General features: G+C 37.3%; 1 long non-coding RNA gene across 1 annotated transcript; it reads left to right on the top strand.

Moving 5' to 3' along the window:
- The first annotated feature begins 37,791 nt into the window (after positions 1–37,791).
- LOC144615806 (uncharacterized) lies at positions 37,792–118,853 on the top strand. The gene is made up of 3 exons (XR_013554419.1): positions 37,792–37,945; positions 91,708–91,769; positions 118,619–118,853. It is a non-coding gene; the product is annotated as an uncharacterized LOC144615806 (long non-coding RNA).
- The last annotated feature ends 25,326 nt before the right edge of the window (positions 118,854–144,179 follow it).

The following is a 144,179-nucleotide window of genomic DNA, read 5'->3' as shown; positions in this document are numbered from 1 at the left end:
AAACACAATGCTTTCCAAAATGGTCCACTTGAGATACAGGAAACCGGAGCACTTATACCATTGGCTTCTGTCTCCATTGGTAGAGACCTTCCTCCAGGGACTATGATGCTCATGGGAGCCAGAATAGCAAAGTCTCCAGGGCAGAGAACTAAAAGATGCCTTCTGGCATACTTGAAGTGGGACAATGTAGGATGAGGTAGAATGAACTTACTTGGAAGTCTCCCTTCAAATTCACCTGCCATAGGTGGTAAGCCAAGAGGTAGAATTATGAAACACTAGAGGTATTTCCTATAGAATGTGGTAATGTGGTAAATACTATGATATTTTAGGTTGATAAAATAATGAAAATGCAAACAGACATAAAGAAAAGAGTTTACAAATGTCCAATGATATAAAATATCAAGGTTGATTTTAGAAACTTAAGTTGTCTGTGATGTTGGATCACAGAATAAGAAGTGGTGAATCAAGATAAAGCTGGATATAATAAGCAGAAGATAAATCATGAAGATCCAAGAGTCATTCTGTAGAGTTTAAGTTTTACCTTTCTAGAGCAGAGAGTCTATGTGAATAGTGTCCAAAGTGGAGTTTCTGACTTATATATTTTTGATCTTAAAAAATAAAGAAATTGAACTTGACAACTATTTAATATATGCCTGTATTATAACACCTGAATTTAGTCTGGGTAACATAAAATCAAATGCTACACATAATCTTGGAGGAAGCTTGTAGAAGGTATGGGAGCCTAACAGAGCAATGTGGTGGTCAGTGACATCCTCTCTTGTTTATTCTTAGTCTATTTTAATATATGATTAGTTAAGTACACTGGGTTGGGTGTAATCATGGATTTAATTATTGGGTTTTCATTGAACTTCTCCTAATAAAGTGGACAGGTACATTGAAAAGGATTCATGAAAGGAACCATCACATTCAAGATAATACCAGTTTAGCAATGATAAGAAAACAGCAGTGCCAGTAGCATTGACTTCTGTCCTACTCTTAGAATGTTTGCTTCATCCATCCTGTCATGAGATTATAAACAGTGAAATAATCAAGTATGGCAAGAAGTAGATATCCGCCCCCCCCCAAAAAAAAGCCAAAAAATAGAAATAATCAAGAAGGCTATTTGAAATATGGACTTATAGCTACTATTATTAAAAATATAGCTCATGCCATACCTTTAGTGGGCACTGTTTCTTTAGCTATTCATAATATGAAATAATTTTAGGTAGCAAGCTATTTGGAAATAGTGTGTTATTTTATATTTCTTTCATATTTCTATTTCTTGACTTAGTTTTACCATACATATGATATATTAGTATGGTGGTATATGTATATAATTTATCAGCAAATGAATATACATATGTATGTACATGTATACACACATATATACATACATACATATGCATGCGTTGTTGATACTTGCCGAAGTTTTTTTCCCCTCTCATTAACAAATTCTGATACAAGGACTGGGAAGGTAGTTTGTGTGGGAGATGATATCAGGTAAAACACATGAAAGAGAGAGAGGAAGTGAAACAGGGAAGAGAGAAATGCTGATAAATGGTGTGGGCAAGGTGGATAGCTAGTGCTCAATCCTGTTGGGGTATGTCTAAATAACCATGTGAGTGCACCTCAGAATTGCTCACTGAGAACTAGAACTGTTGGAATACTTCTCACTGACTCATGTCCCTCATTTGTTGAAGTTTACCCATGGAAGGCATTTAATCACTAGCTTATCCAAACTGCTTCTAAATGTACCTATGCAAGATCCCTCTATCCAGGGATAGAGGGACTTGGGGAAAGTCCTCATGGAGTGAGATGAGGCCATAGTGCCTGTGGTAGGAACTTGTGTCAGCATGCTGGGTACTAGCTTCCAAGTCACAGGTAGAAACAGAGTTGGGCCAAATGGTGTGAGGCATGGCATCAACAGCATTAATTATAATCTCCATTGAAAATATTTGAAGATCAATATTCTAGGTGAAGAACATACTGTGGAAGAGACATATGAGAGATCGAAGTATTCAGAATTGGTGTTTAGAAAGTTCTCTTGGACAGCAGTATGATGACAGGTGTTTTGGAGGAATAGAAGATAGAAGACATGGAGAACTTTTAGGAAAATGTGATAATCCAAGTGAACAGTGGGATGGATAGAGGGGCAAAACCTAGAGGTATGTATGTGTCAAAGTGTAAAAAGGTCCTGGTGGCTGATTTGATGTTGGAGGGTAGAAAAATAAAAACATAGGATGATCTTCTGATTTTGACTTGGGTTGCTTAGTTGATACTGGCAAGGAAGAATGGAAGAGACAGGAGGTGGGGCTATAAAATGGGCCCAGTTTGAATAGTTTCAGTGGGATATGTCAGAAGGCTACCTAGGAATATACTGCTATTAGAGAGTTAGATAGAGGGGTTTGGGATCCAAGAGTGAGTTCCTACCTTTTAAAAATTAGGGATTTGGGTTTCTGTGACTTTTAAGATCCTTTTCAATCCAATAATCTATAATCCTTACTCTACATTACCATTACCTTTCATAGTAGATTCAATCATCTAGGAGTTAGGCCTAGAGAAAGCACCCATTGGGATGATTACTGTTGTTTCTTAAATGAAAATATTTCAACATGTTTACAGGATGTTCGAACCTTTCAATTATATAATTGAAAAACAGCAGTTTCAGCTACAGCACATCAAACATAAATGTATCTTCTTTCAAATATTGGAGTCTGATACAAATGAGAAGTATTTTACTCTTATTTAAATTTTGTTAATGGATCCATAAATTGATGATTCTTTGTTACCTTTGATAGTGCTATATGCAGTATAAACCCTTTTCAAACTTTAATATGTACAAAAAATTAAGTGGAGATCTTACTGCAATTTAGGATCTGATTCAGTGGGTCTGGGGTGGGTCCTGATATTCTTCATTTCTAATAAGCTCTCAGGTGAAGCTAATGCTCCTGGTTCATAGGTTTACAGGTAAAAAAAAAAAAATAGAAGAGAAAATGGGACATTCACGAATGGGAATGTGAATGGGACATTCAGTCAGATTTTGTTTGGATAGAAGCCCAGTTGCCTCGTTTTGGGCAGTGCATTTTCCTGAATCCATTTTTTCTTGCTATACAATGAAGCAATCATCACCAGCTGCCATAGACCTTACTGAGTAAATCATTGCACTGTGTGCATCTGTAAGATCAGAGAGGGGTTCACAGGAAATAACAAAGTGGATATATGAATGTATGGAACAGGGTGATAAAAGAAAAGATGGGAATTCTAAGACAGAAGAAGTAGAAACAGATGGGTGATGCATTAAAGAAAATGAGCAAAATAAAATGGAACTTTTTATTTATTTAATTTTGGAAAATACTTAGGAGGGTCTTTTTTCCTGTGAAAACTGAAAGGGAAAGAGAAAAGATGGAAGAATTGGGGAGCAAGCAAATGGCAACTGCCCAAGAAAGCCAAATCCTGATATGCTGTCTATTGATTTCCTGAAGGCAATTTTTAGCAAACACTAATGTATATAAGATTCAACTGCCCTGTTTGTTAAAATGCAGATTACTCAACCTTATCTTTAGAGATTTTATATGTAATTCACTGGGATGGGTCAAGATGTATGCATTTTAAATAGAACCTTAAATATGTGTTAATTTGGAACCATAGTTTGAGAAGCACTGCCTAGACCCCAGGAGAAAGAGAAGACATTGTAGAATATTCTAAAGCCAAGAAAATGTAGTAGAATTAGTGAAAAATGCTTTCAGAATTGTAAGTTTAAAAGTGCTTCCAGTGGGGCACCTGGGTGGCCCAGCCAGTTAAGCATCCAACTTACGCTCAGGTCATGATCTTGTGGTTTGTGGGTTCGAGCCCCGCATTCGGCTCCGTGCTAACAGCTCAAAGCCTGAGCCTGCTTCAGATTCTGTGTCTCTCTCTCCCTGTGCCCCTCCCCCACTCATGCTTTGTCTCTCTCTTTCTCTCTCAAAAATAAATAAAAACATTAAAAATAAGTGCTTCCAGGAAAGGATCTAGTTACTACTATTAGATTTAACCCAAAGGCATTCTTGGAGAAGTTTAGGGTGGTGTCTTCCAAATTTAATGTGCACACAAATCAGCTAGTTTGCTAAAATTCAGATTCTGACTCAGAAAGTCTATGGTAGGGCCTCAGAATCTGCATTTCTCACAAGCTCCCAGGTGACACTGATGTTGCTGGCCTTTGAACCACACTGTGGGTAATGAGGATTTAGTGGATGGGATCAAAGAAGTCTATTAGCTCTGGCCATTTAAAATTTACTTGGAAAAAATAAAGTAATGCTGGCTGGAATTTGCATACATAACATTAAACAGACATTGGTAAGGAATACTTGTTTATCAACTTTACCATGGAATTGTTGCTAAGAATGACAAGAGACAGGGCTAAAGAGTAACTGAATGATCAAAGTTAGTGTGGATGGTTATGGAATATAGAAGGGTAATGTGCAGCCATGGCTGGTCAGGGGAAGGCGTGGCAGGGTAATTCCTGACAACTGAGCAGAGTTATTGTAAAAGCATTAGACAGACACATCCTCCATGCCTTCTTCTCTGGCAATCCCTGTTTCTGGGCTAGCTGCCACAGATCTGTAAAATGTGGTAATATTGGGTAAGGAGCAATGTAAATCTTCAGTGTCTCCTAGCTGAGATGGAGACGAAGAAGGCTCTAGAGGTCTGTGGAGTCAGAAGAGAGCAAGCAGTTAATTAGGCACTATGTTCCTGATGGAACCAATGGAACCCTCATTCAGTTTCTTGCTTAGGAAAGGAGGAGCCCATGGAAAGAGTTAGTTTTCTCTAAGAAAGCGCTTTAAGAGAAAGCAGGCAAAGAAATGAAACCAAGAGAAATCAGTTTTCTTTCTTGATAGCTTGGCCCTTTGTGAGATGTGAACAAAATAAGTACCCAGAGGTGATGTAGGGAAGAGGGTACATGGGTAAGAGCCATTGAGAAAGACAATCAATAAACAAAACTGAAGAAAAACCAAGAAGAAAACAGAGGGAAATAAACTCAACACTAAATAAAAAATTAAAGCACCTTGATTGTGGTGATGGTATCACTGATGTATGCATATGCCATCAATTGTATACATTAAGTAAGTGCAGTTTTGTACCTCAAATATACCTCAATAATGCTTTGAACAAACAAAAGAATTAAAGAACCAAAGAGAAAATTGGGGCTATGATGTTCAAGTGATTCACAGATCCACAAAACTGGCAAATAAGGAAATACCCTTCTGTTAGCTACATGCTGGAATACAGTTGAGAAAAAGTGTGAGATCAGTTTTGATCAAGAAGTTCATTGAGATTAATAGAGGCTTCCAGTTATGGAGTGAATAAGTCATGAGAGGAAAAGGCACAGAATAGGGAATATAGTCAATGATATTGTAATAGTGTTGTATGTATAACTACCGGTAGTAGCTACACTGTGGTGAGCACAGCATAATGTACTGAGAAGTTGAATCACCCTGCTGTACACCGGAAATTAATATAATGCTATGTGTCAACTGTACTCAAATAAAAAATAAGTTCATTAAGATTGTCAAAGTAGAAATAATTTAGAACAGGAACATAAGAACTCATCATTTATATCCAAATAAACACAACAAAATATTTCATACAAAATATGAGAAGTCAGTGTGGAACTTGCTACTTAAAATATTTGAATTAAAAGTTGAGGATGTCCCCTTATTAAGGAAAGTAATCATCGCCATTATGTCCTTTGTCAGGGTGTAAGAATCCTTTGCTGGTTATTTGTTGGGTTTCTTTCAAATCTTTGTTCTGCACTCAGGAATATGCTTATGTGAAAATATAAACAGCTGAAGTTCCTCAAGAAAATTGCTCCCTTCCAAATATGCATATTGGTGTCAACATTTTTTCTTACTCATCTATGCTGAAATCTTTCTGAAATCTTGTAAATAATGGATGCCCCAAAACAAATGCTGTGCTGCTTGGTGGGAATGCAAACTGGTGCAGCCGCTCTGGAAAACAGTGGAGGTACCTCAAAAAATTAAAAAAAAAATAAAAAATTAAATACCCTATGACCCAGCAATAGCACTGCTAAGGAATCTACCCAAAGGATACAGGAGTGCTGATACATAGGGACACATGTATCCCAATGTTTATAGCAGCACTTTCAACAATAGCCAAATTATGGAAAGAGCCTAAATGTCCATCAACTGACGAATGGTTTATATATACAATGGAATACTACTTGGCAATGAGAAAGAATGAAATCTGGCCATTTGCAGCAACATGCATGGAACTGGAGGATATTATGCTAAGTGAAATAAGCCAGGCAGAGAAAGACAGATATCATGTTTTCACTCACACGTGGATCTTGAGAAACTTAACAGAAGACCATGGGGGTGGGGAAGGGGAAAAAAAAGTTACAGAGAAGAAGGGAAGCAAACCATAAGAGACTCTTAAGGACTGAGAACAAACTAAGGGTAGATGGGGAGCGGGGGAGAGGGGAAAGTGGGTGATGGGCAGGGAGGAGGGTACTTGTTGGGATGAGCACTGGCTGTTGTATGGAAACCAATCTGACAATAAACTATATTTAAAAAATTAAATTAAACAAAAATAATTGCTATGAATTGAATCCTAACTGATACACTAGGCAAGAGTTTTATAATCAACATTTCAACATAATACCTGTAGCAGATTATTTTTTTAAAAAACATACAGTAAACTGGGGTACCTGGGTGGCTCAGTCGGTTGAGTGTCCAACTTCAGCTCGGGTCATGATCTCACAGCTCATGAGTTCAAGCCCCGCGTCAGGCTCTTTGCTGACAGCTTGGAGACTGGAGCCTGCTTCGGATTCTGTGTCTCCCTCTGTCTCTGCCCCTAACTCACTCGCATTCTGTCTCTGTCTCTCTAAAAAATAAATTAACATTAAAAAATTTAAAGAAAAACATAAAGTAAACTTAAAAGTATTTTTTAAACAGTGATAAGTTTTAATGATAGCTTTCTAAGCAAAATTGAATACACCTTTTGTCCACATTTTAAGACATTTATTTCTATGTCTACTGTGTAACTTAAAATTATTTCTCATTGTTTGTCTTGAAAGTGCAATTTCTTTTCAGTTTGAGTTATCATTAACTTATTAATAAGTGACATGTATTTTAATATGATACTTCTAGGAAGTTTTTTTCTTTTTAATTAGACAGAACAATGATGAGAAAATTTGAGTTACTTACGTGTGTGTGTGTGGGGGGTGTGCATTTTCTTATCCTGTGGGACCATGAAGTATGTTTAGATGATCCCAAGGTTGGGATGTTTGAAAACACTGAACCTTTTTAAAATTTATTTGAATTACTCTTGTGGAAAATTACCTCAGATTAATACGTTTTTCAAAATGTGTCCTATAGCTGAGTTATAAATCTCTCGTAATTTTACCCCCCTAATTTCTCATTTTGGTCTGTTAGAAGTCGATGTTAATGTGAAATTAATAGTGTGTGCACTCTAACAAATTAAGAGGAAAAGGTTATCTGTTTCATCTTTCTCATTTTATATGAGTTTATTAAATACATTTTTGTGGGCATTGATGTGCCAGATACATTGCAAAATAAGTTAATCATTCATGTCCTGATCAGATCCTATAATAAGCTGACAGAAATGTGTTCTGTAGTGAAGAAATAGAATGAGTTTGTAAATAATTCAGCCTTTAATATTGGATCTAAGCAATGTTTACCACTACTTGGTGGTTTGGGCCCACTGATTCATTCATTAAACACTGGCAATTTCCTTGAATCAACACTGTGCTAGACCCTTGCATATGAAGTAGTTCTGTCATGAATTAATATTTTAATGGGTTTGGTATAAATACATAGACTTAAATACCTTAGGTGCTATAATAATTTATATGTAAAATGCTGGGAAAATCTAAGAGACAAAATTCCATCTAGCAGAATCCTTTCTCAAAGTGTGGGTCATTTGAGCAGAGACTTGAAGGGTAAATAGGGAATTTGTCAGGCAGAGAAGAGGAAAACTACCCAGGCAAAGGCACAGAAGTATAATAACACATTAACTGTCAAGGTTTGGAGAGAAGCCAGTGTGGGTGCCACACAAGGATTGAGGAGGGAAGGCAATAAAAGCTAAGGTGACATGATAAATAGAGCTTACATTATAGAAGACATATGCCAGGTATATAGATGAGAATTCTGAGTTACAAACAACTGAATTCAAAATAAATGTCATCAAAACCCAGGAAGACAGACTTTAAAAAAATTGGGAGTGGGAAAATATGACAGACAATGCTGAGATATTAAGTAAAACAAGGGTTGAAATCCAGTGGTTTTACTAGTTATTAAAGCTCTATTGCCATAGCAAGAGAATTTCTGTAAGACAGTGATTTTAAAAGTGTGGTCCACAGATCAGTAGCATCCAATTATCTAGAAACGTGTTAGAAATGCAGAATCACAAGCTTGACTCAGAATCACTAAATCAGAAACTCAGGTATGGGACCCCTCAATTTGCATATTGTAAGATGAAATTTGAGAATCACTACTGGAGTGTGACTCGTAAAGAGGATTTTTGTGGCTTGGAGGTTGATAGAAGTAAGGGCAGAAAAACTAGATTGCCCTTCTGAGAATTTTGATAGAAAAAAAAGAAACCAAGTAGTTTGAGCAAGGAGGAGATGGGGTTATGGAAGCATAACAATCCATCATATATTTCATTATTGATGGCATTTAATTTTCCAAATAGTGGTTTTTTCATTCACCAAAGTTTTACCTTTTTAAGCAGTCAAATATTTTTAAGTTTGGAGATTATTTTCCATTGCGAACCTCTTCACTTATATTCCCATATTTTCTGTTAGTTTGACATATTTTTTCATTCTTCCGTTTCACATTTAAAAAATACATATCTGGAGCTTATCTCAAGGAATACTGGGAAGAGTGGCTCCAAAGTGATATATTCTTTCCCCAAAAGCCAGTTTCTTCAATTTTACGTACTATTTGTCTCTTCCGAATGTTATGAGCCCCTTCTTTTATGAGATATTAGGTTCTTATACATACTGCATGCCGCTTAATGCAGCAGACAACTTCATTATATCTTCTGCTCAGAGGCACCACACTATTACCTCCTGTTAAGTTTATGATCAGTTAAATCCTCGGGTTGTTTTCAAATCACTGCTTTCAAGTGAAGTCTTCCTTATTCAATTTTTATATTGTATGAACATCAGTATAGGTATACTATAAATCTATACTATAGATATATAAGTTTAATATTTTAATCATAAATATGTTGGAGCTCAATTTCAGGCTAGGAATAGAGATCAGCTGTAGGTCAGTGATTCTCAAAGAGTCAGGCCCCACCCTACTTTAGGGGACCTGGGCCTCTGTGTTCTATATTAGCTCTGTAGGTGATTTTGTTACATATCAAAGTTTGAGAACCACCACTCTTTGCCTTCAGATTTTAATTTATTCTTTATCCTTATACACACCTGAGTGGAGGTGGAGTAATGAGGCCAGAATTTAAATTATGTAAGGCCTAGACACACTGACACAGAGACACCCATATTTGTAAAGAAAGATGGTTCTTGGACTGACTTATCCAGAGAAGGCATCAGTAGCTGCCCTGAGTAATTCTAATGGTTTTTCCAACTGAAATAGTTAACAGTCATGATCAGATAAGCATTTTGGAGCAACTGGCTTGCAACTGTTTCTCATGATTAAGTATTGGAAGATAGGTACAATTTGAACATGTTTCTGTTTCTTAAAAATCTGTGAAATTAAAATTGCCTTGAAGGTAGGGTTTGAGTTATATTCATATTAATATTCCAGTGAGTAGTACAGTGCTTATCTCTTAATGGATGTTCATTAAACCTGTGTTTACCATGGAAGGGTGCCAGTATTTATGAAGTATGCACACTATATTTGATTTAAAGTTATATTTTTTATATTTTGGTAAAGATCAAAATTCTCTTTAGTTTCCTTCAAATATTAACTGGAAGAGGGAAGTTAACTCCCATGGAAAGATATTAGATTTTCAAATTGGCTAATGCCTTTGTATGTTTCTCAGCAAAACTGAAATACATTGGACCAAATACATATTTTTCCTTGAGTACTTTTAAACCAAATTTATTTCAAAGGAAAATTAATCCATCTGTTTCTTTGCATTACATTAATAAAACGGCCATTTTAAAGAACTTCTTAATGGCCATGCAATTCTTTGAGAGATTTTTTAAGAGAAAGCTAAAAAGACCTTTGAACAAAAATTGATAATAAAATAAATCATAAATATTCAGGTCTGTAGTTTGGATCCTGGAAACCAAGGTACTGTTAACATTTAAACATGGGGCAGGAATATGGGGAGGAATTGGGAAAACCCCTTATCCAGCTTCCTGAGAACGCCTAGGCATTGTTTCATCTTTTTATAAGGTATCGACAATAGGTACTTTAGCACAGAGCTCTGCCCAGTCACAGCATTAAGTTTCTTTCTTATCTTTAGTTTTCAAAGAAGCATTTCTTCCTTTTCTCCACCTTTTTCAAAAGTTTTTTAATTTTAATTTCAGTAACCCCACCCTTTTTTGGATGAATTCTACAATAGGATCTTCGGAAAGTTACCCCCTACCACATATATATACTTCCTAATCCTCCTATCCCAAAACGTGACCCACCACCAGAAGATAGACATAGAGGGGTTGAGTCAGTTATCAGAAAGTACCTGAAAAGGGAAATTCAAAAACTGTACATTCATATCGTAAGATGAAAAAAGCAGAGAAATGAAAACCCTTATGTTTCTGAAGTACTAGATTTCCAAGTGCTTGTCTATAAAATTTCTCATTACAATGGCTATAATAATTACCAGTGATCTGTGGTTCAACTGGTAGAGTGATTTAATGGGAGTTGAAAAAATGTTCTAGTACCTGGCTTATGATCACATACAGTTACATTTGGCAAATAGTATAACCAATTGTAAAACCAAAGATAATCATACCACTGTATCAAATTGAAAATCCAGTGTACCTTCATCAATGGAGCAGTGTTTTCTGTCTCTTTCCTCTTTGTAGGCATTGGAAATACATGCCTTTATTATAGTGTTGTTGTGTTGAAAAACATGAAATTAATGCATCAGGGATTTATACAACACGCTCAAGAAAAATAATTTCATCTTTTCTGAATCACAAAATCAAAATTTTATCCATATTAACAGATACTTCATAGATTACAGATACCTTTTTAAACTGGCGATCTTCCATGTGTTGTAATCAAATTATATGTATTATCTCAGATATTTGCATTTCCCATATTATAGTCATGAAATTCCTGGTATATGCTGTAATGGGTTTTTGGCAAATGAGAGTATATTTTTACTTGTTAGATTGAAGTCCTTGTTGGAGACCCAAGAGAACTGTCAACTCTCCCAGGCTCGCTGAGTATCTGTGACATGTGAATAGTTCAATATGCAGTATGGTCATTTTTCTATTCTAAAGGTCACCTTGTAAATAAAACTATTTAGTTGAGAAAAGCCATTGAAAATACACATCTCTTACAATGCTAGGAAAACACTAAACAGCAAAAGGATATGGCCCACATAATAAAGTAAATGACATAAGGTCAGTATTTAAAATATGATTCCTGATGTATTACACTTCCAGGAAGTGTTTGGTGGACTGATACATTTCACTTTATGGTTTTTTTTAAAGTAAAAATGAAACTTACTAAGGTTTCCTATGATGTAAACTGAATCTAAGAAGGAGAAAGTTATGGGTAGAGTTACAGGCTTCACTTTATAGAAGTTGTGATGTTTGCATAGTCAGGGCCAGTTCCTCAACAATCTAGTTCTCCCTGCAGGAGCATATTTATCCTTTAGCAGCTAGTCAAGAGCAAACTTGAAATATTTAAATAACCCTGATGCCACAATCCTTTGCTGCTATTAGTAAACATAGGTATATAGAGTTTTCTCTACAGGACTTTTGGCAACAAGAACAAACTAGGTTACAAGCTGATGTTTTTAATTAAAACATCCATTCATCCTTGAATGAATAAGTCACAGGAATAAAAGATACAGCATAGGGCATATATAGTCAATGATATTGTAATAGCATTGTATGGTGGGATATGGTAGCTGCATTTATGGTAAACATAGCATAACATAAACTCTTTGAATCACTATGTTGTACACCTGAAATTAATGTAGTGTGTGTCAACTATACTTATAAAAAATTAATCAAAATATCTAGTCTGGTACGTTTTTAAGCTCCAGATCTCTGACAGTCATTTATTTTTGAGCATTTCATGCACTTTCTTTAATAGGACAGTAGGCTTAGTGATCATAGAAGACTTGCTCTCTCCCTTCCAAGTCTTCAAATTCAGTTCAAGTATAAATTAAGGATGTTTACTTCAAGTTAACTTACAAGATTTTGATATCTATAACACTGTGATAGTAGAGTAATGAGGCTTAGTTTTCCATATCACTTCTTAATTCACACTGTCACTTCAAGTTGTCAATTTAGGGACTTAAGACAAATTTAAAGAATGCTGCCTTTGCTTAAAATAATCTTGACTTTCTTTTATGAAGTTACAATCGGGCACAATCACTTTATCAGCCTAAACTGTACTGCAAATCATCTTCTGGAAGGGAGATAATGATCTTTGGAAAATATGTGATGGGGTGAAAAGTCTGGTCCCTAATTTATGTAATCAAATACGGTAATGCTATTTCTCTTTTGAAAAGAAGTAAATGCCTGTATGTTCTTTAATGGCTCACAAGCCGAGATACGTGATAATTTAATTCAGATTGATTAGGAACTCAGTAGTTGAGCCAAAATACCATGGCTTTTACTCTGAGTAAACTGGAAATGAATGAATAAATTGGTTCAGGTAATATTGGTTGAACCCCTGTTATGTGACAGGCACATTTCTAGATGTTGAGTTAATAGTTCTGAGCAACAATTCCTGCACTCTGTGTTTATATCCTAGAAGGAGAGAAAGAGGAAAAAAGATGGGTAAAATAAATAAGATTAAGGGTGGCTTAGGTGAAAAATTAAGTAGGAAGGGAGAATAAGTCATGTTGGAGGAGGGTTACAAGTTTTAGATAATGTGCTCAAGGATTTTTTCACTTTTTATCACCTTGGAAAGATGCTACTTGAGTGGGGGGCATGAAGGAAGTGAGGGAGGGAGCCATATGGATATATGGGGGATAAGCTTTCCATAAGAAGCAAATGACACATGGTTAGAACCATTGGCAGAGCTCTTACTGGCTAGGCAAAGTGAATGAAGGTGGAAATAGGAGGTGAGGAGTGAGGAGATCATGTAGGACCTTGTGGGTCAACAAAAAGCTTTTATTCTAGGTGAATCAGGAAGCCATTTGGAAGATTTTTAATAGCCAAGTGTCTTGAACTCATGTATGCTTTAAAAAGATCATTCTGGTGGTTGTGTTGAGAACAGTATAGAGGCAGATAAGGGCAAAAGAAGTGGGACCTGTTAGGAGGTTATTATAGTAATTCTGGTAGTGATGATGGTGGTTTAGACTAGTGAGAAGTTTTGGTCAAGTCCCCAACAAGAAACAGGTAGCAAACTTTAATTTTGATAATTCATAGAATTTTGTTTGTTTCACAAAGGGATTAATTATAAAGTGTAGATGGCATATTGGGGAACCAAAAGAGATGGTGTAGTAATCCAGGGTGAGTAACTCTTACTGTGTCTAAGCCAAAAAGGATAAGGGAAGAAAAGAGTTCCAGAACAGGAGAAAGTTGTGTAGAGAAAGTCCCTCTGAGCAGGGACTTCACAGGGTGAGCCACAGCAATAGACATCAAGACCTCACTTTCTTCCATCCATCCAATATACTGTCAAAGTCTATCCTTTGACTAAACTCAGTCAGGAGCTACAGGGCAAGGGAACCACCAATGTCTTTACAAGGTCAGGCTCCTGGGGCAGAAAGCAGTTGAAAAGTAGATCTGGAGAGACAAGTAGAAGTTATTCACCACAGTCTACTCTTCTCCTCCAGCTTCTCTTTTCTTTCTTCTGTGTGAAAAGTTTGTGGTCTTCAACCTAGGAAATGCATGAAATCCCATAAGATACCACATCATTGTGGATGTTGTCCATGCAGTAATCTTCCTACCTACCATCTATAATAATAAGCACCACTTGTATTATTCATATCAGGTGGTAGGGAGAGAGAGGAAAGAAAAAAATTAAATGACATAGAACATAGCTACTATGTTTCTGTATTTGATCTTGAGCCAAAATTGGTAATCACAATAGTCTTCCACAGAACATTGCATACTTCTCCTTTCTGTTGGCTACCACTATATGGTCAGTGTTTTCTACCTGGTAGAATGACACAAAACTTCATTCAGGTTAGATCTGAGCCCTTGATTGTCTTGCCTTTTTTTTGGGTTGCCACAGTTTTCCACTGGTTAAAGACTTTTGGTAGGGGCACTTGGGTGGTTCAGTTGGTTGAGCATCTGACTTTGGCAAAGGTCATGATCTCATGGTTCATGGGTTCGAGCCCCGCATCAGGCTCTGTGCTGACAGCTCAGAGCCTGGAGCCTACTTCGCATTCTGTGTCTCCCTCTCTCTCTGCCTCTCCTACCCCATTCATACTCTGTGTCTCTCTAACTCTCAAAGATAAACATGATGTTTTTTTTAAAAAAAGGACTTATGGTCAAAGAAGTATGAAAAGGTAACCCACCAAATGCATGGGTTCCTAAAACAATATTCTTGCTCTCATTATGTAGCAATAACTCATTTTCCCCTGGGTGATTAGGATGGATCACCTTGGCTAGTATAGAGTACTTCTCTGACTATTGGTTCTATGTACTAGGAACCAAATGAGCAGGGAGAATTCTCATTTTTTAAATCAGTGAGTCCATGATCTTATTTTCCAGTAGAAGCATTCCTCTTTCAGACACCAGGATCTCTAAACACAGTGAACCTTAGGTTGTGGGAATGGAAAGGAAGAAAATTTCAATTTCAATTTCAAACCCTATAAGTGGGTTATTGGTATAATAGTGAAAGGGGTCACTCCACTATTTGGTTCCTAAATGTATACATTTAGGCTAAGTTAAAAAAAAAAAAACATCAACATGTATTGGCCATATGTTTAAAGCATATATTCCATCTTTGGTAGAGCACTCAATATTCTAGGATATTAACTTCCAGCTGGTTTTGTTATTGTTCTTTTAGCTGGATATTCCAGGCTTCTATCAAGCCAACCCCTTCTGGATGATGGGCCATGTGGTGATTCTATGAGTGTGAGCTTTGCTATAAAATCAATCTCCTAGTTGGAAGCAACATTGTACAGGATGCTCTAGTAATGAAGAAGGTATTCTGTAAGTCCACAAATGCCTGTGCTTATAGAACCTTATGGGTAGGGAAGGCAAATCAGTATCATTAATATTTCTATTTTTTTGAGACTGTGTCTCTCCTCTCCATGACAGAAGATACCCAATGCAGTCAAGTGCCACCAAGTGGATGACTGGGTTTTCAGGGATGGTGCAATATTGATTGTCAGCATTTGCCTCTTTTTTTTGGCCACACTCCATAGTGGTAGTAGCCAGATCAGCTTTTGTGAGAGAAAAACTATGCTGTTGATTTACAACTTCTATCTCCATTTTGTATACAGACCCACTAGCAATATAAAATCAGCTTTCCATTATTTTTTGTTTTATTTTTATTTTTGTAATTTATGTCCAAGTTAGTTAGCATACCATGCAACAATGATTTCAGGAGTAGATTCCTTAATGCCCCTTACCCATTTAGCCCACCCCCCTCCCACAACCCCTCCAGTAACCGTCTATTTGTTCTCCATATTTAAGAGTCTCTTATGTTTTGTACCTCCTACCTGTTTTTATATTATTTTTGCTTCCCTTCCCTTGTGTTCATCTGTTCTATGTCTTTAAGTCCTCATATGAGTGAAGTCATATGATATTTGTCTTTCTCTGACTAATTTTGCTTATCAAAATACCCTCCAGTTCCATCCATGTAGTGGCAAATGGCAAGATTTCATCATTTTTGATTGCTGAGTAATACTCCACACACACTGGAGTACACACACACACACACACACACACACACACACACACATACACACAACACATCTTCTTTATACATTCATCCATCGATGGACATTTGGGCTCTTTCCATATTTGGCTATTGATGATAGTGCTGCTATAACCACTGGGGTGCATGTGCCCCTTTGAAACAGCATACCTGTATCTTTTGGATAAATACCTAGTAGTGAAATTGCTGGGTCAAAGTGTAGTTCTATTTTTAATTTTTTGAGGAACCTCCATACTATTTTCTAGAGCGGCTGCATCAGTTTGTATTCCCACCAGCAGTGCAAAAGAGATCCTCTCTCTCCGCATCCTCACCAACATCTGTTGTTGCCCAAGTTGTTAACATTAGCAATTCTTACAGGTGTGAGGTGGTATCTCATGGTGGTTTTTATTTGTATTTCCCTGATGATGAGTGATGTTGAGAATTTTTTCATGTGTCGGTTGGCCATTTCTTCACTGGATTATTTGTTTTTTGGGTGCTGAGTTTGATAAGTTCTTTATAGATTTTGGATACTAACCCTTTATCTGGTATGCAGTTTGCAAATATCTTCTCCCATTCTGTCAATTGCCTTTTAGTTTTGCTGATTGTTTCCTTCACTGCACAGAAGCTTTTTATTTTGACGAGGTCCCAATAGTTCATTTTTGCTTTTGTTTCCCTTGCTTCTGGATACCTTTTGAGGAAGAAGTTGCTGCAGCTGAGGTAAAGAGGTTTTTGCCTGCTTTCTCCTCCAGGATTTTGATGGTTTCCTGTCTTATGTTTAGGTCTTTGATTCATTTTGAGTTCATTTTTGTGTATGGTGTAAGAAACTTGTCCAGGTTCATTTTTCTACATGTCGTTGTCCAGTTTTCCCAGCATCATTTGCTGAAGAGACTATCTTTCTTCCATTGGGTATTCTTTCCTGCTTTGCCAAAGATTAGTTGGCCATATGTTTGTGGGTCCATTTCTGGGTTCTCTAATCTGTTCCATTGATCTGAGTGTCTGTTTTTGTGCCAGTACCGTACTGTCTTGATGATACAGCTTTGAAATACAGCTTGATGTCCGGGATTGTGATGCCTCCTGCTTTGGTTTTCTTTTTCAAGAGTTCTTTGGTTATTTGGGGTCTTTTCTGGTTCCATACAATTTTAGGATTGCTTGTTCTAGCTCTGTGAAGAACATTGCTGTTATTTTGATAGGTATTGCATTGAATATGTATATTGCTTTGGGTAATATTGACATTTTAACAATATTCTTCCTATCCAGGTTCATGGAATATTTTTCAATTTTTTTGTGTCATCTTCAATTTCTTTCATAAGCTTTCTATAGTTTTCAGTGTATAGATTTTTCACCTATTTGGTTAGACTTATTCCTAGATATTTTATGGTTTTTGGTGTAATTGTAAATGGGATCAATTCCTTGATTTCTCTTTCTGTTGCTTCATTGTTGGTGTATAGGAATGCAACCAATTTCTGTGCATTGATTTTATATCCTGCAACTTTGATGAATTCATGGATCAGTTCTAGCAGTTTTTTGGTGGAATATTTTGGATTTTGCATATCGAATATCATGTCATCTGTAAAAAGTGAAAGTTTGACCTCCTCCTGGCCAATCTGGATGCCTTTTATTTCTTTGTGTTTTCTGATTGCTGAGGCTAAGGCTTCCAATACTGTGTTGAATAAGTGGCAAGAGTGGACATTCCTGTCTTGTTCCTGACCTTAGTGGGAAAGCTCTCAGTTTTTCCCCATTGAGGATGATATTAGCATTGGGTTTTTCCATATATGGTTTTTATGATCTTGAGATATGATCCTTCTATCCCTGCTTTCTTGAGGGTTTTTATCAAGAAAGGATACTGTATTTTGTCAAATGCTTTTCTCATCTATTGAGAGGATCATGTGGTTCTTGTCCTTTCTTTTATTGATATGATGAATCACATTGATTGTTTTGTGGATATTGAACCAGCCCTGCATCTCAGGTATAAATCCCACTTGGTCATGGTGAATAACTTTTTTAATGTATTGTTGTATCTGGTTGGCTAATATCTTCTTGAGGATTTTTGCATCCATGTTCATCAGGGAAATTGGTCTATAGTTATCCTTTTTGTGGGGTCTCTCTCTGGTTTTGGAATCAAGGTAATGCTGGCTTCATAGGAAGAGTTTGGAAGTTTTCCTTCCATTTCTATTTTTCAGAACAGCTTCAAGAGAATAGGTGTTAACTCTTCCTTAAATGTTTGGTAGAATTCCCCTGGAAAGCCATCTGGCCCTGGACTCTTGTTTTTTGGGAGACTTTTGATTACTAATTTGATTTCTTTAATGGTTATAAGTATGTTCAAATTTTCTATTTCTTCCTGTTTCAGTTTTGGTAGTGTGTATGTTTCTAGGAATTTGTCCATTTCTTCCAGATTGCCCATTTTATTGGCGTATAGTTGCTTATAATATTCTCTTATTATTGTTTATATTTTTGCTCTGTTGGTTGTGATCTCTCTTCTTTCATTCTTGATTTTATTTGGGTCCTTTCCTTTATCTTTTTGATCAAACTGGCTACTGGTTTATCAATTTTGTTAATTCTTTCAAAGAATCAGCTTCTGGTTTCATTGAGCTGTTCTAATGTTTGTTGTTGTTGTTGTTTCATTTTAATAGCATTGATTTCTGCTCTAATCTTTATTATTTGTCTTATGCTGGTTTTGGGTTTCATTTGCTATTCTTTTCCCAGCTCTTTAAGGTGTAAGGTTAGGTTGTGTATCTGAGACCTTTCTTCCTTCTTTAGGGAGGCCTGGATTGCCATATACTTCCCTCTTATAACCACCTTTGCTGCATCCCAGAGGTTTTGGGTTGTGGTGTTATCATTTTCATTGGCTTTCATGTACTTTTTAATTTCCTCTTTAACATCTTGGTTAGCCAATTCATTCTTTAGTAGGATGTTCTTTAGTCTCCAAGTTTGTTGTCTTTCCAAATTTTTTCTTGGGGTTGATTTCAAATTTCATAGGGTTGTAGTCTGAAAATATGCACAGTATGATCTTGATCTTTCTGTACCTGTTGAGGGCATATTTGTGTCCCAGTTTGTGATCTATTCTGGAGAACGTTCCATATGCACTGGAGAAGAATGTATATTCTGCTGCATTAGGATGAAATGTTCTGAATATATCTGTTAAGTCCATCTGGTCCACTGTGTCATTCAAAGCCATTGTTTACTTGTTGATTTTCTGTTTAGATGATCTGTGCATTGCTGTAAGTGGAGTGTTGAAGTCCCCTGTTATTATGGTATTTTTATCAATGAGTTTCTGTATGTTTATGATTAACTGATGTATATATTTGGTTACTCCCATATTTGGAGCATAAATATTTATAGTTGTTAGGTTTTCTTGGTGGATAGACCCCTTAATTATGATATAATGCCCTTCTTCATTTCTTGTTACAGTCTTTATTTTAAAGTCTAGATTGTCTGATATAAGTATGGCTACTCCAGCTTTCTTTTGTTGACCATTAGCATGATAGATGGTTCTCCACCCCCTTAATTTCAAACCGAAGGTGTCTTTAGTTCTAAAGTGGGTCTCTTCTAAACAGCATATAGATGGATCTTGTTTTCTTATCCATTCTGTTACCCTATATCTTTTGACTGGGCATTTAGTCCATTGATGTTTAGAGTGAATGCTGAAAGATATGAATTTATTGCCATTATATTTCTTGTAGAGTTGGAGTGTCTGGTGGTGTTTTCTGGTCCTTTCTAGTCTTTGTTGCTTTTGGTATTTATTTATTTATTTATTTATTTATTTATTTATTTATTCATTCATTCATTCATTCATTTATTTATTCATGGATTTTTTCTGTCTTTTCTCCACTCAGAGAGTCCTCCTTAAAATTTCTCACAGAGCTGGTTTAGTGGTCATGAACTCCTTTAATTTTTGTTTGTTTGGGCAACTTTTAATCTATCCTATTTTGAATGACAGCCTTGCTGGATAAAGAATTCTTGACTGCATATTTTTCTGATTCCACACATTGAATTTATCCTGCCACTCCTTACTGGTCTGCCAAGTTTCTGAGGATAGGTCTACTGCAAACCTGATCTGTCTTCCCTTGTAGGTTAAGGACATTTTTCCCCCTTGCTGCTTTCAGGATTCTTTCCTTGCCTGAGTACTTTTTGAATTTCACTACGATATGCCTTGTTGATGGTCGGTTTTGTTGAATCTAATGGGAGTCTTGTGTTTCCTGGATTTTGATGTCTGTCTTTCCCCAGGTTAGGAAAGTTTTCTGCTATGATTTGCTCACATAACCCTTCTACCCCTTTTTCTCTCTCTTCATCTTCTGGGACCTCTATGATTCTGATGTTGTTCCTTTTTAATGAGTCACTGATTTCTCTAATTCTTAAGTTGTGCTCTTTTGCCTAGTCTCCCACTTTTTTTCTGCTTCATTCTCTATAAGTTTGTCCTCTATCTCACTGATTCGCTGCTCTGCCTCATTTATCCTTGCCGCCATGGCATCCATTTGAGATTGCAGCTGTTATAGCATTTTGAAAAATTTTATCCTAACATTTACTTCTTTTATCTCTGCAGAAAGGGATTCTAATGTATTTTTGACCCCAGCTAGTATTGTTATTATCATGATTATAAATTCTGGTTCAGACATCTTGCTTGTATCTGTGTTGGTTAAGTCCCTGGCTGTCATTTCTTCCTGCTCTTTCTTTTGGTGTGAACTCCTTCATTTCATCATTTTGAAGGAAGAAAAAGAATTGAGGTAAAAAAAATTAAATAAAAAAAAATAAAATTAAAAAATTAAACACACACACACAAATCAAATAAAAGATGTTAGATCCTAGGTGTGTTTTGGTCCAGGTGTTAAAAGGGGATTGATAGATTAGAGAAATAAGGGGAAAAAAAAACAAACCAAAAAAAAAAGGAAAATGAAAATTTGAAAAAATGAATACAATGAAATAGAATGAAATGAAATGATAGAAGTAAAATAAAATTTGAAAAATTTACAAAAAAGTAAAAAATGTAGAAAAAATTTTTTAAAAATAGTAAAAATTGAAAATAAAAATAAAATTTTTCTCTTTCTGTATTCAAGAAAAAGAAAAGAAATAGAAAAGAAAAACATTGAATAGATGGACCAGCAAACAGACTGAAATACGATTGAAATTATATCGTTTTCTCCTAGAAGTCAAACTATGAAGCACTTTATAGTCCATAAACTAAGCAGGCAGAGACTTGTAGTGTTACTGAAGAGCGAGGTTAGCCCAGTCAGGCGGGGCTTAGTGTAATGGCTCCATTCTCCACTAGATGGCGCTGCTTTGCTTACTGGGGTGGATTGTTGTGGCACTTGTAGTTGTGTATACACACGTGCGGGAGGGGTGAAAATGGCGTCACCTAGCTACCCAGTCTCTAGTATCAGAACTCTGCTTCCTGATCAGCAGTTGAGCACCTGTCCTTTGTCTCTGGCTTCTGTCCGCTCCCCGCTTTTACACTGTCCATGACCAAGCTGTCAAGTTGCCAGGCACACCTCCCTCCTGAGTTTTATCTCAGATGCAGCTGTTTTTCCTGACCCCTTACTTCTGAGGGACTGCGGCTTTTACCTTTTCTGCCCCCTGCAGGAGGGTGTCACTGAGCAATGCTGGGTGCTGGCCACACCCAGGAACATTCGCAGGACTGTGCTGCTGCTGATGTCAGAGAGTGCGACCGGGTGCCAGCCCACAGCAGAAAAAGTTCACACGATTGTGTAGCAGGAGCTACGGGGATTATGGAAAATCACAACACACATCTGGCACCAGGATTCACCCTTAACAACCTTGTTCCAGCACCAGCGAATATGGTTGTTCTCCAGGGTCCACTGGGGCCTTTGCCTATGGGGGTGCTGCACAGCCTCTACCAAATGTCCTCCCAGAAGGGGAACTGCCTCTCTACATGTGGCCCAAGGACCCCTGGACTTCACTGTGCTCCTGGGGATGCACCCTTCTTCACCAGAGCACTGTCAGGTATGGAGCAGCAGAGTTTCAGACTCTGCACTCCCCCTGTTTACAGAGTCTTAATGGAATTTTAAACCCTCTCATTTCTCTGTTTTTAGTTCAGTCTCTATGGCTGTTTCAGCTTTTCCACTTTCTCTCCAGCTGCTTTTGGGGGAGTGCTTTTCCCATTCTCTGTCCTCTATTCACCAGCAAAAACATCTCCCTGCCCTCCGTGGCTTCTCTATCCCCCAGTTTACCTCTCTGTGCTACACACCTGCTGAGTTCTGTGGTTCAGTTCTGCAGATTGTTGTGTTAGTCCTAAAATCAGTTTTCTAGGTGTGAAGAATGGTTTAGTGTTGATCTGGCTGTATTTCATGGACGAGACACACAAAAAACTCCCATGCTGTTCTGCCATCTTGGCTTCTCCCTCTAAAAATAGCTTTTCAAATAGAAAACAGTTATCAACAAAGGAGAGCATGTCTTTACTCCAAAACCCTAGGTATCTGTATAAGATTCTATATTTGGGGATTTTCCAGAGGATACATTCAACAAATCTACTACAGACAACTATACTATTATTGGTTGGGCGGGGTCATAGGCCCAAGTGGTAAGGAAGTTTATACCAAAGCCTATATTAGCTGCAGAACCTTTTTTGTGCCCTGAGCCCCATTTGAAATTGACGGTCCTATGGGTTATCAAGTAAATGATTCAAATCAGCAAACCCAGTTGTGTTACATATTACCTTTGAAATCCAAACAAGTCTCCCAAGTACTGTGACTCTCTCTTTATGATAAGTGGTGCAAGGTGCAGAAATTTGTCTCTCACTTTAGAAGGGATATCCTGCCAAGACTCCTACTGCTGAGCTCCTATAAAACTCCAAAGTGGTAGGCTGTTGAACTTCGGCAAAGTTTCTCTCTCACCATCTGGAGTACCTATGTCTTCCTAAGGTGTCAAAGGAACATGGTACTTCATGCTAACCAGGTCCAATCAATATAATGTGATCAATGAATTGGATTGGCATAATGTTTTATAGGATTTTAGGTTAATCACATTCCCTAGAGACTATATTATGATAGAGAACAGGGGAGTTAACATAACCCTGGGACAAGTGTTAACCTTCTTGATTGTAAAGGGAAGGAAAATATGAGATCAATAGCTGCATATCAGGTGCCACACCTTGTGTTGATTTGTTGTAGTAGAGATTAACCATTTTGTAACTGTATTTATGATTCTCATAAATTTTGATGACTAAATTTTGATAATCTACTTTCATTCTACCAGAGCCACTTGGTATTGTTTTCTTTTTTTATTAAACCAAAAAGGTGAATTAAAAGACATATAACAGAAATGATCACTTCTGCATTTCTCAAGCATACCTCTGTAATTTTCTCAGGAATATGATGAATATTTTGGTACACTCTTTTACCTTTATTGGTAAGGAAACTCAGAATAATTTGGAATTTAAACATTCTTAGCCTCACCCGTATTTACCCAAGTATCCCCATGCTATACATAATGGTTCTAATCCTTCCCCAATATTACCTTTACTTTACCATAAGAGACCTGGTAGAGTTGATGTAAAAGGCACTGAAATTATTTAGCTCTTATAACCATCAACCATATTTGCTCTGTGACTATAGGGGATAAAAGATTCTGCCATAAAGGTCTTTTGATTTTTCTCATTTTCTTAATTTTATACATATAGTTTATGATTTTTATCATTCTCATGTTTATTCTCTTGAGCCATAATAAAAATAAAGTTTCCTTTATTATAGTCTTTATAATCACTAGTGTTGACACAATGACAAAGTGTTGCAGTCACTTGATTTCCTAATACCTTGCCTTGCATTTGCACTGCATACCATGTTAACTGGAGAAATATTGCTACTGTTGATCTGGATTCCTCATGTCTCATTTTTTCCTTTGTTAAATCCAATCACAGAATATCACTTTGAAAGTCTGTTTCTTGGGTTACTTTATGTATGTATGTGTGTATGTATGTATGTATGTATGTATGTATGTATATGTCTGAGAGAAAAATAGTGAGCAGGGGAGGGGAAGAGAGAGGGAGAGAAATAATCCCAAGTAGGCTCTGTGCTGGTAGCACAAAGCCCAATGTGGGGCTTAAACCCATGAACCGTGATCATTACCTGAGCCAAAACCAAGAGTTGGATGCTTAACTCACTGAGCCACTCAGGAACCCCTAATTTTTTAATGTTTTGTTTTTACTTTTGAGAGAGAGAGAGAGAGTGAGCACAAGCATGGGAGGTGCAGAAAAAGAGGAGGACAGAGAATCCAAAGCAGGCTCTGCACTGACAGCAGTGAGCCTGATGAGGGGCTTAAACTCACGAACTGTGAGATCATGACCTGAGCCAAAGTCAGGCACTCAACTGACTGAACCACTCAGGTACTTTTTGAGTTACTTTTGATAGTAACTACTGTCATTCAAGTTCTCAATCAGGAAGCAAGTGCCATATTCAAATTAGGATAATTTAAGAAGGTCTGGGGTGCTTGGGTGGTTAAGTATTAAGTGTCCACCTCTTAATTTCAGCTCAGGTCATGATCCCACAGTTCGTGAGATCAAGCCCTTACATCAGGCTCTTCACTGACAGCACAGAGCCTGCTTGGGATTCTTTCTCTTCCGCTCTCTCCACCCCTCCCTCACTCATGCTCGCTCACTTGCTCTCTCTCTCAAAATAAATAAACTTAAAAAAATAAAGAAGGTTTATTCACAATATGACTATTTACAAAGATGTAAGTGAGTTATAGGGAAACTAAAAGGGATAGTGTGATGAACTGTTGTAATTACCAGAGAATTTGTTATCATCCCTGGTCAGAAGGGATTGGGATGACTGTTACTGGAACCCAGAAGGAGAAAGTGGCATCAAGTAGGCTGCCTTGGGAGGAACAGGAACCTTCAATTAGAGACTCATGAGCCTAGGAGGACTGCATGATGGGGACTAGGAATATGACTCCCCTGAACTATCTCCATTCTCTCAAGCTCTTGTCAATGCTTCCCATGGTTGAACCTAACTGACAGGGATCAAGGGAGCTAATTTAGAGGAAGGGTAGAGACGAGAAAATGGAAGATATCTGGATATCTGTGATAGAAGTGATGAGATATGTAGGATTCTCTTAATTTGAAGAGCAGATAGAATTTGCTGATAGATAAAATATGGGGTAGGAATAAAACAAAGTAAGGATGACTGTAGATTTTCGTTTTCTGTTTTTTGGGTTTTAAAAAATCTGAACAACTTGAAGGGTGGAATTGATATTTACTGAGGTGGAGAAAGTGAAAGGGTAAGGTGTGGGTGGGGTAAATATAGATATTTAATTTCTGGACATGTTCCATTCTGATACATACTAGACATCAATGAAGAAGCTTAGTAGGATGTTAGATGTATGAAACTAGTGTTCTGGGGAGAGGTCCATGCTTAGAAATATGTAAAGCTATGAGTCTTGATGAGATTACCAAGAAAGTGAATAAAATAGAGAAGTGTCCTAAGGACTTAACCTAAGAAGGACACTGATTAGAGTTTAGGAAGACCAAGAGGAACCAGAAAATCTGATGGAAGAAAATCAAGTGAGTTTGATGTCCTGGAAGCCAGATGTATAAGTTCTTTCAGGGAGGAGAATAATCAAATGCTGTTGACTGAATTAGATGAGAATTAACTACTGTGTTTAGCAAACTTTATGCCACTGATAACCTTCACATTTAGTAGAGTAGTTGGGAAAAATCTTGAGTAGAGTGGGTTCAGAAGAGAATGGAACAAGATAAATTCGACAGTAGGAATATAGATACCTCTTTCTGGAAGGTTTGCTGTAAAGGGAGAAAGGGTCTTTTCTGAAGGGGGAAGTGGGATTAATAGACAGTTTTGTTGTGTAATGATGAGAAATATTAAGGGCCTGATTATGGTGATAGGAATCATCCATAGAAGAGGAACCATTGATAATGCAGCAGAAAGAAGGGAGAATCACCAGAGCAACATCCTCTAGCAGATGAGAATGGAGGAGTTGGCCTTAAATGGGCACATGACAGTTTACTGTAGTACTAAGAAGTCAGAGACTAGGCATGGTGGTAAGAGCTTGTGGAGTTTAAGCTGATTGCTTCTATAATCTCCAGGAAGTAGAAGCAAGGGTATTAGCTACCCAAGAAGATGAGGGAGGAAGTATTAGATATTTAAGGAGAGAGAAGGGATCAAACAGTTCTTTGAAGAGTGGGAGATTGAATGGACTAGGGAAATACAGTATGTTTGCTGGACAGCATTGAGGTACCACATAAGGTTACTCGTTATTAAACTAAGAACAGTTATCATAGGCATGTGTTTTTCTGCAGCCACATTCAATTGCATAGGTGCAGGCATGGGAATAGATCAATAATTGGATTTAAGGAAGAGTATAGTGTAGTCAGGAAGTTTGAAGGAGACTGAAGATCAGATGTCATCTTATGGTTAAATGAGTGACAAGAAGCAAATTCATTTTGTTTCTAATGCTGTTACCAAAGGTAATTATTAAGCCTTATAAAATTATAAGCTTTAATTGGAATATAGAAAGTTTCCAAGGTTAACTTTCATATAATACTAAGCATTTCAAGCCACATAATTAAATTTAATGAAAATTTTCATATGCTGATACCATTAAAAAAACAGAAGACCATATCTGGGGCCATTTTATCATATACTGATAACAAAGGAAAATTGGCTATTTTTCTCAAATGTTGCTTTGATTATGTTGCTTTAGTTAATTTTATCAAATGTTGCTTTGATTAGCTATAGGGTGATCTTTAGTTCTCATCACCCACCAAGTTAGGGAAGGATTATGCTTAAGAAAAGTGAGATAATCCTATCCATTCTGGTTTTAGACCATTAGGTTTCTGTATTAGCTTCTATTTTTAAAAATGAGATATCAGTTCTACTTTATATAAGTGGAATGGATGCATGGATATCTACCCTTCAGGGTGGTTTCATGGGCACCTGATTCTTCCCCTAAAATCATATAGGTGCCTAAATTTCCTGACATTATTCTGTACTTAGAATTGAGGAATAACATCCTGGAGGATATTTAAGATGTCCTCTGTTTCTTGTAAGCGATAGTACAAAACCCATTGGTCCCAGTCATCATTCTTGATTTATTTTATCATACTAACGTGAGAGAAAGTGGAGCCTTGAGTCTATGACACACATTCAGGTGGGTTTTGCTAAAATGTAGGTAGTTGAGAATAAACTTGTCTCTGTAATAGGCCATGTCTGTCAATTTCCATAACCCCGAGGGCATGTTACCTGAATTATATCTCTCAGACAAGGAAAGGCATATATATCTTAAGGACATTCGAGGATATACTGATGATTGAACCCATTGGCTTTATAATGTTTCTAAAATCTGACTCTGGGCTCCAGCATATGATCTAAAATTGTTAGTTTTCTGAAAGATAAGTTTGTTTCCTCATCAGAATAGCTAACAATATTAGATAACATTTATTTATTGCTTACTGTGTTTTGGGCAGTGTGTTAAAACTGGTGTACATGTATGGGTTTCTTTAAGACTAACAATAACTATTTGAGGTGGTTGGTTTATAGATGAGAGAACTGAAGCTTAGGTTTAAATTACTTACCTAAAATCATAAAATTAGTGGATGCTTTAGATGAGAATTTGGAAAAGATCTACCTGACTCCCTATAATAAAAAATCCATGAAGGCATCCTCCTATATCCTTTAAAGTGCTTTATGCAGTTTGCCACTGATACATGTTTATTCAGTGCAGCAAAGGGGACTTCTCTACACTGGGCAAAGTAAAGTGGTGGAAAAGTAAAGTGGTTACAAAGTAAAGTGGAACATCAAGGTGCTTTGCACAGATAATGAACACTGCATTAAATAATCTAATATACTATCATGTTTTCTTTTAGTTAGTAAGATAGTTGAAGCCAAAATACTCTTGGAATTTAAGAAACAAAACAGATGAACATATGGAAAGGGGGGTGGCGAGAAGAGAAACAGATCACAAGAGACTTATTTTTAAATTTTTTTTTACATTTATTTATTTTTGATAGAGAGAGAGGCAGAGCACAAGTGGGGGAGGGTCAGAGAGAGAAGGAGACACAGAATCTGAAGCAGGCTCCAGGCTCCAAGCACAGAGCCCAACGTGGGGCTCAAACTCACAAACCGTGAAATCATGATCTGAGCCGAAGTCGGACACTTAACCAGCTGAGCCACCCAAGTGCCCCTACAGATCACAAGAGACTCTTAAAGATAGAGAAACTGAGGGTTGATGGAGGGAAGTGGTAGAAGATGGGCTAGGTGGGTGATGGATATTAAGGAGGGAACTTGTTATGAGCACTGGGTGTTGTATGTAAGTGATGAATCACTGAATTCTACTCCTGAAACCAGTATGGCACTGTATGTTAACTAGAATTTAAATAATAAAAAATAAATTTAAAAAAATATACTTTCTGACTCAAAGTAGTATATGCCTTCACATCTTTCACAATGCATATTTTTCAGTTTTGTGATTCTTCATAAACCGGCAGATATATTTTTGTTGTTGGGTTCATTTGAGAAGTTTTGCCTAAACTACATATTCTTAAGGCCTTCATGTGAAAACCAGGGCCATCCAAAGCTATATGAGATATCTGGCTACATTTTGATAACTCTATTTTCCACTGTAACGAATTCAAGTTTACTTGCCAATAACTTTAGACATCAGCTGAACACTTGCTAGAGGGGTAAAGATTTGGGGGTGGAGATGTATTTTAAAGGATGTTTAGTAAGATTAGATTTTGTAATTGGGAAATAAGAAGCATTGCTCTGGGAACATGCCTATACTGCAGAAGAACAGACTCAGTACAAATTTTGTAAATGACTCTCCTTTCTATGTCCACTCAATTCAAAAGTTTCTGGGTAAAATCTATGAAAGGAAATTCATGCAGGAAAGAGGGTGGAGATGGAAAAAAAAAGTTCATACTTAAGTCACAGTCTATGGATAAGAAGGAATTTGAATATTAATGTGCAACATTGAGAATTAAATCCTCTGTCTAGCAACCTTAAGAGCTGGCAGCTGGCTAGGGGCTGATAAGGAATGCTGGGTGGGGGGTAGGTCCTGGGAGGAACCAGTTCCCAGGGAAGGCTCTCATCTCTGGCTGGCATTAGAAAGAATTACAAAGCATGATTCAGAATCTAATTTTGTCAGCTGGTGATTGGCTCCCACAAGGCTCTGGCCTCACAATGTGTTCTATTAAGTAATGGGAATTGGGTTGTGCTCTTTTTCTCTGCTTCATGCCTCCCACCCCATTTTCCTTCACAGTGCTTCCCATGTCTCCATTGTGAACTTAGGTGTACTTGCTTACACACACATTCCAAAAGGCATTTTAAAATATCTTCACAATGCACAGATGTTAAGCACACAGAAGGATGCCAACGCCATGTTGATCTTTAAAATTTAATTTAAATGTTTTGACTCTTGGGCTTCATTGAGAATAACAACATTACCTTTTCAGGATGGGCAAAACACAGACAGGAAAAAGAGTTTAAATTTAACCTATTTCCTAACTCTTATTTGGTGGCTTTCTGCAAGAGAGGCTTTTCATCAAGGGTAAATTTAGGTAAAATTCTGTGAAGAAATACCAAATAAACATACTATGTGAGAAATAATTTGATTTATGAAAACTTCATAGAAGGGAAATGAATGAAATTGGACTCTCTAGCTCACTTTTTTTTATAGTCAAGTGCCAGATACCTGTTGAAACATCTGTTTATCCTTTAGAATATGATTTATGTCATCAATGGTGAAACTCCTTTTAAGGGTAGTAATTTGCACATCTACAAAAAGGCGGTATTATGTGTTCAGAGGACATGCAGTATGGGTTTTATTATCCTCTTGCGTAACCTGACTGGAGTAAGTTTCTCAAAGAGTTATGTAACAGGACCATTTTCCCTCAATTTTAAGATTTGAGAACTTTGTTTTTTGTTTTGGTTTCCAGAACATACAAAAACATAATTAATTAGTGAGGGTGAAGTGTTCATTGGACAGAAAATTTTAAGCTCTATAAATATTTCTAAGAATTTTTTATTAAAATTAAATTATAGGATCCATTCTTTATCATTGAAACAATATCCATAAAATAAAATTTAAAGACCCCTTTATAGGGGCGCCTGGGTGGCGCAGTCGGTTAAGCGTCCGACTTCAGCCAGGTCACGATCTCACGGTCCGTGAGTTCGAGCCCCGCGTCAGGCTCTGGGCTGATGGCTCAGAGCCTGGAGCCTGTTTCCGATTCTGTGTCTCCCTCTCTCTCTGTCCCTCCCCCGTTCATGCTCTGTCTCTCTCTGTCCCAAAAATAAATAAACGTTGAAAAAAAAGAAAATTTAAAGACCCCTTTATAAAGAGTTGAACAATCTTAGCTCTATGCTGTCCTTTCTTATCTTCAAGTTATGCCTGTTTCGGATAGGAAAAGCCAGCCTTTTATTAAAGAAAATGTTCTACATAGGATACCAGAAGACCTGGACTCTTATTTCTGTTCTGGCATAAACTAGCCATAGCAATTTGAGTAAGTCACTTTCTGGACCAATTGTCTCATTCGTGAGAGTAAGGGAATTGGCTAGCTCAGAAGGCAAACACTCTTGGCTGGCAGGCAGCTTCCAGATGTGTTTCCTATGGCAAGCAGAGTTCTTAAAAATCTGTATTTGAATTCCTCTAGACAGACCTGTGTTACCACAGTTTACCACAGTCCTTGCCACTCTTTACTACCCTGTTTTTATATATGAATGTATGTACCTGTGTATTAGTTGGTTTTTTGTCATGTAACAAACAACCCCAAAACATAATGGCTTAAAAGCACAAATAATTACTCAGTTCAACATTTTAGGGTCAGTAATTTGATGGGCTTAGTCCTACCTACCCATCTGTGGTCAACTGCCATTTAGCAAGGTAGCTCTGTTTCTGGGGTTGGCAGGCAGTCACCTGGGCAGTATGTATTTCTGGGCCAACTCATCATCCAGCAGGCTACATCAGCTTTTCCCCATGGAAGACTCTGGGTTTTAAGGGCACAAGAACAGAAACTGCAAGGCCTCTTGTGTCCTAGGCTTGGAATTCATACGACATCACTTTTCTGTATTTTATTATCCAAAGCAAGTAAGAGAGACAAACTGAGTTTCAAACAGTGAGGTAATAGGCTCTATCTCTTGACAGGAGAGACTGCAAAGTATTTTGGCCATTTTTGCAATCTATTACAACCTACCTGCAAGCATTTAATCTTGCAAAGTGTACACTGTGTGGCCCTGAATTTATTCCCAGACTAAAAACAAAGCAAGTAACAACCAAAACAAACACTCCTACTTCTATACCAGTAGCATACTGATAGTGCTCAACAAGTTGTTCAAAGTAAAAATCACTTTAGAGCAGTATTGGCAAGTACATATCCCATTGAACCACAAGCCCCCAGATGGCTGGGGATTTCTGCCCTTGGTGACCAGACATTTGTGCCACAAACTGCTGGCAGCTCCTAAACTTGGGTTATGCCCTCGTCATAATATGGAGCCGCAATTCAGTGATGGTCAACCTCGGGGGTGGGAATTATGACTGAGACAATGAAAGCCTCCAACTGTATCCCAGTATATCCCTGAGGACAAAACACAGTCTGAATCACTTTAGAGGTTTGGAACTCCATTTCCAGACACCCTGCCTTGACTTTTTCCCAGAATGTTCTTAGTTTGAAATGATGATTTGGGGAAACAGCCTTCAGATTGGAGAATCATCTTTGATGCATGGTGTGGTATGAAGGAAAGACTGTCCAATTTTAAAATACAAATATAGTAAACCCCATTTTATAAAAGCAAAGTTTTAACATTCTGTGGGCTGAGTCATAACCTCTGTGTATGTGTATATGTATGTGTATAAAGTTATAAAGATTTATATGTGTATATTTATATGTGTATATAGTTAGCTATAAAGATAATACAAGATATGGTCACTAACTGAGCATGTACTAAGCTCAAAATATTACCCTACATACTATAATGACTGAAAATATGTATAAGAAAATGTACCTTCTCCAAAATGACAGAAGTTAGTCTGTGATAGGACCTGTTTAAATTGTTGACTCCTTATTAAAGAATTTCTCTTTACATGAATCAGGAAACCTATAAAATTTTTTCTCCTGTTACAGATATTTTAGATGTATCTAACAAACAGAGAAATACTTTATTTCATCACTTAAGTTTGAATATAAGATGGAATATCTACAGATAGATCTTAGCTATTTTCCCTTTGTGAGGTGACAAGGCAAGGCACATGGGAAAAGATACTTCAGTCATACTATTTTAAGCATGCTGAATTTCTACTTTGAAGTGGTGCTTACCCATTCTTCTTGTAGGAAAGACCTTTGGACCTACATCTACCTCAAGTGTTGGGCTAACAAGAAGGGAGAAAGACAGTTAAGGCCCTCCAAATGATTGGGCACGTGAGGAGACTGGGGAAATAGCTAATGTTCTATGAGACAAAACTTTAGGAAAAAATAAGCAACTTAATAGAAAAAAGGCAGACAAAGGACATTGGAAACAGCATACAGAAAAGTGTATACAAATGGCCAAAAACATTTGAAAAGATGCTCACACTTAGTAGTAGTCATTACAATGCACATTCAAGTATAATAAGATATTATTTTATATTTCTTATACTGCCAACAATTAAAAATAACATTATCACTGAATATAGGTGGTCATATCACTAGAGGTGAGGTCCAGATAGCTGTGTTTTTAACAAACTTTCCAGGACATTATGATGAACACGAACCTTTGAGAACCATTGCTCTATAAACCTATAAGCAATAAACCATTGTTATATAACCTATAAATTGCTGCAAGCTTTTTGGAAAGCAGATTGGCAAAACCTAATGAAATTAAAAATATATATGCCCAGCATTCCTAGTTGTAAAGATCTTTCCCACAGAAGGAAGCTCTAGGAAATAAAGATATTTCTAGGCAAGGATATTTTGTGCAGCTTTGTTACAAGGCAAAAACCTGAAAGAAAGATGAAGATATAACAGAATATTCAATAAATACATCCAGTATTAGGAAAAAAGGACTTTAGATATGAATTAGTTGTACATTAGGACAGCTTTCAAAAAATTTTTCCATAGAGGAAAGCAAGTTGTATAAAAATCTGCCAATATGATCCAATTTTATTATAATAAAAATTCTAACTTTGTGACAAGCAGGAGAGAGAGAAGGTAAAAAGGCAAAGAACATAAAACGATACTATAAAGAATGCCTAACATCAAAACAAAAATATATAAAATAACAATGGTAAAAACATTTAGGCAGTTTGGTGACTTGCCCAAAGTCATGCAGTTATTAAGTGACGAAGCCTAAACGGAAAGATAAATGCTGATTCCAGACTCCTCTGTTTCCAGGATTCTACATTATGTCTCATTCAAATGTTAAATTCTGGAATAAGCTGTTCTGTTCTGATCCAATTTTGTGCTCATCCATAGGAGATCATATATAGTAGCCACTCATGAAACATTTTTGCAAGAATGAAAAAAAGAAAAAGCAATGTAAGCATATTTCAAATTGTCAGGCTGGCAATACTGTGTTCATTTTACTTAATTGTCAGAAAATCTTCCAAAAGTACTATTTTGTTGCCTCTCTCATATTTAGGCAACTTGCTTGATATTAAAAAAATTCAAAAGTGGGGCGCCTGGGTGGTGCAGTCCGTTAAGCATCCAACTCCTGATTTCTGCTCAGGTTGGGATCTCACGGTTCGTGAGATTCAGCCCCACGTCGGGCTCCGTACTGACAGTGTGGAACGTGCTTGGGATTCTCTGTCTCCCTCTCTCTGTCTCTCCCCCATTTCCTCTCTCTATCTCTCTCAAAATAAATATAAATAAACATTTTTTTTGAATATTCAAAAGCTAAGTCCAACATACCAGCCTGTGCTAATTCCTTCTCCTTGTACACATGCTTCCACCAGTCCACCATTCTTGGCCTCACCAAAGCCCCTTTCTCAGAAGCCCCTCAGTGCTTTTACTTGAGACTCCTGCCTCTTTTCCCCTTTGCTCTACCTTATCTATCAACACCTAGTTTTTATTTCTATCTCTCCCATAAAATTTTCTCAGAATAATTCTTATATTTTCATAATTTATATTTACCTACATTATAAAGCACCTAAGGACAGAGTCTATACTCTAAGCTATTTTGCCCACCCATAGGATCTTTCTCAATACTTTGCATATTTAGTAAGATTTTAATAAATGTCTATCCATGATTCAAGTTTTTGTTCTATGTAAACAGGAATATTTGCCACTTGTCAATGTCAGCCTTCACATTGCTTGTTTTGATAGTGTCTGCAGCCCAGATGTCCTGAATGGAATCAATTTTTTTTTTTTTTTTTAATTTTTTTTTTTTTTTTTCAACGTTTATTTATTTTTGGGACAGAGAGAGACAGAGCATGAACGGGGGAGGGGCAGAGAGAGAGGGAGACACAGAATCGGAAACAGGCTCCAGGCTCCGAGCCATCAGCCCAGAGCCTGACGCGGGGCTCGAACTCACGGACCGTGAGATCGTGACCTGGATGAAGTCGGACGCCTACCCGACTGCGCCACCCAGGCGCCCCTGGAATCAATTTTATAGTCCCTCCATGATCCCTTATCTCCGTGTTTTCTGCACAGTTACTGACACCACCATTAATTCATCTGTCCAAACCAAAAACATATATTAGATTCCTTATTTTTACCTCTTCTATTTAATTCGTTGCTAAATTTAATTGATTTTTCCATTGACACACACTGCCACTTAATGTATTTCTTTCCTTTCATCCTACTGTCAATGCCCTGGTTCATGTTGCTGTGCTCCCAGTTACTTTTGTAGCAGCTTCCCTACTGATACCTCCAGGTTCTCACTCTCCAGTCCCTTCTTCACAGGGTCACCAGAGTTGGCAAGTATCATTTCCCTTTTTTGAAAATCACTAAAAATAAAGAATAAGCATCATTGTATGGCATTTTATTTATTTTTTGTTTATTTATTTATTTATAAATATGAAATTTATCATCAAATTGGTTCCCATACAATACCCAGTGCTCATCCCAACAGATGCCCTCCTCAATGCCCATCACCCACTTTCCCCTCCCTCCCACCCCCAACAACCCTCAGTTTATTCTCAGTTTTTAAGAGTCTCTTATGGTTTGCCTCCCTCCCTCTCTAACTTTTTTTTCCCCCTTCCCCTCTCCCATGGTCTTCTGTTAAGTTTCTCAGGATCCACATAAGAGTGAAAACATATGGTATCTGTCTTTCTCTGTATGACTTATTTCACTTAGCATAACACTCTCCAGTTCCATCCACGTTGCTAAAAAAGGCCATATTTCATTCTTTCTCATTGCCAAGTAGTATTCCATTGTATATATAAGCCACAACTTCTTTATCCATTCGTCAGTTGATGGACATTTAGGCTCTTTCCATGATTTGGCTATTGTTGAGAGTGCTGCTATAAACATTGGGGTACAAGTGCCTCTGTGCATCAGCACTCCTGTATTTCTTGGGTAAATTCCTAGCAGTGCTATTGCTGGGTCATAGGGTAGATCTATTTTTAATTTTTTGAGAAATTTCCACACTGTTTTCCAGAGTGGCTGCACCAGTTTGCATTCCCACCAACAGTGCAAGAGGGTTCCCATTTCTCCACATCCTCTCCAGCATCTATAGTCTCCTGATTTGTTCATTTTAGTCACTCTGACTGGTGTGAGGTGATATCTCAGTGTGGTTTTGATTTGTATTTCCCTGGTGAGGAGTGATGTTGAGCATCTTTTCATGTGCCTGTTGGCCATCCGGATGTCTTCTTTATAGAAGTGTCTATTCATGTTTTCTGCCCATTTCTTCACTGGATTATTTGTTTTTTGGGTGTGGAGTTTGGTGAATTGTTTATAGATTGTGGATACTAGCCCTTTGTCTCATACGTCATTTGCAAATATCTTTTCCCATTCCGTCGTCGGTTGCCTTTGAGTTTCATTGTATGGCATTTTAAATCCTCTCCCGTTGATTCTAGTACTAACTTTTTTGCCTCATGGTTTCCCTTCTCATTCACACACAGTGTCATGTGTTTGCATACATTCTCACCTTTCCTCATGTTTCTCTTCCAATTTGAAATACCTCCCTCTCTTCCCTACTAATCTAAATTCTAGCCCCATCACATAGGAAATACTATAACATATTAGATACTGTTGTTATTGTTAAAGGATGAATCCACATGATTCTTTGTGAACTTTGTCTTCGTTTTGCCAACAAATATCAATGGGTCTTTCCTCTTTTTTTTTTTTTTTTAAGTAAGTTGTCACAGAAAATTTTAATTTTTTTTTGTTTTTTTTTGTTTTTTCTATTTTAATATTTTTTAAAGTTTTTATTTAAATGTCAGTTAAGATTTTTGATTTTTTATGTTATACTCACATTTCTTTCTCTTCGCACTTGATTGCAAGGTCTTTGAGAAGAAAGACTATGACAGACTCATCTGTGTATTCTCACAGCATCTAGTCCAAACATGGCACATAGTAATCACATAGTAATTGCTTCTTAATTGTTTGACGAATGTGAGAAAGAATGAATGGTTTCTCTCATCTAATTGTGCTGAGGAATTGTTTATACTAAATTCTTCACATTGTCCCATCCATTTCCTTCACCTAGCAATAGCAATCATGTGTTTGTTTTTAATACATAATTTAATTTTTCACTTTATATTTTAATTACGGTGATATATGTACACAGATGAAAACATTTTTTAAATGATTAATAAAGAAAAATACCAGTTTCCCACTCATTAGCATGCCATTCGCAACTCTTTTAACTATTTCTTGTGCTTTTTAGGTATATGTTCTTAAATATGTGTGTGCTGAAATTAGTTTATTGATTGTAGCTATTATCTACTGATTTCAAATTATACTTGGTAGATGAATAGTTAGTTCTGTCTGGTAGAAAAGACCATAATCTGAGGCCAAGCAACAGAGTTTTGTCTACACACAGCCAGTTGATTCTCAAAGATACTGGGCCTGTGATTTTCCCTGTGTTCACCTCTGACTCTGTCACTCAACTGAAAGCTTAAATGATATAATCATTGGCTTAAGTCTTGGGACTCTGTACAGAGTCTTCTGTAATGCTATTAAGCTTTAAGTTCATTCTTGTGTTTAAATATTGGTTTAATATTAATTTCTCATATTTTGTTTATTAAGTGTAATAATATTTCATTAAAGCCTTGGAAAACACTCTATATAGTCATCATCCACATACCTCTATGCATTCACTTATATGACTTTTGGAAAATGCTAGTGCAATTTCCAGTTTGTAAATCCATGGAAATACAAATAATGTAGAAATAACATCTATAGAGAGCAATTATTCCTTTGAAACTTTTAAAGCAAATATTGTATCAATATCACTATTAGGTAAAATTTAACATAAATCTCAGAGCAATTCCGTACATCTCCAAGAGAAAATTTGCGAAGTTTAGTTTTTACTTCTCTTTCTTCATCTGGATACAACTTCATACCTCAAGGGGAAATGGTGTCAAACATAAGCTGTGTTTGTCCTAGACATGTTCATTTAGTCAGAAGAGGTCAACCAAAGGGTATGAGATGTCCAAAAGGTTTTCTCCTCATACACTGGCCAAGAATGTATAATAAAGATGGAGATAAGATAAAGAAAGCAAAAGTAGGTGCGGTCTAATCCTAGATGGTCTGTGCTTAGGAAGAATGAAAGTTTTAATTGTTAAAATACAGAGCCAGGTGATGTTTCATATCACTGTGTGGTCAGATTATTAACAATGGTGTTGTCATGAGCAACATCATTATTATGTCTGAGCCATGTGTATGCAGGCTTCTTAGTGATTCACAGTGATATCATCAGTATGGGCCAGGGGGTACTGGCAGAGACAAAGACTGAACCCAACAGAGGTAGGGCCAAAGAAAGCTTGTTTTTGAGTCAACATTAATCTCTACAGGATCTAAACTGGGGAAAGCCCAGACTGTGTCCATGACGGAACCCAAGCAAACAATTTTAATGAAGGTAAAATCTTCATTAAATAAATAGGCTACCATGCAAATTTTAAATGGAGAAAAACAAACACAATGAAATAAAATAGTACCCCATTTCCTAACATATTTTCAGAAGTCAGTCTTTGGGCAGTGATTGCTGGGTTTCTTCACTAGGTATCCTTTTGGAGTGTGATATTTTTCATCTGGCATGTCTTTGTCTATTACTTTCTTTGTGGGTTGTTGAACTGAACAGAGGCAGACATTACTCAGAATGAGGATGGAGACTGTCTGTTTTCTAGTAACAGAGCTTTATTTTAAATGTCTGCTTGCCCCAGATTTTTTTTTTTTTGTAATGATGCAATAAAAAAATCTTAGGATGTTTATCAGCTTCTACATCTAGAGAAAGATTCAGATTTTTCAAGGCTTGAAGGTGCTTACAAAAGGATGGGTTTTAAGCAGTAGAGTTGCTTTTCTGATGTCTAAAGCTTCCAAGAAAAGTTTTCTCATTCAGAATTGGGACTATTTAAACAACTTCAAATCATTATTTTTCATTAAAAAATCACAATTCATGAAAAAATACATGTGTGTGTAGAAGTTGACTGCATACAGAAAAGAGATCATGACTAGCTATTTTATCATTAAGTTAATATTTTTGTGTTTTTCTAATATGTATTTATGTAAGATGACAGTCCTGCATTTGGTCAGAAAAAAATAATTCAGTTAATTTTGAATATTACTTCCTTACATGTTTAAATGGAAAATAATGAAAATGCCCTACTGGAAAATGAGAGACAGTTCATCTTACTTGCTCCTGGAGTCTTATATGAATCATAGAAAAATATTAATTTGATTCATATATAAGGATTTTCTCTGATTGAATGAGAAATGACTTATCTCTATATCTTTCCAGTCTTGTTACCATATCAAGTATTACAGTTAATTTTTCCTCAAGTTTTACTCCAAATGAAGTTTTGAAAATTTATTCTGATGTTGGAATAATATAATATTGAGGGCTAAATTATAAATCAAGACACCAGCATTGGGACTCCAACTTGGCCATGGATTTGCCATGTGGTTTTAGGTCTAATCCAATAATCTCCTTAGGCGTCAGTATCTGCACCTAGAGAAATCTACAGGGGATTGAATATAATGGTGTCTGAGGCTCCCCTTGGCTTCTGCATTAGGTAAAAGCCTTTGGTCACAATTGGTATGTATTTTACTTTGGTCATTAGAAGTTTGCTCTGGACCTACCTCACATAAGGAAAGATGCTGTATTATATTCTTCTTACCAGAGTCAAACTGTTTTCAAATTCACTTGTAGCTGGGAATGAAGAGCTCTCCCCTAAGGGACATATGTTTCTCTCCCCAGAGGGGCATATGTTTTCTATTTGGAAAACAGATCTGCAGAGGCCATTCTAATCAGGCTGTGCACCTTCCTTTCAACTTGACTGTTCAGTAAACAAAACAATACCTCCAAACTATTCCAAATACCAGCATGAGCTGCCATCCTTGATAAGTTATTGTGCGAATCTCTCTTTCCTTTTTGCTTTTATTGGAAGTGACATAGTATTTCTGCATCAAATTAAATCTGGCCCACATGGAGCTCTTTTACACAGAAAATGAGAGAACATGGGTTGTTGGCAGATGTAAGGTAAATATAGAACCTCTGATGGTGTTTGGGTGCTATGAAGCTTATTCGTTGCCACAGACCAGCAATGGCTACATTGTTCACAAATAGTGAGGTTGTGATAAAGTTGTGCAACTCCTCCAAAAATTGGGGTACTAAAATTTATACTAATCACTTTACTGCCAGTTGTTTTTACATGTCAACATATATATCTAATTGTGCTAACTTTTATGACCTGTTGTACTTCTTTCTATTCCTTTTTTGGTTACTATAGAAAGGATTGGCTTATTAGTCTGGGTGGAGCAAAAAATGATGACAGTCAGTCTTGATTCTGAAGTGTATTCTGGGGTCTGGGAAAGTGGAGTTTGAAAGAATTCTGAACTCAATTCAGTATATTCAGCAGTTTAAGTGAAACTATACTAACCTTAATATCATGAATTGGCAGAACATGAACTTGAAGACAGGTTAGATCTTTATGGGGCAACAGACTTATTACCCCTGGTATGAAAATATGACTAGTTGTATTTTGTTCAAAACCTAGTAAACAATACTATGACATTGTAAGTTGAAACATAACTTGATTTTGAATTTACAGTTTTGAGTTCATATGGGCTGTGTTACTTCCTAGCTTATATTTCCTGTTCACTGATATATGACATTAATTCAACAGGGAATTAATGAGGGCCCACTTTCTGCCAGGTACTTTATCAGATGTTGGGACTATATAGCTCAAAGTTGACTGGAATTCTAGGGCATTACAGAGTTTAGAATGTTGCTTATCTTTTGGTTTCTAGAGAATAATTAACTGCTGAGGTTCTTTGTGGGGGACATTCTAATTACTTCACTATTACATTCAGGGAGAGAACTCTGAGTTCTTGGCATACACAGGTCTATCCCACATTTTGAGAATTGGCTGAGGTATCCTAGAATGTTCTAGGAACCCAGCATTGACATTTGCTAATAAATCTAGCATTTAATTCTTTTCCTGAGTCTTAAGAGCCTTGGGTTCAGAGTCTTTTCACCTATGAGTAAAGAAAAGGCAATTTTGAGTAAAAATAAAGCCAACAAAATATCCTGCTCATGGTCATGCATTTTATTTCCTGAAAGATAGAGAAGATCTAGGGGGAATCACTGTGTGATTCCTTCCATACAAGGTTCTTGGATCCTGTTTGTAAGTGATCAGAAGACTAGGAACAGCATACTTTATGGAAAGTTAGGACAAATTCATTTCTTTTTTTATGCATATTATTTCCTTTTTCTATGTTCTTTGTATTCACTATGTTTTTCTTTTTCCTAATTTTTTTGTAATTTTTTTATTTTTTTAAATTCACATCCAAATTAGTTAGCATATAGTGCAACAATGATTTCAGGAGTAGTTTCCTTAGTGCCCCTTACCCATTTAGCCCATCCCCCTCCCACAACCCCTCCAGTAACCCTCAGTTTGTTCTCCATATGTATGAGTCTCTTCTGTTTTGTCTCCCTCCCTGTTTTTATATTATTTTTGTTTCCCTTCCCTTATGTTCATCTGTTTTCTCTCTTAAAGTCCTCATATGAGTGATGCCATATGATTTTTGTCTTTCTCTGACTAATTTCACTTAGCATAATCCCCTCCAGTTCCATCCACGTAGTTGCAAATGGCAATATTTCATTCTTTTTGATTGCTGAGTAATACTCCATTGTATATATATACCACATCTTCTTTATCCATTCATCCATCGAGGGACATTTGGGCTCTTTCCATACTTTGGCTGTTGTTGATAGTGCTGCTATAAACATGGCTGTGCATGTGTCCCTTTGAAACAGCACACCTGTATCCCTTGGATAAATGCCTAGTAGTGCAATTGCTAGGTCATAGGGTAGTTCTATTTTTAGTTTTCTTGAGGAACCTCCATACTGTTTTCCAGAGTGGCTGCACCAGCTTGCATTGCCACCAACAATGCAAAAGAGATCCTCTTTCTCCACATCCTCACCAACATCTGTTGTTGCCTGAGTTGTTAATGTTAGCCATTCTGACAGGTGTAAGGTGGTATATCATTGTGGTTTTGATTTGTATTTCCCCGATGATGAGTGATGTTGAGCATTTTTTCATGTGTTGGTTGGCCATCTGGATGTCTTCTTTGGAGAAGTGTCTATTGATGTCTTTTGCCCATTCTTTACTGGATTATTTGTTTTTTGGGTGTTGAGTTTGATAAGTTCTTTATAGATTTTGGATACTAACTCTTTATCTGATGTGCAAATATCTTCTCCCATTCTGTCAGTTGCCTTTTAGTTTTGCTGATTGTTTCCTTTGCTGTGCAGAAGATTTTTATTTTGATGAGGTCCCAGTAGTTCATTTTTGCTTTTGTTTCCCTTGCCTCTGGAGACATGTTGAGTAAGAAGGTGCTGCAGCCAAGATCAGAGAGGTTTTTTCCTGCTTTCTCCTCGAGGATTTTGGTGGCTTCCTGTCTTATATTTAGGAGTTTCATCCATTTTGAGTTTATTTTTGTGTATGGTGTAAGAAACTTGTCCAGGTTCATTTTTCTGCATGTCGGTGTCCAATTTTCCCAGCACCATTTGATGAAGAGACTATCTTTCTTCCATTGGGTATTCTTTCCTGCTTTGTCAAAGATTAGTTGGCTATATGTTTGTGGGTCCATTTCTGGGTTCTCTATTCTTTTCCATTGGTGTGAGTGTCTGTTCTTGTGCCAGTACCATACTGTCTTGATTATTACAGCTTTGTAGTATAGCTTCCTAACTTCTTGATATATGGATACTTAGATTATTTACTTTCAGCCATTTTTCTTTTTAAATATATGCATTTAAGGCTATAAACTTTCCTTAAACTATGATTTTAGTTATATCTTATAAGTTTTAATATGTACTATATATATTAAACAATTGACCCTTGAACAACAGGGGTTTGAACTGCACAGGTCCACTTATATGTGCATTTGTTTCCATAAATACAGTACAGTACTGTTAATGTATTTTCTCTTCCTTATGATTTTCTTAGTAACCTTTTCTGTAGCTTGCTTTATCGTAAGAATATGGCATATAATACATTTAACATACAGAATATGTTAATCGATTATTTATGTTATTGGTAAGGCTTCTGGTCAACAGTAGGCCATTAGTAGTTATGTTTTGGGAAGTAAAAGTTATATTGGATTTTTGACCGTGCAGGAGTTGGCACTCCTAATCTCTGTGTTGTTTGGGGGTTAACTCTTAGTTCAGTTAAAAATATTTTCTAATTTTAATTGTTTCTTATTTTACCCATGGATTAGAGATGTGTTCCTTAATTTCAAAAAAGAGACTTTCTAGTTATCTTTTTTCTATGACCTCTAGCTTAATTCCACTATAATTAGAATATATCCTCCATATTATTTCAATTTGAAATTTGGTGAGATTTTCTATATAGTACAATGTGTGTCATTTTAGAAAATTTCTATAAACATTTGAGAAAGATGTGATTTCTAAAATTTGGGGGTACAGTGTTTTCATAGGATGAAGTCAGGTTACTAATCATGTGTAAGTCTGCTCACTACTTTCTGGTATTTTGGGTCTGCATATTAACAAAATTTTTATTATAAACTTGTCATTTATATCAAATGTTTTTCTACATCTATTTAAATGTTATATTACTTTCTCCTTTATTCTATTAATGTGGTAAATTATATATATTGATTTTTTTTAAGTTTACTTATTTACATTGAGAGTGAGAGAATGAGGGAGGGAGGCAGGGGGAGAGAATCCTAAGCAGGCTCTGCACTGTCAGCAAGGAGCCCAACACAGGGCTCAAACTCACAAACCATGAGATCATGACCTGAGCCAAAACTAAGAGCCAGATGCTTAACCAACTGAGCCAGCCAGGCACCCCAATATTGATTTTTTAAATGTTATATGAAGTCTAAATTTTAGTCCTGATGATTTATCTTTTTAAAATGTGTCTGTGATTTGTTTACTAGTATTTTGTGCCTTGATTGTGTTGCTTAATCTCTTTTGTCACTTTGGAAAACTCTTAGCTATTTATCTTTGAAACATTATTCTGTCACATTATCTTTCTCCCTTCCTTCTGGATTCCAGATACTTGTATGTTCCAAATACTTGTATGTTCAATATCTCCCATACTATTTTTACATTCTTTTTGGTACTTCTTGTTAATTAAAAAAAAAATTTAATATTCATTTATTTTTGAGAGAGAGAGAGTGAGCAAGCAAGCATGAGCAGGGGAGGAGCAGAGAAAAAGAGAGAGAGAGAGAGAGAGAGAGAGAGAGAGAGAGAGAGAGAGAGAGAGAGAGAGAGAATCTGAAGCAGGCTCCAGGCTCTGAGCTGTCAGATGTGGGGCTCGAACTCAAGAATGGTGAGATCATGACCTGAGCCAAAGTTGAACACTCAACCGACGGAGCCACCCACATGCCCTATGCACTTCTTGTTAACTTCTCAATTTTTAGTTATGTGGGTCACCTGGGTGGCTCAGTTGGTTAAGCGTCTGACTTCAGCCCAGGTCATGATCTCACGGTTCATGAGTTCGAGCCCTGCATTGGGCTCTGTGCTGGCAGCTTGGAGCCTGGAGTCTGCTTTGGATTCTGTGTTTCCCTCTCTCTCTCTGCCCCTCCCCAGCTCATGCTCCCACTCTGTCTCCGTGAAAAATAAATAAACTTGAAAACAAATTAAAGCTTTAGCTATGTGTATTTCTTCCTGATCTATTCCATTTTCCTAATTTTCTCTTCACCTTTTTACAGTTATTAAAATTATTAATCATGTTCTTTTTTAAATTTTTTTAATGTTTGTTTATTTTTGAGAGAGGGAGACACAGAATCCGAAGCAGGCTCCAGGCTCTCAGCTGTCAGTACAGAGCCCTACGTGGGGCTTATACCCACCAACCATGACATCATGACCTAAGCTCAAGTCGGACACTTAACCAACTGAGCCACCCAGGTGCCCCATTAATCATGTTCTTAATACCCATTATCATATTTTTTCAGCTCCATAGTTTTAATTTTAAAGAAGAGAAGTATTCTATTCCAAAATTTTTCTTCTTTAAAAAAATTCCTGATTATATCATTAATAGTTAATTTCATGTCTGGTATCTTCATAGTCATGATATCCTCTGAGTTTGTTTCTATCATCTGTATTTCCTCTCAGGTTTGGATTCCTCTCAGGTTTTCAGTATGCCAGCTTTTTTTTAATAGAAAATATTGCATTTGATAACTTTTAAGGGTATTTTGGAGCCCTGGCTCATTTTTATCTTTCTCCAAGAAATTCTGATAGGCATTTCTTAGGGTGTTAACAATTCCAAATCACTTTAATCCAACTGGGATTTGACATGATTTTAATCAGTCTCTATGACGTTTGGGATACTTGGAATTCAACTTTCTTTCCTAGGTCTGGTCTTTGAGGTACCAATCAAAAGACTAGGGTATTTACCAAAGATTTTCTTGGCATGCAATGTGCTACATTATTTGTCCTCCTAGCAATATAAATCTAGCAAAATCTCTGCTCTTTTCAGCCTCTTTTTGTCCACTATCAAAATGAGAAAATTCCTTGAGGAAACCAAATGCCTGAATCATGTTTCTGGATGACCTCTTCCTCCTCCTCCTTGTTCATGTTTTGTCATCTTCTTCTTTCTTCTTCTTCATTTCTTTTTTTTTTTTTTTTTTTTTTTTTTTGGATTGTGTACCTTCCATATCTTCACTGACTCAATAGTTCTATAATGCCGATAAAAGAGATTTTAAACTGTTTTCTCCAGTTCTTCTTCTTGTTTTTAAGGAAGTAGAGATGGGCCAAAATTAGTTAATCCATTTTTCCTCGAGTTAAATCCAAAACTAAAATCTTGGTTCAGTGTACCCTATTCTCTTTACTCAGTCTTCTCTATATGAGGAAATACACTCAATTCCTCAAGCCTGAAACATAGGAGTCATTCTTGATTTGTCAATTTCTCATACATCTTACATTCAGTTCTTGAACATATCCTGCCAGTTCTTCCAGAATGTTTTTTTGAAATTCTCTGACTTCATTGCTACCTCCAAGTCTGAGCCACCTTTCTCTCTTGTCTATTTCTTTAAAGCAACCTTTAGGGGTGCCTGGGTGGCTCAGATGGTTGAGCCTCTGACTTTGGCTCAGGTCATGATCTCACTGTTCATGAGTTTGAGCCCTGCGTCGGGCTCTGTGCTGACAGCTCAGAGCCTGGAGCCTGCTTCAGATTCTGTGTCTCCCTCTCTCTCTGACCCTCCCCCGTTCATGCTCTGTCTCTGTCTCAAAAAGAAATAAACATTAAAAAAGATTTTAAAAAAATAAAGCAACCTTTATACTGTTGTATTTACTGCCATTTATTCTTCACAAAGAAGCCAGAGTTATCTTCCAATAAATGACCTGTCCTCTTTAATGTAAATAACCTTAGAGCAGCTTGAATTTAGAAGAAAGTCCACTCTTTAGCATAGCTGCTAAAGCCATTCATGATATTCCTGCTGACTATTGTCCAACTTCATCTCATATTCATCTCATATTCATTCCCTCCTTTTAAGCTTCATGTCAGCTGCAGTGGTCTTTTACATTTTAAATTACAATTTCTGGGGTGCCTGGGTAGCTCAGTCAGTTAAGCATCTGACTTTGTCTCAGGTCGTGATCTCACGGTTCCTGGGTTTGAGCCCTGCCTTGGGCTCTGTGCTGACCACTCAGAACCTGGAGCCTGCTTCTGATTCTGTGTCTCCTTCTTTCTCTGCCCCTCCCCTGCTTGTGCTCTCTCTGCCTTTCAAAAATGAACAAATGTTAAAAGAAAACTTAAAACACAATTTCTTTATATGTGCTTTCTTTCTTTACAATTTCTTAAACACACAAATATGTTCCTACCCCTTTCCCCACTCACAGAACATTATAGGGCATTTGCACATGCTATTTCCCTGCCACTCTTTGTGAGATAAGTCCTCTTATCATTCAGGTATTCACTTAAATATCACATTGGTGAGTTTGCCCGCATTTTATGATATAGTTATCATGCCATAAACATGTAGAAGAATGGTAAATATAAGTGAGGAAATAAGTAGTTAGGAGATGATATTTGAGAATATAAATTGAAACATAAACTGAATATAGCATATGGCTAATGCCAAGCTTTGGGAGGTGGTGGGTATGGAACAATAATAGAAAACATGCTTTCAGAGGTAGAGTATATCTGTGTTATGAGGAAACTTGGGAGGCAGACAGAAGAGCTTAAATTTCACATATAGTAAAAGAAAAAGAGGAGAAGGAGCAGGGTGATATGATGAAAGCATGGGTTAAACAGTAGACTGATGGTAGTGTGTGGGGTGGCCTAGAGGTTAGGAGGAATCAGTAAGGGTCAGCTTCGTGGCTGCCCTTGTAATCCAGGTGTGAGGTAATGAGGGGTTGGATGAAGGTGATAGCAGTCAGGATGCAGAGAGTATGAATTTCAAAGGACAATTTGGAAGGACTTGATGACTGATAGGATATAAGGAATTAAGAGGAATAAGGATTTTGTTCCTGGAAGATGGGAGGCCGAGAAATAAGGAGAGATGATAAATTCATTAAATTTACATGTTGATTTGGAACAACAAATTATACTAGAGAAGACTTGCCCAGAAGTGGAAAATGAGGATGTTTTGTCTTCAAAGGAGAGGATAAAGCTAGAGGGGTGGTGCTAGACCCCAGTGTCCTACTAAGAGATCTCTCTCAGTGCCCCACTTTTCCTCAAAGAGTCAGCAGCAGACAGACTGAAACCACAATGTCCAGCCTTAGAAAGTGGGTTGTAAGGCTGAGCAATCTCACAGCACTCATCTACTTCTTGACTTCCTTCTTCTATAAGAAGATAACAAAAACTTTGCTGACCATGACAGAGATAAGGGAAAGTCATATTTTGGAATCCTCTTGCTATAGTTTTCTAACATAGTGGGATTATAAAACCCTAAGTGTGTTTTGCCCTGAGTACTTTTCTTATTTTTTAAACCCATATGTATTTTGGAGTCAATTTAATCCATATGTTTCTGATTAATTTATGCTTAGCTCATCAAAATGTTGTTTTAAGAAGAAAACTTATAAAAAAAAAAAAAAAACAGAGTCATGCTTCACCAGCCACTGATGAAATCAACTCCAGAAGACTGTAGCTTAGTCAGAAAATCAGACAGGCTAAGGGTCCAATGGGTTCCAAAATTTGGAAACTCATTGTTATGAACCCAGTGAAACTAAGTATGTTCAACACTTGGGGGGGAAAATCTTAGTGTTTTCTTTCTCTTCCTTCCTTCCTTTCTTTCTTTCTTTCTTTCTTTCTTTCTTTCTTTCTCTCTTTATTTCTCTCTTTCTCTTTCTTTCTTTCTTTTCTTTCTTTCTCTCTTTTTCTTTCTCTCTTCCTTCCTTCTTTCTTTCTTTCTCTCTTTCTTCTTTCTTTCTTTCTTTCTTTCTTTCTTTCTTTCTTTCTTTCTTTCTTTTTAACATGTGTTTGGTTTGATTTCTGGATGCAGTGATTTGTTCCTTGGATTAACTGTAATTTCTCTACTTAGTTGTTTAGGCAGTTTCCAGGTTACTATTCATATAGCCAACTCAGGAAGATGCTGAGAGATGGTAGAAAAAGCCTGTTTTTATGGTGTGTGTATGTAATTGTGTTTGTGTCAGTTAAAAGGCATCTCTGCAGTGTAGGCCGTGAGAAATTTAATAGAAAATCTATGCATTTCATCTACTTGGGTCATAAAGGTGGAATTATGTGTATGTTTCTGACACTGTCTTCAAGAATTAGAAACAAAATAGTTTTAAAACTAATTCACTATTTGAGATTACTTGTGCCTTGAAAAAAATCCTAAAATATAATAATATTGACTATATTCCAGAGGTAGAATTTAGATAAATTTTTTCTAATACTATAACATTTGATTAGAAATCATGAAAAAATTTCAACAAAATACAATCTTGTCTACTTTATTTGAACATCCCTATAACATCACTAATAATTTATTTATCTATTTTTAATGTTTATTTATTTTGAGAGAGAGTTAGAGAGAGTGGGGGAGGGGCAGAGCAAGAGGGAGAGAGAGAATCCCAAGCAGATTCTGCACTGTCAGCACAGAGCCTGATGTGGGGCTTGATCTCATGAACTGTGAGATCATGACCTGAGTCAAAATCAAGAGTTGGACACAACCAACTGAGCCACCCAGGCGCCCTAACATCACTAATAACTTAAAAATAACTCTCTCTCTGCCTATCCTTCTCTGTTCTCTTTGTAGGTATAGTTTCATATGCTTATTCCCTCAATGTTTGTTTTTGTCTTATTTTTCTTCTCATTTTACTCCTCACAGACTCTGGGTGATCTCAGACACTCTAAGATACCATGGTCACCCATGAACTAAAGACATTTATTTAACTTTATATTCAGATTTCAGTCCACTTCCTCATGTTCTAGACTGACGTATCCAAATAATTCCATTTAAATACCCAGTGAAATAAAAAGATGGACATGCCCTAACAGAACTCAACTTCATTTTTCGGTTTCCTTTTTCTCTTCCTCCTCTTTGTCACATAATTGCTATTCTGGTTTATGGTATCACTATTCACCTTGTGAGCCAAACTGTATACCTTCCCCTCTATTCACTGCCAACATCTAATCAGGCACAAACCTTCCAACTCTACCTCTTACATGAGTTTCACCTTTGTCCTCTTTTCTCCGTCTGCATTGCCACAGCCAGAAGCAAGAGTATCCCAACTAGTATAATTTTTTCTAGTCTTTTTCCTCTCCAATAAAATCTTCTCATTGCTGCTGCTGTCAGCATTCTAACATAAAAATATGGTCATTTTTCTTAGCTGCTTAAACCTTTAGCATTATTTATTTTCCGTATGATAAAATCCAAACCATTGTGCATTGCTAATGAGATATAAGATGATCTTCTCCCATTTACTCCTCAAAGCTCATTTCCTGCCACTTTCACCCTCTCACATCAAATTTAGCCATAGTATATTTTAATTTCAAGTTCTTCAGACTCTCTCTTTTCTTCTTCAGCGCCATGTTCTTACCAGTAGTGTCCCTTTTGCTTGGAATATTCATCTTCTACACTATTTCCCTGGATCACTACTATTTATCCTTTAGTTTTGGATTCAAATATAATTTCCCCCAAAAAGCCCACTCTTACTTCTCTTATCCTCATCTTCTATAAGAGCCTTTGCTTGTTTTTAAAATCATAATATTCAGTATATTTGATTTCATCTTAATTGCTTAATCATAAATCTCTCAAGAATATAAACTCTTTGAAGGCAAGTTTCTCATCATCCTTATTTGCCACTGAATCCCCAACTTCTAGCACACTCAACACCTGGCATATAATAGGTTTTCAGTAAATATTTGTTTAACAAATTATTAAAAAGCTTTTTGTATCTCTATACTTTCACACACATTATTTCTTTGGTCTTGAAATCCTTTCTTTGTCCTGTTTAAACAGTGAATTCCTACCTTTGCTTTGACAATTCATTAACATCCCACAGAACTAGTTTCTACAATACACACTCTGGGAAATGCTGATGTAGCCCAACTCTCTCCTTTGACACAACAGGAAACTGAAGTTTAGAGAAATAAAGTGACTTTGAAGGTCAGACAGATGGCTATACTAGGGAACCAGAATGCAAGTGTATTCCTAATATGCATCGTATTCTTGCCAATGATAACTTGGTTTCATTTGTAAAATAAAAGGCTTCTCATTTTTTAATGACATCAGATCACTTTTTAATTTACTGTTTGCTAACAAGGACATATTTTGTCATCAATTTCTGGTTCATTCAATAACAAAAGCTCAGATAGTAAAAGATGAGTACTCATATGCCATTGATAATGGGAGAATGAGGACATTAACAAAAGGATGAAGTGGGCTGCACCATCTGAGTAAATTTTTCCACAGTAATAAAATGATCAGTGCTGCACATCATAAGAGTTTGGAGTCTCTCCTTGGGAATTTGGTGTTTATTTTAACCAACACTTTTTAAAAAATATTTTGCTCCTCCCCAAAGATGTAAAATTTCACCATTTATTAAGTCTTCTTGGCTGAGTTGAAAATTATAGCATCCACATTCTCACATGCAAAATATTTCCTAATCACAGCAAACATTTCACATCTGCTCTGAGTAACTGGCCAAAAACCAAGAAATAGAGGCATTCTTAGAGGATCTTTGTTGATTCCCAGCCAGTCTCCTTGACATTAGAGAAGAGCTACAGTGAAAGGGACACCTCCCCCCACCCTCTCTATTCTCCCCAAGTTTTTTTTTTTCTTTTGGTTACTTGATGACACCCTCTGCATGGAAAGCACACCCCTCTATGCTAATATTCAGGAACTGGGCCAGAGTTCCAGTTGTGTTTTTAGTTCTGTCTACTCTTTCCACACCCATTGTAAAGCCAAGAACAAATCTGTGTAACTTCCAACTGCTTCTTGGCTACCCTAGTCTCACTTTTACCACATGGAAATTCTTCACCAATTATAATCAAACTTAAATCCAAACACTTAGTGGTGATTTATAAAGATCCAGCTAATAGCATATTCATTTTCTTGTTCTGCTCTTATTTATTGGTAGTATTTTCTATAGTACTAGTAATTTCACAGTCTCAGTCTGTTGTGTTTTTGGCTAATCTATCAGAGCAAATGAGAAGACACTCTTGTCTCTTTCTGGATTAAAGAGGAATGAAGTTGTCCTAAAGATTATTCACACTGGAAATGAGTTTCTGTGCTTTCATTATGATCCAACTTCCTCTATTTATTGGAAGCTAAGGTTTAGCTAGTGATGAATGTCATAGCTTGTGGGTCATTTTCATTACTATCACCTGGTTTCTAGGCATAACTTTAAGTGGCAAAGTGAGAACACTGCTGATAAAATCTTAGATGGATGTGAAGTACTGGCACAGAAGGGAAGATTTTAAAACAAAATATTTGGTGGCAAGTGGCAGAAAACCTAACATAGATTGGCTAAAAATCTAACTCAGAAGTCAAAAAGAAGACACACTGGCTTAGAACTGAAAAGATCAGAGGTAGATTGGCTTCAGGCATGGCTGGATCTACTAACTGACAATGCTATCAGTATTTGGTCTCCTGTCACCTCTGTTTTCTTATGTGTTGGCTCCTCAAACAGACTTTCCCTCTATGATTACAGTTAAGCTTTCAGCACCTTCATGTGTACATTTTCTCCCTACAGTAACTCAGTAGAAGAGAGAGAGCTTCTTATAGGTTTTTCCAGCAAAAGTGGTAAGATTAACTGATTGCTCTGACCTCAGTCACATGCTTTCCCTGAACCAATAATAGTTATGGTTCTGTGTAGATGCTGATTGGCCAGACTTAGGTCATATGCCTTCTCCAAGTCACATGGAATAAGAATAAAATTGAAATGGTTTCTCACAGGGTTGTCAGAATCTTGTTACCGTAAGAAAAGAGGACATATACTTGGCAGAATAAGATAACTCATCTCCACTAATGTTTCATAACTAGCTCTACTGAGACATATGACTAAATTAAAAAAAAAATGAATCGTGTAGGGAAAAGAAAGGAATAAAAAATATCTCAAGGGAAAAAACTTAAAGTTCTTTTATATCACTGTTGTGGTTGAAGACATACCTGATAGCTTAATGATGATGCCATGGCAGATCCACAGACCTTTGGTACGAGATACTGACCAGAAACTAATCGTTGCTTGGAAATGAGATGACTGTGCTCACAGGTGGGTTTTGGGGAAGTGGATTCATGTCTGTAGACAGAGATATAGTCTCATATCACCTGTGAGAATAATTAAGAATAATGGCCTATTTCAAAAGAAACCACTTTTATTTCCTTTATATAACTTTAGTTGGCAAAAGTCACACTGGGGGATTTCCAAAGGGATATGGTGAAAGCCAGGTAACTATTAATGTGTTTCCTGAAACCATGTGGAAGTAAGACCATTGGCCTGCCTCTGCCTAGGACATCAGGAAATTGCATCCTCATTAGCGAAGAAAGGGTTGGCAGGGGGAAGGTTCTGATAGTGAGAGGTGTTGAGGGAGAGAGAGAAAGAGAGAGAGAGAAGCTAATCACAGAGTGTGCTTCACCTCTTCTCCGCCTTCTAGTCTTTGTATAAGTGGGCATTGTGGATAAAATGGACTGAAAGTGAAACAGTGATGGGCCCCATAGGATCATTGTCCAACTTGTATGTGGAAATGTGTTTGGAGACCCTCATGCTAATTGGGTCTTCAGTAGCTGCCCAACTCTGTGCTCAAGTGATGAACTAATGCTATATCTGTAAGTTTTGGGAATTTTAGCTGTAATTGGAAATGTAGCCTTTTCTCGGCTCCCTTGTTCTCTTTCTGATTTCCTCCCCTTGTTGTTTTGGATTTTTCCTCTTATGCCATCTTTGTCCTCAAGGGCAAACTCACTCCCAGGCAGCTGGAAGATATTTCTTTCCTTGAAAAATAACTATGTTCGACATGACTAAATTTGTTAGTCTGTAATGTAAGAATGGTCCCCAAATGCATTTGAGGCTGTGAAGGGACTAAAGGAAGCATGAACCCATATATGTTGAAATGGAATTTGTCATTATCATGGGAAACTTTCTTTGTAGGAAGGAACCCTGCACATAGGCAGTACTTTGCAACTAGAGGCTGCAATGAAGATGATGCTCCTTCATTTACTCCGTCCTTAGATAGAATGAGGAACCGGTGGGCCTCCTCCAACATGCCTTCCTCTTTCCTCCCCTTTGGCTGGGCCCAGACTTGTCCCTAACTGCTTCCTTTGTTTCCTTTCTTCTCTCTCATCTGCCCTCAGGCCTCTGTTTGGAACAAGCTGTCCTTTGCAATCTACCAATCTAAAAGGCTCCTTTGCTGACCTGTCCTCAATACTTTATCGCTGAAGACATTCAACACTATGTCTCTACTCTAAAGCCAGATTTTGGAAAGAGAGGGGGTTCAGAGAAAGCTTCATATTAGGAGAGAATGAAAACAATTACTTCTTAAAGCTTTGTAGCCACTCACCTCCGCAGTATTTTACTGTTATTTAAATGAGTTGTTACTTTTAAACAAATAACAAAATTGTCATTCTGTACTTAACAAATAATGACGATATGTATAGCAAAAATAATAATTTCTATAAGTTTCCAGTTCATTTCACATCCTTATCTCCTTTAATCCTCAAATGATTATTTTCATTTTATAGGTAGGGAAGCAGATTCAGATTAGTTTATAGGTTTTGCTAAACACATACAGTTGTTAAATGTTCTTTTCACGTAAAAGAAACTCTTCCTATTATCAGAAATAAGCAGGAGAATGGCCAAAGCGTGATTTATTTAACTAAAGAAAGAAAGTTGATGAGTTTTCTTGAGTTAGAATCTAGAAAGATTGCATTAAAAGATTATTTTTATCTTTTAAAGATGCACCAGAGTTTGAGTCCCCCAATTCCTGGCCTGCCATTTCATATTGTAGATTCTCTATCCGGATTCTGAGGATAAAGACAATTCTCACATGCCCCCCAAAACAGGACCTGCCTGCTACACTATCTATCCTATTTTCTGTGGCTCCTGGTTTTACTTAAGATACTCTCATCCATGTGTCAACCACCCAACTTGTCCTTGGTTATTTTAAGTGAACAAACTGATTTCTCACTGAGCCAGAATATAGCTAAAATTGCTTGCATATACAGTTTCTACATGGGCATTCAGTGTTTGTTCATTTTGTCATTCAATTCTAGGACTGGCTACTAAGGAATTTATTCTTATTTTCATTCTATATTGGTTCTCATGGCAGGAAATGATATTCAATAACACTATGAGGGCTTTTTAAACCTCCATTTGGAAATGTGTTTTCTTATGTAGTAGACAAGAAATTTCTGCTTGACTTTAAGTAAATATTTTATTTCTTGTATCCCCCTAGCTTTCTCTACTTAGGGATATAGGGAGAAATGTGAGAAATGACATGTAGAAAAAACACTATATGTGTTATTTAAAATTCACAGGCTGGTAGAAAAAAAATCACTGAAACTTTGCAAAATTCACTTCTCCAGGTAAAAGGCACAGTTATGTGCTTCTTGATTTTTATATTTGAAGATATATGGAGCTTTATGTTTTGCCCAATACTTGGAGGAAAGCAAATGATTATCAAGTAACATTGAGGACTTGGTTCAGCAGGCAAACACATGGAAATGAGTCTCATGCTTCTGGCAGGGTTTATGTATCTACATGAAATCCATTGGACAGTCCCACCAGAACTGAAATAATTAAAACCTCTGCTTATTTTATTTCACAGCTTTTTCAGGGCTTTTCCAAGAGTGAAAAACAGAGGCAACTACTGGTAGATCAAAATGGTGATTTGAGGAGACCTGGAAGTAGATGTGTTTTAAAGCTGAACAAATTATGGGATGTGGTTTGACAGATGTAAAAGATAGGGTGTCTATACCTTGAGGTGAAGTGGAAATTATCAGGAATAGTTCATTCTTTGCTTCTACTGTTTCTGGACAAGATTTATTTATGAAATGGAGCAAATTAAAATATAAGCTAAATATCAGACAGTTAAAAAATTCCATAGTGCAGAAATTATTCCTAATGAAATATTTAGTAGAAACACCATGATTTGATTCATTTAAAAGTTGTCTGGACAAAGTAGTATGAGGAACAACACAATGAACACTATTTTTATGGTGATGAGTAAAGAGCTATATGGTTCTATAATCAGGTATTTGGAAAACAAGGCAAAAAAAAAAAAAACAGTTCACTAATTCAGACACTTGGAGAATTGGCTAACTTTTGGGAGGCAATGTTATAGAAACAGACACCCACTGAACCTTGTGTGGAAGTGGAACTATGTCAAGAATGATTTGAGTATCATAGGAGTTGTTTCCACTCCCCTAAATAAGACTGTCCTTCCAGCAGTCCTACTTCTGGATATATATCCAAAGAAAAACTAAATAAATCCACTACCTTGAAGAGATATTTCTGATTCCATGTTCATTCCAGCATAACTCACAATAGTCAAGGTATGGAAACAACTAAAGTGTTTGGGTAAAGAAAAAAGAAAAATGTATATGTTATATATTATATTAAATATATTATATATTTACATGTATAATGAAATACTATTCATTCTCAAAAAAGAAGGAAATCTTGTTATTTGTGACAACATGGAAAAATTTGAAGGACATTAAACTAAGTGAAATAAATCAGGTAGAGAAAGGCAAATTCTGTATTATATCATTTAAATGTGGAATGTAACTTGTCTCCACTAAGGGCTCATAACTGGCTCTTGAGACATATGCCCAAATAAGAAAATGAACAAACCATGTAGGAAACAGGGAAACAGTAGAGTGGTAGTTAACCAGGGTCTGGGAGGCAGGGAAAATAGGGAGAGGTTGGTAAAGGATACATACTTTGAGTTATAAGTTCTGAGGATCTAATGTATAATGTGGTGACTAAAACATTACATTATATGGTTGATAACACTATATTGCATAATTGAAATTTACTAAGGGGTACCTGCATGGCTCAGTCTTTTGAGCATCTGACTATTAATTTCAGCTCAGGTCATGATCCCAGGGTTGTGGGATTGAGCTCCACATTGGGCTCCTCTCTGAGTGTGGAGCCTGCTTAAAACTTTCTCTGCTCTCTATCCCTCTGACCCTCTCCCCCACTCACACATGCTCTCTCTCTTTCTCTCTCTCTCACTGTCTCTAAAATTAAAAAAAAGGAAGAAAAATTTGCTAAGAGAGCAGAACCTAAATATACTCACCAAAATAAATAAATAAATAAATAAATAAATAAATAAATAAATAAATAAAACACTCAACTAAATATGCAAGGGGATAGGTGTATTAGGTAACTAGATGCCAGAAATTCTTTCTCAGTGTACCTATATTAAATCATCACATTGTACACTTTAAATGTCTTACAATTTTATTTGTTAATTATATCTCAATAAAGCTGGATAAAATAAGATTTTCTTTATCTACATATAAGCTAGTTAGACCTGGGAGGGAATGAAGGTGGGCATTCCTCTGTATGTCAGAAAAGCATATTGATGCGCAGTACCTGGGTGGCTCAGTCAGTTAAGTGCTTAACTCTTGATTTCAGCTCAGGTCATGATCTCACAGTTTGTGACACTGAGCCCCATGCACTGCGCTGACAGTGCAGAGCCTGTTTGGGCTTCTCTCTCTCTTTCTCTCTCTCTATCTCTCTCTCTCTGCCCCTCCCCTGCTTATGCTGTCTCTCTCAAAATAAATAAAGACTTAAAAAAAAAAAGAAAAGCATATTGATGTGAGAAAGAGAAAGGAGCAACTGGGTATTATTATTTTATCTTTTAATGTTTGCCACTTTCATCTTCAAAACTCTTACTTTGATACTGATTCAATTTGTCCCCATTCTAGACTGCAACTCTATTAATAGTAACAGGTATGGGGAACAAGAGGATAAGAAAAATTATCCCTGTAGTTTTCCCTAATAGTTATGTTGCTTTTGTATAAATAAATGAATGAATGTTAAATTTCCTAGGGAAAGATATGCTACATTCATTCCAGCATTCTCTGACAATGCTCAATTTTTCCAGAGGAAGAACAGAAACTCTCATTACAGAAACCTTACATCCGGGCTCCAGCTCTCATATCACCAGTTAAATTTCCTCCCTTCCCATCAGTGTGTCAGCCTATAGACAGCAACCTTATCTTCGTCCTTATGTTGCCATGAAACCCACACTAGAGTTGAGTTCAGCAGTCCTCACCCAGTTGGTAGCAGTGCTAGTAAGGATCCAGGGTGGGAAATTTACCTGTGTTCTCTCCCCTCAACTGATACAGGTGAGATCTGAACTAAGGGCTAAAAAAGCAAGTTAGAACATTATGATAATTTTGACTTGGTCCCAACTGACATCTTGGAAACGAATTGGCCATCATGTTTCTTTGAATTGCTGGAGATACCAAGATGCTTCCAAATATATAATTTTAAAGAGATAGAAAATTTTTCAAAGCATTTATTCTTCTTCCTGAAATGTGGTTCTCACTAAAGCTTCTAAATTTGCTGTAAGGAAACATAACCTCATATTCCCCTTTGCATACTGATTTCTTTGCTTCAATTTAACTTGGATGTTTTCCTGTAATCCTAAAGGCACTCTCTTGTTATAGGTGGTATTGCATCCATCTCCTCTAGTTGGCAGGTGCTGTGATTCAGTGAGGAGATAATTTATCCCTGGCTTTCTATTTAAGTTGTGAGCAGTATCTTTCAAATGTCCAGGTCTGTAGAGTCTAAGCAGTGATAAGAAGTGGTAAAGAGTATGGACCATGAGGTCAGACTGGCTAGTTCAAATCCTGGTTCTGCCACTTCCCTGTTATACTATCATGGATATGTCTTTTAATCTGTCTGTGCCTTCATCTTCTATCTGGAAAATAAAGAAAATATCAGTACATTCCTGTAAAAGTGGCTGTGAGGCTTAAATGTACAGCACTGTTATGTCTGTGAACTCTAGCTGTGGAAGCCCAGGGATATGCATGGCGTGTGTCTAGGATGTTCCTAGAACAAAGCCAGGGGAACACTCTGTAGCCATTTTTCTGACATATGTCTTTTAATGTCCCAGTGATTCCCATATCCAGTTCTATGATGGTCTCCTAGATAAACCCAAGTGGTTCTGCCTACTGTTCATGGATATAGGTTAGTCATTTGAGCTAGAGAGCTCACAAGTAGCTGGTAAAGGTTTCACTGTTGTCATACATTATTATCCTTATTGATGGACAGAAGGTTTCAGCAATTTAAAATGTCCTGATCCTTTTCCAAAGCTTACTTAAAATTAGATTCAGAATGATAAAGGAAACAAGCAACAGATACTGCAATTATACTTTATTTTTATGTAGAAAGCATGGAGTACAGATGTTGTATAATAAAGCATTCATCTGTTTCTAGAATATACCAGGAGCACATCTTCTAATTATAATCTACCTGACCAGTAATTACAAACAGTGGAAACTTTTGAGCATCTGCCAAAATGGCCATCTATCATCTTTCAACAATGCCTGTACTAACTCTATATGTCTGTAAAAATTTATTCACTATTTCTTTCCATTAACTTATTAACTAGGGCACTTTAGCCCATGAATCATATCCCTTATTTTTGGAATTGGAAGAGAGAAAGTCATGTTACTTAAAATGTAATTTATATCAAGGAATGTAAAGTAATTTCTGTTCAAGAAATAACATAAATAGCATTTGCCAATATTCTAGGTTTACAAGGTCATTGAGCTTCTCTGCAAATGTTTATAACCTCATATAATCTATTGCCATCTATCAGGTACCTTTTCTATCTGATGCATACTAAAATCTTAAAGTATTATTGAAAGCAAACTTGGAAATAATTTAGTTCTCCCCTCTATTTGATGATTAAATTTCAAACTCATAATACTTTTTTTAGTTGACTGATTGACATGCTTGCTCCTCTTCTTTAAAAATAAAGTTTATTTTTAAGCTCCTTTAAGTCATCTTCTCCCCATATTTACTAAAAGCAGTGATGGATATCAGATTCCTGGGAAGACCAAATTACAGCATTGGGGGCCCAAATTCCTTGGGAGCGACCACATTCATTTCTAGTTTCTTCAGCCCCATGAGCTCAAAAAAAGGTCTTCTCTGAAGGCATTTATTTCTCTTTTGCTTGTAGTCATCTTGAGTAATCCTTGTTTAGCAGGCCATTTCCCTGTTTCCTTTTCTTCCAGCTTTCCTTACCCAGTCTTGTGGTTTGGGGATATTCTATATGACATAGTGATTCTCTTCATATTCTTTGGAAGGCTGGTAGATGTCTGTAGAATTTTTGGAATTGAGCAGAGGGGATTTCAAAGAAAAATAACACTTCTTCAAGGTGAAAAAGTGTTCTCTTATTCAGACAGTGGTAAGTACCTGAGAAGTCACTGCCCATACTTCTGTAATAAAGCAGACCTTGGGCTGAGGTATCCTTCAGACCTGACTTTGAAGCTAAGTTTCTCCATTTTCTAGATGCTTGACCTTAGATAAATAATTTTACCCTTTTGACTCTCAGTTTCCCCCTGTAAAATGGGGACCAGGGTGCCTAGTGCAGTGGTTGTTGTGAGGTTCCATTGAGTTGATACAAAATACTTAGTTCTCTTGCCATGTCAGGCACATAGTAGGCATTCTACATATTCATTGTCTTCAGAGTGAGCTCATTTTAGAAGTCTTAAGAAATCTCAAAATGAATTCCATATTTGCCTTGCTTGGACACAAAATGAAAAACAGAAGAGACTCCTTCTCACCCTGTGGGTGGGGTATCACTCCTCTATACTGATTCTTTTTAATAAGAAAAGGGCGTCTTGAATGTGGTGGGAAAGGCAAGCCCACATGGCAGAAAGTCACAGAACACAAGATACACTTTATTACATGGCCTGTTTCTGTACCACAGATGTGCACACAGATGTGGTCATCAATAGAGATAACTAGTTTACAAGCCCTCCCTGGAAACTCCTCACAGTTCTTAGTAGAAAAGTGATTCTCAGCCAAGAGCTGCACTGAAGTTCAGCCCATGATTAAAGCGATTCCAACTGTTCCACGCTGAAAAGAATTAGAAAGGAGAAATGACCAGCACTGCATTTTTAGCCAAGGAACAAGACCAGGGGTCACCTAAGAAGCTAAAAGTCTATTAAAACAAGTATCTATTGTGGTCTTTTCTTTCTCTGTATTTGTCTGTTTGCCTTTACCTCCTTTTCTCTTTCTCCTTTCCTTCATTCCTTCCTTCCTCCCTCCTTTGTTGTTTCTTCGTTTTTTCATTTCTTTTCCTTCTCCGTTCTTTTTCCTTCTGCTTTTACCCTAATGGAAAAATATCACTTTATGTCAAGGAAACACTATGAAACATCTGTTCATTGTTGGACATGTTAACATGGAGAAGACACATTCATTCAAATTCTGAAGTTTGTAACTACATTATTAATTTTATTGGTGATATATGATGAAGTTGTTACTATAAATGTCTAAGGCAGCAGTTTAGCATAATAAAAATTGACTATTTTTAGGAGCCAGAAAAAAACCTGGGGTAAAGCCTGGTCTCCATTTTATGGCCCTTCTAAATAGGGTGGTCCTGCAAATTAAATGAAATAAATATATGAAAGCAATGTATCCATAATACATATAGAACTGTGGCTTGACTTAGGTTCTCTTTAGAAGCAAAGTCTGAAAAAGGGATCCAGGCTCGCATGACTTACTGGAGTAGTCTTAAGAGAAAGGGGAGGGAGTGAAGGAAACAAGTTAGGTAGGAGAAGGCGCTAAGTAAGCCAGGACATAGTTTCATAGTTTCTATTGGACTCTGCCTTTAGCTTGATCCAGTGGAGAGCTCTGTAGTGTGAATTACATCATGTAGTTGTTCCTACCTTGATATTACTGGCTAACCTTTTGCATTCTTCATGTAAACCAGTCACTGGCATGGCCTGCCCCTGGGGTGGGACTAGGATGTAGCCTCCTGGGTAAATAGGTGCTATTTTGCCAAGAGAAATTATCTGGAAAAGGGGGCAATTGTGAGCCATTAGCAACCAACAACTGCAGCAGCTGAAGGCAAGTGTACCAGTCCGGTAAAAGGCATTGGCGGGGATAACAACATTATCCACTCAAAGGCTCAGTAAATTATTGTTAAAATTAGTATATGTCTTGGTTGCATATGTCCAGCTCAAGTCCTCATAAACTATTACAATAGTTTATGGACTTCTCCAAACACAAGAAAGTAAATTGGTTATATTCAAAAGTCTATATTATTCTGTATAGCTAGAGTCCTCTATCCACCCAGATTGAATTCTTGGTCAGTTGCCTGTGTGATGACTCACTGATGGGTATAAAAGCCATTCACTGCAACCTACTGAAGGTTTCCTTAGTGGGGAACAGGTAGGAGTAAATTCAGTACAAAATGACTCAGAGGGCTAATGGGATCACATACAAACTTGGGCTTTTCTGAAACCCAAAGACATTGTCTGCAAATTAAGGTAGTATAGAACAGAATGATAATGAGAATTGAGAGAGAATAGCTACTATAAAGAATAGTTCACTGGAAGTAAACTAATTTTAGTTTCTCCAAACACTGGGTCTGTAGAGATCTATGATTTAAATATTTTAGTTACAATTTCTTGGGGTACTTAGTTGACATTTTTAATCATTCCAACTTAATAATCATGCATGGGAAGGGTGGGGATTCACAGAAGATACTGTCTGGGTTTAGTTTTTATTCCACAAGCTTTGGCCATGTCAAAATGTGAAAGAATCAGAAGAACAATGACAAGAACAGTAAAAGCCTGAATTCAAACTGTACCCATGGCTATTTCACCTAGTTCTATGGGATTTTACAGATCCAGGAGTTTCCCACCAGGGCTCTTTACATGGACTGCTCTTGATAGCACTTTTATCGGTACAATGTTACCGTTGCTCACATAAGATCCTAGGGTTTTGTTTGTTTGTTTGTTTATTAACTGGAAACACATTTAAGATTGAGAAATGTTTGGGTGGACATCCTTATTCTCTTTCCCTTCAAATGAAAATTTCTTTTGTTCCTCAAAATGGTAAATCAATCTTTTCCCACTTTCTGATGGAATTGTAAGATGGTATTTATTTTCCTCTTAACAAAACAGGTACCTATGATACAGCTTTTCTTTTTTTGTTGTTGTTTTATTTATTTTGAGAGAGAAAGAGAGTGGTCAGGGAGGGGCAGAGAGAGAGGGAGAGAGAGAATCTCAAGCAGGCTCTGTGCTATCAGCACTGAGCCTGACATAGGTCTCAATCCCACAAAACATGAGATCATTACCTGAGCCGAAATCAAGAGTCAGATACTCAGCCAACTGATCCACCCAGGTTCCCCTACAATGTAGCTTTTCTATTTATCACTCTTATTTTCAAATTCTATTAAACAAGGAAAACATAAATTAGCCTTCTCTTACACACAAAAATTGTACCACACATTCATATCTTACAAAATGTACATCTCTAAGGGAGACAGAGGTGATGAATTAGCCTTACAGAAAATGAAAAGGATCCTAACACCTAATGTTAGCATATGTGTGCCATCCCAGTAACTTCAGATTATGTCTCCTTCCTACATAAGACAGTCCCATTTTCCTTTGCTTTTTGGAAGGTAGAATGATAGTTGACCCTTAAAATTATTAAAATGTTGTTCAAAAGAATGGCCTGAATGTGGCTTGCTGCATAGTGCAGTTCATGGAATAAATAAATTACATTGTCCTGTGATTCAAAATTCTGTCTTGGCAAGACATTGTTTTCTGGACATTGGGCAATAGAAATGCTATCTGTTTGTTTGTTTGTTTGTTTGGTTGGTTGATTGGTGTGTTGGTTTGAGAACACCAGAGACCTCTTTAACTATCTCTGGCTTGTTCTCTTTACATAAGTGAGATGAGTTAATGACAAAGTAATGTAAAAAAAATCAAAATGATGACAAAGCCAAGAGCATGAAATGACTAAGGCTTTGTTGCTTGTGGCTTGAGGGGGTGGGAGGCACCACCCTCTGAGGTGTCCGAGCGGGTCACCCAGCAGACTTGCCAAGGACTGGGAGGGAAAAAATAAGTTGGACAATTCTTCTCTAGGGACAAGGCCCAGAGTTGCATTATTTGTAGTGATAAAAATATGGGTGGGAATTAGGGTATGTATTGGAAATGAAAAGAAAGAAAGGAATGAATTAGAGTGGAACAGAGGTAGAGAAGAGGATGTTTTAAATGTGGTGAGTCTTTGGATTTCATTCTAATACTTCTTATCTTTATAAAGATCTAAGATCCACTTTTCTATTAGATAGTCCTATAATATGCCCACATATTAACGGAAAACTGAAATGTTAGAATAAAACCTACATGTTTCTTCTTTGACACAAAAGATAATCATATAAGCAAATTAAGTCACAAGTCATCTCAATGGCTGATTTTGTCTTAAAAACTTGAACTTTTTTTTGAGTGTTATGCTGAAAACTTGGGGGAAACTGGGGGGAAATACAGGTTTCTAAGTCAGGTCACAGGCCAATTTAATTTTGGTTCTTTCCTTCAGCTTTATAAACTATGTGATGCTAAAATTATGGTCATTTCACAGATAAGAAAACTGACCCCAGTGTAGTGAAAGTCATACTGCTGCCACTCATTGGAGCAGAGTTTTGACTCTGGGTAATGCTAATAAAGAAACTAGGCTGATAGGCATTGCTGGAAGCATTATAATAGGCCCTTAGCCTTCCCAGGCCTCAGTCTTGCCCCCTCCAATCTTTTCTTCATGCTGTCTGTAGCGAACATGACTTTTCAGTAATGTGAATCTAATTGTTTATCTCCCCTGCTTAAAATCCTTGGATATTGTCATGGGTTAAATTATGTGCTTCCCCCCTCCTCATATTCATATGTTGAAGTCCTAACCCTTAGGACCTCAGAATGTGATCTTATTTGGAAATAAGATCATTGCAGATGTAATTAGCTAAGATGAGGTCATTGGGGTGGGCCCCAATTCATTATGACTGATGTCCTTATAAAAAGGCGGAATTTGGACACAGAGATACATATAGTGAGATGCTGTGTAAATGTGAAAATGGTCATCTACAAGCCAAGGAGAGAGACTTGGAACAGATCCTTTCCTCACGGCCCTCAGAAGAACCTGACCCTATTAACACCCTGATTTCAGATTTCTAGCTTCCATAACTGTGAGGCAGCACATTTCTGTTGTTTAAGCCACCTAGTTTGTGTACTTTGTTATAGTAGCCCTAGCAAACTAATATAGATACCTTTCGATTATTTTTACAATGATGTTCAACATCTTGTAAGTGGAAACAGGGGTGTAGAATATAAAACCAAAGAGAAAATGTAACCCAAGCTAAACTTAGTCAGATTTTTGGAATTGTCAATAGTCTTAGTAAAAACTTATTTGAGTAATGACCATAATCTTACATGCCAGGCATTGTTGTGGGTGCTTGGTATTTAGCTGTGAATTAAATTGGCACATTACCTGTTCTCAGGGAGCTTACACTGAGACAGGCAACACACATTACACAAATATTTAATTATGATTATAAGAATTAAGAGCTTCAGTGAGATTTTCTAAACAATGGAATACTAAGGGAACCAACTCTTTTCTTGGAGGAATCAGGAAAAGCATGAGAGGATTCTTTGAGGCAGTTGTGTTTAAGCTTCTATTTGAAGGATGAGTAGAAGTTAGTTAATGGAAAGACATACTGGGAGAAGTGGCTTTAAGGTCAAGGGAACAAGAGTTATTAAGATTCCAGTGTCAGAGGCAAAAAGAGAGATAAGATATCAAAACAGAAATGAGATAAGCATAGGTGGAACAGGAAAGAAAGCTAGGTAGAAAGTAGTACTGGATGGGACAGGTGAAGCAGACAAGAGCCAGATCCCATGGGCAGTGACACAATCAGAGTTGCATTGTTAAAAGCTCCCTCAAGCTGTATGGTGAAGAACAGATCTGAGGAAACCAGTTGGATGCTATAATAAGAGGTAAGGATGGACCAGGAATTGGACAGGAGTGGATGGATTTAAGGAATAAATTACTGGTAGGATCAAGTGGATAAAGTCCAATAATTAAATGAAGATTGCAGAGGCAGGAGATAGGCATGTGTCAAGGCTGACTTCTAGTTTCCCAGCTTGCCCAACTGAGCAGAAGGTGGTATTATTCACAGAGATAGAAAACAGTAGATGAGGAACATTTTTTTTTCCTTCTAGGGGAAAAGAAGGATGGAATATGAAGTCTGGTGCCTAATTTGAAGCAATTTTGAGATGTCAGATATCATGTAGGCCATCAACATCATTGGTCAGGAGGTCTGAGCTACCAGAGATACAAGTTTGTAAGTTGTTGTGATATAAATGGTAAGTGAAGCCATAGGGACAGATAAACTTACTCAGCAAGAGAAAGATGAGAAGAGGAAAGGAAAGGGTCCTAACATTTTAAGTTTAGGTGGAAGAAGATAGACCAGAAAGAATTAAAAAGAGTGGCAGGAGAGAAAGGACAACACTCAGAAAGATGTGTTGTCCTGGAGCTTCAAGAAGGAAGCAGTGGCTGATAGTCTTTACTGACTAACAAGTAGTATAATTTCTGAAATTAGTCTAAGCACTTTAGCCACACTGATACTTAGTTAAAGCTCTTACAGGGGCTTGAGTGGAGAAATGAACAGAGGTGTAGCGGGTATTGATAGCCTGCTTATATCCCTTTGGTAGTCACTTCTATATTCCAAAGGTTGCTTTGCTTGAGGCCTTTCATTCTTTTGTTCATTCATTCATTCATTCATTCATTCATCATTTTGGCTAAAGAGCACCCTTAGCCTAAGCACAGAGCAAGCCAAAATGACAGAGTTAAAGTCCCCAGAAACAGACATCAAACAATGACAGAAAAAAGTTTGATACCTAAATACCCTAGTCCTTTGCCTTTCTATTGAGATAACTCTATGCTATCTCTCAGAGACCCCCAAGGGGACTTACCTTAAGTTGCCCCCGTGGTGACTGGTTGGATAATATCCCCTCTATGAACTTTCTGCCCTTCCTCATACTTTTCTACTCCCCTATCACTTTTTCTAGGATCACACCCTTGAATCCCTGTCTGAGAGGCTGTTTCTGGGGGTATTCACACCATATAGAAGGTGAGGAGTGGAGTAGTAAATGTACACTTAATTAGAATAGCCTAAGAGAGGGGTAGCAGGAGGAAAAACAGAGTCAAAGATGGTTTATTATAATTGTGAAAGACTTCTGAGCTTGTGTGAATGTTGGTGGAAAGAATGTGTGAGAGAGGGAAGGGAGAGAGCTTATAGGAATCCATGACAAATACTTTTTTTTTCTGATGCTGTTGGCTAAAATATGAAAGAAGAAAGACAAGAAGAAAAGGAAAGGAAAACATGATAAGGTTTGCATTACAAAATGTAGGAGACCTCTTTGTACTGTTTGTAGGTGTGACTGAGGCATAGAAGTTTCCTCTTCAAAAGAATAAAACAAACTCATGTACTTGGACTTTTGTGGGTTTAGGAATTTCCAGCATCTCTAGAATCCACTTAACTACTCCATGACATATTTTTCCCTCCAGATGTGAACACTAAAGAGTCAGTTGTCAGTTGAACACTCTTGCATTATTTTCTCAGCAATTATTTTAAGGAATGCATTTGAATAAAATGCACTTTTGGCATCATTTTTAATATTGGATGATGATTTATGCTATTCTTACAAGGACAAGATGGCTCTGGGCATGAGTCATGACTATGCTGGGAAGATTCCGATGGGAACCTTGCTATTGCTGGTTGATCCATACCTTACATGGACTTGAAGCCGTGCATGGGTTTTATTAACATGTGCATTTTGCTTGTTAAGGCTTGAGCTTCAGCTTTTTCTTTCCAATTTAAGCCCTGTTTGTATTTCACACGCACCTGATTCAGAGTATGTGCTTGGGACTCAGAGTGGCTTGGGAATAGTAATTTGGAAAATCTCTGATAATCTGTCAGCTAAAATGGGATGATATGTTCCCAGCTGCAGCTGGGAAATGGGCTATTTCTCTCCAGAGGAGTAGATTCAGATGGCAGACAAAGTTCTAATTCTTTCAGCATCTCTTATCTGCATGAGGCAGGTTTGATGCAAATCAAAACTGTCCATAGGCCAAGAAAGATACAATCCATAGCATAAATCTTGGCTTTTCTAAATTGTAGAAGGATTTGCTTTACATATAGCCTTCAGATGTAGTTTTTGTAGTGAAAACTCCCTGCGCCAGAGCAGATGTTCTTTGGAAATAATACCAGGGTTTTTCAGAAGCCAAGGTGAATGAACTGTAAGACTGATTCTTAAAGTTTTCCAGGTTACAACCATTTCTGTCATTGTCTTTGGCACTGGTTCTCCAAATGTGTTCTCTAGCCTTGCTTCTCAGACTCTGATGTACATACAGATCTGCTGAGGATTTTGTTAAGCTTCAGACTCTGTTTCAGTAGTGCTGGGATAGGGGCTTGAGATTCTGCATTTCTGACAGGCTCCTGGGGGATGCTGATGTGGATCCTTGTTGATTCCTGAATCCTACTTTGAGTATCTTTGGGATACAGAAACTTGGTCTTAGAAGATTCTGTCCAACAGAGAGTCTCTGGTCCAGTAAGTTCAAGAAAAAGATATTTGCATTTTTACCTTCCTCTTCAAAACTCTGCCAATTAATAAATTAAAGACTGAGAAAATCTGTTCTGAGGAAGTCAGATAGACTATAGAACCATATTTTAGTATGCTATCTCTTAACAACCTGGGGAATTTGATTTTTGTGAAAGGAAAAGATGGTCTGAGGTGTGGTCTCCATTTAAATATTTGTTCAGGCACTTGAGCAGATTAAAAGGGGGTTTTAGACCCTCTTTGTTTGACCTTCTTTTTGGTGACCCTGATAATCCTTCTCAGGTGAATGTTACTGCTTCTCCAGCTGAGTGAGGCTGTATGTCAGGCTCTCAGGGTCTCCAGTAGAATAATAAACTTTTCACGTAGAGTCTTGGTATTCAAAATATATGGTTCTGGTTCTCCCTTAAATCAGCTCTAAATTGTTAGGGGTTTAGCTGCACCATGCTGTTCCAAAAGGCCAGCTGAGAAAAGCAAGATACAGAAAAGATGGACTAGGGAAATTTAATTCCATCCCTCCAACCATTTTAAATTGTTTTCAACTTTTAGTGTGTTTATGTATCAATTCTCTAATAAGTTCCTATGAAGATTCCTGGGCCTCTGCTCCAGAAGTGATCATCCTTTGGGGCATGAATGAATACACACACACACACACACACACACACACACACACACACACAATGTTTATTAACTTATTTTGAGAGAGAGCGAGCGAGCCCAAGCGGGGGAGGGGCAGAGAAGAGGGAGAGAGAGAATCCCAAGTAGGCTCCATACTCAGTGTGGAGTACTGGTTCCACATACACAGGGCTCAATCTTACAACCATGAGACCGTGAAATCAAGAGTTGGACACTTAACTGACTGAGCCACCCAGGCAACCCTAAATTTTCATCTTAATAAGCATTCCCAGGGTTTTCTGATGCAAGTGCTCTGAGGACCACATTTTGAGATTAACTTGCTTCTTTAAGAGTTAGACCACAGGCAGCTTGGCCAAAAACAAGCTTCTCTGTTTTGGTTCTGGGAATATGCACCTTTATGAATCATGTTTTAATATTCTGCCCTGGATTTTTAGGGAGATATATATATATATATATATGTTGGTATTTTCTCTAAAACTGTTATTATGATACTGTCATTATGTCAGAACATCAGAAAATTCTGCAAAAGGACTCCACTAGCAGAGGAGTATAGCCTTGGGGTGTAGGCTATCTAGAAGAGAACATTTCTAGACATGTTTTTATTATGAAGGCAAGTGAAAATTTTGCTCCTGTTTGATAAGACATGTTTATACTAATATAAACATAGGTGAATTTCACCCCAAATTGTTAAGTCATTTACCCCAATTGCTCTTATTCCTCTGTGGCTTTAGGTACACCCTTGGCATGTCAACACATTCCTAGGGGCATGTACTCCAAAGCTTGAGAATTGTAGCATTATATCTTGATTAGGGTTCTAGAAAGAACGAAAGGGTGGGGGGAAGGAAGGAGTCAAAAGGTACAAATTTCCAGTTATAAGATCAGTAAGTTCTGTGGATGTAATGTATAGCATGTTAACTATAGTTAACAGCACTTTAATTTTTAGTTGCTAAGAGAGATCTTAGAAGTTCTCATCACAGGAAAAAAATAGAACTATGTGAGGTGACAGATGTTAACTAAATTTGGTGTGGTAATCATTTTGCAGCATGCACATATCAAGCCATTATGTTGTACACCTAAAACTAATACAATGTTATATGTCAATTATATCTCATTAAAAAAGAATAAATCCTCTTTATAATTTGTTCCCAGAAATAAAAGTTGTTTTACACTGATATTTTATATTGCGATGTTTTACAATGAGAATTACATCATTTCTTTTTTTTAAATTTCAGCTTGACTGGTAGGAAGTTCAGGAAAAAAATGATTAATTATGATGTTTTTAAAATTTTTTATTGACTTATTTTTAAATTCCAGTATAATTAACATACAATGTTATATTAGTTTTGGGTGTTTAATGTAGTGATTCAGCATTCTATACATTACTCAGTGCTCCTAATGATAAGTGTACTCTTAATCCCCTTCATCTACTTCACCCCCCATTTACCTCCCCTCTGGTAACCATCACTTTGTTCTCTATAGTTAAGAGTCTGTTTTTTGATTTGTCTCTTTTTTTTCTTTGTTCACTTGTTTTGTTTCTTAAATTCTACATGAGTGAAATCATATGGTATTCCTCTTTTTCTGACTTATTTCACTGAGCATTATACTCTCTATAGCTCCATCCATGTTGTTGCAAATGGCAAGATTTCATTCTTTTTTATAGCTGAGTAATATTCAATATCACACACACACACCCCATCTTCTTTATCCATTTGTCTATTGATGGGACACTTGGCTGCTTCTGCAATTTGGCTCTTGTAAATAATGCTGTAATAAACATAGGGTGCATATATCTTTTCAAATTAGTGTTTCATATTCTTTGGGTAAATACCCAGTAGTTCATATGGTAATTCGGTTTTTAATTTTTGGGGAACCCCCATACTGTTTTCCACAGTGGCTGCACAAGTTTGCATTCTGACCAACTGTGCATGAGGGTTCCTTTTTTTCTACATCCTCGCCAACATTTGTTGTCTCTTGTGTTTTTGATTTTAGCCTTTCTGATAGGTGTGAGGCCATATCCCATTGTGGTTTTGATTTGCATTTCCCTGATTACTGATGCTTAGCATCTTTTCATGTATCTGTTGGCTATTTGTATGTCATCTTTGGAGAAATGCCTGTTAATGTCTTCTGCCCATTTTTAAATTGGATTATCTGAGGTTTTTTGGTGTTAAGTTACATCAGTATTTTATATATTTGGATACTAACCCCTTATCACATATATCATTTGCAAATATCTTCTCTTTCTCAGTAGGTTGTCTTTTTGTTGATTGTTTCCTTTGCTGCATAGATTTTTATTTTGATGTAGACCCAGTAGTTTATTTTTGCTTTTGTTTCCCTTGTTTCAGGAGACATATACAAAAATATGTTGCTACAGCCACTTTCAGAGAAATTACTGCCTGTGCTCTCTTCTCGGATTTTTATGGTTTTAGGTCTCACATTTAGGTCTTTAATCCATTTTGAGTTTATGTGTATGGTATAAGAAAGTGATTCAGTTTCATTCTTTTGCATGTAACTTTACAGTTTTCCCAGCACCATTTGTTGAACAGACTGCCTTTTTTCCCTTGCATAGTCTTTCCTCCTTTGTCATAGATTAATTGACCACATAATCCTGGGTTTATTTTGGGGATCTTCATTCTGTTCTGTTGATCCATGTGTCTGTTTTTGTGCCAGTACCATACTGTTTTAATCACCACAGCTTTATAGTATATCTTGAAATCTGGGATTATGATACCTCCAGTTTTGTTGTTCTTTTATAAGATTACTTAGGCAATTGGAGATCCTTTGTTGTTCCATACAAATTTTTGGATTATTTAATCTAGTTCTGTGAAAAAAGTCTGTTGGCATTTTTATAAGGATTGCATTAAGTCTGTAGATTGCTTTGAGTAGTACAGATATTTTAACAATAATTGTTCTCTGAACCCATGAGTATGGAATATATTTTCATTTATTTGTATCATCTTCAATTTATTTCATTGATGTTTTATAGTTTTCACAGTACAGGTCTTTCAACTCTTTGGTTATGTTTATTCCTTGGTATTTTATCATTTTTGGTATAATTGTAAATGGGATTGTTAATTTCTCTCTCTGCTGCTTCATTATTAGTGTATAGAAATGCAACTGATTCCTGTATATTTGATTTGTATCTTGTGACTTTACTGAGTTCATTTATTATTTCTAGTATTTTGTAATTTTTTTGGTGGAATCTTTTGGGTTTTCTATATATAGTATTATGTCATCTGCAAATAGTGAAAGTTTTACTTCTTCCTTACTCGTTTGGATGCCTTTTATCTCTTTATGTTGTCTAGTTTCTGTGGCGAGGACTTCTAGTACTATGTTGAATAAAAGTGGTGAGAGTGGACATCCTTGTCTTGTTCCAGACCTTAGGGGAAAGCTCTCAGTTTTTTCCCACTGCGTATGATGTTTGTTGTGGGTTTTTCATATAAAGCCTTTGTTACATTGGGGTATATTCCTTCTAGACCTACTTTGCAGAGGTTTTGCATCATGAATGGATGTTTGTCAAATACTTTTTCTGGATCTCTTGAAATGATCATATGGTTTTTATTCTTTCTCCTGTTGATGTGATGTATCATGTGGATTGATTTGCAAATATTAAACCATACCTTGCATCCTGGGAATAAATCCCACTCAATCGTGTTAAATGATATTTATTTATTTATTTGTTTGTTTGTTTGTTTTGAGAGAGTGAGAGAGATAGGGAGCAGGGGAGGGGGAGAGAGACAGAGAGAGAGAGAGAGAGAGAGAGAGAGAGAGAGAGAGAGAGAGAAAATCCCAAGCAGGCTCCGTGCTGTCAGTGCAGAGCCCTATGGGGGCCTGAACCCACAAACTGTGAGATCATGACCTGAGCTGAAACCAAGAGTCAAGATGCTTAACCAGCTGAGCCACCCAGGCACCCCTTGAATAATCTTTTCTTAATGTTTTGTTGAATCTGTCTTGCTAGTATTTTGTTGAGGATTTTTGCATCTACGTTCATCAGGGATACTGGCATATAGTTCTCTTTTTTAGTGGTGTCTGTATCTGGTTTTGGTATCAGGATAATGCTGGCTTTATAGAATTAATTTGGAAACTTGCCTTCTATTTTTTTTGGAATAATTTGAGAAGAGTAGGTATTAACTCTTCTTTAAATGTTTGGTAGAATTCGCCTGGAATGCCATTTGGTCCTAGACTTTAGTTTGGAGTTTTTTGATTACTAATTCAGTTTCATTGCTGGCAATCAAGCTGTTGAAATTTTCTATTTCTTCGGGATTCAATTTTGGGAGGTTATATGTTTCTAGGAATTTATTTCTTCTAGGTTGCCCAATTTGTTGGCATATAAATTTTCATAATATTGTTACAATTGTATTTCTTCAGTGTTTGTTATTATTTCTCCTCTTTCATTTCTGATTTTAATTTCAGTGCTCCACCTCTATTTACAGTGATTTTTATTAGTCTAATTGTTTAGTACATTTGCTAAAAATTTCCACCTTTTCTATGGACACTTAATTTCAACTTTCATGTTAATTATCTTACTACGTTATTTAAAAAATAAGGCACCCAGTATTTTTAAGCTCATAGAACATTTACTTGTGAGTTTTTATTTTGACTTAAATTCTCTAAACCATCAATATTTCTTACCATTTTTTTTTCAATCAGAAATACTCTTCAAGTTTATTGTGGTACATTCTGGCTCTTCTTGAAGGCTTAGCAGCAAAAATTCCCAATGGTTCTGTCATCAGGGCAACTACAAGGCAAAATGACTGACCAAGATCTGGTACTCAAGAGAGAACAAAGTTTACTCTGAGTGATATCTTCAGAAGACTTTGCGGGTGGTTCTCCCCTCGTTTTATGGAGTTGCAGAAACCATACTGCAGCATTCCCCTATATAAAACACTTCTGTATACCGTCTCTTATCCAACCCTCCCCCATAATACTGCAAGCCTTATGTATCATCTGTATCTGAAAGACAGGATTGCCACCCAGTAGACATTGAAGGGTCTATCCAGTGTCAATCAGGCAAGAAACAGAACCAACACTGCAACTTGGTCTTCAGATACCAAATCCACAAATGTTCCTCATAGACCTTAGCTGCCAATTTTCACCCACTTGAAGCCATACTATAGGTGTGAATAGCCACATTTGTCAAACCCTCTTGTTTCTGCCATCTGTTCAAATGGAAAAGTACTTGGCTGGATGAAACTAAGAGGTATGTATAAGAAAACAAAGTAAAAACATGTTAGTTTTAACAAATCAACATTCTAGAGTTTGACAAAGTGCTGACTGAATGCTTCTCTTTGGTTCTAATATATTTGGGTTGGTTTTGAAATGAGATATAGGGATGACTTTAGCACAAAGGAATTTTTTTAAAAAATCCCAACTCATTGGCTAAATAAAGCATCTTATTTTGATAGGAATGAAGTCCACATGAATATTGCACACAGATAAGTTTTTCATCAACAAACCACATTCTCCCCATGCCTAAGTGACGTCCTGGACTGTGAATTAAATGACATCCACAGAATATCATGGCAACCAGTTAACATTGGAAAACAAAACTGAGCAAAACAAGTAACAACAACAGTCAGTTAACCTGTTGTTTGTTCAATGTTGTATCAAACATCTATTCTGATTTTTAAACCCTTAACTGCCCCCTTCCTTTGGTAAAGTAGACATCCAGTTGTGGATCATTGGGTGCTGCATTGACCCTTTCAGACTGATATTTTTAAAGTTAACGTTGAAGCTATATAAGTTAAATTTCTCCCTTTTTCTTTCTTGCACACACACAAACACAGCCACACTCAAGATTAAACAAATATGTTTGCAGTGGGTCATGATGAGCACTAATAAAAAAAATATTTTTTAAGCTTTATTTATTTATTTTGCGAAAGAGAGAGGGAGAGCATGAGCAGGAAAGAGGGAGCAAGAGAATCCCAAGCAAAGTCTGTGCTGCCAGTGAGCAGGGCTTGAACTCATGAGCTGTGAGATCATGACCTCAGCTGAAATCAAGAGTTAGAAGCTTAACTGAGTCACCCAGGTGCCTCCAATAAATAATTCTTTTAAAAAGATGGATGAGATTAACCTGTATGTCAGTGTTTTGCACCACAGGCATCCAGGGGGATCCACATTGATTACTGGCCATTATACGGCCAGTAGGAGGCTTTTATATAAGTGACAAAACCCCAACACAAAGCCATTGTGGGGATATTGTTAGTGGACTGTAAATTGCTAGAGACCAGGACATGTCTTGCTCTTTATCCTCCATTCTATCTAGCACAGTGTAGAGCATTTAGAAGATGCCCACCAAAGACTTCCTAATTGGCAGAGTGAAAAAAACAATGTCTGCTTCTCGCATTGTCTGCCTGTAGGGTAGGGAAAGGGATAAAAGCTGTGTGGGAGATAATTATGGACTGAACAGAAGCCAGGAGAAGAGAATAAATATTCTCTCTTTAAAAATTTCAACTTGGTTGGTAGGAAATTCAGAGAAAAATTAAATGCTTAATTATATATCCTTAAGATATTTATGTATCCAAAAGTTCTACATATTCAATATTTAACTTAGAAACAAGCATTCTATAATATAAGGAGCTTTATTAAATGTAATATTCCAGCCCAGTGACAATAAAGCATATAACACAGAGACGATTGTCCTTTAGAGGGAACTTCCTCTCTCTCCCTAACGGAAGTAAAAACTTTGACCTATGAAAATGGTGAAACAAACGTCTGCTCACAACTATGTGCCAGTAAGAAGGCCCACAATGTCAACACAGGAAGTTCAGTATTTACTTTGCATTACGAGAGTATTGGAGCCATAAAGATTTTTTTAAAATTTTGATTATTAAAGATTCATGCAATGTTTACATACAAGATACCAGTCTGTATGACACTATATACTGGCAGCAAGCCAGTCTGTACACATACAGCCCCTATTGTGTACAGCAGACAGCATCCATTGGGCTTTGGCTTTTATAAATTAAATTAACAAACATTTAATGGGAACCAGCTTTAACAGATAGCTTGGCTAGATTTAAGAGGAAGTTTTATGTTGTTGTTGGTTTTTGTTTTTTAATTCCTTCCCATTGACAGTTATTGATAGAACCAGATAGTTATTAACTCTTCATCTCATGTACTGATTCACACTGACAAAAATCTTTTACATTTAATTTTTAAATTTTTTACTTTATATATATATATATATATATATATATATATATATATATACATATATATATACACATATATATATTTTACTTTATATATTTTTACATATATATACACATACCTACCTACCTACATACCTACATACATACATATATATATATTTACAATTTTGGACTCTCTCAGCTACTCATATGCTTCTTTTCTTCACAAAAATTGTGTTTGGAGTTCCTAGAGAGAAGGAATTAAATCTACTTAGTGATATCTTCTTGCCAGTGGAGCACTGAAGGGCACTGAGAAGAAATTACTGAGGCCGATGAACCCATATCTCCTTATTATATCTGGGGCAACCTCTTCCACAGTGATTGTGGAATCCAGATAGCTCCTTCTCTGTGTTTTCACTTTTCTGGCCCATCAAAGGCACAGCAAAGGTTCCAGAATCTTAATACATTTATTGTTGTTCCTATGCATTCAAACCCTATTATGGAATCAACTGCCATATATGCATATGAAATCCTACTGTTCCTTTTTTTTAATGTTTATTTTTGAGAGAGGGAGAGAGAGAGAGAGAGAGAGGAGGAAAGAAAGAGTGTGAGCAGGGGAGGGGCAGAGAGAGATCCCAAGCAGGCTCTGCACTGACAGCACAGAACCCTGACGCAGTGCTCAAACTCACTAACCTTGAGATCATGACCTGCACAGAAATCAAGAGTTGGCCACTTAACTGATGGAACCACCTAGGCACCCCTGTTTTTTCTTATTTATGTAATTCTGTGGAAAAATTTGTTTTGGAAGTTATTAATATGCCAAATATGACAATAATTTTCATTATAAAAGTACCTTTATTCTGAATACTTATGGTAATTCTCCTCTGAAAAAAATTGATAATGAATTATTAATATAATACATGTATATATTGTTATGATTTATATGTATTTTTAATCTGCTAATAGAGTTAAGATTTCTAGGTAAAATAAGGGATGTTTAGTTAAATTTGAATTTTAGATAAATAATGAAATTTTTTCACTATAAGTATATTCCAAAGAAAATGCATAAGACATACTAAAACATAAATCGTTATTTATGAAATTCTTTTTTTTTAATTTTTATTTAATTTGAGAGAGAGTGAGCAGGGGAGGAGCAGAGGGAGAGAGAAGGAAAAAATCCCAAGCAGGCTTCATGCACAGTGTGGAGCCCAACTTGCAACTGGATCTCATAACTGTGAGATCATGACCTGAGTGAAAATTAAGAGTCAGACACTTAACCAGGTGCCCCTATTTATGAAATTCTAATTTAACCTAGCATCTTGTATTTTTTAAATATTTTTAAAAAATATTTATTTTGACAGCTTGAGCATGAGCAGGGGAAGGGCAGAGAGAGAAGGAGAGAGAGAATCCCAAGTAGGCAGCACAGAGCCCAACACAGGGTTGGAACTCATGAACTATGGGATCATGATCTGAGCCAAAATCAAGAGTTATATATTTAACCAACTGACTCACCCAGGCACCCCTATTTATGAAATTCTGGTTTAATTTAGCATCTTGTATTTTTTTTAATGTTTTTTAAATGTTTATTTATTTATTTTGACAAAAAGAGCAAGCACAAGTGGTTAAAGGGCAGAGAGAGAGGGAAAGAGAGAATCCTAAGTAGCCTCCATGCTGCCAGTGCAGAGCCCAACTCAGGGCTTGGAGTCATGAACCATAGATCATGACCTGATCTGAAATCAACAGTCAGGAGTTCAACCAGCTGAGCCACCCAGGCATCCTGCATCCTGTATTTTTATTTGCTACACCTGGCAACTCTTAATAGAGTATGTCTCCAGCCTTCATAGTTTGTTCTCTTTTTCTAATAGTTGCTTTGCCTACATTGCGCTAATAGCATAATATTTTAACTCCTAAAACACCAGACCAGGGAATGAAGGTTTTATGTTTGGTTCACATATATTTTATTTTATTAATTTTTTTTAATGTTTATTCATTTTTCAGAGAGAGAGAGACAGACAGCATGAGTGGGGGAGGGGCAGAGAGACAGGGAGACACTGAACTCGAAGCAGGTGCCAGGCTCCACACTGTCAGCACAGAGCCCGATGTGGGGCTCGATCCCACAAACCGTGAGATCATGACCTCAGACAAAATCAAGAGTTGGATGCTTAACCAACTAAGCCACCCAGGTGCGTCTGGTTCACATGTATTTCATAAATTCAGTATTCTTAGGCACTATTTTGGAGAGTATGGGTTATATTTGATAATACTGAAGCTGATTATGGGATGCTTATGTCAGTCATTTCCTTGCTCTTTAATAAAGGCAGTGAATGTCTTAAAAAGAGGAGTAAACCATAAGTCGAGAGACCTGGGTTCTAGTTTCATCTCTGACACAATCTCTGGGTCTCTATATTATTATCAGTGACTGTGAATACATCTATGACTGATGTAGATTCACTGCCTTAATGACTCCCATTCTCTTCTGCTTGTAATCATACCTTTTGATGTATAAGGTAATGGAGTCTATTTATGTGCCTCCTGATTTTGACTGTGGCCATGTGACTAAGTTTGGCCACTGAAACGGTAGCAGATGGGACACATGCAGAGCCTTGAAAGTCAGTTGTACTGACATGTTTCTGGTTACACTGGTGCACATCTGCCTTCATCATGAGAACATGCCTGGCTAGCCTGTTGGAAAGATGGGAGAGTAAGGTGGAGAAAAATATTTAGTTTCTGTGTATTCCTGTCTCTCACCCATGAGAGGAAACAATCAAATTGAAATATTTTACTTTTCCTAAAGAATCATTATTAATCATTTGTACATAGACATCAACAAGCTTTTGAGAAAACATATTCATACATGAATATAGGTGCCTTAGGCAAAATTTTATTTGGCCCTAGAATTCTGAGCACACTAAGGAACTAAAGATAAACTTTATTTTTCATACTATGTCACCCCTTCCACAATTAAGAAAAACAAAGAAATGGAAGACTATAGGATAAAAAGCAAATAGAAATGAAGGGTGAAGCTGAAAGCTGGTTGGTCCATATGATAAGAGTTTTGTGGGCACTTAAGTTGAACATATGAAGGCAAAGTTTAGGTGTTTGTCAGTGTAGGCATGGCCTTGGAGGAGGCTGGAAATGCATACTGCATGGAACTTATTTCATCCAACTGCATGCATCAGTTTCTCTGATAGACTTTTTCTTTATGGCTGTTGAACAGGATAGGAAGACATGAGTGCTTTTCTGTTTGTGCTGTGATTGACAGAATATTGAGTTTTTGTCTCACATCTGCATGTTACTGAACTGAACTTTTTTTCTGACTTACAGTGAAAAGATCTTATTTATGTTCACTTTTCCTGGGTTAATTAAAAAGGGAATGTCATCCAGATCATACAGGGATGGACATCTGCTAGCTCCTCTTCACCAATAGGCTCCTGAGTTTCAAGGGGCTGTGAGAGAGGAAAGGGAAAGGAAGGATTTTAGAGTGTCCCGTTTCAGGCCTCAGTCCTTACTGTGTCTCCATATATTCGTGTGACACTAAGTAAACTGAACCTGTACAGAGCATTCATGCGTTTAACCTGAGCTTAAATAAAACACAGAAAGCATTGTGGACCAAAATTCTCACCAGATTTGACAAGGATACAACAGTATATACTCAGAAACCTGTACAAATACTACAACTACTACTAAGTTCACATTGCTAAGCAACCCTAGTCTATATGCCAGTGGAACTCAGGATAATGAAAACAGATGAAAGCAGTGTATATTTTCTTCAAAGTTTCTAACTTCAGAAGGAATTCCTAGATATAATAGGTATGTGGGGAAAAAAAAAAACTGTTGACAGGACAACAATTCATTCACTTCCTAACATGACTAGTCATGTACTGTACTTCAGTGTAAACAATAAGGTTATTGTTTGGATGGGAAAACAAGAAATTCGTTGGAAGGCGAAAAGGTGAAAATGTTCTGTAAGCTGATTTTGTTTTGGCAAGCTGCACATTATTTTCCAGGTAGTCTTAGAAGATGTATTTAATAGGCACACATTTAAAGATTTGGCCACTTGTGAAAGTAAGAATTCTTTCTAGTTTTCTTATTGCTTTGGGGAAAGATATTTTTGTTTGCTTGTTTTATGTATTTAGATCCAGTGGCTCAGTGTTCTCATTAAGTTAGGACAGTAGGGCTTCAGATAATATTGCCTGTTCTGTTTCTCTCTAGCACTGAAGCATTGGGGATTTATGGCTCAAAATCCTTCAAAGGTGATAACGTGCCAATTAGTTCATGTGACCTAGGGTTGTGATAAATGAAACTGCTGGTAAGTTGAATTTATACTCAAATCAGAGAATTTTGCAAGAGCAGCCTCATGGTTTGGGTTCCCTCCTTTCCTTATTTTGTGTCAATTTCTTGGTGGATGGTAGATCAATCAGGATGGTGTGGGGAGGAGAAGAGAAAGAACCTGACACTCTGAGAGAAAGAATAGAAATTTGGAAGGCCTTATACATGGTTGAATACTACATTTCAGGGTTCTACAGAATTAGAGAGTTTTTTAGTGGTTAATGGTATTTGGATACTTATAAGTTGGGTTTGGTGTTACTTGTTGATCCCCAAACAGATACTGCTCATGGTATTTAGAGTCTATTTTGGGGCACCTGGGTGGCTCAGTCGGTTAAGAGTCCAGCTCTTGATTTCAGCTCAGGTCGTGATCTCATGAGTTAGTGGGATCGAGCCTGCATCAGGCTCCATGCTGATAGCATGGAAGCTGGTTGGGATTCTCTCTCTACCTCTCTCTCTGTGCCTCCCCCATTTGCACACCTGCATATGCGTGAACACTCTTAAATAAATATTTTAAAAATCTATTTTTACCATTTTCCTTTCTTAATTGAAATATACCTTAACTTGGCTGATGTTTTTCTCTATGTTTTAGAACCTAGGGACAAAATGGCAGATACCCAGCTGTCCTCAGCTCTTCTGAGCCCCCAAAAGGGAAATCTTTTGTATACACACACACAACGAATAAGCTTTCCCCAACCTGCTCCTGTCAATTTCCATCCTTCCATCCTTGTGAAGTAGCTAGTTTTCTAAGAAAGATTTAGGCAAGTTCTCAAATGTAGCTTTTGGGAATCCAGCCCCTTATATTCTGTCTACAGAAACTTTTATGGGCGCCATGGTCAGACTGGATGCTTCTTCCTGCATTTGTTTATAGGTTCCTCCCAAGGATTTGGATCTCTCTGGTTTCTATTTGAATGTCTGTGGCTAAGAGCAACCATATGAGCAAAAATAGTCTAGGGGTAAAACAACCTCAGACAGACTGCAGTGAACAGGGAACTGCAGCCTGAAATATCTGCATTGTCATCAGTCAGTGCAAAAAAGAGGTCAGTGGATGTTTCTGGATTTGCAGCATAGGCAGGATATGGAATCTTGGAAGATTTTTATTGTATTGATATCCATGTGATTTGGGGGGTTTTGCTAATAGTTCTTGCTGCTAACTTTGAGTGCCAGAGTAAACAGTAGTGGCCAGGAGAAAAAAGCCCTCTGGAGCTTATTTAAAGAAAACTGAATGGAGATTTCTCCTGCCAACCTGGGCTTCATCTTTCAACCCATGACTGAGTGGATGGAGATAGACTGTAGTCTGGCAGACAGTTCATAAAAGAGCCATTTTCAATTTAAGTTTTATGTATTGGTTTGATTATTGATCTGATGATTATTGTATCATTCTCTATTTACCATGCGCTCCTCCTGAATGATGTCATTCCCTCCAACAATATTTGAAGTACATACTACCACTGACCCCAATTTACAGATGGAGAAACTGATGCACAGACAGTAGGTGATTAGTTCATGGATACATGGCTGGAAAGTGGATATGAACTAGGAACGCTGGTTCCAAGTACCATACCTTGTATTTACTCAATATTTTTATTATCCCAACCTTTGTATCTTTATATCACTTCATGTTTTCCCTTTTTCATCTAGGCTACCTTTGAAAATGCCTGGGATCTAAATTAGAGGGTAGTAAGAGATTAACCATCTGGATGATCAGAGTCAAGTGTGTGGGATGTTGGAGGATTTCAGTGCCCCTGCTAAAACTGTCACTAATTAACACAGATAATCAGGAATTGACTCTATCTCAATAGGTCAAGCTGGCTTGTTATTTCTAAGAAATATTCCCCTTTAATGCTTTTCATTCATAAAGATAATTCCTGGAATTTAGATATATACTCTGTTCCAAAGAACTGAAATATTGTCTATCACTTTTGGTATAGTAAAAATTGGGTACCTGTTGGAACTTAGAAATACCCTGTAAGTGAGGCCACAGGACCAACGTGTGTGGGGTAGGAATGAGTGTAGCTCAACATAGTGATAATGATGGGCTGTGACATCACTAATCAGGTCCACATCTTGGCTTTCACACTAATTTTTTACTTTAACCCTTTACATTCCTGTTTCCTCATTTGTGAAATCTTTGGAATCCCTTCTTCATGAGGTTGTTATGAAGTTCATATTGGGTACTTAAAGGTTTGAGAAATCATGTTTCATATTAGAAAATGCTCAACAAAATAGATATTTCTGCTCATTCTTAAAGATTCCCACATAAAATTAACCTGGTGCAAACTGTGTGCACTTTCTAAACAAAATATCCTACAGTTTTATTCATCAGTTACATAAAACTGAGTTTCAGGTATTTAACTTTACATGTAGTTGATATGACCTCCCTGCAATCCAGTAGGTTGGAAACGTAAGTGTCACCTTCAGCATCTCTTTCTCACTCCATGCATGAAATCTGTCACTCAAACTTATAAATCTTCCTCCATTATAAGTCTGAAATTTCCTGCTTTCTGTTCCCCAGGTTAGATCTACTAAGTTCTCCCAAACCCCCACTTCCCACCTCACCTGAACCTTCCTCTCACTGATAGCCTCCTTCACAGTTGTTCTATAGAAGGTTTCTCTTCTCCATCAGTTGCCTTTTGGAATCTGTCCAGAGACTAAATCCAGCTACAACCTGGTCCTGCCTACGCAGTTTTGTGGCCCTTTCATTTCTGAGCAAGTTCTCCTATTTCATGTACACTTGGGGGCCTTGAATCTTTAAATAATCCTCCACTTCCAGAGTTTATCCCTGACCATATATCAACTTCAGGTTTTGTTTGGGCCAGTCTCAACTCTTTGAGAGGCAGCCTTGCCAAGCGGGGCATATACAACATTGTCAATTAGAGTACTGATGCTTACAGTAGAAATTTCACTAAAACAAGAGATTATAAGTTAGTAAGTCTGGGATGGAGTGTGAAATTCTGTATTTCCAACAAAATCCCAGGTGATGCAGATGCCGCTATGAGTGCCAAGGACTGTACATCTCATAAAGAAACCTTTAACTCTTCACTCTGCCTTTCATCCTGGCTTCACCAGTTGTCCCTACTGCCAGAGCTATTACCCCAAACAATCATGCTTATTTATCTTTAATAGCTCCTCACAGCTTATAGAAAAAAATCCAAACATGTTTACAGAGTATTTGGGGCACTCTACTTAAAATCCTCTTAAATATTTAAAGAATAGGCAAATGACTCCCCATATCTCCTCCACTCCTGGTAAGCTTTATTTACCCCTTTGCACACTGGTTCCTAGTTTATACCTTTGATAAGTCCCTTTAGTCCTTTATATTCATGGATAGTGTTTGTACATCCCTCTGCTCTGAAGAGCTGTTTGAGGGTCTACTTTTACAATCCCAGTCTAGATAGAGCCTGAACATGGCCAGCACCCCCACAGTGCCTGGTCACATGGTTTGTGTTAGTAACCAGGGCATGGCCACACTGATGGAGGCAACAGAAGGACTGTAATGGATGGTTTTGTTGTAAATCGCTTTAAAATATTTGGGGGTGGGAGGGGCCAATTGTAAATAATACAGCTATGCATACCAGATTCAGAACCAAGAAGAAAAGGAACTAAGTTAAACACTGAGAATTTTAAACACCAATTGAAGATTCCTGTCAGCTTTCTTATTTTGCAGTGTTATTTCCAGGACACAATGGATCTGAGAGAAATATATCATTAATGTCTGGGTATTAGTTATGTTGAAGTATGTTCCCTTTAGTCCTACTTTGCAGAGGGTTTTCATCATGAATGGATGCTGTACTTTATCAAATGCTTTTTCTGAATCTGTTGAAATAATCATATGATTCTTATCCTTTCTCTTATTGATAGGATGTATTATGTTGATTGATTTGCAAATACTGAAGCATCCTAGCAACTCAGGAAGGAATCCCACTTGATTGAAATGAATTATTTTTTTAATGTATCATTGGATTCAGTTTGCTAGTATTTTGTTCAGAATTTTTGCATGTATGTTCATTAGCGGTAGTGGCCTGTAGATTTTTGGGGGTGGGTTGTGGTGTCTTTCTCTGACTTTGGTATCAGGATAATACTGACCTTGTAGAATGAATTTGGAAGTATTCTTTCCTCTTCTATTTTTTGGAATAGTTCAAGAAGAATAGGTATTAACTCTTTAAATGTTTGGTAGAAATCACCTGTGAGGTCATCTGGCCCTGGAATTTTTGTGGGAATTTTTTGATTACTGATTTAATTTCCTTGCTGGTAGTCAGTGTTCCAATTCTTTATATCTTCCTGTTGCAGTTTTGGTAGGTTATATGTTTCTATGAATTTATCCATTTCTTCTAAGTTGTCCAATTCATTGGCATATAGTTTTTCATAATATTCTCTTATAATTGTTTGTATTTCTGTGGTGTTGGGTGTTATTTCTCCCCTATCATTTGATGGTGTTTATTTTCGTCCTTTTTCTTTTTCTTGATAAGTCTGGCTGGAGGTTTATCAATTTCATTTATTTTTTTTTCAGAGAATCAGATCCTAGTTTTATTGATCTATTGTTTATTTAATTTCTGTATCATTTATTTCTGCTCTAATTTTTATTTCCTTTCTTCTGCTCATTTTAGGTTTGTTTGCTGTTCTTTTTCTAGCTCCTTTAGACGTAAGGTTAGGTTGCTTGAGATTTTTCTTGCTTCTTGAAGTAGGCCTGTATTGCTCTAATTTACTCCCACTTTTGCCGCAACCCAAAGGTTTTGAACCATTGTATTTTCATTTTCATTTGTTTTCGTGTACTTTCTAATTTTCTTCTTGATTTCCTGGTTGACCCATTCATTGTTTTTAGTAGCTTGTATTTAACTTCCATGTATTTGTGTTCTTTCCAGGTTGTGTGTGTGTGTGTGTGTGTGTGTGTGTGTGTGTGTGTGTGACTTCTAGTTTCATAGCACTGGGTCAGAAAAAATGAATGGTATGACCTCTATCTTCTTGAATTTGTTGAGGCTTTGTGTGTGTGTGTGTGTGGTCTAATATGTGATCTATTCTGGAGAATATTCCATGTGCACTTGAAAAGAATGTGTATTCTGTTGTGTTTGGGTGGAATGTTCTGAATATTTCTGTTAAATCCATCTGGTCCAGTGTGTCATTCAAAGCCATTGTTTCTTGATTTTCTGTTTATATGATCTGTCCATTGATGTTAGTAGGGGTTTAATTCCCCTACTATTACTGCATTATTGATTAGTTCCTTTGTGTTTGTTATTGACTGTTTTATACATTTGGGTGTTTTCATGTTGGGTGCATAAATATTTACAATTGCTATATTGTTTTGTTGGATTGTCCCCTTTATTATTATATACTGTCCTTATTTGTCTCTTGTTACAATCTTTGTTTTAAAGTCTGTTTTTTCCAATATAAGTATTGATACTCTGCCTTTCTTTTTACATCCTTTTGCATGGTAAATTGTTCTCCATTCCCTCACTGTCAATCTGCATGTGTCTTTAGGTCAAAAATGAGTCTCTTGTAGGCAGCATATAGATTAATCTTGTGTTTTATTCATCCTGTCACTCTGTATATTTTGATTCGAGTGTTTAGTTCATTTACATTCAAAGTAATTATTGATAGATATGTATTTATTGCCAATTTATTATTCATTTTGTGATTATTTCTGAAGACTTTCTCTGATCCCTGTCTTTCTGTCTTTCATGGTTTGCTGGTTTTCTTTAGTGATATATTTGGATTTTTTTCTCTTTATTCTTTGCATATTTAGTAGTGGCTTTTGATTTGTGATTACCATTAGGTATATATATAACATCTTCCACACACAGCCATGTACATTAGGTTGACAATAGCTTAAGTTTGACCCATTCTTTACTCCTCTCCTCCCCATGTTTCTTATTTAGCATCCTTTTATGAGTTCCTTGAATGATATTTTATAGAAATATTCATTTTTATTGCTTTTGTGTTTTCTACCTTTATACTGTCCCTTTTGGTCTCTCCTTTCCAGTCAAAGAGTCCCCTTTAATATTTATTGCAGGGCTGGTTTAGTGGTCATAAATTCCTTTAGTTTTTGTTTGGGAAACTGTTGATTTCCTTCTGATTGATAGCCTTGATGGATATAGTATTCTTGGCTGCATATTTTTCCCATTCAGCACTGTGAATATATCATGCAATTCCTTTCTGGCTTGGAAGGTTTCTGCTGAAAAACCTGCTGATAGCCGTGCAGAGTTTCCTTTGTATGTAACTGTCTTCTTTTGCTGCTTTTAATATTTTTTATCATTATATTTTGTCATTTTAATTACAATATATCTTGGTGTGAATCTTTCTAAAAATTTGTTTTATTTTTATTTTGTAGGGGGTTGTCTGTGTTTGGTAGATTTGGATAACTGTTGCCTTTCCCAGATTAGGGAAGTGTTTAGCTATTATTTCTTCAAATAAATTCTTTGCCTCCTTTTCTCTCTCTTCTTCTTTTGACTCCTATAATATGAATGTTACTATATTTAATGGAGTCACTGACTTTCCTTCTTCTCTTTTGTTTTCAGCTTGATTACTTTCCATTACTCTGGCTTCTAGGTCATTAATTCATTCCTCTGCTTCATCCAGCCTTCTGTTTATTCCATCAAATATGTTTTTCTTATTTCATTTATTGAGTCCTTTCTCTCTGCTGTGTTATTATCTCTGTGTTAATGGTCTCAGTGATGTACTCCACTCTCTTCTTAAGTCCAATGGGTATCCTTATGATCACTGCTTTAAATTCTTCATCAGGTATGTTACCTATATCTGTTTCACTTAAATCTCTGGCTGTGGCCGTCTCCTATTCACTTAGGACAAATTTGTCTTCTCATTTTGTCTCTCTGTGACTGTTTCTGTGTGTTGGGAAAATCAGCTACATCTCCTGTTCTTGAGGGGAATGGTTTTATGAGGAAGAGGTCCTGGAATTCACTGGAGTGTGGTACCTCTTATTCCCCAGCAAGTACTTCTGGGAGTGTCTCCAATGTGTACTGTGTGAGCTCTGCTGTTGTATCCTGGCTGCTTTATCCTTCAGGCCAGTTGTCTGCAGAGGCTTTCTGCCTGTTTTGAGAAATGTTTGGTCCCTAGCATGAATGTGGCACATTTTAACTAGGTGTGCTGTAGTCTGCTTGTGAAATGAGACCTGTCACCACTGCTACCACCAGAACTGAGGCTTTACAAAACTTCCAGACCAGGAGATGTGGTGTTGGCAAGGATTTTGGCTGGTCTTCTGGGGGAGGGTACCTGCTGCACTGGGACTGAGGCAAGCATGACTGGGAAGCATGGTGCTTCTGGAGCACGGGGGTCTGGGGGAGCAGGGCTTGAAGTAAGCAAGTTAGGTAGTAAGTGTTGATGCTGCACTGGTTCCTGCAGGTGGCCCTGTGCTTATGCTGAGGGGCAGAGGAGGGAAATGGTGCCTTCCATTTCCTTTGTTCCTAGGAGAGTCTCTCTATGAAGGCTGCCTCTCTGGGACATGCTTCAGGATAAGCAGCTAACACCCCACTGTGTGCCCTAGGTGCTCTTCAGATCACTGTTTCCATGCCATATGTCCATGGGCTGTTTGCCCTGCCTTCTCTCCAAGAGCTCTGCTAGTGTCTTCCTAGTTCTTCTGGAGCCAAGCACACAGATATTTAAAAACTTCAGGCTTTAAGCCCTACTGGTTACAAGAACTCATGAAATTCAGGCCCTCTTACTTTCCAAGCCATTTGCAACAGGGATTTGTTTTTTCATTATGTTCCCCTGTGTTTTAGTTTGTCTCTCGCTACTATCCACAACCATGGCTCTCTCCCCACCGCAGTGGCCATGATTGATTTCTCTCCCAAACTGCATTTCTGCATTTCCTACCTTCTGTGATATGGCCTCTTCTCTACCTTTAGTTTGGGAGTTTGTTCTGCCAATCTTCAGATTGATTTCTGGGGTATTTATAATGATCTGATGGTTATCTAGTTGTGTTTGTGGGCTGAGGTGAGCCTAGTATCCTCCTACTTTCCTGCTTTCCTCCCTCTTCAAGATGGGTTTGGTTATTATAATATTCCCAAATCATGTATTCATTAGAGACATCTCCTACGGTGAATTCAATAATGCCAATAGCCAATACCTACTTTAAGAAATCAAAATTCAAATAAATTTTCCATTGTCAATATTCTTTGGATACACTCACAGAAAGCTGAAGAGAGCCCTACAATTCAGGATTTGAAAGGCAGTTGTTGTGGCAGAGTTAGACATAGTAGTGGATCCCAAGATTGTTTTAATATCTGCTTTGCCCCCTAAACTGTATGTGATTTTAGACTGTCCACTGTATCTCCCTGGACTTCTGTTTCCTCAATTACAATAGAATGCAGCTGGAAAAAATTCATTCAGAAGTATGTATTGAGAATCTCCCATACAGTAAGCTATGGGATATATTTGCAAACCAGGTAGACATGGTACCTGTCCAAAAGGAACTCATAAAACACATGTGTCCAGTGTAGATGAGAGATAACATAAGATGGGAATGATGAGCTAAGGAGATGAGTTTTCTGAACTCATGAGCCGTGTTCATATCATATTGAACTTTCTGACAATGTGTAAACTCAATAGCATCCTCCTAATTCTGTGCTCTAGGGTTTGTACCTATGCATAAGTAGATGCCTGTCCCTTTTTTTTTTTTTTTTCATTTTGCCTTTTCCTGCTTATCCTGAGACTTGACTTAGGAGTTACTTCACATGACCAGGTCTCTCTGGGACAGGATCTTTCCTTTGTACATCTTTAGCCCTTGTTTTTGAATTTTATCTTGGCACCATATTACAGAACCTACTTAATCATCTGCCATCCCACTACATATAAAATTCTTAGAGTCATTAAAAAAATTTCAGTTATATTTAAAACTTCTGTATAGTGGACTCAATGCAGTGAAGGCAGTAATTATTGATGACTAATTATTCCAGTATTTTATACCTCTCAGATATAGAATTAAAATTATTCTATATTGTGGTAGTAACACTGATTTAGTTATATAAGGTAACATTCATTTACTTATATAAGCAGAAATGTCTCTGTAACAAAAATTCAAATATGATGACTTTCAGTTTGACAATCCATTTTTATTTCATTCACATAGCCTTCTCTGACCTTCCCAGACCACTCTGACTTTGGACTCTGAGTCCTGGCTGAATCTCTTACTGTTAATTTGACCATTCTCATATCCTGCTTTTTCTTTCCTTTTAATTTGTGTATGATCCTTACTGATGCTATTATAAGCTTCCCAAAGGAGTAGTTTGGTGGATTGTTAAGAAATGTACAGTACTAATCCATAAAACACTAATTGGTCTGTTGGCTAGATGCAGTCAAGGAGGCAATATACCAACCTGTGGTATGTAATCAGTGAACTTTGGGAAAGAATAGACACTCTAGTTTGGTTCCGTTGAGACAGCCATTTGCCAGTTACTGCTTCACTTGTTAAATATTCACATATTTGAGTGATCACAGAGAGAATGGTGAGAGTTATACCATAGAGGAGCAATGGAGCAGCCTTTTCCAACCATGATTTGCACTCATGGGATTTTAAAATATTCAGATGCCCAGATCCTGTCCCTAGAGAATCTGACTTGGGAGGTCTATGAGGGCTACAGGATCACAGTGCTTAAAACTCTCTACACTTAATAATTGAAAGAAGTTAAGGTTGTGAATCTCTGTAGTAAACTTCGGAGACATATTTTCCTCTAGGACTTTGTGATTCCCTCAAGAACTGTGAAAATGTTACTGCTTTTGAAAAGTAACCCTGAGTGCCTCAACTGTCTTAGTTGCTAGGAATATCTGTTGATTTTAAGCATATTGGGGCGAGCTAAATAAAGGGTTTTAGTGAGCACAGAAACCATGAGTTAATTAAAATCAACTATTAAGTTGAAGCAGAAATACCAGTAGTCTGCTGACTTGTTGGCTGTTGACAGACTGGAGCACAGGGTGTTGAGTCAGATCATATCCTACATGTTGCACCAATAGGGGGTAAATGAGTCAATTTTTAAAAACTGTGAAAACAGACATTTTAAATGTATTCACAAACTTTCTTAGAAGGTTTGGAAAACAAGGACGCTGTGTGGTCTAGAGAAAAAGGACCTTGGACCTCCTCTGAGGGCTGTTGCTAACCACACATGTGACCTTGGGCCTATTATTTGACCTCTTGAGGTCAGTTTTCTTATCTGTAAAATGCGTGGGCTATGTTAGTTATTCTCCAAGTCTCCTCCCAACTTAAAGACCTATAATTTAATGTTATCCCTGCTCCCCCCCGACCCAATTACTCTGTTGTCCTATTTTTCCCTGAATCCTATGAATCAATCATTTATGTTGGTTCACCAGTGTTTCTTAGTGTAAACTAAAACAGGAATCTATTGATATTTATGAAAGAGAAGTCTGAATGACCCAAAATAACAGAACATTCAGTTCATTTGACACATACTTTTAATTTTTGTGAAGAATAACACACACAGATGTGTAAAAGTTGTACCTATGAAGTTTGATGATTTTTTCCAACGTGAACACACCTATGTAACCAGCACTCACAACAATAAACAGAACATTATTGGTGCCCAAGTGCCACCCCGTCATGCTCCCAGTTCCTATCTCCCATTCCCTTAAGAGTAAACCACTATCCAGAAGTGTAAAACTACCGATTAGTTTGTTCCTATTTTACTGTTTATTTGTATCTGTCTCCTTTTGATAAACATTGTTTTGAAATTCATTGAGACAGTAAGATACATGTGGACACTGTTCATGCCCACTCGGTAGGGTAAACCGTTGTATGCAAATATAACAGTTTAATGTTTATTAGCGTTTGGGTAGTTTCCAGTCTGGGGGTCTTACAAATAATGCTGCTCTGATATAAGTCTTTTGATAACATATTCCTAGAGCTGAATTGTTGGGTTGTTTTATGTAACACACTTCTCTGAATGTTTCGTATGTAAATGGCCTATTATTTGGTGCTGGGGTCTCAAATACATTCTCACCCTCAAGGGGCCAAACCATTGATTCTTGGATTAGAAATGCAGTAAGTACCCATGTATATATATTTTAGCTACAGATAAACTTCCTGTTTTAGCCTGCTAAGGGTAATGTTGAAGCACATTTCTGTTCATTGAACAAAAACCCATAGTGGCAGAGGCAGAGACATCCTATTATACAACATAGTAACAACAGGCACTACAGTGTCACAATGAGTTTGAAGAATGCCCTTTTAAAAGAAAAAAACAAAAACAGGAAAGAAAAACATGTTCTAATAATCCGTGTGTATTCATTTAAAGTCATCTGGGGAGTATTAGGCACAGTGGGACTGTGCTTTGTTTTGCTTTTAGTTTGATGGAGGGCTCAGGCAATGCGCTTAGGACCTGGGACAAGGGCCTCCCACACATCAGTCCCTTAAATTGATCCTGGGATTTGGTATGTAAAAGTTTTATGGTTCTTTTCTTCCAAGCCTTCCTGCAGGATCCATTTTTAGGCGTCTCAGAAAGTCACCTGCTCATTATTTCCACTGTGTGTGGGTGGAGTAGTTTGGCCCAAAAAACAGTTCCGATGTCTTTGTGCTACTATTATTGGAAATTTGTTTCTGCCAGAGGTCACGTCCACCTTATCAGTCGGTAGCCTGCTAGACCTTGAATGGATGGGGTCATTTTAGGCAGTGCATTCTGCTTAGGTTAATGGCAGATTATGAGAAAGTCTGCAGCTGACTAAGTAGTTACTTCAAAAAGGTGGAAAGTCATTCATCTTCTGTAGAGAGCCAACAGGGGTCTGAAAAGGACTAAGCGAGCCATAAGGCCTTTCCCAGTGGGCTTATGAAGAAGGCTTTCTCCTATCATACACGTGGGATCTTGGATCAGGTTCCTAAGCAGAGCCTGAGAAGGGATTTGGTTGCATGTGATTTACTGAAGGTGTGCCTTTAATGAACAGTGGGCCAGAGAAGCAGGGTAAGCCATCTTACCCTGATCCCATCATCTTGCCTGATCCTATGGGGGCCCTGGAATATGAGATGCACTACATAGAGGCTTGGGGGTCCAGCATTTTGTACCCCCTTCTCATTCATGTCAATCATCTATTGCAGGAAGTCACTGTGAGAAGCAATGAGCAATCTCCCAGGCCAAGGAGTCTCCCACTCAGCCAAAGGTACTACTTCAGAGAAGGGGGCAGTGGAGAGCAATTAGTAACCAGCAATAGCTAGGGAATTAATACCCCAGTCAGTAATACAGACCCAGGTGAGTACACCAATAGTATTCACTACACACAAATTGTGATTCCTGGAGATTTGCCACAGAGGGGTGGGAGTAGAGGGATCATTTATTTCTAAACTCTAAACCTGTATCTTGGCCATACAAGAAATAACAGAGGATACTTTATGATGGTATCTTCTGCTTAGCAATAGGTATCTGGGCCAATTTTCATCAGACTTGTTTCTGAAACAACCTGTCCCCACTCAATCCCTCACTCTAGGCTCTTTTCCTGACTCTTAATACCTCTTACCACTCATATCCAGCTGTAAAGCCACTATGTTCTCCACAGTCTGGCAAAATATCCCATTTCCTCCCCAAAGTACAAAATATATCTGTCATCTTCAGCCTAATTTATCCTCTTCTTTCATGGCAGTTAATTCCTGTCACAGTCCAACATTTAATTACTGGTGGTGTTTGCTTTCAAGATCTATTGTTCTATCTTCATAAATAGGCTGTGAGTTTGTCTCAGGTTGGGATTCCCCAAAGGCAGAACCTCAGATGAGGGTTTGAGTATTAAGGATGTGATTCCAGGGAGCACTGACAAAGGAATGAAGAAGTGAGATAGGGACTAGTAGGCAGGAAGTTTGAGGCACATTACTGAGGTGAACCACTGCCAGCAACTGGAACGTGATTCCACTGAGGACCTCTGGGAGAATCTGCAGAGCACACGTCAGAATTGTTCCACCCTAGGGGTAAGGAAATGGGACGTTTATCCTCCAACTTTTGTCAATCATTGAGTGGTGCCTGGTGTGAAGCAGCTAACTCCCTGGTACTTTTGGGAATGTACAGACCAAGTATGTTCTGTCTACCAGAGAGTGCTCTCCAGCCAAAAGAGGTAGCTGATTACAGTCAGAGAGGCCTTCAGATAATATGTCAGCTGTGAGTGCCAAGGAGATATGGGTGGGACACTGACCCACCTCAGCTTCTGATGATAAGAATCATATATGTATCCAAATCCACCATTCCAGTTTACAGGGGACATGCAGTAACATCTTTATTGGTTTGACTGATCTGTTGTTTGCTAATGACTAAGAAGTGGTGTAAATGGGGTTGTTAAACACATATTTATATTAGAGGTCTTATAAAATCTGAGGAGCCTAAGGCAATAAGTCAGCAGGTATTCCTAAAACTAAATTTTATCAAGATTTAATGCCACTGTATTTGTGCTATACTAACTGATAAAAGTTGTGGATACCAGGTGCTATGAAGAAGTTTCCCAAATTTGATGGGTGTTTTGTTTTGTTTATTGGAAAGAGGTCTATTAGAATTCTATACAGCTTAGACCACCCACCACAAAGGCAGATTCCTAAGTTTAACCTTTAGCTGCCATGTCATAAACTCCCAGTTCTCATATTCTTTCTTTATGACACTTAATGCAATCTTCTGTCTATAATGTTTGCCACTTTCCTGTAAAGTTAGGTTGGCTCTAAGAGAAGATGTAATGCAGGGCTTCTATCTTCTATGTATCACTGTCAAGTGTCCCTATATTATAATAGGAAATCTCACAGTTCAAGTTCAGTATGCAACCTTGCCTCTTGAATACTATATTGCTCACTCCTTCATGCATTCAACAAATGTGTTTCAAGTGCTTGCTGTATGACAGGCAGCTCCAGATGCCTGAGTTACATCATTGAATAAGCAACTCTCTGCCTTCAGTGGGCTTCCACTCTAGGTAGGGAAATGATGACATCCAATAAAGAAAATAAGTGAAAAACTAATATAATACATTAGAAGGTATTGTACTATCAAAAAAGAAAAAAAAATTAGGGCCGGACAAGGCTGGGTAAAGAATGTAAAGGGAAGAAGGCTAGGATGAGTGATAATCTTAAATAGGATGGTCATTCTAAGGGAACTTTAAGAGGGTAATACCTTTAAAAAGTGAAGGAAAGGGGCGCATGGGTGGCTCAGTCAGTTAAGTGTCCGACTTCGGCTCAGGTCATGATCTCACGGTTTGTGAGTTCAAGCTCTACGTTGGGCTCTGTGCTGTCAGCTCAGAGCCTGCTTCGGATTCTGTGTCTCCTTCTCTCTCTGTCTCTCAAAAATAAATAAATGTAAAAAAAATTTTTTTAAGTGAAGGAAAGAAGTTTTTCCATCCTCCCCCCACCCCACCATCAGTTGGATGCTACATTATTCCCTTTTCTTTGTGATATCTCATCCATTTTCTGAGACTCCTACTTTCTGAAATTAACCACCAAATTTCCCTGCTCCTGAGTTCTCTAAATCTATTTAAACCTATTGTTACCCATTTCCTTTCACATGTAATAATTCTGACTCTCATGGCTTTCTTTTGGCTTTTTCTAACACAAATATCACTTTGCCCTTCACAAAAGCAAAGTCAAGCCCTAAAGTCAATCTTATTACTACTTTTGAAGTACTTAATGTATTGCTGCTTTGAACCTTGTTTTCTTTCCTTTAAGTTGCTTGGACTATCTCCTTTGAGGAGAATTTCTCTTTTTTCTCACAAAAAAGAAAAACACTCATAGTGGTAAGACACAGTTTATACATTTCATGTTGTTTTTTTTGTTGTTGTTTTTTGCTCATTCTATGTGCTTTGATGCACACAGGACTGAGTGACCAAATAAATGCCACCTAGGACTTCTTTCCCATCTAAATTACTGCTCTTTCAAGGAACATTTCTAAAATACGGCCTCAGCTTGTTACCCTGCTTTTTAAAAAAAGTCTCTAAAGAGTGTAAGCAATGTAAAGATTGCATTTCTCTAGAATTCCCAAATGGAATGCCTTTTCTCACCTAATCATGCTCTTTTAGGCTGTGATAAGATGCTGTGGACATTGAGTTTGTTCTTTTGGGATCTCTACCCAGATGTTGTTCTAGTCTGTCTTGTATTTATCCTGTTCTGTCTTTGAGAGATATGCTGTACATTTATAGATAATAAGGAATTCATTATTCAACAACCAAACATGATGAAATTTCTCTCAATCTATATCAAGGTATATTGTTTTCAACAATCAACTGAAATCTACTTTTGCCTCCTGATTTCCAGACATATTTTGGAACAGGAACAAGTTTTACTGCATTTCCAATTCATTGGAGCTTTGGTTTTATGACTCAAGTTAAATATAAATTATTTCCTCTAAGACCCAAAAGAAATTTGTGTCATAGATCTTTTTTGTAAAGAATGCATTTAAACCAGATCTGGACAAATCAAATCCTATATAAAATGTACAAGAATGGTTCAACAAAAGGGAAATTTATCCTGTCTACAAATAATTATTTTACAAATTAATATTCAAATTTCTGTCTGGATGAGTTTTAAAAATTGTTCTTTTTATTTCCAGTTAGGTTGCCTGAGACTGAGCTGAAACCACCAGTAAACATTTATCCATTTTTGACATACTTATGAGCCAACAAATTAACCAAAAATGTATAGTTCTGACATATTTCCCCTGTCCTTTGTCCAGGGGATGTTATGGTGTGGTCTGGTGGGTGTCTGTACTTTGCTAGTATGTAGGAGTGGTGGTTGGCCACTGAGGTGACCCAAACCACATGAGGATGGTACATTAATGCAAACCCCTCTAACGAGACATATTCATTTGGCAGGATGCTGACTCCAACCTGGACTCTGTGAAACAGTGGATACACTAGCTTAATTTGCTTGGGCTGACACTCCCCTTGGGATTTGTAGCACAGTTGGAAGGATCAACAAGACAAACAATACAGCTTTTCTGTTGTCATTTGGCCTTGAAATTAGGAAACACTTTTTCTTCTTTACATCTAGAACCACCTCCTGTATTCCATAAAGTTTTTTCCTATTACCTATCCTACTCCAAACAACAAAATCTGGAGGAAACAAGAACGGCCTAAATTTCATTTTAAATCACCTGATGCTGACATTTTTTATATAAAAATTGGTAATCTGTTTTTTTGTCTTTATGTTTTGGAAGCCTAGACTCATCAAGTGGCCATTAGTTGAGGTATAGTTACATTTCTATTTACTACTAACAGATGTGGAGTAGAGAAGGACCTGTGACAACAAGGAAGATTTGCTTAAGTCAGAGGAGCTCCTAGTATTTTGAGTATGGAAGTGCTCCATATCTGAGCCTCAAAAGTTTATAATGCTAGCATTATCGGAACTTCTTTGGCTACATGGAAGAAATTGAGTCCAAACCAAGGCAGAGAAATGTGAACCTTTAAGATTGTAGCAATGATTACTATTCCATCAGAACCATCTCAGTATGTATGGATGCATATGCTCTGTTTCCTGAGCACTTTTTAGTAGCTTTTGGTAACTTTAAGAAGATAATATGTTAGTATTCCCCTATGAGTTTCTCCCACTGGCTAACTGGTCATAAAAAATAAAAAAAAAAATTCTTCCAGGGCTTGTCTTTCTTCATCTGTGAAATGGGGATAACATAACTTGATCTGGACTCTAAAACAATGATTAAAACAAACCAAGTTATTGTACAAAGAATCTCTATCCAGTATAAAGTATTTTTATTAGGGCTATGTTGAGGGTGAATAAAGGCATCATGAGGCTGAGAAATCTTAAGTTCTTGGTTCAAATCCCAGATCCATTGCAGCAAACTCACCCTGGAGACTGTCTATGTGCAGGTAATACCTGAACTTGTGAGCAGTGACAGGATCAGCAGGCATCATGGCCTATGCAGCCCTAAAGTAACCAGAATGACCTGGAGCCTGTTTTCTGCCACTTGGTAATAAAGGTTGAACACCTGATAATTTTATCTTCGTACATAAAAAAAAAAAAAATGCCAAAAAGCTGTAAGGCAGTTCTCACAAATCAGTTTACAAGGAGTTATTTTTATCCAAACAATAGTCATTTTGAGATATTTCAATGGCTGGTGGCTAAAATCACATTCTCACTTTAAAAGCAAAGAACTGAGGAACTGTTAATATTATTTAGAATTATTGGGGCACCTGGGTGGCTCAGTTAAGTGTCTGACTTTGGCTCAGGTCATGATCTCGCAGTTTAGGAGTTGGAGCCCCGCGATAGGCTCTGTGTGGACAGCTCAGAGCCTGGAGCCTGCTTCAGACTCTGTCTCACGCTCTCTCTGTTCCTTTCCTGCTCATGCTCTGTCTCTCTCTCTCAGAAATAAACACATTTAAAAAAAATTAAAATATTTAGAACTATTTAAATTCTTAGAGACTATCCTAGTCAACCAACATTTCACAGGGGAGGGTACTAAGACCAAGAAGATTGTTTATTCTTTCACTGTCTCTCTCACTCGGAACCCTCAGTGATGCCTGTTTTTGTTTTACTTTACTCTTTCTTTTCCCTTTCTTGCTCTGCATTTCCCTCATCATTCTCCACTTCTGTATCCAAAGGGAGACACATGTGAAAAAGTGTAAGTTACCCACTTACATCAATGGACAGATCATCCAAATAAAGTCAATAAGGAAACTGTGGCTTTGAATGACACACTGGAGCAGATGGACTTAACAGATATATTCACAACATTTTATTCTGAAACAGCAGAATACATATTCTTTTCAAGTGCACATGGAACATTTTCCAGAATAGACCACATATTAGGCCATAAAACAAGTCTCAACTGGTTAAAAAAGACTGAGGTCATACCATACATCTTTTCTGACCACAACACTGAAATTAGAAATCAAGCACAAGAAAACAACTTGAAAGAGCACAAATACAAGGAGGTTAAATAACATGCTACTATGAAAGGGTCAACCAAGAAATTAAAGAACAAATCAAAAATTACAGGGAAACAAATGAAAACACAGTGGTCTAAAACCCTTGGGATGCAGCAAAAGCCATTCTAAGAGGGAAGCTTATAGCAATACAGGCCCACCTCAAAAGCAAGAAAAATCTCAAGTGAACAACCAAATTTTGTATGTAAAGAAGCTTAGAAAAAGAACAACAGAAAAAAACCCAAACCAGAAGAAGGAAAGAAATAATAAAGATGAGAGCAGAAAGAAATGATAAACTTAGAAAAATCCAATATAACAGATCTGTGAGACCAGGAGCTGTTTCTTTGAAAAGATCAAAAATGATAAACCTTTAATCAGACTCATGAAAAAGAGAAAGGACTCAAACAAAATCACAAATGAAAGAGGAGAAAAAATAACTACCACCACAAAAATACAGTTGTAATAGAATATTATGAAAAAAATGCATGCCAACAAATTGGACAACCTAGAAGAAATGGATAAATCCACCAAAACATATAATCTACCAAAACTGAAACAGGAAGAAATAGAAAATTGGAGCAATACTGATGACCAGCAAAGAAATTGAATCAAGAATAAAAAAACTCCCAAAAGTCCAGGGCCAGATGACTTCTCAGGTGAAGTCTACCAAACACTTAAAGAAGAGTGAATATCTATTCTCAAATTATTCTAAAAAATTGAAGAGGAAGGAAAACTTCCAAATTCTATGAGGCCAGTATTATCCTGATACCAAAGCCAGAGAAAGACACCACATATACACAAAACAACTACAGGCCAATATCTCTGATGAACATACATGCAAAAATCCTCAACAAAATACAAACAAACCGAATCCAGTGATCCATTAAAAAAAAAATCATTCACCACAATCAAGTGACATTTCTTCCTGAATTGCTAAGGTAGTTCAGTATTTGCAAATCAATCAACATGATATATCATATCAATAGGAAAAAGGATAAGAATCCTATGATTATTTCAACAGATGCAGAAAAAGTATTTGATAAAGCATCTATTCATGATGAAAACCCTCTGCAGAGTAGGTCTAGAGGGAACATACCTAAACATAACAAAGGCCTATGTGAAAAACCCACAGCAAACATCATACACAATAGGGAAAAACAAAGTTTTCCCCCAAAAGTCAGGAACAAGATAAGGATGTCCGCTTTCACCACTTTTATTCAACATAGTACGAGAAATCCAAGCCATGGCAATCAGACAACAAAAAGAAATAAAAAGGCATCTAAATGAGTAAGAAAGAAGTAAAACTTTCACTATTTGCAGATGATATGATACCATATATAGAAAACCCTAAAGACTCCACCAAAAAACTACTAGAACTGATAAATGAATGCACTAATAATGAAGCAGCAGAAAGAGAAATTAAGAAAACAATCTCATTTTCTTTTTTTAAAATGTTTATTTTTGAGAGACAGAGACAGAATGAGAGTATGTTAGAGGCAGAGAGAGAGGGAGACACAGAACCCAAAACAGGCTCCAGGCTCCGAGCTGTCAGCACACAGCCCAACAAGGGGCTCAAACTCACAAGCTGTGAGATCATGACCTGAGCCAGTCACTCAACCGACTGAACCACCCAGGCGCCCCAACAATCTCATTTTCAATTGGATGAAAAATGACAAGATAACTAGGAATAAACCTAACCAGGAGGTAAAAGACTTGTACTCTGAACACTATAAGACACTGATGAAAGAGGCTGAAGATATAGTCAGAGTGGCTAAAATTAGCAACTCAGGAAACAACAGATGCTGGTGAGGATGTGGAGAAATGGGAACCCTCTTGCACTGTTGGTGGGAATGCAAACTGGTGCAGCTGCTCTGGAAAACTTTGTGGAGGTTCCTCACCTCAAAAAATTAAAAATAGAACTACCCTATGACCCAGCAATAGAACTACTAGGAATTTATCCAAAGGATAAAGGAGTGCTGATTCATAGGGGCACATGTACCCCACTGTTTATAGCAGCACTTTCAACAATAGGCTAATGTACATCAACTGATGAATGGATAAAGAAGATGTGGTTCATATATACAGTGGAATACTACTTGGAAATGAGAAATAATGAAATCATGCCATTTGCAGCAATGTGGATGGAACTGGAAGGTATTATGCTGAGTGAAATAAGTCAGTCAGAGAAAGACAGATATCATATGTTTTCACTCATATATGGATCTTGAGAAACTTAACAGAAGACCATGGAGAAAGGGGAGGGGAGAAATAGTTACAAACAGAGAGGGAGATAAGCAAACCATAAGAGACTCTTAAATACAGAGAACAAATTAAGGGGTGATGGGGGGGTGAGGGGAAAATGGGTGATGGGCATTGAGGAGGGCATTTGTTGGGATGAGCACTGGGTGTTGTATGTAAGCGATGAACCACGGGAATCTACCCCAAAAACCTAGAGCACACTTTGGATACTGTATGTTAGCCAATTTAACAATAAATTATATTTTTAAAAAGAGGTTGAAGATAACACAAAGAAATGAAAAGACATTCCATGCTTACGGATTGAAAGAACAAATATCGTTAAAATGTCCGCACTACCCAAAGCAATCTACAGATTTAATGTAATCCCTGTTGAAATACCACTAGCATCTTTCACAGAACTAAAAAAGTCTTAAAATGTGTATGGAACCACAAAAGACCTCGAGTAGCCAAAGTAATCTTGAAAAAGAAAAGCAAAGCTGAGGTATCACAATTCCAGATTCCAAGTTATATTACAAAGCTTAGTAACCAAAACAGTATGGTACTGACACAAAAACAGACACATAGATCAATAGAACAGAATAGAAAACCCAGAAACAAACCCACAATTATATGGTCAATTAATCTTTGACAGAGCAGGAAAGAATATCCAATGGGAAAAATACAGTCTCTTTAACAAATGGTGTTGGGAAAACTGAAAGTTACATGCAAAAAAATGAAACTGGTCCACTTTCTTATACCATACTCAAAAATAAACTCAAAATGAATTAAATACCTAAGTGTGAGACCTGAAACCATAAAAAATCCTAGCAGACAGCACAGGCAGTAATTTTTCTGACATTGGCCATAGCAATGTATATGTCTCCTGAGGCAAGGGAAATAAAAGCAAAAATAAACTATTGGAACTATATCAAAATAAAAACCTTCTGCACAGCAAAGGAAACAATCAACAAAACTTGAAAGATAACCTACTGAATGGGATAAGATATTTCCAAGTGGCATATCCAGTAAAGGGTTAGTATCCAAAATGTATAAAATACTGATAAAAATGAACACCCCAAACACAAATAATCCAACTAAAAATTGGGCAGAAGACATGAGCAGATATTTTTCCAAAGAAGATTTACATTTGGCCAACAGACCCATGAAAAGATGCTCAGCATCACTCATCATCAGGCAGATGCAGATCAAAATTACAATGAAATATGGCCTCACACCTGTCAGAATGGCTAAAATCAAAACCACAAGCAGCACAACAGTATGGAGGTTCCTCAAAAAGTTATAGATAAGACTACTCTATGATCCAGTAATCACATTACTAGGTATTTACCCCCAAGATAGAGAAACACTAATTTAAAGGGGTATCTGCACCCCTATGTTTATTGCAGCATTATTTACAAAATATGGAAGCAGCCCAAGTGTCCATTGATAGTTGAATGGATAAAGAAGATGTGGTATATTTACAATGGGATATTATTCAGCCATAAAAAGGAATGAAATTTCGTCATTTGCAACAACACAGATGGAGATAGAAAGGATATTGCTAAGTGAAATAAGTCAGAGTAAGACAAATGCAATGTAATTTTACTCACACATAGAATTAAAGAAACAAAACAAAAGAGCAACAGGAAAAAAAAGCCAAACCAAGAAACAGTCTTGACTATAGAGTGCTGATGGTTACCAGAGGGAAATAGAGAAAGTACCCAAATAAGCAGTGTAAATCCAAGATGCTAAATTATGCCCCTATTCAAATTACAATATTGGTATTTAAGTTCTTTTTCTCTTCGAAAATATGTTTTTGACAATAGTTTGTAATGACAGCAGAGTCTCTTGTGTGTCAGAGACCACACCATAAAAAACCAGAGAAAGTGACACTCAATTTAGGATATCTTTCAATGTAATTGTCCCAGTGCCAACCTGGTAGATTTAAGCTAAGTTGCTTTGGAAAGTAGTCCCAGGCATGACTATAGTCAGGAAATCATTCTACAATTTGTAAATATTGCTGTAAGGCAAAATGTGGAAGTGGGAATAAATTGAATTTAAAGACACAAACAATCATGCCTTGTGTGTGTGTATAAGAGAGGGAGGGAGGGAGGGAGAGGGAGAGGGAGAGGGAGAGGGAGGGAGGGAGAGAGGGAGAGAGAGAGAGAGAGAGAGAGAGAGAGAGAGAGAAGTTTGCTCTGATCCACAGAGCACACAAGAGGAAGTCTTCTGAATTTCAGAATAGACCAGAGGCAGAATGAAATCTAAATCTGGCAAGCTACTTTCTACCCTGTCTCCATCTGATGAGTTTGCAAATCTCCAGTGGAAAAAAATCCCTCTATGATTCCATTCATATAGCTTTAGGGCATCATGTCTATAAGCACTGTAATTGTTTGACCTTCATGAACAAAGGGGTGGTTTTAATTCTTTGCAAAGCTGTAGTTTGTGCAGCTGTGGACACTCCTTCAACATTTTGGGAGAAGGTACTGAACATATTTAAAATAACACAAGATTCTTATTCACTTTCTCGGTCAGCCAAAGTTGGTGGTTTCCTAAATGCTATATGAAACCACATGAGATTTCTCCTGGTGGTCTAAAAAACTGGTGTTCCTTCAAACATGATACTTTTTACATATTCAATAATTCTGTATTTTGGAGGCAGAAAGTTAAATTCATAAAAAATAATTTTACTTTGTTTAAAATGAGAAATTCATAATTTTTACATAGGCAACTGAATAAGAGGCATATGAATCCATATTCATTTAGAAAACAAATTACTAATTGTAGGGGAACAGCATTTTGTTACATGTCATTCAGTTTTAGAATTTCTGCTCACTTTATTTATATTCCTGGTGAAGCTCAGACACCTGAGATTACACCATGAAACCTACACTTAAATGAGGCAAAAACATTTAACATAGCTAGGGAATTCAAACAAGAGGTGCTTTAAAAATTTCTGCTGAGGCTATTCCCTACTTTGGGGTATAAGGAAAATTTGACATTTCACCAGTTATGGCAGAAGGACTCTAAAGTGGAAATCCAAGTAAACTGGTACCATAGCTCTAGTCCATCACTGTGATAATTTTATACCTATTCATGGATTGGTAATCAGGACAGCCAGTAGCTCCCTGCCCTTTAACCTGGTTTGGTGTTTTTATAAAACAGAAAAACATAATAAGGCTTGGCTCTTGCCTATTAAGTCCTTTTTTCCATTGTTCTTTACCCTAGGAAGAGTAGCTGGCTTCAAAGATTTAATTTTTCCAGATCTCTCTAGCTGATGCTTTCAGTCCTCCTCCTGCATCCTTGGCCCTTACATCTCAGTATACATGCTGGAATCCCAAATTCCAGAGACTGCACCTTGGCCAGAGGACTTGCTCTGAAGCTTGATTTGCCTGTGCAAGAGGGAAACTGGAAGTACTTGGGAATGAGTATTCCCCTGGAGCAGCCTTCAACCAATGACTGATGGGAGTTAGTGTTCAATATGCCAGCTCCTGCTACCTTTGAGGAAGCTAATCCTGAAGCACGTGTTTTACACTGTCTCCCAGAGTTCTCCAGTTAGAACTGAGCCCCAGTTGTCCACAATCACTTGCTTGATAAAGCATCCTTATTGGCGGCCTTGCATTGCTAGTCTCACTACTCCTCACTCCTCTATCAGTGCTTCCTGAAATCTCCTCTGGTACAATTTACTTTTAAATCTTTGTCTCAGAGCCCTCTTCTGGGGGAGTTCTGGAGAATTTTTAATAGGAACAGCTTCAACCTGACTTCCCTCCAACCCCCCAAATAACTAAGTCACCTCCTATCTCCTGTTATTGAAGGTCTAAATCTCTACTTTGGGGCATATTTTCTAGGCTTTTGTTTGGGGCATACCATTACTTTGGAAAATCTGCCAGAAAAAAAATATACATAGAACATCTTCCAGCATGTGTGTGTGTGTGTGTGTGTGTGTGTGTGTGTGTGTGTGTGTGTAATTACACTCACCTGAACTTCGTTGTGCTTAATGAGCACTTGCTTCATACTGAAGCTCTGGTCAGCAGCCAGCTGAAGCCTGGCTCATATAGTCCTTAGAGCTGTGCAGTTCAGCAGGTCTGAAAAATGAAGTTCAGTCTTGAAATTAAAATGTTGCAAGGATAATTTCTGACATTAAGCTTTTCAGATAATTGGCCTGCATAGAATAAAAAGAACATTCATCTTCTATCTTTCCTTTTACTCTAAGCAATGTAAGGACTTAAGCAAATTAAGTTTAATGCAGTTTACAGAGGCCCAAGGCAGTGTTCACCAAATAAAAATCACTTGTGAAACTTTCTTAAAATATTTTTTTTTCTAAATTCCATCTTGAGTCTACAGAATCAGAACTTCTGGAATTGAGGAATTTACCTTTTACAATCCCCCTCTAAAATAATGTGTATAAGCTCTCAAACATTGGCTTGGTGCTGGATAAGTTTTGTGTTTTGTTTTTGTTTTTTTCACTTTTCCTTTCTTCTAATCTCATAGTTAAGTTGAATCAGATTGCCCCATTCTTTTGACAATCTAAAGGAAACATATTTTCATGTACACCCTGAAGAACAGTATTTACTTAAGCCTAGGCTTAACACAAAATAATAAACTTAATAATATGTCCAAATTCCTATAATAAAAATGAAACAATAAATGCATAGAAATATGAGGAAGAAATTACACCCATTAAATGCATCTAGCCTGATGAGTGATAGGATGGCTGCCTATTCAAGCTGGAAATTTTACACATGATCGAGGCTTTATTTAGTCTAATGGAATGTGCTTCCTGAATTTGGCTGTGACTAAGCCAGAGCACAATAGCAAGTATTATGTGATTGGCCTGAGCTCATTCCCATCTCTAAGTCACTGTGATTCAGTCTTGACTGCCTCTTTCTCTCAGGTAGCCCATAACTCTGCTGTTCCTCTCGGGTTTAAAAATTTATTCAGGATATTATAGAAACAGACTTGTCAGCCTTTATGCAACATGGGTTCATCTTTGTAGTCTTTTCTCTTAAAACTTCAGAAATCATTGTGAAGGTTTAGCCTCATTCTACAGTGCAAGAAAGACAAGCTCAGTGATCTGTGGAAACAAAATTCACAGCAAATGTTACCAGTGGCCAAGATTTATGAGCCTGTCTCACTGCTAGATAATCACATGGGTGGACTAGTGCCATACTTATTGCACCAGCCAAGTAGAGATAACCCGAAAATAGTTTTTTTGGGAGAATTTAATATTTGAAATTTCCAAGAACGATATTATTCTTAGAAGTTTGAGAACACTGATACATATCCTTACATTTGTCTTTAAATTAAGAGAGGTAGGGGTGTACCAAACTCCTATCTGGAATTTGTGGCTTCTGAACATTCTTAATCCAAACTTTTCCTTTTCTCATACGTTTCCTAGCCACTGAGCATAAACCCATAAATGATAGCATCAGATGTTCATAATGTCCATATAATCCAGAAAAATTTTGTTATTCCATAGTCACCTTGGGTTGTCCATGCAAGCGTCCATGCTGATACTTAAATCTCAAACTGTTTTGACAGTCTGAATCGAGCACATGGGAGACCTTGATTTTAGGGGATATGTACTCCAGTCCCAAACAATCTCTCAAGGGTGATACATTTTTCATGTAGGTGTTTAAAGTTATGATTGGCCAGAGGTGTTGAGAAGTGGCCATCTTCTGTAGCCCTTCAAGCTTCCCAGGAAAGTGGCAAACTTCCTTGCTTTTGTAACATTCTCAAGCTCAGGTTAGGTCTTGCCTTTCTAAGACCTCTCTTTATGTACTGTGTCTGTGTGCTGTCACCACACAGTAAGGAGATATTTCACTCTTATCATCAATCAAAGAAAATCCCATGTTTCTCTTGTCATTTTCTTCAGAGATTCAGTGTTTACTCATTCTGGACCACTGGCCTATGAATTCTAGGAAGTGTGCAGTTATCAGATAGTAATCTAGAATTCATACTGACCAGAAAAGACATCGTTTATTACAACTTAAACCACATCTCAAGTTTCCCCTCTTCTAGAGTCTAGAGTGAAGGCACGATATCGTCAGGCAATATCCCTGATAGAAACATTAGATGCTCATTCTGGATCTCCAGCAATATAATCCCAAGCACGTCAGTCTTGCTGACAGCATTTTTTGCATTCTTTACATTACGGAACTTATATGGTTAGTCCAGGCTGACTTCCATCTATTTCCTACTTGTGGTCCTGGACCTTTTCCACTTCATTGTCACATTACTAAGTTAAGGGTAAGAGAAGGCAGACTCCTTCCTCTAGTATGGCAGTCCCTGATCAGGTCCCTGACAGATTTGATGACTTAATTTCATTTAAATTCTTTTAGTATAGCCACTCACATTTGACTCATGTTTCCATTTCTTAGGGTCACTCGTTGTGAATGTAGGTTAGGTTCTCTTAGAGATAGTTCTAGAGATTATATAAGTAAAAATATACAGTTGAACACATCAAATATTTCCTTACTGCTTAAAATCCTTGGACTAAGCTCAGTTCCTCCTGAATCTAGAATATAAGTTCTAGGGCAGCAAAAATGGGTAAGGATACCAACTGACTGAAAAAACCCACGCACCAAGCAATTTGCTGAAAGCCAACTTGCCTGCCATATGCATATGCACATTGATCATTCGAGAAATCTTGGGCTCTTAAGGTGAGAAGTTATTTTTGTTTTATCTAGTATCATCTGTGAATTGCTACCAAATCTAGGTAATTTCATTGTACTTTATTTTTTACAAAGTATAAGAGTAATATTTATTACTTATTATATCATTATTCATATCATCACTTTTTTTACTAGTTTGCCATTGTGATGTGATCTGTATATCATAAAAAATAAAGAGAATACATACATACATACATACATACATACATACATACATACATACATACAAGAAATGGTAAGGAAAAGTCAGTGTTCCAAAGTGAAGAATAGGATACTATAGAATAACACATCACATACCACACACACACACCATTTTAAATCCAAGTCACTGACTTTCTACATATTTTTAATAGACACAGTTGAATGCAGATTTGGTATGGTACATTTTGGATTTATGACCTCTTATTTACTATTTTATATGCAGATGGAAGGTTGTATCAGTCAGCATTGCTGAGGTAACAAATACTCCCCATAATTCAGTGGCTTACAATCATAGACATTTATGACTTGCTCGTATTTTATGTCAGCTGATTTGATATTGCTCTCCTCTGTCTTCTCACTCTGGAACCAAGGCTGAAGGAGAAGACCTTTTCAGCTGTGCCATGCTCAGAGAAAGTAAAGAGAATTAAAGCCGACCTTATAGCATAATACTTCTGTTTATACATTATGAAAGTTTACATTCCATTGAAGAAAGCAAGTCACATAACTAGGTCCCACATCAAGAAGACAGGAAAGTGTATTTAGCTTTGTAAGAAACTGCCAAAGTTGTATCACTTTGCATCACATCACCAATGAATGAGAGTTCTGTTCGCTTCAGAATCTTGCCAGCATTCAAATAAATGTGTAGTGCTATCTCATTGTTATTTTTATTTACATTTTCCTGGTTGTCATTTTCATAATCTATCACATTCTACATAGCAATTGTTAATTAAAAGTAATTTTTGATGAATGTATAATTTGAATGAATGGTCTTTTTGCAAGATAGTGTTTCAGTAGGCTTTCAGCAAATGGGCTATTCATCATGTGGCTGTTGACTAATTGAATCTGGGGAATATCTAAGGCCATAGGAGTCATATTTATGTTGCTTACTTTCACGTCATCAGCACCAGACACATATTAGGTGTTCAATAAATATTCCTTCTATGAAAGAATGGATAAGCTTAAATTCATCTCTACTCATCTCAGAGACAGGACCCCTGAGAATTAAAGTAGCCTTTTCTTTCTTTCTAAAATCTTATTCTCAATTCTCAACAGAAAGGTAGCCTTACATATTCCTTGTTCTCTCTATGGATACTATCGGCTCCCCTTTTTAAATCTGTAATTTAAATCCGTAACATTTTGGAAAAGAAATATTTTGCCCCCAGTTTTTTTTGAGCCCAATGAAAATACCAAATAATGTGACAAGAGACCCAGAATGGCATAGAAATGCTTCAGAACACTGCTCTGTTTCTTAGGTCTTTTTCTTTTATTCACGCTCCCCTGTTTCCCAGCCCTTGATGGCAACATTTGGAAAAATTGAAATGCTTGCCTAATCCCTACCTTCTTTTAGCACTCTTCAGCAGGTATCACAGCAATAGTTAACACTGATGTATAGGCTTATGTCCGGAAGTCTACATGAGAAATGAGTGACTCTAGCAAAGTTAACTGGGTTGCTAAAAACAAGGGAGAGAGACCTTTAGTTTTCAGATATAATCCTTGCTATTTTTTTTCTGTATGCATAAAAAGACAAATACCCCACATGTATTTTCTTGCTTTTCTGGTTGTTCAAGCCTAAAAATACATACTTCTACATAAAATGAATTTTACCATTGTATCCATGTGCACAACTGACTCAAATGTTTTTACTGAAGAAAATCATTAATTTGCTTTGTAAACTATTATTAAACTTGATTAAGAAGTCAGTTAGGTTTCAATTGTCATTTTAATAATTGCCCTTTTTTTTCAATATATGAAGTTTATTGTCAAATTGGTTTCCATACAACACCCAGTGCTCATCCCAAAAGGTGCCCTCCTCAATACCCATCACCCACCCTCCCCTCCCTCCCACTCCCCAGCAACCCTCAGTTTGTTCTCAGTTTTTAACAGTCTCTTATGCTTTCGCTCTCTCCCACTCTAACCTCTTTTTTTTTTCCTTCCCCTCCCCCATGGGTTTCTGTTAAGTTTCTCAGGATCCACATAAGAGTGAAACCATATGGTATCTGTCTTTCTCTGTATGGCTTATTTCACTTAGCATCACACTCTCCAGTTCCATCCACGTTGCTACAAAAGGCCATATTTCATTCTTTCTCATTGCCACATAGTATTCCATTGTGTATATAAACCACAATTTCTTTATCCATTCATCAGTTGATGGACATTTAGGCTCTTTCCATAATTTGGCTATTGTTGAGAGTGCTGCTATAAACATTGGGGTACAAGTGCCCCTATGCATCAGTACTCCTGTATCCCTTGGATAAATTCCTAGCAGTGCTATTGCTGGGTCATAGGGTAGGTCTATTTTTAATTTTCTGAGGAACCTCCACACTGCTTTCCAGAGCAGCTGCACCAATTTGCATTCCCACCAACAGTGCAAGAGGGTTCCCGTTTCTCCACATCCTCTCCAGCATCTATAGTCTCCTGATTTGTTCATTTTGGCCACTCTGACTGGCGTGAGGTGATATCTGAGTGTGGTTTTGATTTGTATTTCCCTGATAAGGAGCGACGTTGAACATCTTTTCATGTTGTTTGTTTTTTAAAAAATACTTCCACTTGTGTGGATAATGCAGTCACTTTAGGCTGAGCTGGTTCAAACCCTTAATTAAAAATGGGCATCCAGATGTTCTCTAAAGAAGACATCCGGATGCCCATTTTTAATTAAGGGTTTGAACCAGCTCGGCCTAAAGTGACTGCATTATCCACACAAGTGGAAGTATTTTTTAAAAAACAAACAACATAGGGGTGCCTGGGTGGCTCAGTTGGCTAAGCTTCCAACTTTGGTTCAATCTGTGGGTTCAAGCCCCGTATCGGGCTCTGTGCTGACAGCTCTGAGCCTGGAGCCTGCTTCAGATTCTGTGTCTCCCTCTCTTTCTGCACCGCCCCCCCCCCACCACCTTGCACTCTCTCTCTCTCTCAAAAATAAACATTTAAAAAATTAAAAATGAAAAACAAACCATATCAACAAAAACAATTATAAATGAGTGTGTTAAGCTCTGGAGGGAAGAAACTTTTGATTAATTCTTCTCTGTGCAAAAATCTGTTAATTCTTCATAATAAAACTGTTTAGGTTTCCACCACTGTGGAATTACATGGAAACTCAAATGCTAAGCCATACTAGTACACTGGTCTTCATGAAGAATCCAGGGCACCTTCCTGGTCTTTCTCTTACCAGCTGAGAGTCGGAGGACAAGACTCACTCCCTCAATATCAGTTTCTCAATTTAAAAATGAGAATGAAAGTGCTAGTTTCTTGGAGAGCTGAAATATGTTATTTTTATGGTGGAAAAACAATATGGGGAGGGGGGGAAGAGGGTTTCCCATTGTTTACTGATGACTGAGTATATAAGTAGAATATTCAGTCTGCTAGCTAATAATACAGACAACTCGGGGTAGCCTGAATCTAATAAACTCTGGCAGAGTATTTAATAAATATATTGTAGTTGGACTAAGGGAGACTGTAAATCCTTTAGTCTGAGGCTCAATGCAATCATGCTTACTGTGGTTCTGTGAATTTGCCTGGTGTCCTGGGAGAGTGATAATCAGTATTGCCCAGACCTATCCATCTAACATTAAATCCACCTCTTTGACCAGTCATGCTAAGGCCATATCAGTCACTGGAAACTGTATTCTTAGACTGTGCTATTTCATTTGCTCTTTTAAAAAATCAGCATTTTCTATTATGCTAAATATCCCATTGGCTCCACAAAGCAATGTTTTATTTCAGGTGGAGGAAATATGTCCACCCAACTCTAGAGGGCATTCTAATTATTTTTTTCCTTTAAATTTTAGGGTGGGAAAGTCTATTGTTTTATTATAACCAATTATTCAGCCCCCTCTTGTAGGAGAATCATAAATCTCTTATGTGTTGCCATGTGAACTTCAGGGACTTCCCTTGGAGGAACGACTTCCCTGGCTCAGTTATACCACTCTGCCTGTGTGACTTGCTTTCATCAGTGAAATGTGAGCGAAGTAACACATACCATGTCTGAAGTTTTGAGTCATGTACGATTCAACCGTCTTCATTTTCTTCTGCAATGAGAAAGATATGTAGCAAGGAAAGGCTGCTTCTTCTCCTTAGGTTCTGGGATGAAGAATGTATGTGGAGCAGGGTCACAGTTAATGTGCAGCTACCACAACCTGAATATAAAATAAACAGGAAATAAACATTTATAAACTTTTGTTGCTGGATTTCAGAAGCTGTTGGTTATTGCAGCATAATGTGGTAATACTATCTTATATATCTGTAAGGATTCTGAACATAGTGGGAAAAAAAATCATCTCAGGAACTTACAATAGCCCAAATCCTCCCCAAGCCAAATTTCTTTTTCTTTTTATTACAAACATACAAGACATCTCCATTTCATGGAGCTTGCTCCTTTAAAATCTAGTATTTATGACACACAAACTGAGACTTTATTTTTATATATACCTTGTCTGGGTCGTATTTCATGCCAGGTGCTTACAAATATATTCCAAGTCTTCAAAATAAGAGTATAATGAGAAATTATCCTTGGACTCTGAGAAGGAAATCGGGGCTCAGAGGTTCACATTATATAGGCCACAAAGACACAGTATTTCAACCAATGCCATAGCCCCTATCCATGCACATTTTTAAAAATCACTTCTTAATCATCCTTCAAATTAAATGATGTTTTTGAAAAAGCAGTTAGAATCAGTTAGAGAGAGATGTGATTCAACAGAGAAGACATAGTTACTCAACCAAAGTCCTCCCATGTCTTCCCCAGAGCTCCACTTGAGGGATAAATTGATCCTTAATGGTTTTTCTGTGACAGCCTCCTGGTAGTATACTACTCTTCTCTACTTACCTTAGACATTGAATATTTTCTATGTTCCAGTGTAACTATGCAGATTTCAAGAACATGAATTAGATAACTACAGACAAAAATTTTAGCAGGATGTGATTTCCATTTAATATTTTCATTTCTGTTGCTTCTACTAACAAAAGTACTCATTTTTTTTGGTAAATTGAAAAATGAATAAACCATTTAAAAATAAAATGAAAACATGCCATGATCCATTTCTCCAAATGTCACTTATATATCAACTAAAAACTGACATACACTTGGGGTGCCTGGGTGACTCAGTTGAGCATCCGACCCTTATTGTGGGATTGAGTCCTGCATCAGGCTCTGTGCTGAGTGTGGAGCCTGCTTAGATTGATATTCTCTATCTCTATCTCTCCCCTCACCCCTCTCCCCCACTTGTGCTCTCTCTCCCTAAAATAAAACATAAAAAAAAAACCTTTTTGACATACACCTAACAGTGATGCTACAGGTTTAAATTGACAGATTCATTTACTAAGTCATTTATTTAGCAGCTGCTATGTACTTGACTGAGCCTTTGGATATAGTGAACCCCATATCACTTACATTCTATATGGAAGACAGACAGTGAACTGTTTTTTTTTTTTTTAAAAGGACAATCAAAACTGTTAAATACTGGGATACAGGCTATAAAGAAAGTCATCAAGGCTAAGAAGATGGAGATGCCTACTTTGGGTAAAGTGGACAGTTGGAGAAGTAATAATTAAGTTGTAACTTAAAGGATGAGGGTAAGCCAGCCAAGCAAAGAACTAGGAAAAAATTACCTTAGAGAGAAGAGTGAGGAAAAAGTGTGGAGCCAGGAAAGGACAGGATCAGAAAGAAGGCCAGTGTGCTGAATGAACAAGGGTGAGATTGATCAGAGGTGGTGAAGAGATGGAGGAGAAAGTAGAATCTGTCTCAGGTAGAACCTTGAAGAATTCAATTAGAAGTATGGATTATTTTTCAGAGAAAAGGACAGCCATCATAGTGATTTCATGACTAATGATTTAGCAAGCTCACTTCAGATTTTGTACAGCAAAATGCACTGAGAGAAGGGAGATGTAGACACTTCTAATTTGCCTAACATACTGTCAGTATTGATGACACAATTTCTATACACCTCAGAAACAGTGAAAACAACTCATTTTCCAATGACTTAGCTAACAGGAAAGACAGAGAAGGAGAGATTTCAATAAGGGAGTTATTAAAGGAATCCAGTTAATAGGAGGGAGTAGCTTGGAGCACAAGGAGAGAGTCAAGCAGATCTGAGGTCGGTTGTGGAAGTACAATGCACAGAATTTAGTGATGGACTGGATATGGAGTACAATAAAAGAAAACTCAAGAATGGTTAGCAGTTTTCTAGCTGTAGGTGTGAAATTATTTTTATCAGATGGATAAAACCTGGGCAAACAAAGCAATGGGAGAAGAGAATCACAATTTCCATTCTGGGCGCTGAAGGTGTTTGAGGGACAGATACGTAGAGATATGAACTGTGAGATCCAAAAGGTAAGCACTGGCTTGAGACATAAATTTGAAGAACCGATAATTTAAATCAGGGGTTAGCACACTACTGCATGTGGGCCAGATCTAGCCACTGTTTCTTTTGCATGGCCCCACAAGCTATGAATGCTTTCACAGACTTAAATTGTTGGGAAAAAAATCAACACAAGAAGAATATTTTAAGACACATGAAATTATAGGAAACTCAATTTGTAGTGTCCATAAATAAAGCTTTATTGGAACACAGCCACATTTATTCGTTGATGTATTATCTATGGCTCCTTTCATGCTATGACCGCAGAGTTGAGTAATTGTGACAGAGACCATATGGCCTGCAAAACCAAAAACATATACTATCTGGCTATTTACAGAAAATGTTTGCCTACCACTAATTTAGATATCAAACCTATGGGATTGGATGGTAGAAATCCTAGAAAGTTTTGCTTTGCCTTTGCATCCAGCTACCCAGATGTCCTAGAAGAATGTGGGAACCTGGAGAGAGGACCATCTATTCATTTGCCTGCTGTGAGTTCCACTTGTGGACTCTCTAAGGATGAAATAACATCAGAAGGGAATGATGAATTAGAAGAGCCAGACAGAGTTCCTGCATTGCAAGCTCCAAATTAACTGTACAGTGAACAGATTTGCAAAGTTAAAAAAAACACATGGGAAAAGGGCCTTCTGTTTATTTTTTCTCCTTATTAATTCACCACAACCACCATCAAGTGTCCCAGTTTTTGTCCGGGAAGAGAGGCTGGCAGGACCAGTGATCAAAAAGCAGCTGGAAAACCCCAAGAAATTATGGAATCCTCATAAAAGAATCAAAGGACAATGTTTTTTAAACCACTTGAAAAACTGAAGAGTCCATTCTGGTTATGTTATTGTGTTTTTCGTGATGTGTTAACAACTGTAATGAAGGACATCAGCAGTTGTGGACTGGAGTGGAATGTTGGCAATGAAATACCAGGCTCCTAAATGACAGGATTCACAGGATTTTTTAGGGAAGCCCATGTTTAACATGAAAATAATGCCCATGGTGTATCTTAAGAATGCAGACAAGTAATTATTTAGTAAAATTTCAAACAAATGAATGTTTATAATAAAGTACAAAACATATTACTTATTAAATATATTTATAATTATCTTTTACTTGATTTACACAAATTATATTTATTATGTAGTTTCTGTCTATGTCAGAAACAATGATAACATCTCTTTCTGGAAAGGTTTAATAGAAGAGAGGAAAAAGGAGGTTTCAGTTACTTACTTCAGAATTCAAACTTGAGAGTGAATGTCAAGGAAACCACTGAATCATTAAAAACAAACAAGCAAACAAAAAAGCCAAAATACCTCTTTACTTCAATACATCCACCAGGCATTTGAGTATAGGTAGTATTAGTGTTTTTGAAATATTGACTGTGACGTAAGAAGGTTAGAAGATGCCACATCCATTCATATTTTTTCTAGAATTTTACTGCTTCTAATTATGGCGAAACAGCCTCATTCTACCAGTCATTCCTGCTTATGATGACATGTCAGCTTTTCATTTCCTGGTCACTTAAGTTATCCATCTCTTTACTTACCTCTGATATTGCCAAAAACTACAGTGAGCAAAAACATTATCCCAGCCATTATATGTTGAACTATTATTATTTAAAAAAATGGTATTTATGTATAAATAGTTCCAGGTGTAGAACTAAGTGTGTATATTAAACTTTTTGGAAACTTCCTTCCAGAAAATTTTATCATAAGACAGACTCATAAAATTATTTTGTCATAATACATGTCACGATGTAATATCTGCTTATTTGTGCATATGAGCACATATGCATACACACATCAGCCACTGTAAATTTCTTAAGGCAGTTTGTGGACTGGCAGTTTGTGGACTGGGAATTTATTTATTTATTAAATAAATTTATTTAATAAATTATTCAATAAACATTGGAAGAAAGGAATGGAAATACATGCATACATATATGGTAGTTTTGACCTAGAAGAATTTAACATTCTAGTATTCATAACCATGTCATATTCTATTTAGAGGGCACCAGAACTTGCATATGCCAAGTACCCAATAAATGGTGACTTAATGTGGAATAAAATCAGTACTGACGTTTTTCTTTCAATCCTGAAGGGTATAGCATAACTTTCAATAAATACTAGGTTCTTTTCAGATGAAAATAATAGCATTTTATTAGTTTACAAAGTGCTCTTACACCCAATTGTTCATTTAATCATTATTGCCCCACAAACTAGATATTCCCACTTATACTTTAAGATCAGAAAATTCAGCACAGAGAAGTTATAGGACTTGCACAGGGTCATCACAAAATAAGTCACCATGTTGAAAATCAAACCAAATCTTGGTCTCTTTGCACCATAAAATTTCTGTGTAGCCTTAATAAGGCAAAAGTCTCTCATTTACAAGCAGGGATGCTAATGGACAATTTGTATATAGTCACCATTTTAGATCAGCATTTATGGTATCTACACTTATAACCACCTCCTTTTTTATTTGTATGTTTAAGAGCTGGGTATTTGTCTTATAAAAATTCACTGAAATGAAAAACATCTTCTGCACTGTATCTCAAATGATGTCAGGCTTAGATTCTTCGCTCTGCTGCCTCCTTAAGTCTTTGATGCAAACTCAAAGAAGTTCCCAAGTCCCAAAATATCTCAAGTCACATCTTTACCCTTCCCATCTTGTGTAGAATTTGTCTGTAACATCAACTTATTCCACTGAAAGTTTTAATAAATTATTGTTTGCATTCATAATTTCATGCTTCCAGTCATTTATCCTCATTTATTCTTCTCATGAGCTCCTTTAAAAAAATCTAGTTTAATTAGTTAAGAGATGATTTTTTTTTCCATTTTGGTTTTGGTGTTTTGTTTCTGTCTGTTTTGTCTTTTTCGATATCACATTTCAGTGTTAGTCCTGTAAAAATTTAAGTTTAAAAGGCATATGTGTACAAATATATAACCCCGTACTTCTAAAGTTACAATTAACAAAAAGACTTTTAGAAAGGAAGAAGGTAGAAAATGTCTTGATAAACTGAAGAAGGCTGTTTTGAGGGGTTTGAAGACCTACATTTGAGACCTCTGCAATGGCACACTTTCTATCAATTTCTTTTGATCCAAGCCAAGTCACCTAGCATGGCTCCACCACAGTTTCTTTATCCTAAACTTATGGGCATGATGAACTTTTCTATTCGAGTGTCTTTAAGGGTCTGGAGAGGATGGACAGAAGCACAATTTGAATTCTGGGGCACTTTATAATTGCCAGGTAGCATTATGTATGCAAACATAAAAATAGGTCATTAAATGTCATCAAAGAGAAAAGCAAATGTCCAGGGTTTATCTCTGATCCACTGTTGCCAGAGAAAGAGGCTCTTTGTCCCTTTAAGAGCTCTCAGATGCATTTCCAATTACATCCTAAAAGCCTTCCTGGTTGTGTAGCTTAGATGCATCCGGTAGCACAGCCATGTTCCGATCTTCCTGGCAGATGTCATAATTTACTGTCACCTTCATGCAGGAATGCAGTGCAAGGGGCCCCACACTGGCTCTGTGATCCATTGCCTGACAAGTCCTGGGTGTCAACCTTAGGCAGGCCCAGCGGAGGTGAAACGCCATTTACCTGATAGTGCCTGTGATAAAGTGGGCAATTAGATGCACTTGGAAAATCCTGGCTGGAAACTGGCTGGCATTTAAGAAACATTACAGCCAAGTCAGGCTTCATAAAAGTTAATGGGGAAAAATTAAGTCTTTCAAGATCTACCTTGGTCTCTAAGGAAGTTAGGAACACAGGATTCTATAGCTTTATCTCTTTTTGTGTCTCCCTCACCTTCCCACTCTACTTCCCCCAGACAGGGAGGGTAATATATTCTCTTTGGATATGGGAGTAAAGGGAAGAGAAGTGAGAGTTAAGGTTTCAAGTTTTTGATCTCAGAACCATGGTATTTATTTACTCTTCAATTCCTTCTTCTTTCCTAGCCACAGTCACTGTGCTAGTATTAATCTGGCACATTAGCTTACATTTTGTCTCTCATGGAGTTTCTTGAGTTTGGTGCTAGCTTGAGAGTGTGATTTGTTTGACATGTATTCAACGCCCCCCTCTTCATTTCCTCCTAACTGGATAGCTTCAGCTTGTCAATGATTAATGAGTCTGGAAGGTGAATGACAGTTATCTTAAGGGCTCTCAAAAGTTCATTTCAAGAGACTAGCCAAAATCTCCTGCTGCATTAACTACAGTTAGATTTCCTGTTGATAACAGCCCATGGAAAATAACTGCTTGCCCCCAAAGCTGCCATGAACAAAACTCTGTTTATCAGCCAACATTGTGCATGTTCTCTCTATTGCCCTGTGCATTTGCCATTTCCCTTCAGGCTGATAAACATTTTACCTATGAGAAGTAGGAAGTACATCATGAATCTGGTCCAACACTAGGCCTCATTTAGAGTGGACCTTTCTGAAATTGAAAAGTCAGGAATGATCTGGAAAATGTGCTTACAGACAGTGAAACAGGAAAACAATTCCCTCCCCAAGGCTAGTTCCTCCTCCTCTGTTGGGTGGAAAAGGTGGGAGGAAGGGACAGGGTGTTCTCTGTGTGATTGGAATTCCCCTCTAGAGTCATAGGGGATGAGCAAGCCTTTGGTTTTCCTTTTTTTATAGTTTATTTTGCACCTAGAATAATACACTTACAGAGGGGAGACAGAGGTGTCCACATGAAGTTTTTTTCCTTTCTAAATAATGATGAGCTCTACACCAAGCTGAGGACTATTAAAGAATGCCAATGTCTGGATGGTGTGGTCTATCTGGGTTCTGGCCTGATTATAAGGATACCAGAAGGACATCCAGGGTGTACCCTGATGCCAGCCACTTCACTGGAGTAGGGAAATAATGACTGGGTCTGTTCCCCAAAGTCTTGAAAGGACATCTGGGATTCTGGGTCAATATAGTCACAGTCTAATAAATAAATAGGCTTGTTATAGGTTGTTGGAGGTTTAGGAGCAGGGAACCTAAGAGGAAAGCAAATGCTTCTAGACCCCAGAAGAGTTCTGGAGACTGAGATGATAGAGTGCCCTTCACCCATATATACATTGGTTCCTCATGTTATTCTGTGGTGTTGCCAGAATAGATCCAAGTTACATTTTCCTTATGATACCATTTCACTGGGCTTGAAGCCCACTCAACATCTTTGGAGAATACACTTGAATGAGGGGCTGTAAGATAGTGTTAAAGGAAGTGACGTGTGTGTGTGTGTGTGTGTGTGTGTGTGCGCGCACGCGCGTGCGTGTGTGTAGAATACTCCCCAGGGAACTTAAAGTTTTGAAAACTCTGTTTATACATACATACAGCATACTTAGTTAAATGCAGAATCAGAGTTTTCAAAAATCCAGGTACCCTGGGGAGCATTCCTACCTTCAAGGATAGGCACTACAGAGAACCAGAGATTTTCCCCACTCTGTGCCACAAGAGCTCCAGGGTTGCTCTGGTAAACTGTAATCAAAACCCAATTCTTTACCTCTCCCTCTATGTACACTGTTTGAAGCTCTCCCTTTCAAGAGATGGGGTCTATATCCCTACCCCTCGATTCCGTCCCTGTTACTTGCCTGGGCCAGTTGTGGATTATGTTGTGTGCGTTCTGTCTAAACCCTAAGTGACTTGTATGTTTTCTCTTGCTCACTCAGTGTTCCCTCTATCACGGCCGTGAGACAACATGCCTTGAATAACCTGCTGGAAGTTGGGACAGGAGGGACAGAGACATGTTACCCAGTTGTCCTAAATGAGACCATTTTAAATCAGCCAAAAGCTAACTGACCTCCAGAAATGTAAATGGGCCCATCTGAGCCTAGCCTCAATAAATCTTACTGTTTTGAGTCAGAGTTTGGGGGTGGTTTGTTATACAGCATGATTGTAGCAATAAATAGCTGATATAGTTGCCCTCTGTTTAATGTTCTATTTCCTTGTCTCTGTTCTTTGGTTACCCATTCAGATCTTTCCTAGTGAGCAAGTCCGATGTCCCCTTTTACCTTACATTGTTTTTTATTCCCCCTTCTGCTTTACGTTTATTCTCTTTTCCCATACCTACCCTCTTCTCATCAGAACTTTTTTTCCCTATAGTATTTTAAATCAACACTAGACAACCATAGCAGTAGCAGGAAAATTTTCTCAGTTATTCACAAGCATCTTCCCTATTTTGGGTTCTTTCTGTCATTTAAGAAAAAGAAACAAAAACAAAAAACTAAACAAATCTATGCCGTGTGAGGTGATACTTGGTGCTATGGAGAAAAATTAAGCAGCATAAGCCAATTATTGAGTGTTGAGGGGAAGAGGACTAGGCAGGGCACGAACACTGCTGTTTCAGAAGATTCATTAGACAAGGCTTCTCTGAGAAGCAGACACTTGAACAAATTCTGGGTGAATTTTTCTAGACCATACTGAAAAGGGATGAGGGACACAAAGACATTATTTCCCCAGTTATCCACTTCAAGGATAGATAGGCAGACTTACGAAAAGCCACCATGGCCTACCAGTGAAGTGCTATTCGTCCACAGTCACTGTGGGAAGGAAACAGCATTTTAGGGCCTGCAGTCCTTCACATGTTTAATCCTTCTGATATCAGACCTACAACAAGCACCTGTTGGGTCTGGAGTCCACAGGTGTGGATGCTCCTATCTACCTACACTGCCATAAGGAAATCATGTGACTCTGGCAAAGTCATTTATTTTCTCTGAGCTGGATTTTTTCTCACTTGTCAAGTAGGGGGTTGAATTAGATGTAAAGAAACCAGCTGGTCTAACATCCCATAGTTTTATGAGATTATACAGTTGGTGCTGAATTAGCCTTTGCAGGAAAAAGAAGAAATAATAATGATAATAATATTGCCCTTCATATAGTCACTTATAATCTTCTTGAATTTTTCATCAAGATTAAAGAGTAAGAAAGGATAATGCAAGGTGGTGGTACAAAACACTGCACATTGTAGGATCCTGAACAATACCTTTTCTCTCCCCTACCAAGTCCTCCTACCCTCTGCCCAAATCCGGAAGTAGCTAGTCTGCTTTTTTCATGAACTATCCTAAATCTACAGGGCTTTGATCTTTTGGGTATCCACCAAGTCCCACTTTGAAAGGATGGTGTAGGATTTGGACATCAAAGTTGCTACACTGTTCCTCAGTTTGGGCTCTGGAGTATCCCTGAATGATAGGAACACACTGCTAGTGGTAATTTGGGATGGTAGAGCACCCACACTGACCCTTCACTCATTCTCCACCAATCAGGGTCTCACTGGAATATGCCTGTGGTCAAGAAAAATCATGGCAAACCTTGGCTTGTGGATGTGCAACAAAATGGTACTCTGATGTTTGTAGAGAGGGGTAGGTTGCCATCTCTTTAAACCTCCTAGAGTGACAGAACTCTTAACATAGATGCTGACCATACAGATGACAAGAACATCACAAGCTTAGTAAAGGTTCACATGATGTGTAAGCAGAGAGGAGGGCTGGTTGGCAAGGAGGAATAAGGCCAGGAAGGGGAAGAATGCCTAAGCCAGAAAGAGGCCAGCTTCTAGAGGAAATGTTGGTAGCCAAAACCCGCCTGCTTGGGTCTGGCTCAGCATACTCCCTCAATTCTTGACGTCAGTGCTGTCAAGGTTAGAGCATGCTGAAGGGCTGGAACTGCACCGAAAAACCAGGGAGGGAGAGGAAGTGGGACTGCAGCAGCCAGGGAGGGGCACTGGGTCTTCCTGCATGACTATTTTCACATGGTGAGGACAAGGGAATGAGGAAACATAATTTTTCAAAGAAAAATTGTTAAAAGAAACAAACATAACCATCAACACACACGTATACACACACACACACACACACACACACACACACACACACACACACACAAACACACAGAGAACAGAGTATTGACTGCAAGGAATATAGGATACTGTTTTCATCCCATTGCCAAAAAGGCTGGTTCCTTTTAGCTCTTGACTACTCACTGTATTTTCATTGTTTCTCTTTTTATTATCCTGAAATTATTTATAAGCTGTTAATCACTTTCCACAATTTCATATTGTGCAGTGGTTACAAATGGGAGTCCTGCAGTCGGACATCCTGAAAGCACACCCAGGTTCCACCACTTCCTAATTTTGGTCTAGGTACTTCATATTCCTTAACTTTGTCATCTATAAAATGGAAATAATAACAACTTAGAGCTCATAAAATTGTCACGAGGATTATTTAAGATAATTCATGTAAAGCACATAGAAAATCAATGTCTTATTATAAATTTTTTTCAACTCAAATAAAATTGAGCATTTTCTAGATATCTACTAACATGCAAGAAAAAAATGGACAGAGATTTGGAGGTATTTAAAAAGGTATATGTAAAAGCAATTCCTTATTTTAAAACATAGCTAAGGAGGAAGGCTTGCCCATGTAAAAAATCTAAGACAAATATTAAAAAATGACAAATATAATCAAGCAGAAATATTGATTCAATAGAGGGGTAATAGGTGGATCCTTTTTCAGAATGTATTAACAAGAAAACATAATTTGTTGAAAACATATTTTAAGGGAGAAAAGAGAATCCCCACATTTGTTGATTTAGATAGCACTTTAGACAGTGTTGTAATTTAGTTCAATGTTTTATTATAGGAATCTTTTTTATAATCTTTATTAAAGCCTATCAGTGAGTGATTTTCTCATGGGCTTCACAGTTCATTCACTCACGAAGCAGCGATCTATTCCACTGCTAAACAACTAAAGTAAAGATGTGCAAAAAACCACCTGGAGAAGTATTTATGGCAAGAAGACAAGAGACTAATAATGTTAACTTATGAAGAACATAATTGTAGTACTTCTGTTTCTAATATGAGTTTAGGTTATACTCATATCAGTCTTTTGCTGAATACAATAAAAATTATGGATAAAATATTTAAAGATCATTTTTATGAAGTGTGAAAGAACTGATAGAACATAGTAAAGATTTACAAGGCCAAAATTGTAGGAAAAAGATGTAACTCAAGAGATAGGCAAAAAGCAAAGTTTGATTTTACACTGAAGGCAGTTGCCAAAACTGACAAATGTCAACTTTCATTTTGAGAAATTTAGCCTTGGAGGAAAGGAGAGGAGAGAAATCAAACCCAGAGCTCTTGTAGGTTGTGCAATCATCAAATTCAGTTGGGAATCTGAGGAATGCAGCATCAGAAAATGGTAAGGCAAAAATAAGGTGGCTCTTGCATGGATTTGCCAACAGATTTGCAATTACTGGGTATTCCCTTATGAAAAAAAAAAAACCAAAAACAAAAACACCACACACACACACACACACACACACCAAGATTAAGCTCATTAAAGAGTACTAGCCTTCATAATAACAATAAGCAGATGGAAGAAGTAATGCAAACCCTGACTAGAGAAAGATATCATTATCATAGGCTTCAAAATACTTCTATAAAAATAAATTTCAAGTAAAATGAGAATACAAAGTCAAAGATTTCTAAGCATCCAAGGAAACTAAAAATCAGGAGCAAGAACTGGCAGGAAATTAAAAATAAAAACAGAAAGAAAAATGACAAAAATGTTACTGGAATTACTGGAAAAATTATAAAACAACTACATTTGCTTGATTAAAGAAGTAAGTTTGAAAATATCTGCAAGAAATAAGAAGTGTTGCAGCATATTTTTAAAATTAACATTCCTAGAATTTAAAAATCTGATAAATAATTATAAGTTTAAAGTATGGATTTAAAAACAGATTAGATATAATCCAGGAGATAATGAGAATTAGAAGAAACTTTTGAAGAAATTATCCAGGATGGAGCATGAAGAGACAGCAGATGAAATACAGAAAGGAAGCCAAGAGGCAAGGCAGACATTGAGAAGGTCTACTGTTGGAGTTGTTGAAGGTAAGAAATGAATGAGGGTACGAAAGAGCAATAATATTTGAAAAGATGATAACTAGGAATTTCCAGAACTACTGACATTTCTAATTTAGAGATTAGAGAAGCCTAGCATATCTTTAGTAAGGTAAATAAAATGTTATTTACATATAATCATGACAAAGGAGGAAAAAGTCCTGGAATAAACAATAGAAAAGCAGATTTTAAAAAAGGACTGAAATGAAAACCAATAAGCAATGGAATGATGTCTTTAATGTGCTTAAGAAGGTAACTGTTAACCTGAAAATCTATACCCTATATAAATATCTTTCATATGAAGAAGGAATTAAGATAATTTTCAGACAAGCAAAAATTCAGAACATTTGCCACTAGCAAACCCACAGTAAAGGAACTATTAACAAATGTTCTGAAAGCAGAAGCAAGTTGAATCCAGAGAAATCTAAAGTGCATGAGGTAATGAAGAGCAGAGAACATAATGAATATGTGGGCAAATTTAACAAAATATACAAAAAAACAGTAATTAGACATAGTAATAATTTATTAAATATTAAATTAAATTAAAATGAAAGATTAACTTGGAATGGATAAAAGGGAAATAAAATATTTTAAGGGCCTTGTATTTTTTAAAAGTTAATAGAAATTTTGATTAATTTCATACTTAGGTGACTATTCATATTTTAATCTCTAGGGTATCATTTCTATATGACTATCAGGAAAAATTAGAATAAAAAATAAACCAAAATATTACAAGCAGGGAAAGAAACAAAGCAGAACAAGTAGGAAAGAAAGACTATTAAGATGGTACATTTTACATTAGTAATTATTTAAATGTAAACAGATTGATTAAACAGTCAAAAGTAAGGAGCATTAACTTGGATTAAAGGAAATCCCAATGAAATCTGGCTTAGCATAATTCCTGGAGGAGAGGCATTAATATCATAGTTTATGAGGATGGTATTCCTAAAGTTATACAGTGCACATCCGTATGTGGTCCTGGATCCAAGAATAGAATAGATGAAAGTGAAAGTATGAAAAATATACACATTAAGTGAATAAGAAACAAAAGATAGTGTAACTATTTTAATATTAAATAACAGATTTAAGGCAAAAGACATAGTTAGAGAACACTTCATAACAAGTTCAACTTCTAGGAAGATGTAATTATTTTACATATCCATGTACCTGATGATGAAGATTCAAAATATATAAATCAGAAATTAATGGAACCACAAGAAGACATAGACAAGAGAACTGAAGAAAGATCCAATAGGAGACTTCAACACAACTCTCAGGAACTGGAAGATCAAGCCACCCCAAAATAACTACTCAGGGTTTTGTCATATCTCTAAGTAGCTGATAGACCTACAGGCAGAAAAAAAATCAGTAAAGAAAAGTATAGAGGCTGAAAATCAATGAACTAGGCATTTATTACAAGGAGCTAATAAAGTTTCACAAAGTAAAAAAAAGCAATAAAAGTGATAAGAACATGATAGAGAAGATCAACATTACTGAAATTTGGTTTCTTTAAAAGACAAAATTTAAAAACATCTGACAAATTAATGGAAAAATTAAAAGAGAAAGAAGGAAAGAAGGTACCAATAACCAACATCATGAAGGGGTAAGGAAACATTGCACAAATAATATAGATACACTGTTAAGAAATTATGAACACATGTCAATGAAATAGAAATTTTAAATAAAATTCTTAAGAAAAAAATGTAACTTATAAGTAAAATCTCTCAAGAAATATAAAACCTTATGTATTTTACAACTTGTATATACTCTTAATGGAAACTGAGAGTGGTTTAAATTTTAGAAGTAATTGTGAAATGTCTTTAAAATGTTCATACACTTTTATCTATTGGTCTCAATTCTTCGAAACTTGCCTAAGAAATTGTGCCTAAATGCACAACCTTGTGGCACAAACATATTCCAGCGTTATTTATACAAAAATGAAAGGACTGAACCAAATATAATATGAAACTACTGTTGAACATTTAAGGCAATAGAGTCAAGTGAGCCAAAAATTCATGTTTTTTCCACTTATTTTTCCATTTATTTTTTATTTGAGCATACATTATAAATGTCCAGCCACAGAGGCATTAGGTCAATAAATTATGGTGTCATAGAATGGAATACAATGAAGTTTTTAGAAATGATTGTGCTGAGGTAAATGTACTGAAATGAAAAATGTTTTACAATACCTTGTTATATATGGATTTTTAAAAAGGATGGGGAGAGCTTGTAAACCACATACAGTGTGCTGCCATTTGGAGAAATATATGCTCCTGTGTATGGAGAGAGACAGATTTCTATAAATATAGAATGAAATCTAAGCAGATAAATAAAAAAAATTTTTTTTGGATGGTAAGATTATAGGTAATTTTTACTTTTCTCTTTGGCTAAAGCAAATCACAAGGCCAGCCTAGATTCAAAGGGTAGGGAAACAGATCCCATCTTCTGACTGGAGGAAAAGGTGTGGATCAAAATGGTAGTAGAGAATTGAAGCCTCTTTTCTAATCCTCAGGAATAAACTTCAGCAGGCTGTAGCATTACTCTTGGAAGTTATATAAGGGAGTTTAAACACTGATAAAATAAATGGTCCCCACCATGAATCTATTTACCATTGAGAGGCTTTATACCTTAAATCCTGAGATCTGGCTCCTAATGAGATTTTAAGATGATCAACACGTTGACAGCTAATTTTTTTAAATTATTAAAATGGTATGAGTCTCTCAACAATAATTTTTAATGAAGTCAGTTGTAGTCACCAATCCTTCATTACTCAGAGTTAGTGCCAATCAACTCTTTGGTTCACTACAATAATCACATTTTAAATTCTGTTCCTTTAAATAATAATTGAATAATATCATAACATTCTGTAACACTTTAGAATCTCCTGATATATATTCCTCTATCAACTGAGTTTTAAAGGAAATTCTAAGTGAAATGGGCTGTGGATAAGGTGACCTTAAATCCAGATACATGAAAAGTTCTTGATATGTGGCTTATAGTCATTGCTCACTGATGCTAAATAATTTTAAACAAAGCTCTGACAGTCACTAAAGTCCTGTATCTAAAGATAAGATATATAAGAAAGAAGAAGAGATTTGAGTCCCTGAATCTGCAGTGTCAGAATTAGATGCACAATTTTGAATTTAAAGGTATGGTATTTGTTGTTATATAGAACTGAGATATTTTGCAGAAGAGAGAAATATTCTTTTATTCATTTGATATTTGTCAGTGACAGTGTTTTTTTATATTCTTGCATCAGCTTGTTAGGGTCAACTTCAAGGACCTAAGTTTTATATGCATTGTGCCTTATACACAATTATTGTCCAAAGGAATCACGGTTGCATCTAGAATTGCCTGGGGTAGTTAGGAAAAAAAATCAGCATGAGTTATAGGCTCTAGTCTAGAACAAAAAATCAGAATCTTGGGAGTGGGGCTTAGGCAGTGATGTCTTTAAAAAGCTATTTCAATGAGTCTTCATGTGCAGCCCTGGGTTGAAAACTACTGATTTAGGCAGTTGGGAAAACCTGAAGGTCCTAGACAGTTGACCGACCTCAGCACTGATGAATTGGGGCCTTTGATACCCTTAGACAGACAGGAAATTATTTTGAGGAGCTTCACCCTTTTGTATAAGTTCTCTTGATTGTATTAGAGGGAAATATAAGACCAATAGGGGAAAAGGGACAAGATCAGGATAAGCTGACAAGGCACAACATCCCAGTAAATCAGGTCAGGGTTCAGAGAGAAACCCAGCTTTATAGGGAAGCAAGATTAATAAGAGCAAAACCAAGAATTATTTGCTGTGATGCTTAAAACAGAGCTTCCTATTTCAGTGGGCAGAATTATTGCCATTCTGGGGAATCACAAGCACAAATCCATCTATTATCAATGCAACCCAGTTCTAAGTTCCACTGGATTTGGGGCTGATACTACTGGTAAATCTTATTTATCAGTCCTACAGTAACAATTACTTTTTAAGCCATATTGCTTTTGAAACTGCAGTGCATTTTTAGTCAATGGATACACTTAACATAGCGTTTTTTTATTATTATTACTAAATTGATGGTCTATCTTAAAATTTATGACATCCTAGATTCAGGAACACATGGTGTTTCCAGGGTTCTCTAGACTAGCTCAGGAACTGGACCATGGGTGAGAACTGACATTAGAGTTAGCTGTGAAGACTTGGGGTCATTGAAAGGAAAAGCAGACCAGAACTGAAATTATAGATCTTAACACAATCAAGGTGTTGAAGACGACCGCTTCTGGTTCTCAAAAGCTTATGCTCTACTATGGGAAACAGTCTAAGAACATAATATACCATGAGAATGTTGTCTAGCAAATGTAAGTGGTTGATTCATGAGACAACTTTTCCAAATGCTCACACCCTCTGTTGGTAGTAGGCAGTCAATATGTCTCTGACCCATCACAGAGTTTTGCTTATGGCTTTCAAAGTAACTTGGAAGGTGTGGAAAGTGGTGGAGTTTCACTGTCAAGTTCTATAGAACACACTATATGCTCTAAAGCTCTAAAAATTTAGAGGATTGAGATTGAAAAGAACTATGGAGGACTAATGAGTTGGAGTTGGGGCTTAAAGAATTTCAATAGGTTACGACAGAGCTTTTCAAGGGCTAATAAATGTGAAAATCTTGAGGGGGGGAAAGAGCAAGGTGCATTCCTGGCACAGTGCTTTGTCTGGAACACTTCCTGATTCAGCCCAGGAAGTCCTTATTTGGTTAATCCAGGGTTAATTTGCAAAAGCAAACATCTCTTCAAATGGTTGAAAATGTGACTATATGCTTCTCTCTGCTTTTCCTTCCTGACACAGAATTACAGCCTAAGCCTCCATGAGAATTTTTGATCAGAGCTGGAGATTCATGCCAACGTATCTTAAGTATAGAGGCTCATTTCTCATCTTGAAAATCTTGTGCCAAAAAAGAACTCCCACTGGCTTCCAGAGCATTTCTGGCACAAACAAACCCCGGAGGGCACAGAGCAGGATGAGCAGATGGAGAACTGTGCATGTCTCCCCAAAGCCTGACAGGGCAGAGAGAAGGTTCTGGTGCTATTCCCCTCAGGGGGAAGAATCCCACACACTAAGTATAATTTCCAGGCAAGTCAAGTAATGGGGCAAAATTAAATTGGACTCTCCTTCTGTCTTAAATCTAATTAATCTTCCCCTGCCATGCACTCACTCCACTAAAATATGGCACTAAAATTCCAGCACTTTAGTTTGCACTTTCCAGCAGCTTTTTGTAAGCAGCAGTAATCTGATCTTCTAGCTCATGAAATCCTAATATGGGGCTGACTTAGAAAAGGGAAAATATTGGTCCTCAGCAAATGTGTACTGAGAGTTTCAGATGCCAAGAAGTAGTATCCCAGGAATAGAATAATAATATTATCATTATCGTCATCATTATTAAGATTCATCCATTGTGTTAGTTGTTAGTGGAATTACATTCTCCATGTACACACTTAAATATTTCCTGGGAATGATTTATAGAAACAGCATTGCTTAAAGCAGTCTATAACTGTTGCCAATTCATATTTAATTCTGAATTCGTTCTGGCTTCTCTTTTTTTGTTTTGTTTTGTTTTTGTTTTTGTATACAGTTAGGTGGCTTTGACCTGCTATTGTATTGGGGGAAGAAAAGTTTGCTTCAAAATCAAAATCAATCTTATCGAAACCAACCCTGACTCCAATATATCTTATAGCTTCAGGACAGAAATATACAGGATTGAGTTAGTTGAACAAGGGTGTGTTTTAGTATTTCTTTAGAACTTCTTATTAGAATCTTTTCCTCCCTCTCAAGTGAGGAAATCCCAGATAAAACTTCTCTTGTATTTACTTGTTTTGTCCATGCCAGAACTACAAAAGGGGAAACTGTATTCTGGCAACAGTTGTCCTAAGAGGGAGACATTGAAAAATAAGCTAGCATGTTGAAACACTTAGAAATATACCACAAATATTTATGTATTATGGGTTGTTTATTTGTACATGTACATATATATGTTTATATTATAATGATAGCACAAGAGCCAAGATTCTTGCATATTATAAAACTTAGATTTATTACCAACTCTAGTTTTGTGACATTGACTAGAGAGGATGGACTAGAAATAATCACCTCTTTAGCTTTAAGTTGCATCATTTTATAATTTATATATATCCTATCTGATTGACTTAATAAGGTGGAATACATGATCAGGTCACATGCATGCTTTTCTTTCCCTCCTGGAAGCCATGTGTGTGACAGTGTATGCAGGGGTGAGTTTCTAAAGGATTTTGTACGTCAATAATTGCAACAAGATGACGATTGATGTCTAGGTATGTTTTGAAAGGACAGGAAATTATTTTATGCTTCTTTATATTTTTATATTATTTATTTGCTTTCATTATTAAATATACAGAGTGAGGGAATAAAGGAATGAGTGAATGCAAAATGTGCTTATATCAAACAACATGTATAAATCTAAAACAGTCAGATAGTAAATATTCTAAGCCCTGAAGTTATACAGTCTCTGTTATAACTACTCAACTCTGCCATTTTAGAACAAAAAAAGCTATAGACAATGTATAAACAAATGATTATGGCTGTGTGCCAATAAAGCTTTATTTACAGAAATGGTCTGTGGGCCATAGTTTGCTAGTTGCTGAACCGAAGCATCAAGGGCAATCCTTTATTTTCACAGTAACTGTTTAACTTACAGGTATTTGGATGATTTGCAAGACTTCCTTGGAGGGTCAGCTCAGAGGAAACTCTATTTATCCGAACTGTTCTATTGGTAAGCTATCGATACATAGACAGTCTCTAGGGCGAGGCAGCCTTTAGTACTTTTCTCTTCCCTGTCAGTAAATTCCTATTGGCCTTGCTGCATTTTATGTGCCCTTCCCATTTCCAGGCTAAATGAGGGAAAGGGGATAGATGGCATAAGAGGACATTGAATGCGACTGCAGGCATCCCAAATAGTCTACCCATTAGTCACTTTGGATTTCCAGCGGGGTGAATGCAGCATTCATTAATGCCCAGAGACAGCCCGGGCAAGGTCCAGACAGTCTGCTGGCAGAAAGAAAGCTAAAGGCAAAGGAAGGCCTGTGTCGATTGTCGTCTGTAGTTATGAGCCTGAGAAATAGTAGCTATGAATCAGCCTGTCTGAGGCTCAGCTGTCTTTATTTGCAACAGTAAGGAAGATAATATTTTAAAAAGCTTTTAGGAATAAAATGAGTCTTAACCACTAGAGAGAAGAATCACAGTCTGCAGCTATATTGCTTCAGGGCCTAATGATGATTCACTGTAAAATTAGACCAATTAAGCACCCTCCCCCAATTCTGTAGTCTTGAGTGAGTTAGATAAGATCATTGGTTCCTTTTGACTCATGCAATCCTAAAATAAAAGGGATCTCAGAAATTTTCTGGTTACGGAGTTATGGGATGTTAGAAGCATAAGACATCTGGTCACCCCTTTTATTTACAGATGAGAAAACGGAGTCCCAGTGAGGTAAGTCATATCCAGTGATTCATAGCTAGTGGGTGGTAAAGGTAGAATATGAACCAGCACTCTTGATAGATTGATTGGTTCATTCATTAAGACAATTATTATTCATTCAACTAATGTAGTTTACACATTGGTTCCCAAAGTGATTTTATCAGAGAAGCCGTTTTGGTTTTTCATGAGGATCAGAGAAGACCAGCATTCCCCAGAATCTACTTCAGGAAATGCTGTAATTATTACTCCACACCTTCAAGCCCTTTCAACTCCACCTACACATCCACTTTACAGGTGAGGGAAAGGAGATCCAAAGAGTCTAGCTTGATGGCTACTGTGTTTGTCTGCATATTAGAATGACATAGGGATCTTTTTAAAGTGCCAAAGCCTACACCACATCCAGACCAATAAATCACAATCTCTAGGGGGAAAAGCATAGGATGCCACATTTTTTGAAGTTTCCCAGGCAATTTCAGAATGTAAATAAGTTTTGGGAACCACTGGGACAGGTGATCTCTTCTTATGTTATACCTCATGTAGAAGGACTCACCATCCTTTGTGGAAAAAAATGATTTGGGGACATCAGAAGAATTGGAGTTATACTTCTCTAAAGGAGGCCCCATCTCATACATGCATGCACACACACACACACACACACACACACACACCCCAAAGAGTGGTCCTGAAGAAGAGATAAACCGATATAGGTGAAAGTGCTCTAGGAAACCAAAGGAGTTATATACTATAGTACTGTTTTTATCTTAGGAGACATTCAAACTTCAATTAGGTGTTGATGTTCTTTTGTCTATTTACTTGGAAGAATTGTTCAGAGATTCAAAAATCGGTAAATTTTCTAAAGCACTTAAGCTTTGAAAGTAGGACTAAAATTAGTTACTGATTCTCCTGATATCATTTTAGTGGGAGTCTTTCTGTTGTACAGTCCTAACTTAGCAGCCCACCTGTACTGTCTTTCAGAAAGCTTTACCATAGATGATGTTCAAAGATTGTAGTAGTCATGGTTCATTCATGCTTTATACAAAGTAATTTACTCATGCTTTCTTGAAAATTAAAGCCTAAAAACCATTTGAGAAGAAACTGTGTTTATACTATATTTTAAAATTTAAAGTTATATTGCAGATGTATCCAATCAAAGATGATGCAGGACTGCCCCCTTTAACTGGATGCTTTCACATAAAAAGCCTATTACCACATTCCACTGAAATACCATATACAATTTTTTCTTGAGTTTTCTTTATCAAATCTATTCCCATCAGCCTCAACTGGGCAGTAGCTGACTTTGGTATAATAAGTTGGAAGATTATGATATATTCAATGTTTCTGTTTTGATAAAATTCCAAATGCTTTTTTAAGGCGGTTGTTTCTGGTTGCAGTTTTAGTGTCTTCAGACCTCGCTTACTTTCTTCAAGTCAAAATGAACTTTCTAGTCCTTGCTACCCTGGCTCATTTCAGCTTCCACTATTTGTGTTTACATTTTTGGCTCTATCTTATTTACCTGAGGCTCACCCTCTCATCCCCTTAGATCCTCTATCCTTCCAGGGGTAAGGCAGAGCAGCAGAAGCCCCCTACCCCAGAGTTGTTCATCTAAAACGAGTTAACTGTCTTGACACAGTCAAAATGCACTCTTGCTCCTAGTGACTCGAAGCAGTGTAGCATTGTGAGCACACTATTCTTACTGAGATTGTGTTTAATTGGGGTTACTTTAAGAGATTATGGAAGGAGCTAAGTAACTCCCACCTCCAGCCATCCCCAGAGTATTCTCTCCTATAGAAGTGTGGAATTTAAGGCAAAATAAGATCTTTTTCCTGTTCTTTGGGTGCCTGGGTGGCTCTTCCATATTCTTACATTTACAATCTTGCTTTCTGTAGGAAATTGTTTTGTGAGATTTAGGAAAGAAGAGCCAAAAAATGCTTGCTCTGGGCATGCCTAGGTGGTTCAGTTGGTTAAGAATCAGACTCTTGATTTCAGTTCAGGTTATGATCCTGTGGTTTATGAGATCAAGCCCTGTGTCAGGCTCTGTGCTGACAATGCAGGGCCTGCCTGGGATTCTCGCTCTCCCTCTCTCTCTGCTCCACCCCCACTTATGCATGAATGCATACATGCTTTCTTTCTCTCAAATAAATAAACTTATTTTTAAAGAAATACTTGCTCTGAAAACTGAAGGACTGAGTCAATAAGAGAATAACTAGAACCTTGATTTTAAAAAAATTGAAAGCACTGAAGATCTCTTTTCTTGTAGTGACAGAGCTATAAAAATAAACAGGTCATGATGTTCCACTACAGTGACAGAAATACCACTTGAAAATCCTGGGAAAGTGACCACAGGAAGAGCTCTGCCCCCCAAAATGTCACTCAACTTAGGAGAGGAAAGGAGGAGAGGGAAGATGTGCTGCCCTAACAGGAGAAATGAAAAGGATGGATGACAAGTCCTAGTGTTTGCTTTTGTGAAACCCAAGACAGCATTACATTTATAAAACTTTCTCACCAATCAAAACAGACAGGTTGTTTTTAACCTTCAGTACATGCAGGCAGCCTGGGTATTTTTATCCTGTGGCCAGTAGATGCTGATCATAGAAACCATGTATCCTCAGGTGCTTCTACTTCTGGAGCATTGTTCCTGGCCTATGTTAACAAAAAATGAACAACCATCATATATTCCCATGGGAGAGAATGGAAAAGGACAGGAAGGAGAGAGACTGAAATGCATCACACTAAGACGACAGAGATAAATAAAAGAATTTTCAAGTGATATTTCCACCACTGCAATGGAGTGCCATAGGAGGGTCCCTGCCCTACCTGACCCCAAGAGGAAGAAAAACATTAAGTGAAAAAAACAAGTCAGGAAACCCCAAAATATTAGAAAACATAACTGTCTTCTGCAATAAGAAGTGAAGTCACCATCTGCTTATTTTCATCTATTTATTGTCACTAGGACAATAAACTATGTGTCTTCAGTGTTTGGGGATTCGTTTTTCATGATAGCTGTAGCTCTTCCCTTACTGGCCCAGTCCTTTGGTTTTCAGAACAAGAACTTCTTGGCTCTTCTTTCCTAAATCCCACAAATAGAAACTGAGGGACTACTAAGTGCCAAATAATGAAATAGGTGAAGATCAATTCATGAGATGTATCTTTACATGTAACAAGTCAAACACCTCTGCTCTTTGTTTTTAAGAATATCCATACTCCCGGCACCTGGGTGGCTCAGTTAGTTAAGCATCCAACTCTGGATTTCAGCTCAGGTCATGATCTCACAGTTTGTGAGTTCAAGCCCCGCGGCAGGCTCTGTGCTGACAGTGCAGAGCCTGCTAGAAATTCTCTGTCTCCCTCTCTCTCTGTCCCTCCCCACTCATGATCACTCTCTTTCTTTCTCTCTCTACAATAAATAAAAATTTAAAAAATTACCCATACTCATCATTTTAGAAGATAATGTCAATGTTTTTATGACTGTTGCTTCCCTGCAAAACATTTTGAGCCATTTTCTTTCATGAGTGTGGAAAACATGACTGAGTATATGAGGACACTGGAATATCTCTTTGTGACATTATTACCAAAATATTGCCTGAAATTCTGATTCCTCATTTTCTATGAAGCCGATGGTACTTGTTTTCTGTTGTTTCTGTGTTCGTGTGTGTGTGTGTGTGTGTGTGTGTGTGTGTGTGTGTGTGTGTGTTCCTAGCTTATTCACCGAGGAGTCATATTTCTTTTTATCATCTCGGGCAGTAATATTTGTTACTAGAGAGAAATATATACCAGGCTCAACAAAGCAGGAATGGTGACTTCACTTCTTATTGCAGAAGACATATTCCATGTTATGTTTTCTAATACGTCTGGGTTCTATGACTTATTTCTTCACTTATTTTTTTTTCCTGTTGGGGTCACATAGGGCAAAGAACTTCCTATGGTATGCATAATAATAACTGATGCCCTTATCACTGTCCTGGACTTTTCTTTCACCCAGAATCCTTTCTTTACTTTGCTGCAAAGAAACTGATTGAAATTCCTCTAGCAAAATATGGCACCTGAGAACTGACAATACTAGAAACTTTAGCTCCTCTTATAGTGGACCTGATTTTTTGGATAATCAGCCACTCTGAACTTTCAAAAGAGATACAGCAAACCACCGTGTGAGTGTTGAAGGAGGACAGGAGGGTCTAACGCACGTGTCTCACTATCTGCTTTCATCAAAGATCCCATGCACATGTTGTTTTTGTGATACATTTCCATACATTAAATGGGAAATAGCCATCAAAATTAACGTGGTTTCTTGCTGGGGTGTATGAATTTAAGTGATGTGGATGTGTTCATTCATTTATATAGCAGTTAGTGACTGAGGACCTGGGTGCTAGGCACAGCACACAAGGAGTGGTTCTGCTCACGAATTAGCAGAACACCCTCAGTCTATGAGTCTGAGAAAAAATTACAATATTTCTAGAATCATAGAGAGTACCTTCCCCAGATCTGAAATTTAATTAATGTGGAACCATAAGCAATGGACTTAATTTCAACGGATCTCAATTTTCTGAGAACGTAATAAAGAATCAGGCCCAGCTCACAGGGATGGAGTAAAACTAAATGTGGTACTGTATGTAGAAGGTCTGGAAGAGGCCAGGGGATCAACAAAAGTTAGATCCTTTTCTCTTGGTACGGTTTGTCTTTCTATGCCCTAAGCGATAGGACCCACTTCCATATCCCTCCATTTGACCTTATTTTGGTCAAGAACAACCATGTGGAAAAATTCAAGTTTCCTGGAAGCAAGACCCATTGGCCTTCACTTGCCAACAGACATTTCATTGCCTTAAAAGGAGCTCTGTGCAGCATGAAAAGGAGAAAAGGATGCTGCTTCAGAGCAGGGTGAATTTACTGCTCTCTGCTCCCTGTAATTTAAAGGGTTAATTTGCTTTCATGTTGCTCCTACTGAGAAACACTGTTATTATGATGCAGGTTCCCACAAAAATGAAGAGAGAAGCTTTTTCAAAGCATAAACTGGAAAGGCCACAGTTAATTTCCATGAGAGTCAAGAGAGCAAAACTTTGGGCAAGTCTTTGAAAATTCACTTGGGACAGTTTATATCCAGGAGACGGTGCTTAAAAGACAGGAATCCCATACCTTGAATTCACTTTCCCATGAAAGCCTGCAGAAATTACTGCAGGAAACAAAAAGCAATTTACCTTTTCCCTAACCAACCCTCCCTGCCTTCTCCAACCTCCTCTCTCCTACTCCATCCAGCCCACTACCTGAAAAATTCTAGCAGTAGGAGGTAACTTGCTTTAACTCATTGCTACTCCAAGTGTAGTTCATGGAACTGGTAGCTTTGGCTTCACCTGAGGGGTTGTTAAAAATGCAGAGTCTTGGGCCCCACCCAAACCTACTTATATTTTCAGATCTTCAGGGATTCTTATGCATCCCGGAGATTGGGAAGCAGGCCTGGAACTGGCATCAATGTGGAAGGGCCACACAAGTCTTCATTCTTAATCTTAGAAATTCTGATCAAAGCCCTGTTTATTATGCATCTTTTATGTCTATTTTCCTCTTGTAAAAAGGAACAAAGGAACACCATAACACCAAAGAAACACCATAACACCAAACACTTCATGTGGAAAATTTAGACTCTGGGAGTTTTAGAACTATGCATTGCTTATCACTGGCCTTATATTATGTTTAGGCCCACTGAAAACCTGCACGTACATTCAGTGGCATTTTGACTTTATAATGTCATTGTCTAATAAGAAGTGTATCACTTTTACTTATGAATAACACAGGCCAGCTTTGAAAACCATACTCTACTTTTGTTTTCTTAAAATAGCAGTTTAATATAAGCCTCTGGATAAAGTAGATACTGTTTGGCTGACATACACTGTATTAAGAAAAGGGTGAAAAAAATCCATATAAAATTTAAACACAGTCAATTGTTAAGGATACTCCAAAAAACTCCAAGATCTGTTTGTGTGTTTGCTTAATTTGTTTTGTTGTTGTTGTTGTTGCTTTTTAAACTAAGACATGGATGTGGGATTAATACTGTTGAGCATGCAAAATATGCAATTAATGTCTAATATAATTATATCATGAAGTATAATTATATCATGAAGTCATGAATTTCTGACTCATTTGTAAACATCATTTATTAGCAGGTAGATGTTGAGCATCAGCCATATGCAAATGATGTTACAAGATCCCTTGAGAAATATGAAATAAAGACATTTTGCCTTCATGAGCTTCCTGTGAGTAGGAGAGATTAACATGTTTATGGCTTATCATTACTCACCACCCAAGAGAAATCCACATGAGTGACACAGGGAAAAGGGAGCGATGAGAAGTAGAAGATGAATCTGGTCAGGGTCACGAGGAAGGCCACATCACTGAAGGGATCACCCAAGAGAGGTATTAACCAGAGACACAACCTACTGTCCATGCCAACCTTACCTTCCTGAGCCTATACATCATAGGCCCTATATGTTCCTTCACCCAGGAAAGGGTGCAGCAGAGAACCTTCTGGTTGGATTAGGGGCAAAAACCTTCTACTCATGAGAAATAGGAGAAGTGAGTTGGCGGACATGGGCTGTGACCCCCTGACAGGCACGTCCCTTCACACTGTGGCATAATGTGGCCCGGTATGCTTTGAAGGTCTCACATGGCGGTGGTCTTGACATGTCTTTCAGTGGACACTGATTTTTATCACCAATCCATAACAAACTATTTTGCCGACAGAAGGAAAAGGAGGGAGGGGCCATGGGAGAGGAGCGGGGTAGCTGATAACAGTCTGCATTTAGAAAGGGTTTAGAAAGATCAATATAAGCATACTTCTGTGACCACATCTGGCTGCCAGCTAGCTGCTTCAGGATTTTTACATGTACGTAGTGGGGGACTGAAATCATCCCTTGTGCTTCTGAGTTCCTAGGAATTAAAGAGAGCTCACACAGACACAAAACAAACTTGTAATGCTCTATGTTTATATCAGTTTATACATGCATAAACAACTGTCAAAGCTCATGGAACTGTATATCTTAGATCTGTTCATTTTACCTCACATAGATTATATCTCAATAAAAACAAATAAATTAATTAAATGACTTAACTGGGAGGGGATGATGAGAGCAAGAAATGGGGATTATATGAAACATGATTGACCTGTCATTGACAACTATTAGGACTGAATGATTGTGATTACATGGGGGTCTCTTTACCATTCTTTCTTTAAAACAAAAAGGCAAGGAACTGGTCATTTTAAAGTCAGAAGACTGGTTTGCCTTTACAGGGGAGGAAGGGACAGCATTCAAAGCAGGCAGAAGGGGAACTGGCAGTGTCTGCTTATTGACACCTGGAGGGTGGTTACAAGGTTGTTTACTTTGTGATAAATCAGTGAACATATATCATTGTTTTCTGTATGTATGTTACATTTCACAATAAAAGTTTCTCAAACATCTGTACCACAAAAAACACCGTAAAATACATGCATATAAATTAACTAAAGGATTCTATATTGCAAGCGTGTATAGGTGCTGTTTTATGCATAAATCAAAGTATCCAAGACAGAGATGAATATAAATCCCCTACCCTTTAAGAAACAAAACAGATGAACACTGGGGAAGGGAAGGAGAAATAAGATAAAAACAGAGAGGGAGGTAAACCATAAGAGACTCTTAAATACAGAGAACAAACTGAGGGTTGCTGGAGGGGAGGACGGGGGGGGGGGTGGACTAAATGGGTGATGGGCATTAAGGAGAGCACTTGTTGGGATTAGCACTGGGTGTTATATGTAACTGATGAATCACTAAATTCTACTCCTGAAACCATTATTACACTATATGTTAACTACATTGGAATTAAATAAAATGAAAAAATATAAATAAAATAAATTCCCCCACCTGTCCCCCCAGCTTTTGCACTGCTGCTTGTCTCTAAGAGAATAGTTAGATGCTCAGCAGTCAACCAGTGACTGGAGACAGCTTAAAATATTCTGCATCTTGGGATGTTCCGTAGCCTGGGCTCTCTAATCAGACAGTTTCATCTCCTTCCTTGTAAACATGAGCCAACAAGCATTTTCTCACTTCAGTTTAAACAAATCCAACCTGTCCCAAGGCCTTTGCACTTGCTGCGGCTTTTGCCTAAGACTTGGCTCCCACCGAAACCGGATGGATTGGTTACCTCCTCAGTCACTTGCTTCAGGACCTGACGCAAATCATACTTTCTCAGTATGAGAACCTAAAATTGCCAACAAAAAATTGACATTTCCTCACTCCTTTCTCTGCTTTGATGAATGTCAGCTACACAAGGGCAGAGATTTTCATCAGTTTTGTCCACTGCACCCTACAATAGTACCTGGCACATAACAGGTCCTCACTAATTATTTGCTGAATTAAGTGAATAACTAAGAGGAGAGGTTGGAGTAGATACCAATTTAAAAAAGAAAATCAGTCTTTGGCATAATAAATTCATGTTTAAAAATGACCTTGTGGCTAAAGAGTATTTTTATACTACTCCATAATACTTAAAAAAATTTTTTTAATGTTTATTTATTATTGAGAGACAGAGAGAGACAGAGCATGTCCATGGGAGGGGCAGAGAGAGGAGGAGGCACAGAATCTGAAGCAGGCTCCAGGCTCCGAGCTACCAGCACAGAGCCTAACGTGGGGCTCGAACTTACAAACCGCGAGGTCATGACCTGAGCCGAAGTAGGACGCCCAACCAACTGACCCACCCAGGCACTTCTACTCTAAAATACATTTTACTATTTATTTTGTAATTGCTGTAGGTAGAATACATTTTGCATGTTATGGGTTGTAGAGCCCAACCTAGGACCCTTTTTTTGTACCATGGATTTAGTCAGAACTCATGTGTTCTGAATTCCAAACACTACCATGAGAAACAGCCCTTGAAACACGACCTCTTAATGTGTTAGGATTGTACATCAAGCCACCGCCAGGTCAAGCTGTGTATTCCATAGGCACTACCCAAATTTCTATTACTGTAATCATTACACCAGCTAAAGAACATATTTTAAAGCTGATATCCTGCTGTTGTTATGAAGGGAATTGATTCTAATTTCCAGTTTCCTGCATTTTTCTTAAACATTTAGTCTTTGCAAGAGAAAAAAAAAAACCTCATGATGAAAATTCCACACGTTACTAGAATTACTTCACAAACAGAACACTCTTGACTTTGGAAATCCCCCCAGACTCTGAATGGAGCTTACCCATACAGAAAACCTGAATTCATTCTGAAATGGAGGAAATAAGGGGCAAAATGTTATCTTTGAGCTATGACATTTGGCTTCCAGTGGAAATACAAAATGGACACACATCAAATGTCAAACACGCTGATAATGGACAGGAAGCACCACTGTCAACACAGAGAGCCCAACCTTCACTGGCAGCAAAACCCTGGATGAAATGCAACTGTTCTATCCTCAAGTCACCCAGGGCATGGGCATAACTGAACCTGCAGGTAAGGATGCAGGATCACAGTGCCTGAGGATCACAGCACATTTCACAGATAATCAGACTGAAGTCTGGCCAACAGGGAAGGCCCAGTGTATTTATCCATTGTTGGGAGATGAGCAAGGCAGAAACATAGCCCCTGGTTCCAAGTCTTCCCTGGCTCCATTATCAGGAAAACAGGACAATATAATACAGACATAAAATACTGAAACTTCCTCTTTGCCATAATTTTGAATCTGTCCTGGAACAGATTTGTACTGACATCAGCTCCCAGTGGGTCCAATATGAAATTTATCTTCATGGCAATGTGACCCTTGGCTGCCAGTAGACTAAAAAAATATAGCAAACAATGGGGCAAATAAAGATAAAGAAGTTTATGCAGGACAAATGCTGCATTTCCTACATACAGTTTTATAATCCCCTTGTCCCATGAATGAATAGGAAACAAGTGGATGCAGTCAGCCATCAGGAACCTACTGTGTTATCTGCACACTGCTCATGGTGATAAAGTAGATAATCTTGCACAGATTGGAACAGGATAACTAACTGATACTGCTATGAATAAATGATGTGTGATACATACATGGTGCGTAGGCAGGGACTGTCATGAAATGTTTCCTTCAACTCACTAGCTTTGTGCACCGAAGACCTTATTCTGTTTTCACACTCAGGCCTCCTTAGCTTTAGGGTTCAGGAAATGATTGTGTGCATGCATGTATTTGTGTGTGTGAATGATTTAAGATTTTTTAAGTGTCACACTTATTGTCTTGCTTAGCCATTCTTTTAAACACAAGTCAGATTTTAATTAAATCACATATGTTTTGAACTCAACACATATGTATATTTTACTTTGACTATCTTTAGGTTATGGTTTAATAACTTTGGTCTTATTTTGCCCTAGTGCGTATTTTGGCTTTCCCTATTAATGTCTTACATTTATACAGCTGTTTTCAAAGCAGCTGTGAAATATATTTAAATTTTCTTCCCAAGGGGAAGAAGCTTAGTGTAAGCAATATAGAAAAAGAAAGGGTAAAAAAAGACAAACATTCTTCTATGGAGTTCTGTAAGTGTATTTCAGATATACCAGGAAATCAGCTAAGCTAAGCAAACACAGATATTTTATGTAGCAAGAACAAAGTAATAGCCCTTTTACGTCAATAAATCAGTGTCATAATTGTGCTAAAGCAATTTGATTTGAGGAATAGACTTTGGGGAAATCCTCCTTCCCAAAATATCCACCTTATCTGGCTTTTCCTGATTGCTGAAATTCCACTGTTTGAGAAGGCTGCTATGAAGCCAAGGGGTGCAAATATATCTGTGAAAGGAGGAGCCACTGAAATATTTACACTTCAGGGTGAGGTGTTTAATCAAATGTGATAACTTACTGGGATATGTTTTTCTTGTGAAGTACTGATTTCCAAGAGGGAAGGGGTGTCAAGATAGTGGTGGAAAGACCTGACAGTGAAGGTAAGAAGGTGTTAAAGACAAAAGTCAACATCCTCCTAACATGTAGAGGAGTATAAGTTTTAGTCCATGGGTCTGTGCAGTTAAACATCTGCGCTGAGAGTCTCAAAGTGGAAATTCAATATGAAAGAATCATGGGATGTGGCCCCTTCTTCCCACTTGCCTGAGCTTCCTCTTTACCCCAGAATTTCTGAAATTAAACCCTGTTATTAAAAAGAAGTGCCTGATGGAATTGTTCTTTGCATATGGGTAAGGAGGAGGCAGAAGGAAGTTTGAGAATTTCTATTCAAGCTTATCTGTCATTAAAATAATTTGAGCCCCAGTGGAACACTGCCAGGAATCAGCTCTATACCTCTATGAGGAAAGAAAGGGGTATTGCAGTAGTCAATTTCAGTCATTTACATGGATAGCTTCCCTCCTTTTCCCAGTCTACCTGTTCTCTTCTCCAACCACATACCTGCTACCATATGGCCAAGGAGAATACAGAGTTGCCCCAGGCATGGGGGAACCCTGGATCTTGTCTCAGAGAAGGGCAATGCTGCAATTGTGTGGTGGACAGATCAGATGATAACTGTTCCGGAGCTGTGGGCTTAGGGTAAGTGGATTGGCCTCCTTGAGTCTCTAGGAATCCATGTTTAAAGGGAGATAACCATGTACTTCAGAATTTCAACCAAACACATGTTACCTTCACAATTTTACTATGGTCTATGAATGACAAATATAATTACTTATACATTTCTAACTTCCTTTCTTTCATTTCTTTGACCCTGAAATAAAAACCAAGGTCACTTTACACCTCCAAAGCACTTACCACAGTTTTTAATTATGTTTATTTGTATGTCTGGCATACTAGACATGGTTAAGAAATAATTGCTGAATTTTACTTGCTCAGTATTGTCAAAGAATAATTGTTTTGTTTTGTTTTCAAAAATTTAAAACATGGCTCACTTACAAATGCAGAATGAACACATGTCAATGATTTCAACTCCATTATGTGGGGTCCTGGACCATGGAAAATTAGTTTCAAAGAGAAATAGAGAATCAGAGGTTATAATAGGCATTTGACAAAGATAGATTAAGATGTCTAGGTTAGACATAAAACTGGTTAATATCCCACAGGGCAATCAAATAGTCACCTTAAGGTTCCATGTTGTAGTGACTATCACATCTGCTTTACACACAAGATTCTGGGTTTGACTCTCAGTGGGACCAAAAGACTGCCTATATTTCCATGCAAACAATTACCTTTGGGGTTATCTTTCCTACCAGGCAGAAGATTCTTACATCCTCACTAGATGAAAACTAACCTCTATCATTGCCATTAGATGTTGAATCTAACAATAGTAAAGATCATGCCTTTAATTTTACTCAAATTAATTAATTTTATAAAGAAACTTTATGCCATATACACAAATGGGAAACCAGTATGATTTTCTACCAAGCCAAAGAAACATCTTAAAGTTGGCACTACAGGATGGTAACATGTTCAACAGAAAGATGAAAGCAACACATAAAGGTTTCTTTAATCTATGCCCTTACTAAGCATAGGTTTTAGAGCTGCTAGAGGTCTCTTCTGGCAGTCAACATAAACCATTACAATAAATACTGTGGTCTGCCAAAGACTCTCAATCTAGACACTGTTCTCTCTTTCCTCAAAAGGGAGAAGTGGTAGAGATGTGTTGAAGAAATCCTAGCACCACACAGAGACTTTCCTCATGACAATTAGCAGGATGCCCGACCACCAATGAAAGGTGAGCAACCACCTCACTAAGTGACTCTAACTTTTTTTAGTAGCATGTTTGTTCTACATGTTGGGAAACAGAGGGCTGGAGATGATGGGTAATAATCTTTCATGCTCTAACACTGTTTTTCTTATTGTAAGAATAGCATTCCAGAGAGGAAAGAGATGTTAATCTGAGCTTCTAATCTAAGACTTTGGAGGAAAGGTTCAGACATAGGGACAGAAGTTAGAATTCATGACTCCTAACTACATTACAGGTCTACTGCCAATCTAACCATGAATTCTCCTAGAAGAGATTAGGGTATCTTTGTTCCATTTCCATTCAATTTCATGTCTGGATTGATCAGTCTAGTCAGAACAAGACTGTATAGGGTAACAGGACTGAGTGGCTTCCAAGATGCTAGGAGTCCTGGTAGGCAGTACTAGAATAGCCTTAGTAAGAGTAAACTAGACCTGCTAGGCTTTTGCTTCCCATCTCCACCTCTTACCATCTTGGGCAAGTTATTTAACCTCTCTGAACTTCAGTTTAGTCATCTGTAGAATGGGGATAGTATTCAGGCTTCTCTCACTGAATTACCGTGAAGATTAAATGAATAGGCACAAAGCACTTAGAAGAGGAGCTGGCACATTATCAGTAGTGTATAAATGCAAGCTGCTTTGTGATTGTCCTGCCTGCCTTTTAGATGGTTCCATTCTCCTTTCACTCTCACCCTGCAGCTATTCTTGTTGGTTTTAGGAAATAGCATTTACACAGTAGACAAGATCATATTCTCCACATGTTGGCAGAGGAGCCTGGCAGAGAGAAAATCCCCAGCTTGACTTCAGAATAAAGTCCAAATAGATTGGTTTTTTAAAGGAAAATAGGACTGTTTAAGCAAACAACTCCAACCAGCATTTGTTCCTGTAAGACCAAATGATGGTAAATGAGCTAGAACTTGGGAGCACAGTAAACATGGAGAAACTGATTGAAGGCAAGGCAAAACAGTGAACCAGACATAACAATGGAAAAAGATTTTAATGGAATAAAAAAATAAAGGGAATTTAAAAGTTGTCCTTGAATAAGAAGAAAAAGCTTTAGGGATCACTAACACATGACTGTTAGATACCCTCTGTAGGAAACACCAAGATTCCGCAATCAGGTAAATGTTCCAAATGGTTCCAATCCAGATAATAGCATTAAGTTATTTGGATATTC

This window comes from Panthera onca, chromosome A3 (genome assembly GCF_046562875.1).
Source record: "Panthera onca isolate mPanOnc1 chromosome A3, mPanOnc1 haplotype 2, whole genome shotgun sequence".
Classification (NCBI taxonomy): Eukaryota; Metazoa; Chordata; class Mammalia; order Carnivora; family Felidae; genus Panthera; species Panthera onca.
This window is presented reverse-complemented; position numbering and strand designations above follow the sequence as displayed.